The 138,278-nt window shown below is 42.7% G+C and overlaps 5 protein-coding genes and 2 long non-coding RNA genes across 10 annotated transcripts; 2 read left to right on the top strand and 5 right to left on the bottom strand.

Moving 5' to 3' along the window:
* Positions 1–17,603: 17,603 nt before the first annotated feature.
* Positions 17,604–50,550, bottom strand: CDK7 (cyclin dependent kinase 7). Of its 2 annotated transcripts, XM_039543742.1 has the most exons (13): positions 50,335–50,350; positions 45,682–45,741; positions 43,215–43,248; positions 42,702–42,734; positions 38,765–38,832; positions 36,892–36,960; positions 34,745–34,855; positions 32,878–32,996; positions 31,235–31,334; positions 29,589–29,675; positions 28,041–28,190; positions 19,940–20,087; positions 17,604–17,839 (listed from the first exon to the last, which is right to left on the bottom strand). In XM_039543742.1, the coding sequence occupies exons 6-13, from the start codon at positions 36,907–36,909 to the stop codon at positions 17,814–17,816; spliced, it is 759 nt and encodes a 252-aa protein (XP_039399676.1). In that variant the 5' UTR covers positions 36,910–36,960; positions 38,765–38,832; positions 42,702–42,734; positions 43,215–43,248; positions 45,682–45,741; positions 50,335–50,350; the 3' UTR covers positions 17,604–17,813. The 2 variants fall into 2 exon arrangements, with proteins under 2 accessions (XP_039399676.1, XP_039399675.1); XM_039543741.1 differs by lacking the exon at positions 42,702–42,734 and having other exon boundaries at positions 50,335–50,550.
* Positions 50,510–56,166, top strand: LOC120407750. The gene is made up of 2 exons (XR_005600231.1): positions 50,510–51,010; positions 55,864–56,166. It is a non-coding gene; the product is annotated as an uncharacterized LOC120407750 (long non-coding RNA).
* A 1,714-nt stretch (positions 56,167–57,880) lies between these two features.
* Positions 57,881–65,228, bottom strand: MRPS36 (mitochondrial ribosomal protein S36). Its single transcript, XM_039543743.1, has 4 exons — positions 65,083–65,228; positions 63,037–63,100; positions 59,581–59,783; positions 57,881–58,170 (listed from the first exon to the last, which is right to left on the bottom strand). Exons 1-4 carry the CDS (start codon positions 65,119–65,121, stop codon positions 58,153–58,155), a joined length of 324 nt encoding a protein of 107 aa, XP_039399677.1. The 5' UTR covers positions 65,122–65,228; the 3' UTR covers positions 57,881–58,152.
* Positions 65,229–74,540: 9,312 nt separating this feature from the next.
* On the bottom strand, positions 74,541–92,156 carry CENPH (centromere protein H). Of its 2 annotated transcripts, none has more exons than XM_039543552.1 (9): positions 91,912–92,149; positions 89,349–89,404; positions 88,733–88,781; positions 86,492–86,566; positions 82,729–82,785; positions 82,066–82,129; positions 80,983–81,034; positions 79,981–80,144; positions 74,541–74,709 (listed from the first exon to the last, which is right to left on the bottom strand). In XM_039543552.1, exons 1-9 carry the CDS (start codon positions 92,061–92,063, stop codon positions 74,617–74,619), a joined length of 762 nt encoding a protein of 253 aa, XP_039399486.1. In that variant the 5' UTR covers positions 92,064–92,149; the 3' UTR covers positions 74,541–74,616. The 2 variants fall into 2 exon arrangements, with proteins under 2 accessions (XP_039399486.1, XP_039399487.1); XM_039543553.1 differs by lacking the exon at positions 74,541–74,709 and adding an exon at positions 77,298–77,438 and having other exon boundaries at positions 91,912–92,156.
* LOC120407690 lies at positions 92,156–104,977 on the top strand. 2 transcript variants are annotated; one of them, XR_005600193.1, is made up of 4 exons: positions 92,156–92,326; positions 93,389–93,486; positions 101,820–101,864; positions 104,628–104,977. It is a non-coding gene; the product is annotated as an uncharacterized LOC120407690 (long non-coding RNA). The 2 variants fall into 2 exon arrangements; XR_005600192.1 differs by lacking the exon at positions 104,628–104,977 and having other exon boundaries at positions 101,820–102,666.
* On the bottom strand, positions 95,323–99,929 carry CCNB1 (cyclin B1). Its single transcript, XM_039543551.1, has 9 exons — positions 99,769–99,929; positions 99,239–99,394; positions 99,046–99,159; positions 98,421–98,603; positions 97,633–97,791; positions 96,893–97,129; positions 96,304–96,444; positions 95,846–95,956; positions 95,323–95,497 (listed from the first exon to the last, which is right to left on the bottom strand). The coding sequence occupies exons 1-9, from the start codon at positions 99,787–99,789 to the stop codon at positions 95,387–95,389; spliced, it is 1,233 nt and encodes a 410-aa protein (XP_039399485.1). The 5' UTR covers positions 99,790–99,929; the 3' UTR covers positions 95,323–95,386.
* A 68-nt stretch (positions 104,978–105,045) lies between the features above and the next one.
* SLC30A5 (solute carrier family 30 member 5) lies at positions 105,046–133,891 on the bottom strand. The gene is made up of 16 exons (XM_039543550.1): positions 133,607–133,891; positions 133,245–133,367; positions 131,554–131,620; positions 129,960–130,045; positions 128,645–128,732; positions 127,684–127,771; positions 126,266–126,342; positions 125,159–125,329; positions 124,140–124,428; positions 123,543–123,751; positions 118,686–118,843; positions 117,744–117,873; positions 113,622–113,859; positions 110,421–110,647; positions 108,366–108,494; positions 105,046–106,006 (listed from the first exon to the last, which is right to left on the bottom strand). The coding sequence occupies exons 1-16, from the start codon at positions 133,678–133,680 to the stop codon at positions 105,836–105,838; spliced, it is 2,325 nt and encodes a 774-aa protein (XP_039399484.1). The 5' UTR covers positions 133,681–133,891; the 3' UTR covers positions 105,046–105,835.
* Positions 133,892–138,278: the final 4,387 nt, after the last annotated feature.

Genomic DNA, 138,278 nt, shown 5'->3' with positions numbered 1-138,278 from the left:
TGGCTTTCCTCAGGTCATTTCATTCTCCCACTACTCACGTTGTCCTCAGGCACCTTCCTCACAGCACTTTTCCGGGAGGGTAATTGCAAGCTCTTTATTCAATTGTTACCTCTGCTCCTGATTCACCCAGGGCTTGTCTTCACTACTAAAAATGGCACTTTTTCTTTTTTAACCTCAGTCTACTAATAGGCATGAGTTACCCCAAGGTCAACACACACTGAAGATAAAGCACATTCGTTTTGCTAAGGTCAGTCTGTGGAGTGGCATGGGGCTGTTTAACTCAGCTTTAGCTCATTTTCTTGCAGAGAGAGAGCCTTGAAAGTGGAAGCAGACTGGTACAGTTGAAAGGCACAAGCAACTGGGCTCCATTTCTGCAGCAGGAGGTGGGGAGTGGGGAAAGAACCTGACAAACTCTCTTCACCCCACACAGTGCATTCCTTGTATTTCACCAGCATCCAGAGTCCCCAGAACTGGGCTCCATTTCTGCAGCAGGAGGTGGGGAGTGGGGAAAGAACCTGACAAACTCTCTTCACCCCACACAGTGCATTCATTGTATTTCACCAGCATCCAGAGTCCCCAGAACTGGGCTCCATTTCTGCAGCAGGAGGTGGGGAGTGGGGAAAGAACCTGACAAACTCTCTTCACCCCACACAGTGCATTCCTTGTATTTCACCAGCATCCAGAGTCCCCAGCTGAGCCAGTGGTGTAGTGATTAAAAAAAGGAGTAAACTAAAACTCATATTTCCCTAATTTACCCTCCTGAGCTGCCCCGCTGTTCAAACATAGTAAGGGATCGTCCCTGCCCAGAAAGCAACACAGAGAACATCTGGGAGGGAGAGCAGAGGCACAGAGACTTGCCCAGGGTCTCAGCAGATCAGTGGCAGAACCCAAGTCTCTCGAGTCCCAGGCCTGTGCCCTACCCAGTGGAGCACACTACCTCTCACAGAAACGGAGCAGTTTACATTTGGCGTGTAGCCCGAAGAATTGGTTCACTCCTCTCCCGCAGAATCCTCAGACCAGCCCAGTGCATAGTGATGGGGTGGTAGTGAGCAACCATGAGTTATTGGGGGGGGGGGGGCGCAAGAATTGTTTCGTAAGTACATGCAAAAATGCAAGCACCAGCTCTGGAATCAAAAATGTAAATGAATTAGTTTTGTATGTTAGCTCTCCAATCCCTTCCCATAAGCTCCCTGGGCACCCATTCCTGTGCACTGTCTTGCTATCTACCTATGCTCTGACCCCTGCCTGGAAGTGGCCTACCTTCATATTCCCTCTGCTCAGTGTCCTCAGGCCCAAAATGATTGCCTGCTTGCAAGCAGTTTCACTGATCTCCGGTGTTTGGTACAACAGACCAATGCCTAGTGTAAGCCTGTGTCCCAGCATGGAGCCACCTGGCTGGATCATCCTTTTTTCCCTCCACAGCATCACTGAAATAACCGGCCCAGGGGAGGTTCCCATATAATCTTAGCTGCTGCTTCAGTTGTGGGTGAATGAAGCACCATTGTTTGTCCGGCTACCCCTTTCCCCTATTCCCCCTCCATGCACTTGCTACCACACTGCTTCACATGGCAGACAAGTGCAGAACCTCCCGCCCGCAAACTGGCAGCTGACAAAGGTTGAATGTAGTAGCATTTTTTCCAAAAGAAAAATGCTTGCACAAAAGTAAATAGCTTTTTAGCTGTAGCTGGGACAAATGTAACTTACAAACTTGAAGGCTAGAAGTGACCATCACAATCATCTAGTCTGACCTCCCACATATCACAGGTTACAGAATCTCCTCCATCCACTCCTGTAATAGGGCCATAATCTCTGGATGAGTGAGGCCCTCAAATCTTGATTTAAAGACTTCAGGTTTGTAGTAACTCACAGCCCTCCCCATCTAGTGTCCCATCACCAGCTGTTGGAGATATTTGCCAATAGCAGTCACAGATGGGTTACATGCCGTTGTAGGCAATCTCATCCTACTATCCCCTCCATAAATGTATCAGTCTCATTCTTGAAACAGTTTAGGTTTTTTGCCTCTACTACCAGGACCGGCTCTGTTTTTGCCACCCCAAGCAGCACGTCGAATTGCCGCCGCTGACAGCGGAGACAGTCCGTGTGCCGTTAAGGCAGCATGTGCGTTTCCGCTGCGGCGGCAATTCGGCAGCAGCCTCTGTCTTCAGCTGGAAGACAGAAGTTGTGCTGCCATGGACAGGTGAACATAGGAGCTGCTGCCGAATTGCTGCCACCACGGAAACACGCGTACAGCCCTAACGGCACAGGGACTGCCCCAGCCATCTGCGGCGGCAATTCGGTGTGCTGCTTGGGGGCAAAAAACACACGAAATGTCGCCCCTTGCAGATTGCCGCCCCAAGCACCTGCTTGGAATGCTGGTGCCTGGAGCCGGCCCTGCCTGCTACTCCCCTTGGCAGGCTGTTCTAGAACCTCACTCCTCTGATGGTTAGAAACCTTTGTCTAATTTCAAGCCTAAATGTATTGCTGGCCAGTTTACTTGCTGTTAAATAATACTCAAAGGCACTACCAGGAAAACACCCCTGCATGTTAATGCACCTGCCCACTAAGCACAAGCCACTTTATTGCTGATCTGATTTTAGCCCCTTCTTGGTGAGTAGTAAAATAGAATGTTTTCGTTCAGTATTTTTACTGTCTCTGGGCATGTCTACACTACAGAATTAAGTCGACCTATGTTAGGCCAACTTAATTATTGCAGTGGCTGATGTTCACATTACCCTCCTTCTGTCATTGGTGCACATCCTCACCAGGAGCACTTCCACTGACTCAAGAGGGGCAGCATGGGGGGCTGAGAGCCAGGGCTCACAGCTGCACACAGCTCCCCACCAGGAGCCCAGTTGCCTTCCAGGCTCTTGGCTTCCCACTCCCAGACAGGAGCTGGGGGGAAGCCACGTGGGCTTTTTACTTCCCCACCAAGAACAAGGTGCAGCTGCCTTGGCTTCTCAGCTCCCTGAATGGGGAGCCAGGGGCAGCTGGGCTCTAGCTTTCTTGCCAATTTCAGGGCTCCAACATGAAGTCCTGAAACTGACAAGACAACCAAAAGCCACTGTAAGTAATGCAGTGTCTACACAAACACTGCGGCGTCACCCTAACGACACCGACATAAGCCCAATGCCTCTCCTGGCCCATGTGTTCATGGAGTATGAAAATACAAGGATTCTAGGGCACTTTTAAAGTTCCCCCACCCCTTTCTGTCAGGACCACGTTTGACAGTATCAGACTCATCAAGGGAGGGGAGGGCTCCTAGGAGACCACTGACTGTCCGTGAAAAGTTTCAGATTTGGGGGCCAAATAATGGATGAGCCAGTGTGAGTTGATCGTGGAGGTGCATGAAGAGTGCTACAGGTGATCGGAAAGCATGTGGAGCGGAAGGACACATGAAGGAAGGAGCAGGAGGACATAGAATTGGAGGAGAAGAAAGGATGAGGAGAAGCTGTGAGAAGGGTGAGCAAGACATGGCCTTTCAGAGGGACGTGTCTGAGAGACTAGTCATAGCATCAGAGGGCTTTAATTAGAGTCAGATGCTTAACAGTCTCATCTGACTCTTAACGGGTTAATTGGAGTCAGGTGTTCTCATTAGCCTGGAGCATCCCCTGCTCTGGTCACTCAGGGAACAGAAAACTGCTTATCCAGTGGGCAGTATATCTCCCTTCAACTACTTTGCTGTTCCCAACTGGCCTGGGTCTATCACCGCATATAAACACATTTTATAAATCAAATCAAAAGCTGAAGGCTGACCTAGCCCAATGCACAGCCAAGGTGTGATATCTTTGTTCTTTAGTCAACACACACTACACAATGTATTTCTTTCTGTTATACACCACACAGTTTACTCTCAGAGCAGCAGGCATGCAGCACCTCTGAGGACTGGGTCATACTGCTTCAGGTCAGCTTTTAGTTTCTTTCCCTATGTTAATACTTACAAAATACTGATGTGCATTTAGGCTTTCTTTCCCACTTCCACCAACTATATTTAGGCTTGGGAGGATTAGATTTTTATCAGTAAATGTTGGCAAGCATCCATTTAATCTCCCCTCTACCCCAAAAAAAAAACTGATGAAAAAATATTTCCATAAACAACAAATTACTATGCGACACCTCCACACACATAATTTCCTGCAAAATTTTGAATTCCTGTGGAAATTTAAATTGATAAAAATAGAGAAAATTCTTTAAAATAAATATCGATATTATCTGTCAAAATTATAAAAAGAAATTACATTCTGCCAAGCCTAACTATATTTCCACAGTGGATGGCATGTAGGTGATTTGCATAACATCTCAGTGTTGATTGCTTTTCACACCCTTCTGAAGAAAATATTGCATGCTTTGTGAAAAGAAAGGCATCCTTTAAACAATCCAAATAAAGAAAATAATAATTAACACATACATTGAGGTCAGAGAAGGCCAAAGCTCATGCTACTCACATGAGTAGCAATCACATGAGGCTGAAGTCAACTTCTTGTGTGAAGAAGCTTTGATCCTCTGAGCAAGTTTTGCAGTATCAAGCCAGTGTGGGTAATACCTGAGGCAACACGTTAAAGACTAAAGAGGAAAAGGTACCCAGATAACTGGTCTTGGGGCATAGCCAGGGAGTCATTGAACAGCAAGCTGAGGGGTAGCTGAAAGCACTTTGAACTCAGGTGAACTTTTCAGAAAGCTTGCCTGATGGCAATGCCTGCCTGGAGGAGGGAAGAGGCATCACTAATAGATACTTTTATTAGTCTCTAGTGGTGGTTTCTAAGACCTGGCTTCCATAGTTTTTGTACCAATTCGTTTTGGCTGGTACAAAACACTTACATTAGTCAATTTTCGGGAGCAATCTATACTAATCTGAGGCTTACACCCCTAACCTAAATAGTTAAATTCATACAAAAACTGTGCAGAAACCACCCTGAAAGTTACAACGGATTCTCTAATATGCTTACACTGCACATCAGTCAATCCTTCACAGCTATTATCCTTCATGAGGGGTAAAAATGGAAGGTCACAAGGCTACTTGCTTTTGCATGTTATGCATCATATTAGTTCCTCTTTTAAAAATAAGCTAACTTTTGTTAAGTTAGCAAGGGAACAGGGACAAGTCACCACTGGTGAGTCAACGCTGTTTCATTCATCATGGAACTCTCAAAAGTTCTCTCATCCAGGGCTTCCCTTGTTTAAGTTCAGTTTGTTCCTTCATCTGTTTCTTCTCCCCTTTTCCAGTTCAGCTGTAGTTTTCCCTCCCTTGCTGCAGAGATTGCTAAGATCCATGGGATGGGGAAGCCATCGTTCTTTCCCATTCTGCACTCCTCCAGGCCCTTCCCTCCTCAGGAGACAATTACAAGAAAACTCAGTGAGGTGGTTTGCCCTGTGCCCACTTTCCATGGGAGAAGAGGATCTAATTTAGCTGATTGTATTTTATGTTCAGCTATGACCATAAGAGATTCACCCTGCCTTACTCATAATTCCTAAACTCCCAGTAGAATCAATTTAGAATCATGTTCTCAATGTTTTATGGTGTAATGATGTTTCAGGGGAGGGTTTGGACAAACTGACTGTCATACTATCTGGAGTGGCTCATGAGCGAGATTACCAACCTCAGGCATACCATCAGGAGCTCATTCACCTGCACAGCTACCAATGTGATATATGCCATCATGTGCCAGCAATGCCCCCCTGCCATGTACATTGACCAAACTGGACAGTCTCTACAAAAATGAATAAATGGACACAAATCTGATATCAGGAATCATAACAACCAGTAGGAGAACACTTCAATCTCTCTGGTCACTCAATAACAGACCTCAAAGTGGCAATTCTTCAACAAAAAAATTTCAACAACACACTCCAGCGTGAAACTGCAGAACTGGAATTAATTTGCAAACTGGACACCATCAGATTAGGCTTGAATAAAGAGTGGGAGTGATTGGGTCATTACAAAACCTAAACCTAATTTCCCCAATACTAATTTCCCCCTACTGTTACTCACACCTTCTTGTCAACTGTTTGAAATGGGCCATTCTCATTACCACTACAAAAGTTATTTTTCCTCTCTTGGTATCCTGCCGTTAATTGAATTGTCTTGTTAGACTGACCTCACACATAAGGCAACTCTCATCCTTTCATGTATTTATACCTGCTCCTGTATTTTCCACTCCATGCATCTGATGAAGAGGGTTCTAGCCCACAAAAGTTTATGCCCAAATAAATTTGTTAGTCTCTAAGGTGCCACAAGGACTCCTCATTGTTTTTGCTGATACAGACTAACACAGCTACCACTCTGAAACCTCAGGGCAGACCGTTAAGAACCAGGGCACAAACCCCCAACTGGTTGTGAATTCTATACTTAGATTTCAACAAGCAAGTCACAAGTGTAAACTCCTCAGGCATTATACAGCCTTATCATGGAGTCTCAGACAGTCCCCTTGGGCACATTGGTCTATCTTGTCACCCAGATTTGCCTGATTCTGTGATAGATGGTCACTTTACACCAAAGATCACTAAATACTGAAGATCAGTCACTTATCCCAAGTCACCTTAGATCTCATACCAAAGATAACACTGGTAGCCAATCCTGTAACAAACTAACTAAAGGTTTATTAACTAGGAAAAAGAAATGAGTGTTATTTACAAGATTAAAACAGATAAATATACACACAAATGAGTTGCCGTCTTAGGTTTCAGATGGGGATAGAGCTGTTGAAATATGCTACTCCGTATTTCCATTAGGGCTAACCCAGGGGATCTCTTGCTTATGTTAGCAAAAAGAACAGGAGTACTTGTGGCACCTTAGAGACTAACATGAAAGCTTATGCTCAAATACATTTGTTAGTCTCTAAGGTGCCACAAGTACTCCTGTTCTTTTTGCTGATACAGACTAACTGGGCTGCTACTCTGAAACCTTGCTTATGTTAGGAATCTGTGTCCATTAGAGTCCAAACAACATAAAAAGACCCCAAATTCCTTCTGGTCAGGGTTTTTTTTTTTTTTAAATCACCATCATCCAAGAGTGCAAGCTGATGGGAGGTGGGGTTCTGCATGTAACCTCATCATGAGTGGGTGAGGGGAGCAATCGACAAAGTCTTTGATTTACAATGGCCCATTTGGATTCAACCATCCTTCCTGCTAGGCAGGAGATAACATTTTTTGTAGGAATCCAGCATTTTGTATTAGGTGAAGGGTTGTTCTCCCCCTCCACCGCCTTTTGGTGAGTTATGGAGTTTCAGGATAAACATTTTACAGTTATAGAGCAAACACCTTATAGCATGGGACACTGATATTATAAGTAGGATTAATACATGCAGCATCCTACAAGCATTCCATAAAGTCTAAACACATTCTTATAACACTAATATCTGTTTTAACTATAGTAACACACAGGTAAGCCACGCTGGTTTCCAGCTATTCTTTTGTCAGTGTTCAGCGAGGCCCAGGGCCTTGGCATGAGCTGGCACCTGGTCTGCCAGTGTCACATTGACCAGAGAAGAAAATGAAATCTGCAGAAGCAGAGAGGAAACATCTGCAGTTTTGATATTTGTCAGAGAGGAATAGAAAGGGAAAATTCTTCTAGTGTAGTTCATATTTTGAAGAAAAAAACCAACACAGATTACACTGCTTCTGCAGGTTAGCCAGTTTCATCTCAACAACTCACTTTTATGGTGTATTTTACAATTTACGTGCTCATTACATTCAATATAAAAAGGTTGGAAATGGTTTTAAAAATAACTATATATTTTACCTGAGTAATGACCTGACACCAGTCAAACGATGTGTGTGTATGGTGGGGGGTTGAGGGGGTGTTAATCCAACAACTCATGCCCAAATTGGACCCATCTGTCACAGCCTGTTATTTAACTGCCTTGACTGTTGCTAGAACTGAAAGTTTCCTCTGGAAGAGACATTCCAGTAATGGGGAACATCAGGGTATGCAAGGCTATGAAAAACATGGTCAAACACTCTCGCTGAATGTGTCTAATGTGGGGGTTTTATCTGTGCAAGAACTGCAGGACAATGGTGGTCTTACACATAGGTGGTCACCACGGGCAGCCAGTGGAGCCCCTTCTGCCCATGCCCCTCACCCCCGCAGCCAGAGTCCGGGGAGATTACTGATGAACCTGGGAAGCTGAATAGCACATACCGCCTCCTCAGCTGCCCCAGAACCTGCATGGGACATAATAAAGCAGAAACTTCCCCTGCCAAACCCCACAACCGGGTGTCTGGTGCAGCCTCCCCTGGGGGTCACATAGGCCTCGTCTACTCTAGAGAAAGTTGGTGTAACCAACTGGATATGCATCAGCAAGGTGTGACTCAAGGAATTTCCCTGGGAATTATGGACTACATCTTCCACCAACCTCTGATGCTATTAGTAGTTTCCAGAAAGCCTCTAGAAATCAAGAGCCACTGATTCAAGGAATCACACCAGGAATGGTGGCAAAGTAACAGCATGGTTCAGCACAGCCATGGACATGGGAAAAAAATATTAACGGAACCAGCACATTTTGAGCAGGCCCTGCCTTGTTGATAGTTCCATAGCAGGTTGGTGCTGTCCTAAAGATTTGGTTCCCTAGTGGAGTCCTATAGCTGGGGCCTGGGCCTGGCTCATTCAGAGGACAACCAAACCATCAGCTCCAATGCCGCTCCAGTACTCACCAACAGCACAAACAGTTTCAGGCTGTTCTCTTATCCAGGGCTTGTCAAGTTCTGTTTGTTCTCATCTGATTCTCCTCTCCCAGTTCAATGCTACTGGCAGGCCTAGGGGTTAAAATCATGAGTCAGGCTCCAAGAATTATGAGATTTAAAAAGAAGGTTGGGTTCTTTTTTATTTGCCTTCTGCGTTTTAAGCCTTTAGGAGTCACATTTTCAAACTTTTAGCTGCAACCAGGGATGGAGGTTGGTAGTAGTGTTGCCAAGAACTTTCTAATCACATAAAACCTAACACTGTGGCCTCGCCCTAAGGCCACACCCCTTCTCCAAGGCCCCACACCCAACTCACTCCACACACACCCCTCGCTCTCACTCACTTTCACTGGGCTGGGGCAGGGAGTTGGGGTGCAGAAGGGGTGAGAGCTCCAGCTGGGGGTGTGGGTTCTGGGGAGGGGTCAGAAATGAGGGGCTCAGGATGCAAAAAGGGGGCTCTGGGCTGGGGCAGGGGGTGAGGGCTCTGGGATGGGGCCAGGATGAGGGATTTGGGGTGTAGGAGGGGGTTCCAGGCTTGAGCCGAGGGGTTCAGAGTGCGGGAGCAGGCTCAGAGCTGGTGCAGGGGTGTGGGCTTTGGGGTGGGGCTGGGGATGCGGGTTCCAGGAAGGGGTTCTGACCTGGGGCAGGGGGTTGGGTTGCAGGTGGGGATTCGAGGTGCAGGCTCCAGCCGGGCAGTGCTTACCTTAGGCAGCTCCCGGTCTGTGGTGCAGAGAGGCTAAGGCAGGCTTCCTGCCTGCCCAGGCTCAGCACAGCTCCCAGAAGCAGCCAGCACGTCCGGCTCCTAGATGCAGGGGCAGCCAGGCGGCTGTGCACGGTGTGTGCTGCCTGTGCCCACAGATGCCACCCATGTGGCTCCCATTGGCCGTGGTTCCCAGCCAACAGGAACTGTGGAACCAGCGCTCGGAGCGGAGGCAGTGTGCGGATCTTTCCTGATTGCCCCTGCGCCTAGGGCAGGGTTTCTCAAACTTCATTGCACCGCCACCCCCTTCTGACAACAAAAATGACTACATGACCCCAGGAAGAGGGACGGAAGCCTGAGTCCCACTGCCCCATGCAGCGGGGTCAGAGCCGAAGCCTGAGCCCCGCCACCCTGGAGGGGCACGGGCAAAGCCAAAGCTTGAGGGCTTCAGCCCTGGGCAGGGGAGTTGTAGCTTGAGCTGAATCCTGACCCCTGCCACCCAAGGATGAAGCCCATAGGCTTCAGCTTCAGCCCTCTGTGGTGGGGCTTGGACTTTGGCTTCAGCCCTGAGCCCCAGCAAGTCTAACACCAGCCGTGGGGACCCCATTCACAGGGCTGCACCTCACTTTGGGGTCCCGACCCACAGTTTCAGATCCGCTGGCCTAGGGGCCGCAGGGACATGCTGGCTGCTTCCCGGAGCCACACAGAGCCTGCCTTAGCCCCGCTGCACCACCAACTGGACTTTTAAAGGCCCAGTCAGCGGTGCTGACTGGCACCACCAGGGTCCCTTTTTGACTGGAAAACCAGATACCTGGCAACCCTCGTTCGTAGGATTGGGGACTTACTTTTTAAAAAAATGAAAGCTGACATTCTTGCCAAATATCCTTCACAGATTCTTGAATGTATTTATCACCTTCTAGCCTATCTGAAGGGTGGAGCAGCTATCACAGACCAGAGAGCAAACAAACAGACAAAGTGGGCATCCCAAGCAAAACAAAGGCTCCCCCCACGCAATGGCCGCCAGTGATTATTGTATGTGACCTGCTCATATTGACTAGCAGAAACTGCTGCACAACCCAGAGTGGGCGGTTATTGACTCTGCCTACGGCTGGTTTACATTGGATCTTTTCCAGCCAGGAAAAGCAGAAATGTAACATTTGAAAAATAAAAGCTTAGCACCTGAAGAATTGAGGGCACACACTTGTGGGGTCCCTTTTTGGCCTAATCTACCTTAGCAGAGATCAAATCTGTTAAGAGCAGGATTACAAGACACTGTTAATGCTGGTAGCCCATCTAACGTAGGGTTCCCTGGGTTGCCAACAACAGGTTGAAAACCAATGTGAGGAACAGTGAACGTTTTTAGAAAGTGCCCCTGTTGTAGCTAGAGCCTACATGACTACTGGGCTGAGTGTACTGAGGTTTTGCTACATTTATAGGTGAAATTAAGATATCAAGCCATTTGCTAGAGAAAAAAATATATAAGGTCTTAATCAAGCAGAGAGGAAACAAGATACAGTTGAAAGCAAACCTAATTACAACATCTGAACTAGAACATTCAGGTGGTTTAGGAAGATTTAGTATAATCCAAACTGGTAATTTTGTAATCTGACTCTTTTCAGACTATGGAACAAATGGAGGAGAGTAGGCAAAAATATTAGCCAATGTGTTCTCATGCCATCTAGCCGGGTGCCAGAAATGATCCATTATGGTTAGGGAACAATGAAAGTTGCAACTCTGCACACCAGCAATGTGCCTTCCTACCCAGCATGGACTGACTCGCTTTTGAGGCAAGACAGATGACATTTCTGCCATCACACTGCCTCAGTGCCTTGGGGTTTCTGCCAGTGAGGGGAGGATTTAATTCCCAGGAGCTCTACTGGGGGAGGCAGTGAATCAGGGAACTCCCTGGTTGCCCTGCGCAGTGCCTAGTGCTCCATTTTGTACCAAAGCAGCCTGCAGCCCTTATAGACTTTCTACTGACTGTTAAACCCTGGAGTAAATCCATCATTTTAACCTCCAAAAGCTAGCTCGTCAGACCATTCCTTGTGCCTTTTTATCAGTTAATTCAGGAATAACAAGCTACTTCACTTAGGAGGATGATAAACAGTCAGAAATGAAATACAAAAGGTGAAGCAAGAGGATTCAAATAAATCACATTCATCACTTTTCTCTTTTGTGCCCAAAAGGTTTGTGGGTGTGGTGTTTTTGTTCTTGAGTTTTTCCCATTTCATTCTCTGCAATGGAAACCTGCAATTGACTAGGAGGGGAAAGGCTCATTATACAAGGGATAATACTACAGTGCATGTAAACTACTCAAATTCAAGTGGTGATAAGAGTCAGTTATCTCAGGACTGGAGCCATTAAGTTTGCAAGGAAAAGGGTGTTGGCCTCCCAGCAGGGAGGAGAAATTTCTTTCAAATGCAATTTTTCTACACAAGATGCACAAAACAAAGGGAGGAATCCATTCTGCTAACCTCATGTTGGATCTCACATAAGAGGGATGGATTAATCCCTTCTACATGATAATCGTTGTCCACCAAAATCTTGGTTTATGATAAATTCTCCACAGAGCCCCACTACAATTAATGTGGAACAAAGCTAACAAAATAACCTGGTCATGGATTCTAAGGCCAGGAAGGACCATTGTGATCACCTAGTCTGACCCCTTGTATGGCACAGTCCTTAGAACATCCCCAAAATCATTCCTAGAGCAGATCTGACATCTGGCATTTTATAGGTTTTAGATGGATGGCCACATTAAATGATCCCTTAAACTATAGGCCCTCAAAGGCATGGCCATTCTTTTCACAGTATAAAAAAAGGCAGTCATGAGTCAGACACCCAACCACTCCCAAGATCATGAGATTTCCCGCACCCAAGATTCAGTTGTGCTTTTTGGTCTGTCTTTTGATTTAACTTCCTCTGCCCTCCCCCGGTGCCTGGGTGAGAGACAATGTGGGAGCTGGATAGACTCAAACTCATCTCCTAGGAGGTTTACCAATTTTCCATTAGATAAGGACAACTTTGAATCCCTGCTGAGATGGGCAACAATTGAAGTAGTGAGCTACAAGTGAAAGGCTGAGTGGCTCATTAGCAGCAATGAGAACCATTCCCCCATAAGTGCTAAACTTACACTGAGAAAGAGGCTTGCTTTCTAGAAAGGTAAATTTATTAACTCACTTTTTGACCTTTAGGAATTTATGCCAGCAGGTCTTCTACTCTCTGGACAGCCAACACAGACAAGAGCAGTGTGGGAGATTTTGTCTCAGACACACTAATTCTGCCACACCTAATTTTTAAAAGGACAACTCCCATCAGCCTACTAAAAGCAACAATGCAACAGTAAAACAAATTAGCACATCATCCAAATGCCATGCTGTGCAATACAAAATCAATCCAACAATTACTTCAAGATCCTTGCATTAACTTTTATACACAGCTGTATATTCTTCAGTGTTGCCAACTCATGGTTTTGTCAAGTCTCATGGTAATTAGACAGTGGTAATGCCACTGCTTGCATCCGAAGAAGTGGGTATTCACCCATGAAAGCTCATGCTGCAAAACATCTGTTAGTCTATAAGGTGCCACAGGATTCCTTGCTGCTTCTACAGAACCAGACTAACACGGCTACCCCTCTGATACATGGTAATTATTGTTTTCCTTAATGCCCCAACTCCTGGAGTCAAGTGGATAGGTGATGGTTTCAGCCTTCATGCTTAAAAAAAAAACAAAACACATTTCTAGCTCTTGTGGCTATGCAGAAAACTTCAAAATGTGACCCCAGTGCACCCTAAAGGCTCCAAAAGCAGAAGGCAAATAAAAAGAACTCCAAATCTATTACTGTTACACAATCTCATGCTTTCAAAGGCTCTCATGATTTTTGCTGAGCCTGACTCATGATTTTTGAACATTTGGGATTGGCAAAACTAATTCTTGCACCTCATATGAAGCAGAAACAGGGTTTGAACCTATAGCACAGATAACTTCCACACTAGATACTGGAGTAACTGGTAATGGGAAAAGCATATTATGTGGACAAGGCCACATAGGGAAACACCGCACATGTCAGTGGATTAGACAAGTATCTGCTTGTGCCTTTTGCAGAATAGCTGGTGAGGCTGTTTTTCATAATTTCACACCAGTTTTCATTACACAATATAACTAGGGACTTTGTTCAGCCACAACAAGAAATTGAGACAAGTCACATACTAGTCTCCAAAATTGACTGTCTGAAAAGGCACTGGGAGTGCAGCACCACCACACACAAACTTTGACACCTAAAAAAGTGTCCTGATTTGCGGAGCTGCTTCTATTAACTGAATTTTATGGGATCTACAGTTACTCAACTTAAAATATTGTGCTCTGTGTGGGGAGAAATACAGAAAGGAAGAAAATGGAGTAACTATGTTAATTATGAAAATCTGATGCCTAGCACTACAACAGGAAAATCAGTTTATTCATCAATTATTTACTGAGCAGTGCAAGAGCTTCTGCCAGGAACGTATTTTGTATTGCAGTACAGGTTTGAATAGTCGTGCTCTCATTCATTCAAACCTTCCATTTCAATTATCTTATTTCGAAACACTATTTTATTGCCATGCATTTAACCCTTACCTCTACATCTTTGTCTTCCCATTTCCATCAAACTGGCCCAAGCTGACCCTGCCAGTGGTGAGGGCAAACTTCCACAGGGGGAATTGAACCTGCCTTCAAGAGTTCTGAGGAGGAGTATATACTCAAGGGACTCTTTCACAATGTGAGAGATCAGCCTGCTTCTCTGGAGTCCTCAACAGGATCACTGGTGGTACTGCTGTGATGGGTTCCTCCTGGATGGCACCTGGAACTGGGGTGCCACTGAGCCCTCTGACCCACCAGCCTGGGCTCCCTCTCACACTGTGTTGCTGTGAAAAGTTGCAAAGCCCTCCAAGCTTGCACTTTCACCAGCAGTCCTACATCCAGCTTCCCAGCCTAGGACCCCAGAGCAGCACTGTCCTGTGCTGGTTAAATTTGGGCAGTATATGGGTATGACACCCAGTCCACCTCTCCCTCAATGTGAAGAGGACCATTCACACTTGTGGTAACCAAGCTGAGATTTTCCCTAGACACTTCAGTCAAAATGCACACAGATTTGGATTAAAACAAACTTATTTTATTAACTACAAAAGGATGGATTTTAAGTGATAGCAAACAGATCAAAGCAGATTACCACTAAATAGCAAATAAACTGCATACTGAGGTTAACATACTAGATAGGCAGGATATCAATTAGCAAATTCTCACCCCGAGCGATAAACAGGCTGGCAGATTCTTAAGGCACAAGCTGCCCTGGCTTTTCAGCTTGGGTTTTCCAGGTTTTCATACACAGGCTAGAAATCCCTCAGCCTGGGACCATCACTTCCCACAGTTCAGTTCTACTTCCTCAGGTGTTTCCAGGTGTGTTGTAGGGAGAGTGAGGTACCATCATGATGTCATTGTCTCCCTTTTATATCTTCTTCCCACTTGCTGAAAAGCTCTTTTCCTGTGACCTGGGTCAAACAGTCCCCATTGTGTAGTGCTATCTCTGAGAGGGTTCTATTGTACACAGCTCCTGGGGTAATCCTTGTGTGCATTTCCTCAATAAGCCCCCTCCCCCTGCCTTATTCCACCCTCCTTCCTTCCCCACTGCCTCTTCACCCCAGCCCCTCATCTCACCCCACCACCTTATTCCACTCTCCTCCTTTCCCCACTGCTCTTCCCTGATCCCCACCTTAACCCAGCCCCACCATGGACACTCACTGTTGCACAGAAAACAGGAAGGCTCCCAGCACACAGAAGGGATGCCCAACTGGCACTAGGATCCAGGAGGCAGCAGAGACACAGCCTCCTTCAGCTGGGCAGCTCTGTGCTTGCAGAAATGAAGGGGGGCAATGGCATGTAACCCTGTGGTGCCCCCATGCCTCACCTCTGTTGGGGGTGCAATCCCCCCCAAAACTGCATCCACAGTTGTTCCTCCCCCCCCCCCCCCGCATGGCTTCCCTTTGCTTTTCTGCAGGGAAGCACAGGACTTCTGGGTGTGTGAGGGTGTTTTCTGCAGGTGTGCTCATACAGAATCCCCCCAGAAGTAGCAGATGTAGTTATTCAACACCCAGGTTCTCTCCCTACCTTGTCTGCTGCTCAAAAGCAGCAGCCCTTTTCAGCAATCTTCACACCATCTACAAGGCCCAGCCCACAGCTATTAAACACCCCCAAACAGGGCAGGGACTCATTCTTACCCCGTCCTTCTCACCATGAAGGACTGGGTTGCTCGATGGCTTTGTCCACACTAGAAAAAAAGCTTTTTAAATAAAAGCAAATGAGTTTTAAAATCTTATAGAAGACTATGCTGCTGGTCAGGTGAAACTCAGCAGGGAACCTAGTATTCACCTGGACTAGCTATAATGTTAAAATTACAAAAGGCTCCATCAGCACTAGGGTTAAACATGGCAGCCGAGGTACCTTCTACCCTATACATAGATATACCCAAAGGAGGAAGAGAAATGATGGAGATCCTATTCCACTGACCTACAAGCTGGGGGAACCCTCCCATGGAGGAACAGCAACTAGGCCCCTCCTTGAGAAGGATTCCTGCCAGAAGCAGGCATCCCCTACCCCAGGTGACCTAGCAGTGGGGATAGAATAATTCTACAAGTGCCTTTATCCCATGAATCCCACTCCTCTGGTTTATACACAAAGATTCCCTCAGAAGCTTGGCAAGAAAGGCAACTGCCTGCTAGAAGGAATGAAAAGTTGTCTACTCTCCCAAAGAAACTTGGAGAAGATGCTCTATATGCCAGCATTACTCTTCTCCCACTGCTACATGCAACCTGACTCTCAAATTCACTGGTGCTCATGTGAAACCTCAGTGTGCTTTAGCTAAGTAAGGTTGTTATCTCCATTCTGCACCTAAACTAACTGACACGGCCCCATTTAAATCAATCTTTTTCCAAACAATACAAGTGTCAAGAGGCATTACTTATTTCACCAGAGAATGTTTCTTCTTGGGAAACTGACTTCCTGGCAATGACAATGTCTTCTGGCGCATGGGCACCTGCAGCAATTCCTCCTCATCATGCAGTGCAAAATAATCTGGAAGTGGTTTGTATAATACTTAGCACTTCTAGTGCTCTACAAACAGCGTTTACTACACCCAAGAGCTAGGTATTATCTTCATTTTGCATCCTACTTTTGGCTAGAGATTTAAATTTCAGAACAGTATGTGGGCTCTGAAATCCAGCAAGGAGCAGTAACTACCTCAAGGAAGCTAAGTGAGTTTATAATAGAACCTCCCTTCCCACACAGTGTGATCTCAGATAAGTGCATTTGAGTATATGCCTGCTACAAATGAGAGTGCCCAGCCATTTGTTCCATCTGAATGCTGCATCTGTAATTGTTTTAGTTATTACACGTGTACAGTGAATTCTGTTTTTTGGCTAAAGTAACTTCTGAACAGAATGTGTCACTCAAACCAAATGTTATTAAATATGAATTTCTATCTACAGATGGAGTCCATTAAGTCTTGGAGGAGATCTACAGTGAATTTAAAATTACTAGTGGTCAGTACACAGCAATACAGGAAATACAATTATTTTTTTCCCCTAGTGTTTTCTTGGGATGACTAAGTACTGTACTCAGTTACATAACCACCATATTGTCCAAATATGAGTCATAAGCAGCATCATATAGACGTCTGCCACATTACTCTTCAGACATCCCTCCACTCCTTTTTAAACTTACTGCAGCTCTATAGGCTGCAAGGCCTTCTTGTTTATCTCCTTAGCATTCTATTCCAAATATTTGTATTTCTTCTTTCCAGTAAGTTGGTTCTTCTGGAGGATCAAATCGAGGAGTACCTCCTTGTAGTTCAAAACTCTGCACGGATACACCTTGAAGACTTTTCAAGTACATGTCTGCCACAAGAACAAGTGCACACTCATTTGTTATTGCACTGGCAGATTTAACTGGAACGAAGTTAAAACACTGTGGCATCTCCTTATGTCTAGTACAGATGGGTGGAAAAAACTGTATATGGGCTAACATTCATCTGCACACAGGCTCTTCACCTGGGGCTCTCTCCTAGAGTAAGGTCTGCACCAGCACAGAACTTCATTCAGCAAAGCCTGCATCTCAAGTTATCCTTTATCACCATAGAGTCTTCCCATAGTTACTACACAAGCACAGTTCAAAGTCATTATACAGCAAGCCAGTTCAAAAATTTTTGCTCTTTTTAAAAATATATATTTATTCAAAGAGGAATAGGTTTAATAAAACACTCCACATGGTTTCAGCATTGAAATATTAAGTTTCACATTTTACACATGTAAATATATTACAAATTCACTTTTCATCAAAGTTCAGCTAACGTTGCAGCATTTTCCCATTATCTTGGTCTTTCAGGCCATTTAATCATCACCATCCACGGTAATCAAAAAATCAACTTTTTTGGTAATCCTGAAAAATTAATTTTAGAGTGTAAGTATTTCATTTGTATCACTACTGAAATGAAATAACGGGCCCAACCCCCCAAAGTTATTTAGGGTATGCTTGAACACCAAACGCTGTGAACAGGCTAGCTTATCAGAGCTAGCTTGAATCCAGCTAGCACAGGTACCAGTAGCAGTGAAGACAGCACCGGCGTCAGTATAGGCTCATGAGCTGAGTATATACCCAGCCTCTGTACTCAGCTCTTGAGCCCACACTGCTCCCTACACTAGCTGGATTCAGGCTAGCTTGGATAAACATGCACCGCTTTTGCTTGTAGCTATACCCTAACTACTCTTTAGGCCCTGTCTAGTCTTGGAGCAGGCTCATAGAAGAGCAGCTATAATAGTGCATGAAAAAAAAGTTGTCCAGAATGTTTCTCTCATGTTTACATGAAACATGCAATCCAAAATTAAGCTATATATGTATAGAAAGCCGTTTGGTACTCCTAAAAAGTTTCCAAGCCATCTTTGTGCAAGGCTGTGTGACATGAAACATGTTAGACACCACCTTTTTTCCTTCCTTTTGCTATAGAAAGTTACAGGTTTAAAATAGAATTAAGCTTAGGAGAAAAAAAAGGAGGCAAGTGTCAGTGGGGTGGGTGGTGGTATTGTAATAAAGATAGTAAGTTTTTCTAGTTTCTCAGTAACTGCAACACGTTGGTACAGTGGAGTGAAATGAAAACCCTTTCAATGTCTGCTTAGGGGTTTTACTAGACTTTTATTTTAGGGTCTGCCCCCGAGACTGGCAGGATAGCAGCACTACTCCATTCCTCTTTCCTGAGGTCCACTTACACTATAAATGTGACCTACTAAAACATGGCTGTCTCCTAGCATCCTATAAAGAAGCTGAGGCTTTTTGTTTAAAAATGGTTTGGTCCCATCCACGCTACAAGTCACTGACAACCATGCTCACCAACTTATTTAATGCCAAACTGCACAAGGAGTTTTAGACAAACATTTTCCCTACCACTGCTCTGAAGAATTTACAATTCATTAGTTGCATCTGTAGTATAGAATAGGCCAAGATATTAGACTGCTTTCCTACCCTTTGTTAAAACTCAGAGAAAAGCCACAAAAGAACTTAGATCTTGCCTACACTATCACTTAAGGTAAGTCTACACTGCAGTAAAAACCCACGGCTGGCCTATGTCAGCGGACTAAGGCTTGTGGGACCAAGGCTGCAGGGCTATAAAATTGCAGTAAAGATATTATTTTCCCTATGCAGGACAAATGGGAATGTGCTTAAATCTACCATATCCAGAACATCAGAGGCTTGACTCAAAATGACTAAAAGGTGCACAATTTAAGAAAAATACAAAGTCTGGAGACACAGGGACAAGGTCCACAGATTCTCAGCCAGGAAAAGAAAACAACACACAAAACGAAGTGGTGGAGGCCATATCATCCTTTAGGGTCTTGGCTCAAAACATCAGGTACTATATAATGCTTTGCTTGTACAGCTCCAGAGGACACTGCTGCCCAGAAGATTCTCAAAGCTGAGGATCTCTGAGCAGGTACATTTTACACATGAAAATATGTAGAGGCCAGTAGTGGGATGAAGTTTGGCTATAAAATTAATAATGTGCAGACCAGAGAAGTAAACATTTAATGTACATCAGAGTCCTAAAATGCTCAGAATTTCCAATGAATTCAATCAAATGTCTCAATTAAAATTTAAGTAATTCCCTTTATATAAGGATCTAAGAGAACATCTCAAACAGGTGATAGTCATAGGATAAAATGTATTAAATACTGTAATAGTTTTGGATATTGACAGAACTTGTGATATAGAAGCTTTTCTACACTTTAGAATCTACATGGAATATAAGATATTTCTTTTAACAAGGTACACCTCTTGTAAAAAGAATACTACAAGTCACCAAGGGGCTTAGGTTGGTGTTATGGGCTCAGATTTGGCTAATTTAGAGAACAATATTTCATTTGGTAAGATAGAGGACTATATATAGGTCATATTTCCTTAAACACTGGAACGGTATCATATACTTACCATGCATCTTCAATTTAAAATTAAAAATATAAAAATGCAAAGATTTAGAAGAAAAATTACCTTGATCTATTCCTTCTGTTCTCTTCCTTTTTAAATTTAAAAGTGAATTTTGTTGTTCTTTTAAGGCTTCTGCAGGACAGTTTGGTCTTGGCAATTGACTTCCTGGTGTTGGCCCTGGTCGATTACTAAAATACTTCTGTTTCAATGCCTTAAAGATAAGAAGGGGAGAAAGCTGGTCAAGTTAATAGTGTGCACAAAATTGATCTGAAGCTATATTCTGTCCTTTTCTTAAACTCCTTGCTTATAACTTATGACATTTCTGGGGGTTCTAAGATTGCAGTTCTAAGACTGGAGTTGTACTCAAGAGCAGCTACAAAACCCAAGATTTCAGATTCTCTCAGTGACTTCCATATAGTTTGCTCAATTTACAAAATTGAGATAATTTGTCTAATCATCATCTGTATTACAGTAGGTGCCTAGAGTCCCCAACCAAGATCCTGGCCCCACTGTGGCAGATGCTGTACATTTACACTAAGACAGTTACAGCTCTGAAGAGCTTACACAGTGTAAATACTCATGCTGAAATAAATCAGTTAGTCTCTAAGGTGCCACAAGTACTCCTGTTCTTTTTGCGGATACAGACTAACACGGCTGCTACTCTGAAACCAGTCTAAATACTGTAGACAAAACAGAAAAGGAAAGGGGCAGAGATTGACTTTTCCAAGGTAATCAGTGACACCTCTGGCAGAACCAGGAATTGAAACCAGATTTCTGGAACACCATCCTTATGTTGATTTACAAAGTAAGTTGGGTTCTGTTCTACTCTGCCCTAATTGCTCTGGATTCTGCAATGCCAAAAGAAAGAAAGGCTTGTTACTGAGTACACAGAGGACCTGAACACATAGGAAGTAGATATGTAAAACTGACACTTATTTTATGTAAGTTAAATTATATCCTCCTCACCCCTTCACTTTAAAGCAGATTTCAGTTCCACAGCTTCTATAAACCACAGTTCAGGAAATAAATAAATAAAGCAAACAAGCAGCTGGAACTGCCAGGAAATGCTTTTGCTTATTCTAATTATAGTGTTCAGTCTCTGCTAAGTCAAGCCACATCGGGAAGAACCCAGTTTAAAGCAAAAAACTTGCAATTTTAAAAGTGTGTATAAATAGGGCCGTCTGTCACGGAAGTCATGGATTCCGTGACTTCCTGCGACCTTTGTGACTTCTGCAGTGGCCAGTGTGGCTGACCCCAAGGCCGCCACAAGCAGCTGGCCCTGGGACCAGCGGCTCAGGCAGCTCTAGGGACAACCCCACCAGCCGCTGCTCGAGCAGCTCTGCGGCCAGCCACACCAGCCACTGCTCAAGTTGCCACAGTCCTGGGGCCAGCCACACCGGTCACTGCTCTGGCAGCCCCAGGACCACCTGAGCAGCAGTCCTGGGGTTGCCAGAAGCAGCTGTAACTGTGTGGCTCCTGGCAAGAATCAATCAGGGAGTATTTATGGTACATTTCTACCCGGATATAACGTGACCCGATAGAATATGAATTAGAATACAACACAGTAAAGCACTGCTCTGGGGTGGTGGCAGGGCTGCGCACTCTGGCAGATCAAAGCAAGTTCAATATAATGCTGTTTCACCTATAACACAGTAAGATTTTTTGGCTCCCGAGGACAGCGTTATATCGGGGTAGTGGTGTATAAGTCATAGACAGGTCACTGGCTGTGATTTTGCTTTTTGCCTGTGACCTGTCCATGACTTACTAAAAATACCCATGTTTAAATCATAGCCTTAGTTATAAATGGTCCTCCTGCTACAGTATTTTAATTCATATTTTGCAGCTTGATCCTTGAATATCAGCCTATGAAAAAGGACTTTGTAAGTAGGCTCTAGTATAGCATTCTATTTTACTAGAAACCGAATGCATACTAAAGCGAATATCTGATAAAGAGACAGATAATGCTACGAAAGTGTTGTTGAAAAGTCTACCTAAGGCAGTTAAACTCATCTCCTGTCCTGCCCCAAAAATGTAATTTTCCTTGAGTGGTAAGGGAAATTGCAGTGATCAGGTGATGGGACACCTTTGTTCTTTGCAGCAGTGTTCCCTCTGGCATGCAACAGTGGGAGAGGGAGAAGAAATAGGTATAACACTACATTTTGGGTTTATCACGTGAATTGTTGTTATTCCACCCCGCTCCCAATATACTCAGAACAGGAGCTGACTGACAAATAGCAAGAGCTTTCTTGCAAAAGTATAAAAAAAGTATGAGGAAATTTGTCTCACTTACCCAGAATTCTAGGTAGGGGGATGGGTCCATAAATTCAGTAGTGATGGGTTCTTCAATCGGATATTTTAACTGGCTGGGCTGACCCTCCAGATAACTCCCCCCACTGAAAAGCCCCTCTGAAAAGTTGCTTCCAAAGCTACTACCATGAATAAAATACTCATTCACATATTAACAATAGCAGAAAATCTGCCCAACAACTCAGAACCGTCCAATCTGGAAACACACAAACTGGGACAACCCTGAGGGTCATCAATTAATTTTAAGAGCATGGTTATCCATCCACTCTTCCCTAAAGAGGGATCAAGCGCACAATTGACCAATCATCTTCCAGAAGAAGTAGATAAAATACAGGGTTGGGATGAATTTATGAACCCATATGCCCTACCCAGAAAGAAAATTTGTCTTACTTATCTGGAAATTTTCATTCTCATTTCAGGGGATGGATCATAAATTCAGCAGTGCTGGGATTTTTGTAGCAGTAGTCCTGCCCTTGCTATCAATTGTTGAGTGGGCTAAGAGAAGGCTACAGCTCACAGAACTCCTGTCAAAGTCTGCTTCATCTGACCAAAGTCTATCAGTCTTCTAGAATTTAGTAAACATATGCAGGGAACCATCAGACCATGAAGCTGCATTATCTTATTGGCTTTAATCTTGAATGGGGGAGATTACATCTTAGTTTTACATGCCTTGCAAAATCTTCCCCCATTCCCTTCAAAATATATATACTTTGCTGTGGAGGATCTCAAAAGCTTTCTGCTCCCTAACCCTGTATTAGAATGAACAAAGCTGGGAGACCTTGTTCTCTAAGTATAGATGCTGATCCTGCTGTGTATCTCAACAGGCACCAGGAATAAATTTTTCTATTACTGTATATCGGGGTCGGCAACCTTTCAGAAGTGATGTGCCAAGTCTTCATTTATTCACTCTAAGGTTTTGCGTGCCAGTAATACATTTTAACGTTTTTAGAAGGTCTCTTTCTATAAGTCTTTAATATATAACTAAACTATTATTGTATGTAAAGTAAACAAGGTTTTTAAAAGTGTTTAAGAAGCTTCATTTAAAATTAAGTTAAAATGCAGAGCCCCCCCAGACTGGTGGCCAGGACCTGGGCCGTGTGAATGCCACTGAAAATCAGCTCGCGTGCTGCCTTCGGCACACGTGACATATACAGCAGGGGTGTAGGCTCCCTATCAAGAATTGGCTGAAAACTCTCTGGACTTGAGTAGGATTGAGAACACATCACTGGAATTTACTAGTTTGTGGGTAGGGGGTTATGTCTGTTGATTTTTAAAGTGACCTCTCAATAATCAGGCTGCCAGCTTCATGGGTGGATTGTAATGTTGATGGAGGGGTCACAAACATCTCCATGATGTCTGAAAACCAGGGAAGTTTGGGTCAGTGTGGTGCAATCAGAATTACAGTCTGTTGTCTCTGTTAGATGCTGCATGTTACAGGAAAAAGAGGGAATGCATACAGCAGAGCTGTAGGCCATACCTAGGAGGTCATTGATTTCCCCTGGCCCAACAATCTCATTTCCTGGCATAGGAGTTTTTGGCATTGGAGCTTCCATGTTAATTTCCCAAAGATCTGGGCTATGGGTTTGAACACCTGTGATGGAGGCATGATTAAGACACAACTTCCCCTGCTCCAAGCTTTTGCAGCTGAGCCAATCACTGGCATTCAGCTGCCCTTTCATATGCCTGGTTCAAAGTGAATGTTTTCCTCAGTCTGGCCGAAGAAAGATGTGGCTTCTGCTTGTAGCAGGCTCAACCAGGTGCCCCATCTGTTTACATATGCTATGGCAGTCATGCTGACTATGAATACAAGTATGTGTCTTGAGTTTAAGGTGGGGAGGAATGCCTGAAGGACTAGGTGAATCACTTGCAATTCCAAAACAGTTTATGGTGTAGTGAGATTCCGTCAGGGACCCTGACTTTGTACCATGTGTTGAGATGTGTCAGCTCCATACCCTTCCAAGCTGGCATCCATCATTATTGCATCTCTGTGGTTCTGCCAAGCAGAATGCAGTCTATGAATCTTGTTGTAATTGCCATCTGAGGGTCCTTTTACTGTGGAGAGAAGTCTTCCAGTGAGCTGAAATTGTGAATTTAAGCAGGGAAACTGAGTAGGCAGTACTGCAGGCACCAGAGATGAAATTTTGCCATAACAGTAGGTATATGCATGAAATGAACATGCCTAGAAATCTTCATAGTGTAGTGTTGACTGTGAAGGATCTTGTATGTTTTCTCCAAAATCTGTACTTGCCCCTTTTCGGGGAGGAAGGTCCTGTGAAGTGTAGTGTTCAGCCAAAATCCCAGGTGTTCCATTGTCTGGGTAGGGACAAGCTGGCTTTTCTCCATATTGATTATAAATTCATGTTTCTGCAGGGTGTGCTCTGGTCATTTGGGTGTACTTGAGAGAATTCTGTAGGAAGGAGGCTCTTTATCAGAATGCCATTGAGAAAATGATACAGATACTGTTCAGAGATGCCCCCAGTATCTGTGACTACTCTGGGGGCAGTGGCAGTGCCAAAAATGGGTGTTGTACAGCATGTGCAAACCTCAGGTACCATCTGTGTAAGGATGGAAACATGAAGATATGGTTCCATGAGGTTGACAAAGATTAGGAAATCCCTGCTGTGGTAGCTACCATGACAGACAGGAGCAGTGTCCATTTTGAACTTGTGGAAGTGGATCACCTTGTTGAGTCTTTAAATCCAGGATAGCTCTGTCCTCCATGATTGCCTCACAAATCGGGAACAGTATGGACTATTAGCCCCAATACTGATCCTGGTCTAGGACAGGCTCAATCATCCTGATATGGAGAAGGCTGTCAATTTGCCTGAGCATAGCCTTCCTCTTGGATGGGCTGGGTAGCCGGGGAGGAGAGGGTCTTTTAGAAATCCATGGCATAACGTTTGGAAAAAGATGTGTGTCAACCATTTGTCCATGGGGGTGGCAGCAAACCAGGTGGGAACAAAAAAACCTCAAACAACCAGGCTCCCACCCCCACCCTCATGGAGGGAGAATGTCACTGATTGCTCTTAGAGACATTCCTGGAGAATAAGTCACCTCTGCATTTAATAGGACTGGTATTCTCCCATCTATTCTTAGAGAATCTGTCATATCTCCTCCCATTATCTATATGAAGCTCCATAACCCCAAAAGGGATGCCTAAAATGGTTTAAAATTTGTACTGTGCTTTAGATCTCCCTTTTTATATTGCCTTGCCCCCAAGTACAGCTTTGCTACCAAAAACCTGTCTTGAGGAAATATCCACCTTCCACACCCACAGTCATAGAAGACTTCTTGACACTATGCTAGAGTCCTCTATCTGGTGGAGGACCTGAAAGCATCAAGTGAGGTGTCAAAATAGAGCAGATGTTACGGAAATTCTTTAAGGATGATCCCAACTCCTTGGCCCTTTTCACCTTTTTTGGAATGTCAGAGAGCATGGACTCAGAAGAACGAAGTACTGCTCTGGCAAAAGAACCCTGACCATTGTCAATTGTATTCTGTGTGCTGTTGAGAATTCCTCAGTCTCTCTTCAGAGAGCTGATGCCACCCTTCTGTCAGTGAAAACTTTGCGGGGTGGGGAGGAGAAGAGGGCATGGACTTTTAAGTCACATACTCTATCTTCACTAGGTTTATCATCCCATCTTAAACAGGGTGGCCAGGAAGGGATTGCAAGGATCAGTTTTAGAGCCAATTGGAAAGCATTTTTAGCAACTCCACACAAAAAGAGTAGACACACTCAGGAAAAAAGAAGCGGGAAGGAGGGGGAGAAAAAAAAAATCAGGTTTTGGACAGCCTACAAAAGCCTTCACCTCTTAGCCTGCTGCATCTTTGGAGGCAGAGAAAATTCTGGAGGGGCTCTTTTTACACTTTAGGGCCAGAAGGGACCATTGTGATCATCTAGTCTGGCTTCCTGTACAGCACAGGCCATAGAACTTGCCCCAAATAATTCCTAGAGCAGGTCTTTTAGAAAAGCATCCAATCTTGATTTGATAATTGTCAGTAATGGACAATCCACCACAACCCTTGGTAAAAACTGTTGTGTTCCAATGGTTAATTACTCTCACTCTTAAAAATTTCCAGCCTGAATTTGTCTAGCTTCAACTTCCAGCCATTGGATGGTGTTCCACCTTTCTCTTCTAGATTGAATAGCCCATTATTAAATATTTCTTCCCCATATAGCTACTTATACCTAATCAAGTCACCAATTACCTAATCAAGTCACCTCTTACCTTCTCTTTGTTAAGAAAAATAGATTGAGCTCCTTGAGTCTATTACTGTAAGGCAGTGGTTCTCAACCAGGGGTCCAAGGCCCCCAGGGGGGCTGCAAGCAGGTTTCAGGGGGACCACCAAGCAGGGCCAACATTAAACTCACTAGGGCCCAGGGCAGAAAGCTGAAGCCCCTGCCACATGGGGTTGAAGCCCAGGCCCTGCCACCTGAGGCTGAAGCTGAAGCCTGAGCAATGTAGCTTTGTGGCAAATCCTGTGGCATGAGATCGCAGGCAATTGCCCTGTTGCTAACCCTGGCTTTTATGGGTTTTCTGCATATAAACCCATTATTGTGACAGAGGTGGGCTGTGGAGTTTTTAATAGAACGTTGGGGGGGAGCAGGGGCTTCAGAAAGAAAAAGGTTGAGAACCTCTGCTACAATTCATGTTTTCTAATCTCGTCTCTAAACCCTCTCCAATTCATCAACATTTTTCTCAAATTGTGGGCACCGTAACTGTACATAGTATTCCAGCAAAGGTCACACCAGTGCCAAATACAGAAGTAAAATAACCTCTCTACTTCTACTCCTCATTCCCATTTATGTATCCCAGAATCACATTAGCTCTTTTGGCCATGGTGTCACATTGGGAGCTTATATTCATCTGTTTATCCACCACAAACCCCAAATCTTTGAGTCACTACTTCCCAGTGAAAGCAGTTACCTGGAGAATCAGCCCAGCCAATCAAAACATCCGACTCTGCCTCATATAGCACAGAGGCTGAAGAACCCATCAGTACTGAATATATGGATCCATCCCCCGCAAAATGACAAAGAAAAGCTGTCAGAGTCTTTCAGCAACAGATTTGATATGAAAATTCTGGGATAAGGCTCCCACTATAAAACCAAGGAGGGTCAAGAGTTTCAACAGAAATGAGAAAATGAGAAAAATGGAATTTTAATCTGAATTTATGATTTCAACATTTATAAAATAAGGGATGGAAGGTCCTGTATGAAGACATGTAAAGGTCAAAGTTCACCAGGCAGCTGAACAGTGTACTGATACCACAGAGTACCAAGTAGACCCATACTGTGTCACTGTTTCTTTGTACTCCCTCATCTCTCTGTATCTATCATCTCGTCTTATACTTAGACTGTGCATTTGGGGCAGGAGCCATGTTTATGTTCTGCGTACAGTGCCCACCACAATAGGGTCCTGGCCAATGACTAGGGTTCCTAGGAGATATGGTAGTGGTAATGCAAATAGTGTTGCAAAGGTAGGATGTAATTAAAGTGTCAAAAAAGCTTAGGAGCCACAAATCTTTCATCTTCATAACTTCAACCTAGATCTGTAGGGGGAGATTTTCAAAGACACAAGTGGCAGACAGACATCTAACTTCTAACTGCCATTTATGCCTTTGAAAGTCTCTTCCATAGCATGAGAAGATTTTGTAGTAGTTCTATCCTCAGAGCAAGATGGGGTTCTGGTCCATTCCAGGGGCTCCTATGTGCTATAATAAAAATGTCATCTTATTTATTTGATCTCAAACCTCAATTCTCACTCCTTGTATCCAAGAGATATTGAACTGATGTTAACAAGAGGTGTTAAAATATACACAACCTATAACATACAATACAAACATTCTACCATACCTGTGTAGCTGTGACCCTAGTACAAGGATTAAATATGAATAGACCTTGGAGAAGATCTAGCAAGTCATCACCAGCTGCACTGAAGATATGTTGAAGCGGCATTCCAGGGAAACTTTTGAATGTTACATAATCTGGAAGACTAGACATGCCCTATGAAAACAAAATGAGAATCAGATTTTAAAACAAATAAAGAAAAGCTTAGACCCCAGCTGAAGGAATTGCCATGGCGAAGCTTATGGATCAGAAGTAACAGTCAACTTTTAAAGCATGCTGTCAATCTGAAATTGAGTCAGTTTAATAAAAACTATTACAGTAGTTTTAGGTAACCAACTTATCAATGTTGTGGTTTTACAATCACACTCCCCTTTCTAAAGCATGTTTTCCTACTATGCAGTGTAAAGACCTCCACAAAGTGGGAAAGTAAATGACTATAGAATGGAAACAAAAATGATTATCCCTAAGAGGGTCAAATGCACTAACAAAATTGGAAAAAAAAATTCCCCTCTAGTCTCATTTTTGTAATCCTAGGAGTGATTTGCAGTAAAAGCACACACAAGATTTTCAGACAAAAGCATTTTAAATTGGCCTCTCTAACATGCAAGTCATTTGCATCAACAATGTGGGAGACTATGCTCTGCATAAGTAATACTCTGCAACTGCTTCTGCAGCAGGAAACTGAACAACTTTTGAAAAAAAGAATTGAGCCCAATAGATTAATACCTGTTCAAGTTGCAATAGTGCATATCTTACTGTTGCTTTCATCCAGTTTGTAAGTCACCTCTCTTCTTCCCCCAATATCATACAAAGTTATATTGATAGACTTAAAATAGCCAAATGATGCTAAATATTTCTAGCAACACTATACTGCAATAAGTTTTAACCAAGCACACCACAGCATGTTAAAGTGGCAGTAAACATGATGAATGAATGAATTATATCTTTCTTGTATAGTCTATAAGAAGGGAATTAAGGTTCTTAATTTTGAAGAGTTACAAGATTTGTGAATTAATTTCAGAATATATCCTCTCTTTTGGCCAAGTATCCTACAAACAAGAATTTCTTCAAGGTTAAAGTTTTCATTAAGCACCAAGAATATGATAAAATATTGCAAGATTCTTTAAACACTTCCTTTTGAATTATGGTATGACAGCATACAACTGTTCTGAATCAAAATGAATTTGCAAATGCCTACAAACTATGTGGCTATATCAAACAAGATGAAACAAAAAAGCATTAAATTATCACTCCTCTGTGTAACATGGCTATCACCACATGATGAAAGTCTATCATGGGAAGTTCTATTTTCACTCTTAAGTTACCATATGCTATTATATTAGCAGGTATCTGATCCAAGTAACAGCTTTGGAAACCCTGATTATCTGTCCTCTGCACTTTGTTTTGTAAATTCTGCTAACAGTCTTTTTGAAGTAATTTCGAAATATTTTGGTACAACAACTTTAAATTTAATTCAAACAGTTGACAGTAAAATTATTATATATATAAATAAAAAGAGAATGTTGAGATAGGTTTGTTAACTAAAGGACTTACAGGCCACTGTTCTTCTGTTGGAGTCCCCAGCGTTTCAAATATTTTTGTCAGCTGATCAAGATCAGAGTCTCCTGGCAAAAAAGGAACCTGTAAGAAGGCAAATGCAACAGCCATTCTGATTTAAAGGTTCAATCAACATCTGAACCTGGACTCCCAGGGAACAACTTTGATTTTTCCCTTTGGGAAAAGTATTCTACTGTTATAGTGACATGGCTTTGCATACCAACTATCTGTAGATGGGCATTGCTGGAATGCTTGGGGCTTCACCATAATGTCTAAATAGGTTTCAAATGCCATTTACATTTAGGCATGACATCATTAACCTCATCACTAGATTTTCCATTATGAAGCTAAACAACCATTAGCTAAGTGAGATAATACAAAGGTATGCCTCTTTCTAACCTACTAGAAATCTTAAACATACCATGTAAAGTAACCTACATCTGTATAGTTGCATGTTTTAAATTTGTCCTCAATAACTTTGATCGTTCCAATGCCCACAACTAGTGAAGAAAGAGGAAGATTGATATTGGAGACCATCTAGGTTTTGTATTCATAACTTCAGAATGAATTCAGTGTTGACAATACTAGGAATTAAATGATCTCCACTTAAGCAAAAATAATGGGGTACTGATTCACTGGGTTAGAAATTGCCTAACCAGTGCTTGTCAAGTTTAAACTACATTGGAAGTAGGAGGAGGAAATTGGCCTAATTCAGTCTGCCATGTACTTACAATACACAAAGGCAGAAGATAGAGTTCTGGGACAGAAGTTGAAGAATAAGGTGACTATTAATGTGTTAAGCGTGAAGAATTAGATAATATTAAACAGTGAGGGTAACTAAAATCAAAACTGAAAAGCCAGTGTAACATTCATAAAAAAAAAAAATCAAGGCAAAGGAGACACCCAATGTTTTTGTGAAATTTAGTTTATATTTTCTTCTCAATGTTATCTGTTTAACAGATATTTTGGATAAAAGTCTCTTAAAATTGTCTAAAACTAGACAGAGTAATAGCAAGTATGCTGTAGTGCACTATCCTGCATTGCAGGATTGGATTAGATTGTCCAATAGGACCCTACCCTTTCCATCATTAACCCTCTTAATATCAGTTCTCTCTAGCTTATCCTACTTTAAAGAGAGTTTAGCTTTTTGAACAGAAGTGGAAAGAATTTTACTCTCTTCCTCTACCTTTTTCCTTAAGGAACTCTATTGTAAGGGGCCCACTTAAAGGGGTTAGTAACTAGTGAAAAAAAGGATGCAAGGAAGAACTATGAGCCATACTCAAAATCTGAGAACCGCCACATTAAAGGTTAGACAGATGTTGACATTAAACTTTGTTCTACCGATCCATGGTTAGTAGGGGAAGGACAACACATGGAAAGTTAGTACATACTTTTAACATTGTTAGACATTGTACTTCAGTGCATATGGAATGAGAGTCACTAGTGATATACAGGCAATTCATGACTTTGCTAATAAAGTGATGCGAGATGAGATGTCAGATTTCTGTTGGTTAATTAAAATAGATACTTATAACCTCATACTGTCAGAGCTTAAAATACAAAAGATGGAAGTACATAAGAACTGACGTACAAGAGCTATATTATATTATAGATAAACACAAATATTTGTGTTTGAGGCTTACCCTAAGAAGCAGTTCTGCTAAGATACAGCCAACAGCCCACATATCTACACCTACACCATACATTCTAGCACCAAACAGTAGCTCAGGCGCTCGATACCATCTGAAAAGCAAGCAGGAACACTTTCAAGCAAGGATAATTTGTATAACACAGCATGCAAATAAAGTATTTAACTGAGCAGAAGTGTTACAGAATGTTTATTGCTCACTCCCTGGATATTTATCATCAGTTTAATGTCTGAAAATATCTACATCTTGGAGAGCGCATTTCTCCCTTTAAGGATGTGGTTCAACATCCTGATGTTGCACACACCTCCCCAAAACAAAGCGAAATTGCAGAGCATATTTGCACTTAGCAAACGACTGGACTGCAAACTTGAAAGACAGAAGATATAACTGGGCAGTCTGAATAAATGAAAAACAATCAAGGTTATTTGTCAGGAAACAAAACAAGTAGGCATCAAAATTCCTGCCAACATCATCCAGACACCTCAAAAGTGACAGAGACAGCCACTGATGATTAAGTGCTGAGATTCTTGTGTAGAATGAATCCTAGCAGTTACTATTAATGCAAAGTAGCTAGTATCACTGCTTAAAACAATTCCGTTTACCTTACACATGAAGATAACACCTTAATTAGATTCTACTTGCAGTGATGAATACACTAGTATTCGAGAACAGCTTAGTAGATGGAAGAAGGGAGATGGTTCCAAATGTTGGCAATTATGCCATTAATCAAACTAACACAAATCTAGCTTCATTTCTTCCATTAGAAAAAGACATTTAAGATAAATCCCAACTATTCATATTAGTGTAGACAAATGAAAAAATATTCTTGCAGTTCAGTTATGCCTTGCACCCCCACCTTGTTTTTAGGAGTGTATATTAAATATTACAAAAAACCCAACAGATCTATCTGATGTCAATTAAGACCCTAAGAGACACACGAGTGAGTGGTTAGGAATACTACATTCAGGGCAAATAATTTGGTTAATATACAAGAGATAAAGAGCCTAAGCCTTGTTGTTTCAGAAGTTAATTACAACCAGACTTACAAGACTAGTGTACGTACTTCCTTTTGTTTCTGGAAAAAAGGCAACACCTAGAGTTACAGAAGATCTTGTACAGGCATGTATTCCATAATCCTTTTTACACAGACTGTGGGTGAGGTAATAGCTTTTATTGGACCAAATTCTGCTGGAAAGACAAGCTTTCAAGCTTAGTGACCTGAAAAAACAACAAGGAGTCCGGTAGCACCTTAAAGACTAACAGATTTATTTGGGCATAAGTTTTTGTGGGTAAAAAACCCACTTCTTCGGGTCACATGCAGATGCATCTGAAGAAGAGCTCAGTGTAAACTCGAAAGCTTGTTTCTCTCAAGAGAATTTGGTCCAATAAAACATATTACCTCTCCCATCTTGTCTCTCTAATATCCTGTGACCAACACAGGTTCAACAATCCTTTTTACTGGCAGTTTCTGAAGAGCAATTAGATGACCTTGCAAAGCACTGAGGTCAGCTTTTATAGCAGTTATTCAGGTTCCCATTGCCACATTCATATAAAGTTAGCTCTTGGGCTTGTGCACAGAGCTGATTTTACAAGATACCTATCTATCCAACAGCCAAGCAGAGTGCTTTATTACTTACCTTGTTACTACTTGGTGTGTATATACTCTATTTGGGCTTCCAAAAGATTTTGCCAAGCCAAAGTCAGCCAATTTTAGAACCCCATTTTCATCTAGTAACAGATTGTTTGGTTTGAGATCCTGTCAAGAAAGGGACAAAGACAATAAAATTGACAGTATCAATAAAAGCATGACTAATAACGAGCTCCCCTGGCACTTTTGTATTAAAGTTATTCTAGGAGTTATTCTATCTTTATAGAAAGCCCCTTTTGCAAAAATAAACTCTGCATTACACCTGTGTGCGTCTTTGGCTGTCGCACTTCTGCTCAGGGCCGGCTCCAGGCCCCAGCACGCCAAGCGCATGCTTGGGGTGGCATGCTGCGGGGGGCGCTCCGCCGGAAGGGCGGCAGGTGGCTCCAGTGGACCTCACGCAGGCGTGCCTGCGGATGCTCCACTGGAGCCGCGGGACCAGCGGACCCTCCGGAGGCACACCTGCGGGAGGTCCACCGGACCACCCTCCGCGGAGTGCCACCATGCTTGGGGCGGCAAAATTGCTAGAGCCGCCCCTGCTTCTGCTACCTGACCTCCAGATTTTCCAAACATCTTTAAAAAGATGATTTAAGGGTAGCCATATCTTTGCTGCCAAAGAGCCGTAGTTTAGTTTTGTGGCATTACTCTGACAGTTGCAATGAAAGTTTTAGAGATGCATTTTCTCCCTGTAGTGCAGTACACTAGTTTTATTTAAATTGATTTTTTAAAATATATTAACTAGAAAGTGATAAGCAATTTAGTAGGCTTCCACTGCACATTTGAAACCAGCCCTTTTCATTAAACTCCATTTAGCCATTTATTTCATCAATAAGTTGGTACTTCCCAGTTCAGAACAGCCAAGATAAGAGTTGCAATCAATAATAATAATAAATAATAATAGGAGATATACCCATCTCCTAGAACTGGAAGGGACCCTGAGGTCATCAAGTCCAGCCCCCTGCCTTCACTTGCAGGACCAAGTACTGATTTTTGCCCCAGATCCCTAAGTTGCCCCCCTCAAGGATTGAACTCACAACCCTGGGTTTAGCAGGCCAATGCTCAAACCACTGAGCTATCCCTCACCACAAAAGATTTAAAGTACCATTATATATATTAATGTTATTCCACAGTACTCTATCACAATTTTGAAATGAAAGGCTTTCGTAAGTAAATAGGAATACTTTCCTAACTGTACAGTGGATTGGTATTGTCGGGTTGCTCAGCTATTGGGCTGCAGGCATTGGAATTGTGTCTCCATAATAAAAACCACTAAAGTTTTCCTTTTCCTCTCAGCACCCCCCACTCTTTTATAAAACTATGCTATATAGACTTTACAGAGTGAGATTACCACTAAAGTTTTCCTTTTCCTCTCAGCACCCCCCACTCTTTTATAAAACTATGCTATATAGACTTTACAGAGTGAGATTATTTTTGGACCTACTAAGCTCTACCAAAGGGTCACCATTTTGTTACAGGGTGTAAAGTTTCCTTTAGCAATTCTTTTACTGAAAGAGACTTTGTTCCTTTTAGAGCAGGGGTAGGCAACCTATGGCACACATGCCCAAGGCGGCACACGAGCTGATTTTCAGTGGCACACAGTGCTCGGGTCCTAGCCACCAGTCCAGAGGGCTCCGCATTTTAATTTAATTTTAAATGAAGCTTCTTAAACATTTTAAAAACCTTATTTACTTTACATACAACAATAATTTAGTTATATATTAAAGACTTGTAGAAAGAGACCTAAAAACATTAAAATGTATTACTGGCACGCGAAACCTTAAATTAGAGTGAATAAATGAAGACTCGGCACACCACTTCTGAAAGGTTGCCGACCCCTGGTTTAGAGTATTCTTACTTACCCTGTGCAGAATCCAGTGCCGATGTAAATATTCTAATCCTTGAAGTGTCATCAACATATATGCTTTGATGTGAGATTGTGTCAGCACAAGACTACTATCCTTGATTATAACCTAGAAAAAAGCAAATTATGAAACTTTTTACCCAAAATCTAACTATGTTTAATCATCTTATTATAATTCTCTTTGCTTAATGTTACTATTTTCCTTTAAGCAAAGTTGAATGTTACATGGTGCAATTGCTAATAAGATTCTATGTCACTGGCTTGTGTAAAAGTGGTGGAAATTCTTAAGTTTCTTTAGAAAAAATTATAGCTATTTACACTGGAGACTAGAAATTGAAATGGAGACCACAGATATTCCAGATACCATATTTGTGTTAAGTTTATATTGACTACATGTTTTCTCTACCTGCATGACCACATAAGCTTGATCTGAAATCTCAACTTCTTCCAGCTAATTATTTCAAGAGCTAAAGTGCCTCTCTTAGGTAAGAGGAATATGCTTAACCATAACTCTACTACCTCAACAAAATATACTGCATATGCTATTGTGGCAAGTCTTTCTTCACAGAAATCCTCATTTATACTTTTGTGTTCTCTACCTGAACTATTTTACCTTCCTTCAGTATAGCTCCAGGACTCTAGCCTTGGCAGAGCACAACAGCCCTCTTAACACACATGGAGGTATGACCTGGTCACTACCATTTTAGCAAATCCACTTGTTTCAGAATCCAAGTAAAAATGGCCTCCTCTTTTTTTGTATAGATCTTTCATGAACTTGCTCCATACTATTTTTTTAAAACAGTCTCTCTGCCTCTACACACTGCTCCCTCCACTGGTTTTCTACTAATAATGCTTTGCATTCCTACAATAGCTTCCATTTCCCAACACACTTAAAATATTCAAGTTGAAATTTGTAAAATATCTAAAATAGTTATTAGACTGCATTAAGTTTTCTATATGTTGTACAATGCTAATCACTACAGATCCTGATACCAGCTGGGTCTTCTGGATGCTACCAAAATACAAATAAATGCTTTGTTTTGCCTTGTCCTAGTTCATAAAAATAGATTTTACTTAGTTTTGAATTATATAGATAAGTAAAGTTAACATATTGGGAAAATACATAGATCAACACTAACAGTTGATATTTTACAAGTCTCAGCTTGAATTCTTATGAGTATTTGCAGCTCATCATCAAGGAGAGGGTAAATATTGCTATCAGCAAAAAATACCCTTTCATTTTGTTTAGTAATCTATTAACTTCGTTTTGATCTTGTATTCCTCTAGTTTATGACAGGCATTACAGATATTAGCAAAACAGACAACTATTCTTTTAACGTTTGTATACGCTCTTCTGGTTGCTCACTGCATTATATACTGACAGATTACTGCCATTAAATTAAGCTTTCCCCCCCCCGCTATAAAGCATGGATAGTCATTGCATACGCACAACCATCATTGACTTAACATGCACTCTTGCTTACTATAATCTTTATTTTGAAGAATGCATAAAAACATGTGATACCAAATCCCCTGCAAAGATATACTTATTTAGACTCCAATACGGATCAAGCACCAGCAAAACAGAAAACTATCTATATTTCTTGGAATGCACCCAATTCACAAGTTAACAGAACTGATTCAAACAGGATTGCATGCCTATTACTACTAATTACAAAATATAGTAAATGTTTGTACATTGTCTAGTACAATGAGGTCCTGGTCTATGACTGGGGTCTCAAAATGTTAATTCTACACAAATACGAGTTTAATAAACTATTTCTTGACAAAAGTCTACTGACACTCTAGAGCAGTATTAAAAAGTAAAGCATTGTATCCTAATTAAGAATGCATGAATGTTAATATACTACAAAACAGATTTAAAAAAAGATACAACTTTGCCAGTTCAGGTAGTATTTGTCTAATCCGTGTTATAGTCTCATCTCTTACAAATACAAATCACTAATCTTTCTTGATATAAGTATTTTCAAAATGCATTTACTCAGAGATACCATCTGGATAGCCATATGAAAAAGTAATACATTATCACAGTTCCAGTATTTCAATGTTTTTTGTGCACAATATTGAAAGTTAAAACATTCCAAGTATTGAATCAAAAGAAGGCAACAGCTAAAGCAGTCTTACCTCTAGATCTGTTTCCATAAAATCAAAGACCAGACTAATATTGGATTTGTGTCCAAATGCATCAAGAAGCTGGAAAACCAAAATATACCACAACATGGAAAATATATTTGACTGCAGAGTACTTTTAATATTATCATTTTAATGCTGTGTCACTTCAGTATGTGTTGTCATGGTTTTCAGGAAGGGGGAGCAGAGTTGTATATACTGGGAAGAGAACATACTGTGATTAGAGGGCAGTATGGGGAAATCTGACATTCAGCCTGGCTCTGCCTCAGACACATACTCATTTTAGCATCTTTACTAGGATGACCCAAACTGTTTCAAGAACATACAAGTGTCAGGCCCCGCCCCGAACTCTAAGGTACAGATGTGGGGACCCACATGAAAGGCCCCCTAAGCTTATATTTTACCAGTTTAGGTTAAAAGTTTCCCCAAGGCACAAATTCCTTTCCTTGTCCTTGGACAGTACTGCTGCCACCACCAAGTCATTTACAGAAAAATTCAGGGCAGGGTCACTTGGAATCTCTATCCCCCCTAAGCCCTTTCCCTCCCTTTCCTGGGGAGGCTTGAGAATAATACACCAACCAATTGTCTTCAATGTAAGTACAGACTAGACCCTTTATTTTTAGGGCACTAAAATCAATCAGGTTCTTAAAAGAAGAAAATTTATAAAGAAAAGGTAAACGAATCACACCGGCAAAATCAGGATGGAAGGTAACTTTACAGGGTTAAATAAAAATTTTTTAAAACACAGAGGATTCCCCTGTGGCTCAGCTTCACAGTTACAAAACAGGAAACAAACTACCTCTTAGCATAGGGAAAATTCACAAACCAAACCAAAAGATAACCTAACATTTCCTTACTTACAATTTTTCAATTTTTGTAATTATAGATGGATCATTTCAGGTATGTTTTTGGGAGATGTTGTACCTGCCTGGTCTCTCTCTCCATCCGGAGAGGGAACAAACAAAGGGAGCCACAAACAAATCACCAGATTTAAAAGTATCTTCTTTCCTCATTGGTTCTTCTGGTCAGGTGCCAACTAGATTTGAGCTTCTTAACCCCTTACAGGTAAAGCGATTTAGTACAGCTGCCAAGAAGGGATTTTATGCTATCCTTTTTACATTTATGACACAAGCTGAAAACATTCAAAAAAGGCTTTAGTCAAGTTAACTGCTTTTTAATTCATGTGTTTCAACACCTCCTGGTTTCAGCTACAAGTATGGAAATGCTGTAAGAATGGGCTTGAGATCCAGCAAGAACAGTATAGTTCCAGGGAAAATATTTAAATAAAGCATCTGAACTTTTATACGTCTATGTGAACCAACCGTTCAGAGAATTAACCATCACTAGTATTTACCTTTACAAACATTTATTTGAAGCTGAAAGTCAAACAACTAAAAAAAAAAATGCATGCTCTGAACTACAAGTATTACTGCTGCCCTTGGATTTTAAATAGCATTAGTGAAACTGAACAGACCTTGTCGGTTTCACCTTGCAGTTGCTTAGGAAAGCTGAACAGCAACAGAGAGGCAAGAGAACATGATGCAAAAAATCAGGGAAATGCCACACTGCATTGATTCACAAGCAATTTTATTTTTAAATTTGAATTTTTCAGGATTTGACTCTCCCCACCTAAACAGCAAAAGTTTCCAACTAACACTTGGCAAAAATGCAAGTGATTTTGAGACCTGCCTTTTTATTAAAAAGTTAATGTTTTATCACGGTTTGCCAACTTGCAAGATGCCCTGTGTAAGAATTAAGATAAAAGTCTCCATGATCACAGCAGTAAGTCTTTGTGGCAGAATATATCTACAGTATTCAGGGACTGACTTACAGCATATGCCACAAGTAGTATTCATTTTATACTTACACCAATGATATTTGGATGGCTTAGCTCCTGTAACAATTTTATCTCCCTCAGGGCTGTTCTGTTGATTCCTAGATTGAAAGAAAGATCACATCAAAGGCAGGAGCAGCATATAAAAACTTCAATTTAGCTACCAATAAGAATTTCTAATTCAGCTTCTTTTGTATGTTGGTCATTTATGATTGTTTGAGAAATTATGAACTAGACTACAAAGAAAAAATGCATTCCGTTTGCAGAATGGCAACTAAGTACATCACTGTAATTCAAAGTTGGGTACACATCATTGTCATAGCAGCCAACAGTAAATACTTCACAACTAACAAGTAGGCGGAAATTCACACTTTAGGATGTGATTGTTTCTACAGCAGTGTATGCTCCCTTTTGGCAAAATAGAGAAGTTGTGGCATTGGTCTAGAAGAGTATATCAAATCTTGACCTGTCAAACAATTTTAAGGCTTTTTAAAAAATGGTTACTTACCCAGCAGTAAGTGTGGATCTCACTGTGGTTGTACATGTGCATCATCCACGAGAGAGGAGATTCTTTTGAATAGCTATGTCCATTGGGGCAGCATATGCACTCTGCCTCCTCATGCTTCCATGTGAGAGAGGGATAAAGAGTGGTATGTGCGATCCACACCAACAAGATATCAAAGAACTAGAGTTATTGTAGTGTATGTAATATTTCTTCCTTCAAGTACGTTAGTGTAGATCCCACTGTAGGTGATGGTCAAGTAGTATAGTCTTCAGGATGGTGGGAATAAGTTGCAGCTATATCAGTAAAACAGTGATTGAAATACTGCTCTCCCAAGCTTGGCAGCTGACCTGTTGGCTAATTCCAAGGCATAGTGTTTGACAAAGGTCAGTGGGTTAATCATCATTAGAAATCTGTAAGGCAGCAGTTTTGGAACATTCCTAAAGCAAGTGGAGGATGTTGCTTGTGCTCTGGTGGAGCAAGTCATGATGTTTAATGGGAGAGATACATCAGCCAGCAAGTAACACAGCAAGATATATTGTGTTATCCATTTCAATATTCTTTGTGAAGAGACAGATTGACCTGTAGAGTGCCCACCTATGGCTAGAAAGATGAAATGAATGGTTTGGTGATGTCAGTATAATAAAGCCAAGCCCTGGATGGGCACATACTCCCAGTGCTGAGGGTGGCTTTGAGAAAAAACAAAGGAAGTTTGATTAGATAAAATTCTGAGACTTTTAGGAATGAACTTCAAGCGAAGTTGCAACATCACTTTGTGCTTATGTAACGTGGTATGGGAGGTTCGGACATAAGTGCCTAAAGCTCACTCAGTCTCCTGACTGAAGCAATAGTCACTAGGAAGACCATCTTCAGAGATAGGTGGTGTAAGCTGCATTCTGTGAGAGGTTGGAAAGAGGCCTCCATGAGATTCAGACTAAACTGAGATCTCCGGCAGGATTCTGTTCTCTGAACAGTGGGTAAGTGGGCAGCAACCCTTTACAAAATTTAGATATTGTGGGGGTGAGAAAAGACCAAGCATCACTGAATAGGTGGACCCCAAGAGATTAAAAAAAGGCCAGTCTGTTTTAAATGCAACAAGTAGTAGAGAATGTTCAGTACCGAGACCTGGACCAATGCTCACATTGAGAACCTCTTCCAATTAGATGAATACATTGTGGTAGATGTTTTCCTGGTATGTATCAGGATTTCCTGGACCTGTAGGTATCTGTGGTACTTAGCTAGCCAATAGCCATAGAACAGATGTAGGGGCTTCAGGTCTGGATGGAGTATCTTGTAATGGTGTTGTAAGACGAGGTCTGGGCAGTCTGGGAGCTGGATCTGAGGCTGGATGGACATTTGTAGCAGGTCTGTTAGCCAAGATTGCCTCAGTCAGCATGGAGCTATGAGAATAATCATGGCTTTGTCCGTTTTGATTTTGGAAGTCATCCTGAGGGTCAGGGGAATTGGTGGAAAGTCATTAAATAGGCCTTGGGACCACTGCAGAAAGGCAGCATCTGGTAGCAACCCCAATCTCATGCCCGCTCTGGATAAAAGTTCTAGCATGTGGCATGGTGGTAATTGTCTGCCTGCTTAGGAAGCCTGCCAGGTTGATTCTGACACCTGGGAGATGAAGAGCCATTGATGTTCTCCAGTATTCGTGGTACCATGTCCAGCACTTGATGGCTTCCAGGCAGAGAGAAAATGAGCATATATCTATCTTTGTTTATGCAGCATGCTGCAGGGCTGTCCTACAGGAAATGCACTGTTGGATTACAGACTACCTGATGGCTTCATGTGGAACCCCATGTCTTCTGAGGACAAAATCTCTTGAATTTGTAGATTGTCCAGGTGGACTTCCCATCGGTACTTGACATATCCATGATTAAAGTCTTTGTCAGGGAGGAGGCAGAAGATGGTACCACTCCATGAATGTTTCTGGGTTCCTTTCACCAACTCAGTTCTACAACAGGAGGTGGCACCACAAATTTCTGATAATCTAGTGTGGGAGGACAGGCCCCAGTAAGACCAATATGGCCAAGGTGGGACATTACATGGGTACTGGCCTTGTTAGCTGACCCGGTGTCACTCCCATGCTCTTTGGCGCAGCACTCAGTGCTCTGAATGGGTGCTTCCTTATGCCCTCTTTAGGATCATTCTCCATTGGCAGGGGCAAAGGATCTCTGCTCAATGCTGACAAGAATATATAGGCAATTGCAAGGTGTGTATATTCCCTTCAAAGGGCACTGGCAAGGCACCAGTCCTGGTCCAGTCCACCTCATCAGTACCAGGAACATTTGCAGATGGTGTATGGGTGCCTCTACAGAAAGTGTTAGGTCCTTGCTCAGCCCCATCACAGGTAACAGTAACAGGATTAGCGTCAGGTCTCTTGCTCTGCCCAGCTGCTAAGGGACTGTGTTCTTGGAGGACTGACATTTCATATGCTCTAACTAGGACTTCTCTTTGGTCTCAGGGCTACGCTTATGCTCGGTACAACTATACAAGTTGGAGTCCTGTTTATGAGCAGACATAGGTGTTATTTTATTGTCTGAAGTGTCAAGGTAGCTTGCACAGGAACCAAAGTCACTGGTTCTAGCATTGTCAGCGCTAAGGTCTCACGCACTGGGGACTTTACCAATGTTAAGGTGGTCAGTATCATCAGTACCAACACTGCTCTCTTCACATTCTGTGGTCAGGGGACGGAAAGAACGCGGAGTGCTCAAGGGAGTGCTGGCCAATGCTGCTTTATCTAGCCCCACTCTGGCTGTAACCATCACCTCTTGGTGTGAAGTAACCAGTATGGACTGCTCAGGGAGATGCACCTTGAGCCAAGCAACCCTGTACTGGATCATGGCACAGAAAGACTTGCACCTATGTGGGATGTGGCTCCCCCTTAAACAGAAGAGGCATCATGTGTGTCTGTCGCAGGATGGCCAGAGATGAAATCCTGAGGATTTAGATTCCATCATGAAAGTGTGGTTGGCACAAAGTGCCTCACCCCAGTGTAGAGTGGGGTCACTTGATTTCATCTCTCTTTTTTGGGAACATCATTTGCATGAAAGTGTGAAGATAATTTCTTCCCCAAAAAAGTTTTTAAAACCCGTTTAAGGTCTCCGAAGAGAGTAGTGGGTTGGACACTCGCTGGGTTCTATCTTGCTGCACAGACAATAAAAGTGATCTTAGGGTGGGCTGTGCCTGCCCTACTCTCTATGCACTAGCATGAGGGCACAAGGAGGCATAGTGTGTATGACAGGCCCTGCTAGACACCACTATTCAAAATATCTGATCTTGCATGCATGAGGCACATATGCACCTACAATGAGAGCCACACTGACACATACTTGAAGCCTAATTCTTCCTACAATCATCTTCCTTCTGCTAACTATGATTGAAATACATGAATTATACTAAAAACGGGGAGACATTGGGGACACTAGTGTGAAAAGAAATACAAAAGGACTAGCTTCTTACCAATCTAGTATGCCATGCACATCATCAACAGCACTATGATAAAACATACAACAGAAATGTGGGCAGGAAATCAAAGGAGAAAGACATTAAAGGCACAGTAAACTCAGTGTTGTAAACTAATAACTATGTGATTAGCCAAAGATTATTAAAAACTGAAAAGTTTTAAAATTCAATGTATTTGCCACTATTTATATTTCATTTACATCTATTTCTCATCTTAGATCATGGAAATCAATTGATTTGACACTCTAGGATTTTATATCATGTTCAACACTGCAAAGTATATGAAGTTTTCTATTTGTTTCTCTTTAGATCCCCCAGCATGTGTTGGGGTATTGTTATTGTGGAAAAGCTACATCAAAGAAGTAGGATTAAGTTAGTCAATATAGGTATCACTTTTCCAGCTAAGACAGATGAAATAACTAATTCACTGCTCTACAGCAACAGTAGGAAGTTCACAGTAACACACTAAAGGCAAAAAGACAAAACAAGTTATGGTGTACAAGTACTTACCATCTTTAGCTTCCGATCTATGTCCAAGTTTAATCTAAAGAAATAGAAAGCACTGTATTATCTGTAATTAGAATCACATTCCTCAACACCTGAAGACCTCAATAAGTTTCTCAAAGATAAACTGAGTTTTAGTGTTAACAAAAAAATCTTAAATAGCTAAGAAGTTTATTTTTAGAAGTGAATTTGTAGCTTTGGCATTTACAAAAGGAACAGGTGTTTATGTTTCCCAAAGCCAGACATAATGCAATCTTACCAAAGAGTTTTGTAACTGCAACCTCGGTCTGGGCCTACAAAGCCATATGACACCAGTAATGGGCTTTTCTCAAAAAGATGAATCATACCAAGTACAAATTTTATTAAGACTGGCATCCACATGGTTGTTGCAAACCACCTCAAATTTACAGGCTATTCTGATTTTACCAGATTGATCCTATGCCAAACATTTTTCGGTCCTGAAGTTATTTTTTAACCAACAAAACTTTGTGACCTTACAGCAATTCTACAGTGCAAACAAGTTTGTTCTCCATGGCAATTTTAAACAGCAACAGCCTTATGGGAGCAGTAGTAGAGATGTAGTAGTACAATATGAATACTGAACAACCTGACTGCATTATTGAAATGGCTCAACTTTGCTTATTAAGCAAAGCTGAGGGGTACTTGCTTTTTCATTATGGTAATTCCATCATAGTAAGATTCCCTCAAAGCACATCTAAAACATTTATATTCAATATTACAATTTACTGTAACCTAATCAGGTTGTGGTGTTTCAAATCAGAAAAGATCAATCATACCGTAAACATTTTACTCTAAAGGCTAAATTACAGAAATCTGACTGTCAAAAGCAAGATTTCCCCCAACACCAATAGCCAGACCATCTAAAAGGGTTATGTGGAAACAACTTTATCTGAGAGGGACAAACATTAGACACTCCTTTTGAAGAGGACACTCAAGGGTGTGGGAAGACCCAAAGCTTAACACTACTAATACTTAAAAAAAAGTTTGGAAATACTTAAAAAAAAAAATCTTAAAAAACCCCCAAACATGCAATAAAAAGTAACAGCCCACCAAAATGTTGTCTGCAATATTTAAAATTCCAGCTTCTGATCTGGGTGACCAGTCACAAATCTAGAAATGTAATGGTGTTGAAGCCAGCGTTTTACATTATGAAAACGTTTGAGGTGGCTGATTCGGACTGGTCAACCAGTTACTCAACGAACACACTGTTGGTGCTATAGGTGTGACGTTGTGCAGTCTATATGGTTTTATAAAAATTTAATAAGTGAATATAATGTAAATGAGATATGCTTCATGCAAAAGGTCTCTTGTAAGGTATCATTACAAAGCTTATAATCTACCGAGTGTAATCATCCTATTTGTATAAATGTACCCATCTTGTATCTGAAACTAGAAATATGAAATATAACTCCGAGGGCCTATTGTAATTATGTAAAGTGTGGGCCATTAATGGTGGTTTGGAATATTGATGACTCCCATTAACTAGGACCATTGTCTGCAAATGGCTGTGTTTTACCTGTAAGTCTTCCTGTATACATGTGTGCTGGCAAGTGGGTAATGAAGTCTTGCAGTGACATGTGATTGTGGCACCTGAACTGGAATCCATCTTTAACCTGGTGTCTTTCCATTGAGAAGGTGGAGGTGGGAACTCAGAGAGGGACAAAAGGATTTCTGCCTTATGCAAAAGATATATAAAGGGGTGGAAGAGAGCAAAGGGGGAGAGAGGAGCCATCATGAAGAATCCCCTAGCTACCACCTAAGCTGGAACAAGAGCTGTACCAGGGGAAAGAATTGTGCCCAGGCCTGGAAGGTGTCCAGTCTGAGAAAAACTTACAGAAGCAGCTCTGAGGGTGAGATTATCTGTATTCAGTTTGATTAGACATAGATTTGCACATTTTATTTTATTTTGCTTGGTGACTTAGAACCACTTAAATCCTCCTTTTTGTATTTAATAAAATCATTTTTTACTTATTAACTCAGAATATGTATTAATACATGGGGGAGCAAACAACTGTGCATCTCTCTCTATCAGTGTTATAGAGGGCAAACAATTTATGAGTTTACCCTGCATAAGTTTTATACAGGGTAAAATGGATTTATTTGGGTTTAGACCCCATTGGGAGTTGGGCATCTGAGTGCTAAAGACAAGCACACTTCTGTTAGCTGCTTTCAGGTAAACCTGCAGCTTTGGGGCAAGTAATTCAGACCCTGCATCTTTGCTGCAGCAGACAGGAGTGTCTGGCTCAGCAAGACAGGGTGCTGGAGTCCTGAGCGGGCAAGGAAAACAGGAGCAGAGGTAGTCTTGGCACATCAGTTGGCAGCTCCCAATAGGAATAATAGGAATATATAATCACAGCTTCCCTTTAAACTGATAAAGCCGTTGAACAGTTTCAAGAGCAACTAGATACCTGATTGCAGAGTACGTACATAAAACAGCACACAAAGCACTCACCTTTTTAATAGCAACAATTTGATTGGTGTTCTTATCCCTTGCTTTATAAACAGTGGCAAACTAAGACAAGAAAAAACAGTAGTCCTTATTTACAATATTATTAATAACCATATAACAGGTAAGTGCAATAATGTAGTGTTCTTCATAGACACAGAAATTGCCATATTGGATCAAACCTATAGTCCAGTACCCCATCTTCAGCAGAGGCCAACATAAAAATCCCTGCCTCTCATGACTATGCTCCAACTGCTGTTGGAGATTGGCTTAAGCACAGAAGCATGAAGTTTTATACCCCTTCAAAGTCTCTTTAGCAGTAGCTATAACAATTGTGCATATTCTTATCCAATCCAGGGGTGTCTGACATATGGCTAGCAGGTCAGATCTAGCCTTTGTGATGTGTTTGTGTGATCCAAACAACACTCATTGTGCAGAAACAAAGCTTTCACATTTAAAAACTTCCTAGCTCTCATAGGAAGCAAAGAAAGCCTTCCAAACTTGACGATAACCAGTGTTGTGGTGTCTGCCTGAGTTTGCAGACAGACTGAAACAGTGACTGAGAAAGATGAACTAGCCCCCCGCCCCCTCTGCCCCCATTGGTGTGTTAACTCTAAATACTAGTGAGACTTCAGTGTCAACATTAACTATTTCACTGCTGATCACTTTAGCAGAGGGAATGGGAGTGAAGACTGGCCCAAAGGCAGAGGAGGGAAAGAAGCAGAGGAAGGGGGATGGAGAAGAAAAAAATTACAGGGCAGGAATAGCAGCCTCCTACGGGGAGCAGATCCTCACTGAGCGATACTGAATGTGTCAATTAAAGCACTAAATAAATAGTAAATGTTTAATTACTACATAAAGGCTTTGGTTCCCCCAATGACCAACTGAGTGAATTCCACTGTTGGCAAAATAAGAGGTTATGATCAGCTTCTTTTTACATGAGTTGTGGTCTTTGACTGCTAGCTAGTTGCTTCAAGTGTCTTGGTTAGGCAACGTTTGATGAGCCCTGTGATAGTTTTACCTAGAGAGGGGTCTTGTGTGGCAATTTATTGCTAGTTCTAATCCAAGCAGAATATTAAGTATCAGAGGGGTAGCCGTGTTAGTCTGGATCTGTAAAAGCAGCAGAGTGTCTTGTGGCACCTTATAGACTAACAGACGTTTTGGAGCATGAGCTTTCGTGGGTGAATACCGACGAAGTGGGTATTCACCCACGAAAGCTCATGCTCCAAAACGTCTGTTAGTCTATAAGGTGCCACAAGCAGAATATTGAAGTTTTCTGAGAAATAATAAAGGGGAATACATTATTCTAAGTGACAGCAAACCACTGATTAATACAGAAAATATTACAATGGCATTTTATAACTTTCCATCTCATTCCTTATTCATCCTAACATTGTTTACGTTTTCGGCCAAAAGTGCACATTGAACAGATATGTTCACAGTCCCGTTTTCCTCCCCTCCAGACTTCTGGATCCAGTTCAAGGTGCTGATCCTTATCTCTAGAGTGCTCTGGGAGTTAGACCTTTTCCACCTCAAACTATGTTGCCCTCAGTGCCTTGCCATGACAGTTACCACCACCTAGGACATAGTGCCTAATAGTCTCTTATGTGAAGCTTGAAGGTTGGGGGGGGGGAGGGGAGGGTATTTTGAGTGAGTTATCACAATGGATCTTGCCATACTTGGGGCAAATATGGCATAGCTCTTTCCTCTGCAGAAGCCCTTCTCCCAATAATGGAGTAAAAGTGGGAACCAGCGTTCTGGTAGATACCACCTACAATAAATGGATAGTGACTGGAATTGCCCACTCACAGACAGAAGCCTATATGACTCTCCATTATGTGTCTCGTATAAAGATGCCACAGATGTCAGTGGATTGCGTCAAGGTTCTGTTTAATATATTTGTTAGTGATCGGCAAAAAAAGAGGTGAACAGTAAAGTGACAGTTTAACCTAAATAAGCTTGTCATGTACAATCAAGACTAGAGAAGAGTGGGGCGCTAATAAACCTAATTAACTGACCTAACAAAGCTAGCTGAATAGGATCATAACGATGAGCGGAATTAACTGCTGAGGAAGGTAAGGCTAGTCACTTTGGAAAGAGTAACTATGCATTCAGAAAGCTGAGTTCTAAATTAATTGTAACTGCTCAAGAAAAGTCACAGGTGTCAGCCAGATCAGTGCATAGCAGTGGCCAAAAAACAAAATAGTAGGGTCTAAAGTATGGGACAGAATATCCTGAAAATATTTTAATATGTCATTATACAAAGCAATGGAATGCCTTTACTTGGAACACTGTTCTGTTCAGGTCACTCTATATTAAGAGATCTGTGGGAAAGGGTTCAGAAATTGGCAATTAAAGTGATTAGATTCAAGGAGAGACTCTCAACTAAGAGACTGAAAAAAAATTTGAGAGAAGCCCAATAAGAGCAGATATGATGGAGGTTTAATACAATACTGGAGGAGATAGAGAAGGGAAGTCAGGGGCTCCAATTTATGCTCACGATACAAAAAGGGGACATTCAATATAACTGAAAGATAACATTTAAATGTGTTTTAAAAAGGGTTCCTTTTATCAGTTTGTAATTAATACGTAGAACTCGCCGTCACAAGAGATCTCAGGTCAAAATGAACAGGATTAAAAACAATTAATATATTTACATGAATAATGGAAAAATCAAAAGATATTTCTCCTGATATAAAAGGGATAAGAACTCCCAAAGTTCAGTGCAAAAGCCAACTATATAATGAAGACAGAAGTTTCCCCTATGGGCTGGTCATTCTGTATTTATCCTTTACAGAATTTATTGTACCTTCCTTTGTAGCATCTGATATTGGCCTCTGTCAGACTGGACACTGACTAGGTGGACAAGGTATGCAAGTGTTTATATTCCTAGATGAATGCACCAGAAATCAGAAAAAAGCCTTTAGACCAGAGGAAAAGGATAAAACTCCGAAGTATGATATTCGTACTCTGTCCCAAACTACCCAAAAGAGATGCCTCTCCATCCTTAGGGCACACACACTGACCCCATATTCCAACTACAGCTACCAATAGAAGTGATGATAGCCCCTCAAGTCAATGTGACTTCATTGGCATGACAAGTGTTGCCAGGGCATGAGAGATACCTGAGGGATGTTTTTCTCATATGATCCACCTAGGATAGGATTACACACTGTGGGGGATCTAATCCCCTGTGTCTATTTGTCATTACTGTCCCTTCCTGATCTTGTGGCAGGGTACTACATAGCACAAGGCCATCTCTTATGAGCATCCTTCTCAATTTCATTCTGGGACAGGAGCTAACCAGAGTACAGACCTTAAACTGCCACCATCCTCACTTTGTGCAGCACCTCTCTGTTGCATAGGCTAGCCCAGGGCTCCACCCCTCCGCCATAGCATAAATTGAAGATGCACTAGATACCAGTTTCTTGAGGCACAACTAGAAAGAATTTAAACCAAACCAACATAACTAAATCCCAGCCACCCAGCATAGAGCATTTCCAAGACCTATAAAGAAAGAGTCCATCAATATAACCAGACCAACTCTCTTCAATCCATACATCAATGACCTACCAACTTTAGTGGAAGAATTTCCAAATTCAGAACTCCCCCTAATGGACTCATAAGTTGACTGCTGTATGTTGGGAACCTAGTTGTATCATCTACTCAAGATGCTTTGCAAAGACTCTTACTCTTTCCTAGACACCTACTATAATACAAGTCAACCTTGGCAGGGGCTGGGAGAGAATCAGTTTCTTTAAAAAGAAAAGTCCCTAAACAGCTTGAACAGGGGACATTTTTCTTTGAGAGACTTGAAGATTGAACAGACTTAATTACAGATACCTAGGTCTTATAATAAATACATCAGAATGTTTCAGATGAGCTACCAGAATTAAAGAAATAACTTTCCAGGCCTTCCACTCTGATAGAAACACACAACCCCACTCTCTCCTCCCCACAATAAACTAGCGCCTAAAAACTATTTAACACCCCAACACAACCCATTCTACTTATGAGAGTGAAATTGGGGGCCCAACTTAAATTACATTAACTGGGATAAGCCCCCCAACAGAAACCCTACATCTGCAGTTCTTCAAACATACTCCATGTGCACAGGAGCAAAGCAGAATTGGAATGATTTCCTCTTATTAATCAATATACAGAAAAGAATATTCAAATTCTAATGGCACCACAACCAAAGCAGCAACCCTACCTCTACCAATTGAAACACTCATACAGCACATGAGCGACACAAATGCATAATTAATATGTAGAAGGTGGCCTTGTCTCAGTCAGCTTGTCTCTCATATATCCTGGGAGCAACAAGGCATCAACACCGGCCCGGCCCCAGTGCCCCCTAGCCGAGACCCTCACCCCCCCCCCCCCCGCCGCACAGGCCGGCCCAGCCGAGACCCTCAGACCCCCCCCCCAACCCCCCAGGCCGGCCCAGCCGAGACCCCCTCCCTCACCCCCCAGGCCGGCCCAGCCGAGACCCCCTCCCTCACCCCCCAGGCCGGCCCAGCCGAGACCCCCTCCCTCACCCCCCAGGCCGGCCCAACCGAGATCACCCCCCTCCACCGCACAAGCCGGCCCAGCCCCTCTGCTCCCAACTGCACCGGCCGGGCGGGCCCCGACCCCACTCCACCGCGCAGACCTCACCTGCCCCTCGCCCAGGAAGTCGAGCTTCTCGTAGCGCTTAGCTCGCGCCCGCGCGTCCATCCCTGGCCGGGGAAAGGAGCCGGCTGGGCCACGGGGATTTAAAACCGTCACTGCCTGAGCCGCCCGCAGCTTCCGGCCCCGCACACGGGGCCCCGCCCCTTCCTCGAGCTCCCTGCGCATGCGCTTTACTGGCGACGCCATCGTCCCGCTCTAGCAACAGTCACTAAGCGACGCACGCTCGTCGCCCTTGGGCGCCAGCCCCGTCAGACGCCTGCCGCAGGGCGGGCAGGACGGGAGGCGCCGCGTGGCGCCGACTCAGGGTTCCTGGAGGAGCGAGGGCCGAGTCGGGGCTGCTACAGGGGAGCGCAGCATCTCGCTGAGCCCGGCGGGGTGGGGCGGCTGCGGGCTCACCGCTACCGCCCCTAGAGCTGCCCCAGCAGGGGGGTTTGCCTGAAGCACAGCCTGGCAGGCTAGGCCGGATCCCGTCCGACCGCACCGGCCAGGCAGCAAGGAGCTGGGCCCGCTCCCCTGAGTGAGAGGCAGGGACACCAACCTTTGGGCAGATGGGAGCTCGAGCCTGACTGAGAGACAGGCACCTTAAACTCTTCCCCGACATCCACCAACACTCGCTGCAGCTCACCCAGAAGCGCTAACAGGTTGCGGCCATAGGCGGCAGGTTCGTATAATTTTTGGTGGGGCCCAAAATGGTGCCCCGCTCTCACCCTGTAAGCTGATATAAAATGAAGCTACAATTCGTCGGCACCACAAGAATCAATTAAAAGTGGAAAGTCAGAAGCAGCACTTGCCTGCTTCAATATACAGTATTAAATTTTGTTGCACCTGTTGTGACAAAGTGGGAATGTTCTTAATGTGTTCTCTGAATACTGTGTGGGTGCCTCAGTTTCCCCTGCAAGGTGCCAACTGATGGTGTTGGGGACAAAGAGATCAGGTGGCCTCCTTGTCCGGAAGAGACACAGAGGCCGGAGGAGGGAGTGTCAGTTTGGAGCTGGCTGGGGAAATCGGGAGAGGCCCAGAACTTGGGTCTGGGCTCCCCACCCCCCAAGATGGACCTGACTGACAGGTCCTGTTTTCTGTACCTACAAGCTCTGTTTTAGACTGTGATCCTGTCGTCTAATAAACCTTCTGTTTTACCAGCTGGCTGAGAGTCAGGTTTACTGCAGAGTTGGGGTGCAGGGACCTCTGGCTGCCCCAGGACCCCGCCTGGGCGGACTCACTGCGGAAAGTGCATGTGTGGAAGGGCATGCTGAATGCTCTGAGGTCAGACCCAGAAAGGTGTAAGCTTCTTGCCCTGGAGACAGTATGCTCAGAGAGAGGAGGCTCCCCCAGAGTCCTGACTGGCTTTGTATGGAGTAGTTCCAAAGCATCCCCTTCCACACCATGTGCTTCCCGGAAGTCTGCACAGGCATTGACACTCCCTCCTCTGGCCTTTGTCTCTTTTCCAGGAATTAGGAGGCCACCTGATCTCTTTGTTCTCCAACACCTTCAGTTGGCAGCTTGCAGGAGAGCGGCCCAGGCCATCAGTTGCCTGGAGACAGGGTTTCGGCCATTCTCTGTGCAGACGGCATCACACTGGCCCTCTAGGGCTCTACAACAATCACACCTCCTTATCCCACCATCTAGATCCTTGAGAAATGCATAGGGGAAACTGAAGCACCCACACAGTATTCAGAGAAGAACATTCCCACTTTGTAACACCTGTATACGACTAGTTATATACTTTAAAGGGGTGTAAAATAATCAAGTATTGTGCTAAACACAATGATACTCCACACTGACCACCAAATTTAAGTTGCATGTTTTTCCCCTCAGGTGAGGGCTGTGGGGTGGGGCTGGGGATGAGGGGTTCACAGTGCAGGAGGGTGCTCAGGGTTGGGGTGCTGGGGGCACAGGGCTGGGGATAAGGAACTTGGGATGCAGATAGGCTGCCCCAGGGCTAGGGCCAGAGAGGACTCCCCATCACCACCACTGGCAGCACAAGCTCCAGGGGAGGGACCCCTCCTCTCTCCCCCTGTCCCCCACGGCACACTCACTCTGCACCACAGTCACTGCACATGCTCCTAGGGCCCCTCTCAGGTCCAGAAAGCTCACTCACCTCCCCTATGATGGGTACTGGGGGGGGGTTGCCATCACAGGTGGCCTTCCATGTTGCTGCCCCTCACCATAACTTCACTGTGGATGGGGAATGGGGCTGCCCCTTGCCCAGCATGGGGCAGAAGTAGGGTAGGCAGGGTGGTGGTGGCTATGGGGCAGGGGAGCAGGGTGTCATAAAATTCACCCAAGCCCCAGCTGCTCAGGTCTAGGAAGCCTCCCTCTCCCATCCCTCCTGTGGTGGGTGGGTTGGTGGGTGCTGGGGGAGGGGGCATTGCCTTCACATGTGGCTTCCTGCCTCCCCTGTGCAGCCTGCTGCTCCTTACTGGGGGTAGGAGCTGGGGCTGGGGCAGAATCATAGGGTCAAACATAATAAAAAATCATAGGGTCAAACACTCACAGAAGCAGCTGCTAAGGTGAGTGATGTCCATCTCCTGGCCAGAAGTCCCCTTCGGTCTCCTCCAGGTAGGGGCAGGGGAGGGGAGCACAGCACAGCACGGCCCCCTCCACTCCTCTCCTCTCCCCCTCCCCCTCCCGAGGTGCTACAGCAGTAGCTAGCATTGCTCTTTCTAATGCTAATGCTGCAGCTTTAGCCCTTAGGCTGCGGCAGCAGAAGGGAGGGAGACGCGCTGCGCACTCTCTTTACATTCAGGCAGGGAAGCTCCGGGGAGGGGGAGAAAATATTGGTGGAGCAGAGCCCCTGATTATGAATATTCCTGGGGCTTTAGCTCCACGAGCCCATATAAGCTGGCGCCCATGGTTATGGCTGAGACAAAGTTACAGCAGGCTGCTGCAAAATGCACCACCTTTAATTCTTAGAGAGGTGTGAGCCCTTTGAAAAGTGCATTGCAGTGATATGGGCTGGAGGTGACAGGCCCGGATCACAGTATCTATTGGGTTTCTGGGAAACTGGGCGGGCAGAAGCCTGCCCAATGCTAAAGGATTCCCCCCACCTCCCCAGCCTAAGGGGAGGATCTACAGGACCTCAGAAACCCACTAATTTTGGGGGACAACTAATATAAGAACAGGAACAGGAGTGCAGTCAGAGGGTCATAAGAAGGGAGCCTGACTGGGACACCGAGCAGAGAACGCCAGACAGCACCCACTGATCACAGTAGCAAGGTCTGCGTCTTACTCAATCCCAATCTCTGGTTCAAGGCTAGATGGAGACAAAAGCATTCCTGAAGCACACAATCCCAGAAGATGAGGGTTGGAACAGACCTCACGAGGTCATCTAGTCTAACCTCCTGCTCAAAGCAGGACCAACCCCAACTAAATCATCCTAGCCAGGGCTTTGTCAAGCTAGGCCTTAAAAACCTCTAAGGAAGGAGACTCCACCACCTCCCTAATTAACCCATTCCAGTGCTTCACCGCCCTCCTAGTGAAATAGTTTTTCCTAATATGCAATTTAGACCTCCCCCACTGCAACTTGAGACCATTGCTCCTTGTTCTGTCATCTACCACCACTGAGAACAGCCTAGCTCCATCCTCTTTGGAACCCCCCTTCAGGTAGTTGAAGGCTGCTATATAATCGCCCCTCACTCTTCTCTTCTGCAGACTAAATAAGCCCAGTTCCCTCAGCTTCTCCTCATAAATCATGTGCCCCAGCCCCTTAATAATTTTCCTTGCGCGCTGCTGGACTCCCTCCAATTTGTCCAAATTCTTTCGGGGGAGGGGGGGGAGGAAGAACTGGACACAATACTCTAGATGTGGCCTCACCAGTGCTGAATAGAGGGGAATAATCACTTCCTTCGATCTGCTGGCAATGCTCCTACTAATGTAGCCCAATATGCCATTAGCCTTCTTGGCAACTGTTTATTCATATCCAGCTTCTCGTCCACTGTAATCCCAGGTCCTTTTCTGCTGAACCGCTGCTTAGCCAGTTGGTCTTCATCCTGTAGCAGTGCATGGGATTTTTCCGTCCTAAGTGCAGGACTCTCCACTTGTCCTTGTTGAACCACATCAGATTTCTTTTGGCCCAATCCTCCAGTTTGCCTAGGTTACTCTGGACCCTATCACTACTCTACAGCATATCTGCCTCTCCCCGCAGCTTAGTGTCATTTGCAAACTTGCTGAAAGTACAATCCATCCCATCATCCAGATCATTAATGAAGACATTGAACAAAACCGGCCCCAGGACTGACTCCTGCGGCACTCTGCTTGATACCAGCTGCCAAGTAGACATTGAGCCGTTGATCACTACCCGTTGAGCCTGACGATCTAGCCAGCTTTCTATCCACCTTATTGTCCATTCATTCAATCCAAACTTCTTTAACAAGATTACTGTGGGAGACCATATCAAATGGTTTGCTAAAGTCAAGGTATATCACGTCTACTACTTTCCCCATATCCAGAGGCAGTTATCTCATCATAGAAGGCATTCAGGTTGGTCAGGCATGACTTGACCTTGGTGAATCCATGTTGATTGTTCCTGATCACCTTCCTCTCCTCCAAGTGCTTCAAAATGGATTTCTGGAGGACCTGCTCCATGATTTTTCTGGGGACTGAAGTGAGGCTGACCAATCTGTAGTTCCCCAAATTCTCCTTCTTCCCTTTTTTAAAGATGATCACTATATTTACCTTTTTCCAGTTGCCTGGGACTTCCCCCGATCGCCATGAGTTTTCAAAGGTAATGGCCAATGGCTCTGCAATCACATCAGCCAACTCCCTCAGTACCCTCGGATGCATTGCATCCAGCCCCATGGACTTGTGCATGTCCAGCTTTTCCAAATAGTCCTTAACCTGTTCTTTCACCACTGAGGACTGCTCACGTCCTCCCCATACTGTGCTGCCCAGTCCAGCAATCTGGGAGCTGACCTTGCCTGTGAAGACAGAGGCAAAAAAAGCGTTGAGTACGTCAGCTTTTCCCATATCAGCTGTCATTAGATTGCCTCCTCTATTCAGTAAGGGTCCCACACTTTCCGTGACACCTTCTTGTTGCTAACATACCTGTAGAAACCCTTCTTGTTACCCTTCATATCCCTTGCTAGCTGCAACTTCAATTGTGCTTTGGCCTTCCTGATTACACCTCTGCATGCTCGAGTAATATTTTTATACTCTTCCCTAGTCATCTGTCCAAGTTTCCACTTCTTGTAAGCTACCTTTTTGTGTTTAAGCTCACTGAAGATTTCTGTTAAGCCAAGCCAAACCTGCCATATCTGCTATTTTTTCTGCATACCGGGATGGTTTGTTCCTGCACCCTCAATAAGGCTTCTTTAAAATAAAGCCAGTTCTCCTGGATTCCTTTCCTCATTAGCCTCCCAGGGGATCCTGCCCATCAATTCCCTGAGAGAATCAAAGTCTACTTTTCTGAAATCCAAGGTCCTGCTATAGGATTATCCAACAGCAGTGGAAGTACAGTAGAAGGATAAAATTGACTTTGAATATTCAATGTGATTTTTTTTTTGGCTTTATTTTCAGAACTTTGGAGGAAGATGGTGATTTGGAAGGTAGAAGAGTCTTTTTTTTTTTTAATCCAGTCACTTCATTGTGCACCTTTGGTCCCACAAACTGGTTTGTAGAACAGAACTTCATGGTTAATATTCCAGCTCTCAAGTGGAATCATTGTCAGGAAAATTTGGATAGATTATATAGTATATGCCTTAGACTCAGACCTATTACGTCCATGCTTCACATTCTGGATATGACTTCCCACCAGTGGAGTAGTGGAATGTGCAATTGATTTAACAAAACAGTTTATTAGACCCATAAAATTCAAAATGAGCTTTTGTAAGACAATGCTTTTTTTCATTGCCTCTGCATTTTAACATGGTGTTATCCTTTCTATGCAATATATTCCATTGATTTAAAATTATCCTTTTGCTGCCATCGCTCAATTATACTGGAAGTAGCAGCCAACCCCCAGTTAGAACTGTTCATATTGACCCATTAATCTGAAATAACTTTCAAGACTAGACAAGGCCTTAGTTATTTAAAGTGTGAATTTAAAGCACAAAAGATAATCCAGAATAGCTCACTGCGTGGACATACTTATTCTGGAGTATGCGTTGATGTGGCGAAGCTATTCAAATTAATTCTCCCAGATAGACAAACCTAAGAGTTGAATTAACTCTCTTTTCTTTGTCCATGTGTAAGTAATGCATAGTAATAATATGAACAAACTTCTCTCATCTTTGTCTACTATACTCTGCAGTATGTTCTGGCACCACCATTTTGGGAAAATAATGGTCTTTTCAGAGCTCATGACTCAGAATCAGGAGACATGGCGTCTATATTCCTTGTTCATTCAACCACTTTGTGCCTCAACTCCCCTCTTCAGTACATTTATTAGTATTTTCTGTCACAGCAATATTACCATATCACTGTGACAAAAAAGTATTGTTGTACAGTGTACACAATTCACCAATACATTTAAAACTCTATGAGATAGTTGGGAGAGATGGTTCTCTAGGAGGACTTGAAGATGCACTAAAACCTGGTTGTAACTGAATATTTTATTTCCTGAACAATGTTGTCAGTGACAGTTTAAGTACTAAGGCAGACTGGTAGTGAGTTGTTGGGGGGTTTTTTGCTACCCAAAGAGAACTGATATAGAATTGCCCATCTCTATCTGTAGATATGGCATATTATTTTAAAATGGGTCAGTACAGAACCAGTTAAATTGATAGAGCACTCACTGCTCTAGTTGACAAATGAACCTGAAAACTATACTTGGATACAATCTTGAAAAGATAGGAGGCAAGCCCTTTCCCCATCATGAGCCTGCAACTCTGCCCCTCATGCCGCTTCTGTATCTTCTAAGAAAGGCCTGAAGTCCATTTTTAACAGGTTAAAAGAGATAAAACAAAAGCCTGATTTCTGCCTTAGTAGGCATCAAGGGACTGAAGGGAAGTTCTCCACCTTACTGGGCTAGTGGTGTAGTTTAACCTATTAAAATTGCTCAAGGCACAAGGAGTACTTAACAGATGTGGCACTCAAGTTAATCTGGGTAAAAGGGAGACTAAAAAAATTAAGGTTAATTTGTCAAGTAAACATGAAGAGAAGTAAAGGCTACCTGTAGTTTTCTTCTTGAAACCAAATCCATCAGCCCCATGATATACCTGACTTCTAAAGCTCAGGAAAGCAAGAATCAGTTCTGAAAGGTAGTTTTCTCTAAAACTGTAGGGAAGTGAGTTTAAGAGCTGTTCCAAACACAATTTTAATTACTAAAATTAGTTCAAGAATAAGCTAATCATCTCTATCTTAATGCTGTTCTCACCCTAGGAAACATTTAAACTGTCAGGGCAAGCAGCCACCATGCAGCAGGATGCCAGAATCAAAGCTTATTTTTATATATCTGTCTGAAGTTGAAAAGTAAGAACCTTAAGATTGCTACTTTTTATTATAAGAACTTTACAATGCTCATCTTATGGGTCTGAGAGATTTTGCACTAGATCTGGACCTTTGTTTGTGGATCAACAACGGCTACAAAAGTAGATATTCTTGACAATTTTATTACTTAAGTTACATTTTAATAGTGTAGATTTCTAAAGCGGATTCAGACAATTATCTTAAATCAGCTTTTAATAGAAAAGCTGGCCCAGAAACATACATTAGAAGAGAAGTGGTCTAAGTGTCAACTTTCTCTCCCCTTTATACAGGATCTTTATTAAAGCTATTAACAAACTGTTTATAACATTCAGAGTGAGGAAGGCCTTTAATGTGAATACAGTAATTCATTCAGTAGTGGTGAACAAGTATCTTCTGTAATTATTCTGGACCTCCACGCTGTAAAAGAAAAATAGACAATTACATGTCTTCTACTAAAAGAAATGGAAGCTGACATGCTGGTTTGCACTTTGTTATTACTGAGTAGGGAAGTACTGTTTTCAATACTGGGTTATTTGCACATTTAAGAATTCTACCTTTTATTTATTACTTTTATGGACACAAGTTCTACTTGTCTTAGATGTTGTAAAAAAAACCTTACAAAAATCTGAGAAATGTTTATGTAACTTCTTATATAGGTCAGTGTAAAAATGAACACTGCAGCATTACACTGGTGAATAAAAGCCTGCAAAAGAAACTGACTAGTTATTTTCTTTGTCCAAGCTCAAAAGTGCAAAAAAGACAGTAAAAAGCAAGCTTCCTGTTTAAATATTCTCTGTTTTAATAATCTAAGGTGTCCAGAAGATGTTTCCACTGTTTTCCTGCTAGACGTTTACAGCTTAATACCTCTCATTGCTGGGAAACTTTTAGGCTGAATGTCAGGAAGTTTCACACCTTCTTTAATTCCATTACTGCTAGTTATAGCCCTCTTTCCACCCTATATAAAATTTTCTCTCTATCATCAATGTTTATATCCTTTGAATACTTGTGGACTTAATCATCACCAAATCAAGTTATACAGATTTAGTTCTTTTAGTCTCGCCTCAAACCCATCCCTCCAGCTCTTTAATATTTTTGATATTCTTCTCTAATCTCCCATTTTGTCACCATCTGGTGACCAAGTGCTCAAAACTCAACAAATTACAGGTACAATGCCATTTTGTAGTCAATTAAATTTTCTGCCTCTCGTGTACTTGCATAATGCTGCAATATTAGTTTGCAAACACTATAAGGGAGCATTTAAACTCAATTTGTTTTCTGTGAAATAATGAATATTTGTTTCTGTAATTTTTATTCCTAAACACACAACCTATATTTTGAGCATAAGCTACCTGTTTAGCCTCTTCAGTCTATGAATAAACTCAAATGAAAGGATCAGCACTTTGTGCAAAAAATAAATATACTAATTTTAATAGAAGTACATGTAGACAATTGTAAATACAATACGTAATGACACTGAAATAACATGGTTTAATGGATTAAATGTAGTCTAGAACTTCAAAACAAATTCTAATCCTGATTTTGTCACTGGCTTTCTGCGTGACCGTGGGCAAGTCACGGCCTCTCTGTGTGTATCAGTATCCTGAACTGCCAAACAGGGATACCTTATCTACCCAGCTTGTGTGTTGCAGAATATTTAGTTTGCATTTACTGCAAATTAAGCTGTAATGCTTGATGTAAGTGTAAAGTTAACAAGAGTTAACTTGGATAAGGATATTTATCATGTTGTCCAGAAGTTGTTTTGCAAAGTTTTCAACATAGTGAATAACTACAGAGGACATATGTAGTAACAAATATAACAAAACTTACTTGAATGTATTCCATCTCCTCATCTGACATCAACTTTCTCCTGTACTTTTGAGGTAATGTTTTTACTAATTCTGTCGTGTCTGGTGTGCCTTGTACTCTACTAATGGATGAAAAGTTTTGAAGGGCTGGTGGTCTGTCTCCTACAGACATCTGTGCAGCTGAAGCATGGAGTGGTGGTACCCTTGCTTGTAGAGATTCCTGCACTGAAACCCAGATTTCAAAACCATGTATAGAAGTACAGAGAATATTTTAATGCCTTAACGGGCTTGAGTATAGTTATTCATTAGTGCAGTCAGTAAAAGTTAGAAGGTACTGGTCGTGCAGTAGAATTTCACTATAAAGCTACTTGCATGAATTTAAACCCCTTCCTTCTCACCATATACTTTTATTTTCAATTTTAGGGACTAATATAGCAATGAGAACATTGATACAGTCAAATTTTGAGAGTAAGAGGAAGCACAGATTGAAAGGGATAGGTACTGATGTTGCAACAGTAGCTAAACCAGTACATAGTTTTACAAATACTTACATTGGGAAGCTGTAACTGCAGATTAAGAACATACAAATACACTGTGAGGCACTGTATTTATAGAATGTCATAAGCATGTGGGATTCTTTAAGGTTTGGTCATTATATTTCTACTCAAGTAGTTTACAATACAAGTTGTCCACAAAGGGACAGGTCTATGGGAGGATGAAGGTTGTAACTGAAATATTACAAAATGTGGTTTTTATTATACCCATTTTTAATGCTTTGTTTGTATTAATTCCTATAATATAGTTTGTAGGTAACATCCAAAATGAAGGTCACAGGGAGTGGAGGTCAGTTGCTGAATGCTGACCAAAATGGGTGAATTTTGAGGGATTTGAGATGCACAGGGTCAAGAAAGACATTCCAGGCATAGGAGACTGAGAGAAGGCATGGAATAACTTGTAGAAAAGTACAGAAACAGCCTCAAATATAAATAAACACTTGGGTTATGAGCTGGGGAGTAGGAAACTAGGTGTCAGAAGGGCCTTGAAGCTGCAAGGATGGAAGATTTTGAACATGATATAAGTCAGCATTGCATGGCAATGCAAGAACTTGATGATGAGGGCTAGATGGTCAAAACAGCCAATAATACATTTTTCTAGCGGCAATGTGTTTATATAGCATTCATCCCTCTGGACAAAAAAACCCTATAAACAAATGATTTAGACTTGACAACACAGTAGACTACACAATTACAATATCATGTGGAAGTAAAGATTCCTAATTCAAGTCCCATGGGAGCAACATTTCCCATCCTATTACACCCCCAGCCTCAATTTGTGGACTAGAGTGAATGTAATGCAAAAGTCAAGGAAGCCAAAGATGCGGAGGCTGCAGTAGCCCAGGTGAGAAATGATCAGACCTAAGACCAACATTTAAGCAGAAGTGATAAGATAGTTGCAGAATAAGCAGTAACAGGAGTTAGCAATCCTAAATGAGTCAAAATGTACAAGGAGTCAAATGTGAAACTATGCTTGCCAACCCAGGGGACCAGATGGATGATGAAGTTGCTGATAAGGTCAGAGAAAGAAGCAGAGGAAGATGAGTTTTTCAATTTTAGCCATGTGACGTTTCAACTGATTCAAGGATATTGAGGAAGAGATGTGGGACTTAGCACTCTGGGTGACCGCAACAGCAGAGAGACATATTTAGAGTTGACAGTGAAGAAATATACTTGATACCCTCAGTATAGGTAAGGCTTCCCAGATACTGAGGAGGGAACCAGGAACAGATCCCTCAAGGCCAACCAGTCAAGTATACAGCCAACCACAAAAGCATCACATCATGGTAAAATACAGGCTATTATATTCTAAATCACTACAGGATGAATGGATTGAAAATGTACAGAATAGTCTCGAGGTGACAAAGGCATCTATCTATCCATCCATCCACACACACCCCACCCATATAAAAGAAATAGTCACAACCAAAGCTAGTCCAAAATTTTCCAGGGAAACTGAAGAGTCATGCTGGACCACAGATGCTGGTAATCCCAGCAGGGGCTCCAGGAAACTGAGATTCAGTGAATAGCATTCTGATTAGTTTCCAATATTTCATTCCACAAACACCATGTTTCAGTGTCTCCAAACTGAAATTTTGGATTTGTTGAAATATTTCAACAAATTTGGTTTGGTTATGATGAGAACAAACCCAACTTCTGAAAAGCTGAAATTTCTCATGAATCAAAAATTTGGAGTTTCAGCCAGCTCTAATCAGAACTTGCACATCAGATTTAGAAGAATAAGAGATGAGAAATTAGTTGTTTATTCAATCATTGAAAAAGATTTTCAATAGAGTAGAGGGTGTTGGAACTAGATACAAATTAGATGGTGTGGCCAAACACTGCATAGAATTCTGCCAATACACTTAATTTTTTAACAAAAATATTCAATGGGAATTCAAACTCAGGTCAAAACCACCAATCAAGCCAAAAAGAAAAATATTTTTATGGAGTGCTTCCAACACCAGGGTTGAAGTCATTAGATTCCAAGAATTAAAGTTCTCATTTTTCAAAATTCTATAGTAATGTTCATTATATCTACCTCTACCACCACCAGTGAAAAACCTTAAAATAAGTGGTGAGCTCTGGGGACATAAACAGGAAGAAGGGATCCTTTAATTTTAGGTGCGCTGAACAGGTTTGACTCCAGTATTTAAGAAGGTCTCATAGGTACTGAATTAAAAGAGGAATGAACCAGGAATTATCACAGCCTCCAGACAAAAAGAAGTATTAGGCCAGAATTTCATAAAAACCCATCTCCTATTTTTGTTTCAAATACTTTATTGAGTCAAGAGGAATGTTAGTCATAACAATACACAATCCCATTTTAATGGAGCAATATGACAACTTTGATGTCTACATATGATGGTGATTGGTACGCTGTAAGCATCAATGTAGTAATATACAGATATACAGTAAAATCAGACTGAGTACTGTTTTTTTAAATATAACCACTTTTTCCCCTTATGCATAGTGGGAGTAAACTGCCCTCTCAGGTACCATCAGGATTTTAAATATTGCAGACAAAGCAAGGAAAAAATGACTGCCTTTTTGCTGCAAACTTCATTGAAAATTCATGCTGCTTAAAAGTGAGTTTAGCACAGCCTCTCTTAAATGGAGATTAGTGTTTGCAAAATGAGCTCATAGTGTAAGATTAAAGTAGGAAGATAAAAATGGAGATCCTCAAAACTCTGCCTGGGCAACAAAGGAACTAAGGTAATCTCAGTTTTATGCATTAAGTATGATCTGTTTTCTAAAGCATAAAATCAGGCAGCTGCCACCAAACTAGGTCAATGCTCAGAAACAATTGAGCCAAAATTGAGCCATAAGCCAAAAAAGAAACAATGTGTCATAGGTTCTTATGTAAATACTAAGGCAAATAAATATGATATGGTATAAGTTTTATTTACAAATGAAATACTTACTTTTAGGTTTGGGACTATTTTTTCTGTCCGGGAACTTGATTAAGGGTGTATGTGGCTTGACTACCTAAAACAAGACACAGCAGTGGAAGGAGGCAGGGAAAGGGGAGGGGGGGGGAAGGCGGGAGAGTTTGGGTAAATAAAATATAAAAGTTCATGAGATTTTCATGGCAAGAATGCTACACACTAAGCAATTATTTTTACCCTGTTGCTTTGCGCTTTCATTAACACCAGATTTGGGAGATTTACAATAACTTAAATTTTATTTTTAATCAAGGCTAAGACTGCCCAAGTGACATTTCAGAATCAAAGATGTATTAGACTGTAAAGCAAATGCAATGCTTTTTTAGTTTCCACACAACTAACTATGGCTTATAGAGGAGTAACTATAACTGCAGTATAAATTGGATTCTAAGGTTTTTGTAGTCTCAGAAGTAAACAGCTATATATTAGTAGGTGTGGAGTTCAACCCCCCTCTGCATTAAGATATTTTTTGCAGGGTTTTGGAGCAGAGCCTGGATTTGGAGTGCCAAGCAGTAGGTTTTTGCCCGGAGCTGGAGTGGAGCAATTCAAAAATTTGATTGCTCCAAATCCCTGATTATTTGCATCGATTTTTTTCAAAAAGTTTATTTCTTTAAAATAAAAAAGGCTTTCCCTCATTCCCAAGAACAGCAGTTTATGAGTTGCAAATAAGCAATTATGGGAAGGTGATATTTTGAGGGTGCAGTAGCCCTGATGAGAAGGAGATTATGCAAGATAGGCAATTTGCTGGCATCCCTAACAGCAGTTTATGAGTTGCAAATAAGCAATTATGGGAAGGTGATATTTTGAGGGTGCAGTAGCCCTGATGAGAAGGAGATTATGCAAGATAGGCAATTTGCTGGCATCCCTATAGCAGTAGGAATAATACCACAAGAGAAGCAGGCAATTGAGCACTGGGTCCAACAGACCAGGTGACTAGTCAATAGGGGTAGGGAAGAAAGGGATGTGAGGACATCAAGACATTGGAGAGCCCCTACTTGCTTGGTCCATGAAGCAGAAAAGCAAATTCCGCTACACACAAAGTGCTATCAAAGGCACAAAGGAAACAAAACTGGAAAAAACAGAAAAGAAGATTTTTTTTCCCTCAAATCCCTTTCATGTATCTTAATGGTTATTTGTACTAATAAGCAGAGGCTTATTTCTGACTGAGGTGGGATTTGCAAGCTGGTGTCCCTTTAAGGGGAAGCTGAAGACAGTTAGAGCAGGCTGTTGCCCACATAGCTAAACCAGAATGGAAAGAATTGGAATAGAGGCTCTTGAAGAAAGAGCAGCGAGGATTTGTTCCCTCCCTCGGTTCTGCGCCCTCTCTCCACCAGCTCCTCCGAGTCTCTCGAGGAAGCTCTCCCAGGGTGATCAGGCGCCGCCGGCATCTCCACGTACCGCACCCGTGCGAGGGCCCCCGGGCCGGGGCTGCTGTAGTGCGAACACCGCGCGCTTCCAGGCACCGAGGACGAAACGACGGGTCGTGCGAGCAGAGCCTCGGGCCGTGCACCTCAACGCAGAGTGGGGTTGTGGGGACGCGACAAGGCCCGCGCGTGTGGGCGGCAGCAGCAGCAGTTCTGAAGGGAGCCTGGCTGTAGCCACTGGCAAGTATCGCCCACGGAAGCAGGTGAGCCCGGGGGGCCTGTGGGCAGCGGCAGTCCGGGTCCGTCCCTCCCGCTGCTGGCGGAAGAGTCCCCGCCCCCGGCAGGTGAGGCCCCCACTGCTGTCACTGACCCCCAGCGCGCGCCCGGCCTCACTCGTGCCCCCGCAATCCCGCAGCTCAGACCCGCTCGCCCCTTCTCCGGACTCGGGCCCAGAAGCACCTCGGCCCGCCACTGCCCCAGCGCCCCGGCTCCCCAACGGCACCTCCAGGCCAAGGGCATCAGCTCCGGCCGCTCCCGCTCTCCGGCTGCTCCGGCGTCTCCAGCCGCCGGCGGAGGTGGGCAGACCCCACCAGGCTCCCCCCGGGCGGCCGAACGCAGAGCGCCGGGCCCGCCCCCTTCGCAGGGAAACAACCCTAGTTACCTGAACGACCCTGCTGGCGGCCGCCATCTTGCTGCCCATGGTGACCCGCAGCCAGTTACTGCATCCTCCAGTCCGCGAGCACGGCGCCGGCGCGAGGGGCGGGGCCACGCAGGGGGGCGGCGCAGAGCTAGAACTGCCTGGAGGGCGGGGCTGGAGTCAGGATCTCTGCGGGGGCCGGGCCAGAGCCGCCTGGGGGGCGGGGCTCCTCAAGGCCAGCCTTGCTTCTACGCTTGCGGCTGCCACATACGCAATATTTATGGCTGGGTTCGTTCAGTTAGCAAAATACTAGCTGAGTACAATCTTATGCTGTACACAGAGGTGCTGGAACAATTTCTACAGTGGGGCTGCTGTGAGCCATTGACCCAAACTGTAAACCCTGCATATGACAGAAACCACTTCAAACCAGGGGGTGCTACAGCACCCCTGCTTCCAGCACCTATGGCTGTACATTCCCCATTAGACCCGACCTAGGTGTTTAAATACTCTGCTCCAACCAGTTGTGAACTTTCTACCCCAGCAAGCTTGGCTTCCTCAGCAGTATTATTAGAAGGCTTAGAGGTGATGTTATGTGCTTACACAGGGAGAGGTTATCTGGCAGAATGCTTATTAGTCTAGCAGAGTTAAAGTGACCATATTTTGCTGGGTACATAATTGGCATGTTAATATTTCCATAGCCACAATCTCCCATATTTTTGAACCATTCCTCTATAGTTGGACTATTTTTTCCCCCAATGAGATGCTATCAATAGCTGAGCAGCTACTAGCAAACAAAAGATCAAGTCTTCATTTCCTTTTGTGTGATCATTTCCAGTAGGAAGCCCTAGAAAGTTTACCAAAGGATCATTTGGTAATATATCCACCAAATAGTGATAGTTGGTTACAGATTGCATCCTATTGCTCTCCAGTGACTGGACAAGTCCACCATATATGCATAAAATCTCCTCTTTTACCACAATTTCTCCAACAGTTATTCAATCTCTCTCTACATTTTAACGTAACTGGTGAGAGGTACCATTGAAACAGTATCTTAAATAAAGTGCATTTTATTGTGCTACAAACTAAGGGTTTGGCTACACTTGCAGGTGTGCAGCGCTGGGAGTTAAAGCTGTCTTCGTACAGCTGTGTAGGGAAAGCGCTGGAGTGTGGCCACATTTGCAGCGGTGTTGGGAGTGGTGCATTATGGGCAGCTATCCCAGCGTTCAAGTGGCTGCAACGTGCTTTTCAAAAGAGGGGGGTGCGGTGGAGTGTGACAGGGAGCATGGGGGAGAGAGAGAGAGAGAGAGTGGATTTTTGGAGCTGACACTGTATCAGCTCCCTGCCTTGCAAATTCCGACCACTTCCCCCACACTCTTAAATGCAAATAGCCTTCAGACCAGATAAGCAGCTGCTCCAACGGACTCCCTTCACCCCCCCTCCCCCGCCATGCTGTTTCTCTCCTCAAGCAAACACTAGCTGTGGACATTCATCCCCCTGCCTGCCTCATTCACAGTAAACAGTAGCTGTGTTTGTTTTTTAGATAAGCAGCTCCGGGAGCCCCGAGTTCACAACAAAACAAAGAGAAGCATCATAACAAAACAAAGAGAGTTCTTTAGTTAAAAGCATTATGGGAAAATTCCGGAGGTCAGTTACAGTGTAGTAAGATTAATCACTGTTTACACTGGCACTCCAGCGCTGCAGTCCTTATTCCCCAGGCAGACGTGGAGTACAGCGCTATATGTGCCCTGCAAGTATGGACGGTGAGTGAGTTGTAGCGCTGTAAAGCCACCACCAGCGCTGCTACTCTCCAGTGTAGCCAAGCCCTAAGGTTGCTAGCCCTCTTTTCCATGCCTCTGGAGTAATTTGTCTATATAGGTCCTTTCCCCAGTGTCATATGTGGACTTTTGTTAGAAAAGTTGTAAAGATTATCAGTTCAATATATAAATAAGAATACTGTAGCTTGGCTTGACTAGACTGTATATGCCAAGTAAGTTATAATGCCATCACTTCTGTTAAAGTTATCTTTCTGTATACAATATTTTTTTGCTAGAAAGTTGAGTCAGGCATTATATCTCTCAAAAGTACTGGTGCTACAAAAGAGTGGGCTGGTTAATTTTGATCTCTAACTAGGTTAGAAAAGTTTCTTTACTGAAGAGCTGGTCAACCATATGTAGTCTATGGCTCTTTGAATCTTTAAAATGCTCTAGTTTGTCACTTGGTTAAGATCTGGATTATTTAAAAAAAGTGTCATTGGGAAGGAAACAAAAACAAGAAACAAGATGTAATATATCAAAAACATAAGAGTTTTTGCTAAAAGATGTGTGTAAATTTCTGGAGGGTTTTACTGTTTGTTTTTTTTAATTAATCCATAATTAAATCCATCAATAGCCTAATGAGGTTTACAGTGGCACAACTTCTTTGTTCAATAAAGACCCAGTCTTTGGCGGTGTTAGAGTGCCACCAATCCACTACTGCTTTGCGCTGTCTGGTTTTCATAGTACCATAGAATATTTGGAATAGCGAGTCCATCCTGTTTAATAGGATAGTACAAAATGTGTGCACTTACTCGTGGTCTTATCTTATTCCATATATATTATAACAACATGCTCTGTATTCCTGCTAGGGTTTTACCTGAGATTATTACAGGCAGATTTTGAAACAAGAAAGATACTTAGCAAAATGTTCATTTTGACTGCAGCAATTCTTCCCAACCAAGAAATTGCAGACTTTCCCCAGCACTACAGATCTTTTTTAATTTGCTGAAGTCATGGTTTGATATTTAAATGGTAGAGCTCTTATAGGTTGTTTGAGATTTGAATTCCCAAATATCTTATAGAATCCGATACCTATTTGTACCCAGATATGTTCAGGAAGAGTGACTTTTCAGAGTCTGGACAACTTATAGCTAGCATTTCAGATTTGGTATAATGTATTTTGAACCCAGATACTTCCCCAATTTCCTGGATTTCCTTAGAAACTAATTTTAGGGAAATATTTGCTTTAGATAAAAATATTACATCTTCTGTATATAAAGCTATTTTCTGATGTGTTCCTGTCCAAGTTTTATTCTTATGACACATTAACTGTTCCTTAGCACCAGTCCAAAAAGTAAAGGAGCCAGCAGGCTTAGTCCTTCTGTGTAATTCAAACAGGGGAGACTTAACCTGATTAACTCTCAGCTGTTTTTGTGGTGGTGTAAAGAGCAGTTATCCATTTAAGGAACTGAGACCAATGTCCATATAGGACAGGACTTGAAACAAAGTTCCACTCTATTTGATCAAAGGCTTTCTCTGCATCAAGTCGTAACGAAACATTTTTGTGTGTTCTGGCATTATGGATGATTGCAAGTACTTTCTGAATGTTGTCTGACATTTGTCTATCCTTAATAAATCCAGTCTGATCTGGATTTATATAAAGGTGAGAACACTGACTGCAATTGGCTAACTAGTAATTTTCCTAAAATCTTTGTCATGATGCAGCAGTGATATGGGTTAACAGGAGCTGCATCATGATAGGGAGAACTGCCTCTGCAGATGTTTCTTATAGTCCCATGACATTTAGAGTGGGCGGCTTGGGTGGGAGCTTGCTGTGGCTTAAACTTAGGTTTAGCCGGAGCCGGAACATAGAGGCCCAGAGTCTGAAGCAGCGGGCGGGAGTCTTTCAGGCCATGCAGTTTTATATCCGTTTGTTCCACAAACAGAGCTTTGCCGTCAAATGGGAGGTCCTGCAAGGAGGTGTGCGCCTCACTGGACAACCCAGAAAGCAGGAGCCATGACGCCCTTCTCATGGACACCGCGGAGGCCATGGACCGTGTGGCCGTGTCTGCCACATCCGATTCTGCCTGCAGCTTGCCCTGGCAGCGGCTGTACCCTCCTCCACCAGCGCTTTGAACTCCTTCCTGTCACACTCCTGGAGGGAGTCCTCAAACTTGGGCAAAGAGCCCTACAGATTGAACTCATACCAGCCCAGGAGAGCCTGATGGTTTGCCACCCGTAACCTCGAGGACGAATACATTTTCCTTCCAAATGAGTCCAGCCTCTTTGAATCTTTATTTTTTGGTGTAGGGGTTGGTTGGCCCTGCTGCTCCCTGTGGTTGACCTACTCGACAACCAGAGGGTTAGGGGAAAGATGGGTGTATAGGTATTCATGCCACTTGGTGGGCACAAAATACTTGCCTTCCGCTCTCTTAGAGATTGGGGCCAATGAGGCCAGGGTTTGCCATAGGGCATTTGAAATTTTCACCATCGCTTTGTGGAGAGGCAAGGCCACCCTGCCCAGTACTGAGGTGGACAGTACGTTAAACAGGGAGTCCAAAGGCTCCTCCACCTCCTCTGCCTGGAGGTTGAGGCTTGATGCCACCCTTTTTAATAGTTCTTGGTGTGCCTTAGAGTCCTCCTGTGGGATGGACGGAGGAGGGGCCATAATTGCCTCATCAGGGGAGGGTGAGGTCGGTGCTGTACTTTGTGTATCCACCGGCACCGGAGGATCCACATCCTAGTCAGTCTCTGGGCACAGTGCCGAGGATGTACGTCCCATTGACTCCTTCCTCGGAGGCCGGGAGAGGGAGGCCGATGGCCCTTCTGAGGCTCCGGCCACCGAGCAAACCCCCAACCGGGGGCTGCATTGGGGGACACGGTGCCCACTGGTACCATTGCACCGGTCACAGGGCCCGGTGTTACTGCACCTACTGTGGCACTGGGGGAGCAGGTTGTTTGGTCTGGCTGGCCTGACCCATCGATGGACAGCTACGAAGGGAGGCTGGGCTGCCATACGACCTGCCACTGTCCCTGGACCAGGAGGAGCAGTGCCGACCCCGAGACTGTGACCTCAACGTGGAGGACCGGTACCGTTGGTAACAGCTACTCGGCGATCGGTCCGATGGGCAGATCCGCAATGGTGACTCACCGGCAATCGACATCCAGGGCTGCGGGAGCGGTGCCGTGGCAGGGTCCTGGAGCGAGACGATGAACAGGAATGGCATCGACATTTGTGTTGCGACCAGCTTTGATAGCCCCTCCAAGACGAGGGCCTTTGGTGGCGTCTGCCTTGGCCCTGGTGTTTGCTGCTTGAGGTGGAGCGGTGCCTGAATCTCAGTCAGACGGAACACAGCCAGACAACCTGCTGGCAGTTGACGGTGACCCATGTGGACTATGCACAGAATGGTTGCTGACCAGCAAATGGTGTCAGGAACGGGCCCTCGACCGAGAGAGAGTCGGGGGTGACTGCAGAGATCCTTGCGGTGGCTTGCCTCTGGAACGTGGGGCCAACATTGGCAGTGCTCCTGGTACCGGCATGGACATGATGTTTCGGGCCGCCTGCAGGGCCTCCGGAGTGGAGGGCATCTGGAGAAGCCTGTGCCGGGCTACTCCACTCGACTAGAGTCGGAGGCCTAGAGGCTGATGGGGATTGAGTACTGCCCAACACGGGTCTAGTCTCTGCCCCAGATTTACTCCAGTGCTGTGGTGGAGAAGGCCTCTTCTTAGCCTTCTTGGCATGCCCCATGGACGGGGAGTGGTGCCGACTAGTAGCTGGCACTGGGGGCGTCACCGCGCACCGACATTGCGGTGCCCGGTGCCAACTCAGAGCGGCGCGCCACAGTTGGGGTCAATGCCAACTCCATGAGGATAGCCTAATGTCTCTCTCTCTTGGTCCGAGGCTTAAATGACTTGTAAATCTTATAGTGATCGCTGAGATGAGTTTCACCCAAACAGCGTAAACAGTCTGTGTGCAGATCACTCACTGGCATCGTCCGCCTACAAGTGTCACACAACTTAAAACCCGAGGTACAGGGCATGCCCCGGCCTGGGCGCACTAGCTAAACTAAACCTAATCGAGTACTAACTACAAGTCACATACACTGAAAGAACAAGAGTTCTGGGACAAGCTGCAGCAAAGCAGTTCCGAAGTACCTTCACTGGTGGCAAGAAGGAACTGAGGGTGGGTAGAGCGCACAGCCATGGAGGTGATTACTAGGGGCGCTCCCTACAAGTACTGCTAGGGGAAAAACTTCTGACACTGGTGCACATGGTGAGCACGCACACCTATTGTGGACTACACATGAGCAAATCACTCGAAGAATTTATCTTATGCTTGACAGATTTAACTTAGCTAACACTTCCCTCTTATGACACGGCTTGTGCATTTCTTCCAGAGGAGCCCATGGCCAGAGAGTTGATGGCTTCTTCTTCTGTGAAGCAGTCGCTTCCAGAGGTCTGAGAGAAGTGAAGTCTTATTGCCATGAGCATTGAGCCAGCTTCCTTTCACAGGTCCTAACCAGCAGTACGGGGTACTATACTTTCTTTCAAAGAAGGGTGCCCTGTTGCCACAAATGGTGACAGCTGCATTTTCTCTCTGATTTAAGGAGGCTATTACCACTGACAACAGCGTTTTCACTGAGGTGGCCTTGCTCTTGGAGGGTGAGAATGTTGCTGCTGTCCCTGCTCTGCAATAGTGCTCTTCGAAGGGGCTGAATCAGAGGAGGCAGATACCAATTTAGAGTGCACAGGCATGCTAGTACTTCAAAAAGAAGTGAACACCTGTCTATACCAGAGGCATGAACAAGGATACAGGTGTGGGATAGAGGGGAGAAAAACTGGAGGTGATGGGAGAATAAAGGACCATAAGCCAGACTGGTAAACAGCCTTTTTTTCAAACAGAAACAAGGTTGGTGACTGAGGTAATTTTTTTTTTTTTTTTTTTAAACCGGACCAGCTTCTGTTGCTGGAAGGTATAGGCTTTCGAGCTACACTGAGCTCTTTTTCAGGTCCGGGATCTTTCACCAGAAGACACTGGTCCAAGAAAAGACATTTCCTCACTTACTGTTTCTCTCTCATCTTAAGACCAACACAACTGTAACAATGGAAGATACTGAATTTTCTGTCAGCAGTCACTTAAATATAAACTAACATGCCTGTCTGAGTCAACAGAAGCAAGGACAGAAGGAAGTCAGTAAGCTCTGAAATTAGAAGGAGAAGGTGGGGCTGGATAGGACATACACTACGCAAGCAGCCAACCAACATCACCAGACAGGCACTGCAGTGGAACCCCCAAGGCAAGCGGAAAAGAGGCCGCCCAAGAAATACCTGGCGACGCGACCTTCAGGTTGATAGCAAAAAAATGGGCTATACCTGGAACCAGCTAGAGCGAATGGCCCAGGATAGAAGACTATGGAGATCTGTTGTTGGCGGCCCATACCCCGGTTGGGGTGACGGGCATGAATGAATGAATGATGAAGCTCTAAAATACCACCAAGTCTTCTATACATATTACTTCACATGGGATCATTAAAAAATACAGACTCAGCAAAGAATCCTGTGGCACCTTATAGATTAACAGACGTTTTGCAGCATGAGCTTTCGTGGGTGAATACCCACTTCTTCGGATGCAAGCAGTGGAAATTTCCAGGGGCAGGTGTGTATATATAAGCAAGCAAGAAGCAAGCTAGAGATAACGAGGTTAGATCAATCAGGGAGGATGAGGCCCTGTTCCAGCAGCTGAGGTGTGAAAACCAAGGGAGGAGAAACTGGTTCTGTAATTGGCAAGCCATTCACAGTCTTTGTTTAGTCCTAAACTGATGGTGTTAAATTTGCAGATGAACTGGAGCTCAGCAGTTTCTCTTTGAAGTCTGGTCCTAAAGTTTTTTTGCTGTAGGATGGCCACCTTAAAATCTGCTATAGTGTGGCCAGGGAGGTTGAAGTGTTCTCCTACAGGTTTTTGTATATTGCCATTCCTAATGTCTGATTTGTGTCCATTTATCCTTTTCCTTAGAGACTGTCCAGTTTGGCCGATGTACATAGCAGAGGGGCATAGCTGGCATATGATGGCATGTATTACATTGGTGGACGTGCAGGTGAATGAACCGGTGATGGTGTGGCTGATCTGGTTAGGTCCTGTGATGGTGTTGCTGGTGTAGATATGTGGGCAGAGTTGGCATCGAGGTTTGTTGCATGGGTTGGTTCCTGAGCTAGAGTTACTATGGTGCGGTGTGCAGTTGTTGGTGAGAATATGCTTCAGGTTGGCAGGTTGTCTGTGGGCGAGGACTGGCCTGCCACCCAAGGCCTGTGAAAGTATGGGATCATTGTCCAGGATGGGTTGTAGATCCCTGATGATGCGTTGGAGGGGTTTGAGCTGGGGACTGTATGTGATGGCCAGTGGAGTCCTGTTGGTTTCTTTCTTGGGTTTGTCTTGCAGTAGGAGGCTTCTGGGTACACATCTGGCTCTGTTGATCTGTTTCCTTATTTCCTCGTGTGGGTACTGTAGTCTTGAGAATGCTTGGTGGAGATTTTCTAGGTGTTGGTCTCTGTCTGCGGGGTTAGAGCAGATATGGTTGATATAAAATACAGACTATTTACTATATTAATCACCAATTCTGAAGAGCTGCAAGATACATGAGAAGACAAAGGGAAGCAGTCAGCACAAGTCTTTTTATTGAGGTTATTACTAAGAAAGACTTAAAACTACAGTATATAGTTTAATCTATTTTTGCATTTTGAAGCTTAACAAAAACAGAAGTCACATTCTCATCTTAAGAGTTTTCTCCCCAACTTCAGATCACCTCTGAATTTGTTACCTACATTTTTATTTAACTAAATGCATTTCCTCTATCCAAAATGTTACTTTTTACTTAATTTTCTTTAAGTGTGGAATGAAGTCCAGATACAAATCTGTCAAATTGTAAAGAATGAAGTTAAAACTAAGTTCAATTGTATAGAAACTCAGGCACTGGCCTATATCAAAATTCCACATGCCTTCTGCACAACCCCCATTTTCTCTATATTGGCTGTTGTGATTCAGGACAGACAGTTTTTATTGAAGCTGGTGTTAGAGAGCTGCAGGAACAGCTACAGCACAGACTAAATGATGATCAAAACTGATTAGTCATTTTGAAGTCATACAAAATAAAATGAGCTCAACTTTTAAAGAAGTTTTAAATCATACATAGCACTTTGGCCAAAGTGCTACACTGGTTATCAATAGTAGCCTTTGTAAATGACTACACATCCTTTGTTCGATTACTGGTTTCACAATGTGCAGTACTGGGACATGTCCTTAGGAAAGGATGCAGGGGAATTAGGGGAGTGAGATGCTGCCTTAGTTACAGTGAGAGTCACACTTCAGGGAGGAACAGCACCAGGGGGACTGCTACTCCCACTCCAAAGCAGGAAGATGGGGGAAGAAAGCAGAGCCTTGTTTCCAGCCTTCAATATGCCAGCCAGTAGCAGATCACTGTGCTCCTGGGTGTGGAGGGACAAACAGGACTTAGACAGCTGCAGTCCTTTCCCTGGACTTGAGCAACTATGCACTTACCTCAGCTCAGACTGTACTGTTACAATCTAAGTCCTTAAAATAATGATTCAGTTTTGCACCAACAACTGTATAATTGCACATCTGAATCACCATAGCAGAGGAAATGCACTTGTAGAAAGGTCCTTTTTTCAAAGTCTCTTAAATTGTCTTGCTATTGTTACCATTACTTGCGTCAGTCTAGTTGAACTCCGGTTTATTGGTGCATATTATATAAAAACTATAGCTTTAAAAAAAAAAAGTCTTGTGGCTTATTCAGATACAGTCCACATTTTTCTCAAGCTGTAGAACGATTGCCTTCAAAACTGGATCCTCTGCCCAGTTTACTTTACTTCCAATAATGATGCCCTGTAATAAGATAGTTATCATTAGGTTAAATGCCATAGGAAAACCAGTTTAAAAAAACCCTAATATGTTAAAGCACTATTTTAACTGTCACTTATTAAAAAGTTGCCCAAGTTCTTGCCTTTTTTAAAGTCTGAATCAGTTTATAAAGTACATGAACTGAAAAAAACTCTCTAGTTTTAGTAACTCAAAACACAGAAAATGTGTTGTTTTAACACCATGCATATGATCTTGGTGCTGAGAACAGGAAGTATTAATTTCAACCCAAAGGATATCTCCCCTCAAGAAATATTGAAGTGCTTACAAAAATGAAGGTTACTTACGTGTAACTTGTACTTAGCTCAGTATATTCACACTTAGGGGTACTGCACCACCTCGTGGTAGCAGGTTTCAGAGTGGTAGCCGTGTTAGTCTGTATCAGCAGAAAGAACGGAGTGCTTGTGGCACCTTACAAGACTAATCAATTAAGGTCGGCTATTATTTCCTGCTGATAATAGCCCATCTTAATTGATTAGTCTCGTTAGAGTTGGTATGGCAACACCCATTTTTTCATGTTCTCTGTGTGTATATATCTATCTATCTTCCTACTGGATTTTCCACTGCATGCATCCAATTAAGTGGGTTTTAGCCCACAAAAGCTTATGAACATATAAATCTGTTAGTCTCCAAGGTGCCACTCCTCGTACCTTGTGGTAGAACCTTCTAGCAGTGTCAGCTAGAGAATTCTCATGCCATTTCCGCCCCTAACCCCCAAGTGTCATTGATGTATTGAGGGCAAGGCTATATAGGGGGCAGAGCTCCCTGTCCACCTCAGTTCCTTCCACCACAAAGCCAGAGGGACAGAATGAAACAAGGACTCCAACAAAGAGATAAGCTGGGTGGGAAGTGTGAACATGCAGAGCCATCTTGAACTCTGGTTACAAGTAATAAATGGTTACTAACTTTTCCGTAACTGTTTTTCTTTGAGAGGTGTTCCACTGTAGGTGTTTGTGTGCTCCGGTGCACAGCTAGAGAGTTTTTACCCTTAGCGGTACCTGCTGGGGAGGCCTGAGCACCCTCTGCTGTCTCTCACACACTGCCCAGGCATAAAGGGCTGAGCTACCTCGACTCCCCTCAGTTCCTTCCTACCAGACCAGCTCCATTAGAGAGGGTGGGTTGTGGAATGGACATGTGCAACACAATTCAAAGAACACATTACAGAAAGATTAGTAACAGTTTTTTCTTCTTCGAGTGATCGCCCATGATCATTCTGCTGTAGGTGACTCAAAAAGGAGTCCTATCTGGAGTTGGGTTTAGAGTCTATTTGAACAGGGACGGGAGGACCACTCATCCAAATTTAGCATAGGCTCTAGGTTGCTGAGAGATTGCATAGTAAGACGCAAACGTGTGATGTGTACTGACACAGAGGTGCTCGGTACCTGAACTGAGGTAGATGACTCAGATAGAGGACGTGGCACCAACGCCATCAGCGGATGGAACGGGACTTAAAGCCCTTACAAATATGTCACACCTATCACTCACAAGCCTCCCTCAAGCACTTACAACAGCTGAGGTGAGGGTCACTATTAGGCATTGCCTAATTACAAGAGTGGCAAGGCTCGAAACCCAGAGAGTACAGCATATCTTCAGTACCCAAACTGGGTGCTGGAACCACAGAAAACAAACAACTTTAAAAACAAAAAACCCCCCAAAACTAACTAACCCTCCCCAAATCTACACTAATTATACACAGGTACTATTTACAGATTTTGACTAAAGATTTGTAGAGGCAAGGATAGGGAGCTCTAACAACTGTCATGAGCAGTAGGAAGGAATTGAGGACAGTCAGTGACAGCTTGGCCCTTTATGCCTGCTCAGCGTGCATGAGACAAACTGAAGTATGAAAATATGCATCTTTTAGATAGAGAATTGTGAACCAATCCATGACCGACAGTGACGGGACTATGGTGCCAGAGTCAACATACGGAACCAATACTTCCGTATGTACATGTTCAAGGCCCGTCAGTCAGTTAAAACCCCCCTATCCTTCTTCTGCAAACCCTGGCCTCTCAGGTATTTGAGAACATCCTTGACTGCTTCTATCAGAAGAAATGTTTCCACTTCTGCAATAAGAATCACCTTGAGAGTGGGATTTCTGAAGAGGGAAGGATAGGGAAAATTGTGGGGAGGCAACCTTTGAATTATTTGGCATAGTCTGTTTCAATAATCTCTAGGACCCACTGGTCCAAGGCAATTTGCCTCCAGACATTGATGAAGTAGGCTAGTCTGTTCCCAAATAAAAGGAGAGATTGGTCTTAGTTAACTGTTTTTTGACTCTTTGCATATCTTGTCAAAACTGGGGCTTGAGGCTTCGTGGTAAGGATGCTGATGATGCAGTGGATTGTTTAGGTTTAGACCTTGGTTTGAAAGGCCTTTTTTCATATGGACTCTGAGAAACTGCCTGCTGCTGGTATTGCCGATGTCTGATCTGTTAAAAAATAGGACAATGAAGACTGTGGACAGGATTGCCTCTGGTACCTGAAAGAGGGAGAGGGCTTCCTTCTAGGAGGGAATCAGATCTGGATAACGAGCCATCGATCTTATATCCTTCTGTTTTTGCAGTAACTCATGTCTTTTCACTAAACTGACCTTCACCTTCCCCTTCAGTCTAGTGTCTATAGTTAAGGATGAGGAATGGTGCCATACATGCCTCCTAATGGTCACAGCAGATACCAATGTGCTTGCAACAGAGTCTGAAACATCAAAGGCAGATCAAATGGAAAGTTTAGCTACATTTTGACCCTCTAAGAGGGCATTAGCCAACCTTTTTCTGTCATCCGGCAGGTCAAATAAAAATAAAGTCATTTCCCACCCCCCACCCAATAAATGGAATTGGTAATGGGCCATGGTTGCTTGATAATTCATCACCCTAATACTGAAGGACAAGGAAGAACACTTTTCTCCCTAACGACTTGATCTTTTTGTCCTGTATCAGCTGGTATGGAGTGCTTCTGCTCAGTTCTTGCTCTATGGCTGACAGCAGCCATCACCAGGGAACTGAATACAGGATTGGCATGAAAATAAGAAAAACCTTCAGAAGATACCTGGTATAGTTTATCTGGCTTTTTGGAGATGGGCTGATGATGCAGCAGTGGACCAAATGGATCCGTCTGACTGTAGCAGTCCATCTATGATGGGTAAGGATATCCTACTCTTAGCTGTAGCACCATAGATATTGCATACCAGGCAGGTAGTCTCTTCCAAAGATACCACAGGTAGATTCAAGATGGAAACCATGTTCTCCACCAGATTGTGGAACTGCATAGCGTCCTCAACTGGAGAGGAAGCTGAAGCCACCCACACATGTTTGTCAGGTGATGGATTTGGTTCATAATCCGTGTCCATCTGCTTCTGTTAAAAGAGTGGAGGCTACTCCTACTCTTCTCCCTTGGACAAAACTTCAGGAATCACTGCCTATATCATCAGCGTATCCAGAAGAGTCGGATCAAAGTATCTCTGGGCTTCTGGATCCTTCGCAGATGAGACATTCTCCATATGGATGGAGAGGTAATAACTGAAAAAAATCCTAAGGTGGCCCACAGTACAATCATAGGCCCCAGAGCTGCCAGTCTCCCTAGCAACTAGGATGTGGGAATATGCCAGCCAGGGGAGGACCAAAGGCAGGTCCCAATCACACTGTCAGTCTCTGCATTCTTCCTCTATCTCCCTCAGTAAAAATCTGGGTCTGGGTCTGGATCTGAGATAGAGTGAACCAGGGACAACAACAGATCCAGCAGGAGATATGGGGAATTGGCTTTTTTGTGGAGAACCTCAGTGGTCTATGGAAGAGGGAGAATAAGAGGATCTGTGAAATGGTCCCCGCCATGCCTTCTAGTATCTTCTTCCTGATGGGGAATGTGGAAGAGGATCTCAGAGTTGGGGAAATAGGCCTTCTCTTAGAACACAAGTGCCTTGCGTTCTGTTTCTTTAGTTCCACCATAACATGGAACCAAAAAAGAATCACTAACTGACTAAACTAACAGCTCACACTAACTACTGAGAAAAGATGCTCTGGCGAGAATGAAGAGGTTCACAGCAGTCTGTGGCATGCAATTGGAAGGAACTGAGGTGGGGAGAACGCTCTGCACCTATAAAGCCTTGCCCTCAGTACATCAGTGATGCTGACGGGAGGGTCAGGGAGGAAAAAAAGAGTGCTCTAGCTCAGTGGTGCTCAACCTTTTTTCATTTGCAGACCCCTAAAACATTTCAAGTGGCAGTGCAGACCCCTTTGGAAATCTATTGTCTGTATATATAATTGAATTCTGTTCAGTTTTCAGTCTAAGTGGACCCCTTAAGACACAGTCTGCAGACCCCAGGTTAAGAACCATGGCTCTAGTGAACACTACTAGTAGGTGCTACTGCAAGGCACCACAAGGTGGCACAGTTCCTCAAGTGGGCATATGCAGAGCCACCCTGCTGCCTGTGGAGTTTGGGCTGCTGCGGGGTCCCCCGCTGCCAGCAGCAGCTGGTCAGCTGTGGGGCCCCCCATGATCACAGAGGTCACTGGAAGTCACATATTCCATGACTTCCACAACCTCCGTAACATAATCTTAGCCTTACTTATGGCCTGATCCAAAGCCTACTGAAGACAATGGCAATCTCTATCTTGACTTCAGACCCTTAGAATGGAAGTACCTTCTTATACTTAACTATGGAGTTACAAATGCAATGCTAACATCCACACCAACTCTGGTAAACATATGATCACTCAACATAGAAATGTATGGCCCTTCCTTTGAAATTTTTCCCAATGCCACTCATCTTTACAGAAGGTGATGATACAGCCATCAACCCCTCTTCTCTTAATATCCAAAACCTTCAAAACATGCTCCTACCCTTTCTTCCACCCTAGGGTTTTAATCCCATGTTAATTCCCAATTGGGATTTAATGGACATTCAACTAGAAGACCGATCATATCATTTAAGTACCTTAAATGGTGTAACAAATGGATAAAAATCTGGTAAACATCATTTCAAAAATAGTTTAAGATTCTCAGTATTTGAAGTACCAAAATCATGATAAAGGCTAGTTTGCAGTTATAAAAATTACAATTTTAAAAGAGTAAATTAATCAGACATTTTTAGAGATTCTATAAAGTATTTCTCTCGAGTAAATATCCATCACCAAAAAATAGCTGAATGCCTACCAAAAGTTCATAAGTTGTGTTTGGTTGAGATACAATAGAAATGAGACTTACAAATTTATCCTATTTTCAAAGCAACAGATTAAGTTACCTGGAAGATACTTTGAATTAACGTAGTCATCTGTGTTTCTTTTTGCAAGTTTCTACATAGTCTCTTTAACATTTCACCCACTTCCATACTCTCTAGTTCCTCTTTTTGTTTTTTCTTCAGAGTGTGTATCTGTAGCAGTTTGTGTTCTCCAGCTTGCTTTAGTGCTATTCAATTCACAGAAAATGAAAGATTAGAACTAGACTGGATAAAATCCTAGCAAACATACTGTAGGGAACAATTCCTGGACTGACAGAACGATGTCCCATCTGACCTAATATATTTTGCTCTCTTTCTAATTTTTATGATTCTGTGAAGAGATTGTTCAAAGAAAAGTTTGGGCGCCCTGGATTTCTAAACACACACATGCACTTTCCCTATGTCAAATTCCCTATGACAGTAAAAGAACAAAGCGATTGTTTTGTCAGTAGTTTTAACTAACTATGCCATTCAAAAGGCTGGTATGATATTTGTAAAGATCTGCATATAATTTAGTTTTGAAGAATGGTTTTAAAGAAATCAAAATCCAGCCCCTGGCCAAGTCATGTAGGCATGTTACAACCATTCCCTCTCCCCAAAATATTATTCTTTATGAATCAGACTTTTCCACCCAAACGTTACAGAAAGGTACAGTATGATAAAATGGTATGTAAAGAGATATTGTAAGATAGGGGTTTGTTGTACTAAAGCACTCTAAATGATGTTTAATAGGAAACAGTGGAATGAGACTGCATTCTTTTGAAGTTCTCCAGTCTCCTTGTTCTAAACCATAGTACCTGTCCTGTTTGACTGCAGACATTCAACATACCAGCTCACTTTCATGTACACATCATACTTAATATTTAGAAAGTTTTACATCTAGACCAGAGCTTTACAGTTATACAAGATAACGTAGTTGTCAGAAGACACTTTTTAAAGCTTGTCACAAAAGTTTGAGCTTACAATCTGAAAGATACAGAAGGTAGCAAGACAATATACGCTTGCTAGCAAGTTATATATACTTACCGAATCTCCTTTTTTTAATCTCATTCAGTTTTTCTTCCAACTCACGTGCTTGCTGTGTTAAAAAAGGGTTTGACATATTGATATTAATATATTGTCAATCTGTAGTACTGTTTAATAGGTACTAATCCCATACACAAAATAAATTAAATAGAACAATGAGGCAAAGTGCAGTTCTATGTAAAAAGGAACTTTACTGAGCAGACTCTCTCTTTGTATATTCAGTCACCTGTTTATTTTAGTGAAAAAATCATTTTTAAAATAAATTGTATTACTGTCAACAATAACTATGGTTTTTTGGTTTGTGCATCATTAAGTTCCAAATGCAGGACCACTTTTGCATTCCCATTGTTTTCAAATTCTGCCCTTCATTACACCTGTACAAGATCACGGACGACAACAGACCTGTGCAGTTGTAACTGAGGGGACAATTTGACTTGCAGAATATTTGTTAAAGGTGATGATACATGAACCAGGAAAAATCCAGCTTGACTTTCAGATCTCAAGATCAGTTTTGCATTTGACTTACTACTACACAATACTATGATTAAAATAAACAAACACTATACAAAGTCAGTAAGGCACATATTAGACTAAAAACTGGTGGACAGATCTCAAAAATGTAATTATCCATTCTGGCCTTAAAGTCTGTGAATCCACAACTAGCAGTCTTTTTAATTATAGACTACATCAAAACTGTAAATGTGGAACACACAATGCCTTTCAAAATAAAAACAACTTCCCTTTCTAGAATAGATTTAAATGCATCATGTTTCAGGCTCCTCACAGCAGTTATATCCCTCTGGCTAATGTCCCTTCAGCTCTATAGCTGTCGATTAAATTGCTATAGATTAATTTCCAGCAGATAGACAGTCCCAAACATAGATCTACAGCATCTATTATCCCCATCATAATAGGTTCAATATCAACATAAATCTCAAACCTAAGATGTTAAGAGTATAGACAAATTAGAGTTTTCTCCTAAAAGAATCAGACCACCTCTCAGAACTATGTTTAAAAAGGTATTTTGGCAACCCACTGAAGTCTGAAAATGATTTAATAATTAGTAATGCCAAGGATACTTGCCTGCTGAGATTCAAGTATTGCAGTACTAAGCATTATTATGTGTTTTATAGTTTCCAAGATCAACCTAATGAGGGAACAAATAATTAATTAATTACCAAACCATAAATTAACACTATGAACATTTTAATCATAATGATTTGGATTAGGGAAAGACTGTTCCTTTAGCATCATTAAAAGCATAATGTGCTTCTAGCACTTGAAAAAGTATACATTTATTCCCTGGGTATATTATGCTAAATACAGTTCAAGAAATCAATTAAATATTCTCTTTGCACCCTCATCAGATCATCAGGATATAATTTTCAACTGTTCTAGCACTGTGCAAAAGGTACACAACTTGCTAGGCATCAAGGTGATCGTGGCAGCATCATGCAAAAGAAAATCTAGGTTAAGAAGTAACCTAGAACTTTTGCCTTCAGGCTAGCGGTGAAGGCATCATGGAGGTGGAGCATTTTTATTTCCTAGAATGGGAAGGAAGGGTGTCCAAGCCAACTGTTCAGACAGTGTCCCTTAGTACCACCTTCTAGCTACCCAGCGGAACTGTGCAACAAACAGAAAGGGAAACGCATATTAAAAGTGACTGAGGTAGTTTGACAGTCTCTCTACTCTGGAGTGTCAGGTCCACCTCCCCACTCACCCATCGCACACAAAAAAGCACCTTACTTTGAGTCGGCATCATTGTGTCTCAGTTTGGTTCTGAGGGCATCTATAAGCTGGATCCTACACATGGTGCAGAAAGAGGAAAAATTCTGGTTGATGAGAAAGCCAAAGAAAAAACAAAACCTTAGATAAAGTTGAAAGAAAAACTGAGTTTGAGCATCTGTTTCTTCTCATGTATTTGGTGCATATGTAAAATACATCTCTACCCCGATATAACACAAATTCAGATATAACACGGTAAAGCAGTGCTCCGAGGGGGAGGGGCAGGGCTGAGCACTCCAGTGGATCAAAGCAAGTTCAATATAACACGGTTTCACCTATAATGCGGTAAGATTTTTTGGCTCCCAAGGACAGTGTTATATCGAGATAGAGGTGTACATGATGATACCCAAAATGCATTATCTGAGGATTTTCTTATAAATGGTCATTTAAAACAAAAACAAACCTCAAATATGCTCCCTCCAGGTTGTGTGTGTGTTAAAGTGAGAATGTCCCCCAACCACTCTTTAATTCTTTCAGTTACTTCAGTAATCCTACTTAATCCAAGACTATGAATGGGAGGAGGAGGAGAGGAGGTATGCAGGGACATGGATCTCTATGGGGAAATCAAACGCCAATGCAGGAGAGCCACCACTTTCCATACATGCTGCATTTTTATATAAAAATAATAATCTGTTCCTATGTTTCAATGAAGTTGTTGTTAATTATTAACAGTTGTTAATTATTTGTATTACGATAGCACCTAAGGAGCTTAACAGATCAAGGTCCCATTGTGAAAGGCCCTGTATGTAGAATAATGGTCTCTAACCCAGAAGAGTTTACAGTCTAAATAGACCAGACAGACAAAGACTTTGGGGGAAGGATTTAACGTACAAGCAGAGTGAACAATTTGATGGTCTGTGTGATGGCATGGAGGTCACCCCCTTTCAGTCAGGCATGGTACCACAGGTCAACCCTTCCTCACTTCCCTTCCCTGGGCTATAAACAAGAGTGCCCTTCCATCCCCTTTTAAGAGTCTCATTTATCGATAGCCATAAGCACAGGTAGACGCTCACTCAGATATACCCAGGGACATTCATCGCTTTAGCTTAAGCCCAACTAACAGTTTCTGTCTCCTTCCTTCTGGAGACTCTTCTTTCCTGTGCCTGAAAACCATGTGTGGGCCAGGAATGCTTCCTGGTTCCTTTGAGGGTTACCCCTTTTCAGTACTTCTGTAAGCAGGAATCCCCAGCTCTCTTCTTTGGAACTGGGCTGTATTAGTTAGTTCCATACTTTCTCCTTAGCCAGGAGTCTCCCCAGCTTTCCTCCCTGGAGCTAGGTTCTGTTAGGAAGAACTAGACAATCTGACTAAGCAGAAGCCCTCAGCTCTCCTCTCTGGAGCTGAATTGTGGATTAGCCAGCTGTGGGACATTGGGAAGCACTGCAGTATTTAAGATCTGAAGAAAGCTGTCATTTTGTGCTCAAGGAGTTTCTGAAGCCACTGAAATCTCACTGGAGATTTGGTAGAATAGTAGACAGGGGAGGGGAAGACACCTCTAGTGGAAATTAGGCCTGTTTGCACTAGAAAATTAGGTTGATTGAACTATGCTAGTCAGGAGTTTGAAAAATTTACACCCCTGAGTGGCGTAGTTTAGCTGACATAAATCCTCCTATAGACAGTGCTAGGTCAATGGAAGAATTGCTGAATTGCTACAGCAACACAGCTGTGCTGCTGTAGCATTCTGTGTGTAGACAAGCCCTTAGACTAATACAACATTTTTACAAGTGTTGCCACTTTCCTCAGCCCTCCCAAAAAAGATTCTTCTCTCTCATAAATTTGAGTCAAATCTAGTTTCTCTCTCACAAATTACTAAAGACTGTCATTTAAATCCATAGTAGGAAACCAGAGATATTTTTAAACTGATCATTCAAAAACAAATGCCTTTTTATTCAGTTCTGACCTTTCAATTATATACCTAAAAAGCTGATAATGGGAGGGAGGGGAATTTTGATTTATTATTTTATTTTGTGAACCGGTACCATATTTTATTCCTGTTAATTTCATTGATCTGTTGTATTATGAGCTTCCTAATAAATAGCTTAAAGAAGATCAATTCCTAGGTACCCAAGCTGGAAAAAGCAAACTTTATTTTCTTAATTTCTGCTTCCTGTTTCTCTCATTGAATTTCCTGCACAGTAAATACAGATTACTTCTGAAGTGTTAGAAATGTACAGTTTATGGGCCTATGCCTGCAAAGACTTATGCATGTAAGTAAGTTCTCATGTTAACAATCCTATTAACTTTAGTAAGGCTATTTGAATATAGATGAGAAAATTCATCTTTTCAGGATCGGGGCCCTTCCATGACTTAGGTTTGGAATATTCTTTGTTTTATCCTTTTCATTTCTTTTATAAGGTATATTTGTCTACATTCTTTTTGGCCACCTGTGACAGAGGCACATTGGTGGTTCATTATGCTATGTCAGCAGCTCTTATCAAGCCTGACATACTCACTACACTTAACACACTGTTGTCAAGATATATACTCACAAGATGGCATCTAAGATATCATTGGAAAACTAATAACTCACTGATCATTAATGTTCTTGCATGATGTATGTATGGAGGTGTGTACAAAGATATGGATATGTGCTAGAATTATGTTCTTAAAAAGTGTTTGGCAAGCAATGCATAAGCCCAGTCTGCCTTAGACAAAGGAATATGTATTTGTTTGTTTGACCAGCCTGGTCATCAGGCAGAGACAATGAAATTATATTTTCATAAAAGGTAAACACAGCCATCAGCTAGTAAGTGGAGACAGCCTCTTGCAGGAGTATGAACCTCAAATGATAAGCAATTGAATCAACTGACTGTATACAATATTACTGTATTATAAAAGTATATCAAGTAAAGTCTTTTATGAAAGCTAACACTTGTGATTAATACATACATTTCACAAAGATATTAACACTATATGAGGAATTATGGATACTTAATGATATAATAATTCAAAGTCTGTGACCAAACACATGGAGAAACAGGTTTTCTCCCAGACAGGAAGGAAAGGAACTAACTACCTGTCTCCAGTGAAATTAAGCAAGGTATGGCCAAAAACATTGGAAGCCCTATTTACATACAAATCAGCAAGGGAATGGGAAGTCCACAAGAAAGGAAGAATAGCATGCGGTCATCTGAGTCTGGGGAAAAATCTGAGTTTGGGTAGATATAAGGAGAGAGAAGACAGCATCCATCGCTGGACAGACAAGGGGTCAGAGTTCTTGCAGCCAAGGTAACTGAAGTCTCTGGGAACTGAATACAAGTGAAAAATCTGCTGAGGCAAAGATCTTTCATCTAGGAAGACAAGGGAAACCAGCACCTTGTACTTCTGTGGAATGTCCTGACTGAAAGTCTGCCATGGCTAGAAAGAAAAAGACTGGTAAGAAATTTACCTTGAACCAAGGCTTGTGGAGACCAGGGTGGGGCTGTTGTGTTCTAGGTCGGCTGGCGGGGTCAGAATGCTGAATCGACATTGTATACTTGTTTGTTGACTGTTGGTGTCTGGGCTGTGAGCCACAGCAGCAGAGTGTTTAAGGCATCCCAGAGTTACAGGACAGGTACCGACACAACCTCACTAGTGTGGATTGTACCTCAAAATGTGACACCACCATTGTAACATTTCTGATGTTAATTGCAACGCTAACTTCTTGGTTCAACATTAATAAAGTCTTATGTAGTTCCATTACTATTTAAACAAAATTTCAGAATAAAACTTAAAGAGGCGCTTTACCTTTGTAACACCAGTGTTTTGTTTTGATAGGAGACTTTCACTTGTTCCATTTCTCTTTCCAGATCTTCTCCGGCACTAAAAACAAATTGCAATAGCAGAAGACTTTAGAATTCTACAGACAAACAAAAACTACACACTTTAAATAAAACATGGTTACACTGCCTTCTTTTGAAGACAGACACTTTTCCAATATATTATTGATGAACTTCCCCTTTAAAAAGCAGAGGATGACTGATTATGGTACCATTGTGCCACTGGTATCACAACACATGTGTTCTGCTGTGCTTTGATACCAACTTGGTTTCCAGTACTAAAGGCAGAAATAATATTTACATAGTGATTTGGAAGAACAAAAGTTAAAGAGAACCACTAAGACCCACCAACTCACAGATTCAGGTCCCCTATCCCACAACTAACCATAGGGGGAGCTGGTAGCAACCCTTTCTTGTTTAAACTCTCTATTATGAAGTATTCTTGTGACCTTTTCTTTAAGAACCATCATCACCTGCACTGTCTGCAGCAGACCTTTAATACTCAGCAGGGAGAAATCCTCTAGTCTATAGAAGTGCCATTTCTTTGTCCCATGAAATTCCATTCAGATTTAACTGCTTTGTAAAGTGTAATTGGGCTCCTCAGGAAGATGTTGGTAGCCTGCAAACCCAATGAACATTCTAAAGAGCCCAGTCCTGCCGCCACCAACGTGGCAACAGCTAGGAATACTTCGGAGAAGCTATAGCAGAGCAGGGAGAGAGAGAGAAGAAAGAGGCTCGCCCCACTACTCTCCTGACCCCAGCATCTGGTCAAAGCTAACCCCTACTCTGAAGGCACCAGATGCAACAGAAGCTCCCTCAGCTCCCAAGGTGGCAAAGGGAGTGAGTCAGACCAAGCTCCCCTCAGCCACCCCCTGGATTCAGCACATGGTGCCAGCCCTCCACTATCAGAGTTAGTCTTGTTGCCCAAGTTGTAGAAGTTGGTGCTGCAGTAGTGAAAGCTGAGGATTCAAATCCTCATGATGGGACATGTACCAAATCCCCATTGTGTAACTAATAGTTTTGTTGAGAAAATTACACATGAAACAAACCCAAATCCCTAAGTTAAAAGAATGTTATTTAGCCTACAAAAATCAAGCACTTGAAATTTAAGAAGTGCCAGATTTATAATTGTCCATGCAACCTTAATTCAACCACACTGAGTATATGCAGATTTTTCCAATAGGACCTCTCTCATATTCCATGCACAAACTGGATGCACAAAAGGACTGAATTAAGATTGCATGAGCAATCATGAATCTGGCCAATTTTGCAACCTAGATAATATTATTGACTTTTTCCTATGTAAGGATATTTACATTGCAGAACTAACTAGCGCCACCACATGAACGTGTTAACTTTTTTCCTCTAGGCCATAATACTAGATGCTCCAGCTGTCCCTCAGTAATGCAAAACAGCACTCAGAACTAGTGCCAAAAACTGCAGTTATGTTTCTCCTCTGATTATGGTTGCTTAAAAAAAATATCTAACAGAACAAAAATCGTACTATGAACAGATTTAGGGATGGAGAAAAATCAGGAAGGGGAATGCCTTCACTTTTCTATTCATAATCAGCATTTTAAAGACCAGAAAGAAAACTAAGAACACATTTAGAGAATTCTGTATCTCCCACTGTTTGAATCATTTGGAATATTTGTTTGAAAACAGAATCTGTATTTGAGTTTCTGCTTTTGATGCTTATTTATCTGAACTCTTTAAGATATATTAGAAATATTCTGATCACTACATCTAGTTACAAGAGTACATTCCCTTTTTTAAAGCATCTTTATTATAAAAGTATAATTAATAAAAGAGGAACCAGTAACCTGAAAGTCCAATGTAGTTTTGGACCCTAAAAGCAACTTGCTACCTGAATGCCTAAAATAGGCAAAATACTTTAAGAGATGTACATAAGATTCTATTCTCATTTAAAGGTGGAATTTAGTTTAGCACTTGGATATTTGTAGCTAAATCCCAGCCAACGCTCTGAAGACTATGGGTATGAGAGAGCAGAGTCCACATCATATGAAAAAATATTTGAGAGGTGGAATAAAATTTCTCTGCTTATCCCTGCACACTCCACAAGTGAAATTAAAGCTCTGATAATTAATCCAACATTCTTATTAAAAGGAGAACAGTAAGAATAGAACCTGTCAACAGCTTTCCCCTTACCCCTATTTTAAAAGTTAAAAATAGTTATCAGAAGACATACGCCTCAATTAGCTTTTCTTCTATGGCTTGGTCTGGAATGCTTTCTTCACCTGCAAATCAATAGTATTTTTAAGTTAACAAGATTGAAAAAAAAAAATCTGTTTACACAGAATATGTGAGATGTCAGTTGAACAGATTTCTGAAAGCCTTTATTATAGTTTTAAACTTTGTGATGATATTGAAAAGGATCTAATTTGAAATTCCAAAACCACGCCATTGTCACAGGATTATAACTTTGCAAACAAAGAGGTTGGATGTTCAGTGCAAGAACAAGGTATTTAATAAAAATCTGAACAAGCATCTTGTTTGTAGAATAAAAAATTTAAAATGTTTATATTTATTATTGGTTTCTCATATTTTATTACTTTACTGCAATATCAGTCAAATTAAGATAAAGCATGCAGGTACATTATTTTCTGTTATGACAACATGGACATTTACTTGCATTGGATAGACATGGTGCAGAATGACAGAAGAAAAAAAGGTTTAAAGATGAATGAAGCCGGGAAAGTGATACAAAATAGAAAGTGGTGGAAGACTTCATTTGGCTCCATTGTTGCTGTGGAGCTAATGGACAGGAATCAAAGAAAGAAAGAAAGAAAGACAAAGAGACTTACCTGCATGAACTGTTGTATTATATTCCATAAGTTGCTGTTTTATTTGTTCTCTTAGTCTATAAGAGGAAAGAAAAGTAAATAAAAAAAGCATCTTATTTTATTTATTTAGATTTAAAACAATAAAAAGACACCTAATCTAAAGCTCTAGACACCCCCAAACATCATAAATACAAAAAATAAAATCCCAGATACTTCAAAAGGAAGTCAGACACCTAAAGAAACTCCTTTCCATTCATTTATTGTGGGAAGTATACCCTCAGCCCTCTCCAAAAATACTATCAAGAGAGTATTTTGCAGCATACCCAGCAAAATATTTACAAGTTCTGGGGTTTTTTTTTTGTTTGTTTTTTTAACAGCATCTGTTATTCTAAAGTTATCCCCAAACCAGTAGTGAATTACAATAGCACAGTCACTGTGATAACAATGACCTCGATGGACTCAGGTGACATCTTCACACAAGATGGGGGGAAAGTGTATTTTCATCAGGATAGATATCTTGATGTAAAATCCTAGTGGAGAATTAACCCAGGTAGTTCTTATTTTGATGTATGTAGGCGTGTCAATTCTATATCCCTCAGGTTTATTTCAACTACTTATGTTAAGGTAAGAACTACAGTGCCTTGCCTCCCCTAGGATCTCTCAGTGTAAAAACACATTATTTTGTGCAATGCAGATGTAAGCAGGGGGAATAGGTCCACTATTTGGAGAACTTAGCTGGCTTATATACTACCCCAGTGAAATGGGCTAGCGAAAGGATTGAAGTCCTCACTCCCACTTCCTTTACCCAGAGGCCTGCCTGACCTCGAGGGCTCCCCTTCCACTCTCCTGTGTGGCAGAGTTTTTGTAACCCCAACAAGGCTGGGCCCAGGATTTCTGGGGGACTCAACCCCCAATATTGTGGTAGTTACTTAGGGCAGGGGCTAGGGTGTCCTCACTCCAGGGTGCTCTCTCTCTACACTGGACATTTCCGTGACCCACTGATCATTACATACAGTTCAAAGCAAATACAATTTATTAAACAGCAATCAATTAAAAAAATAAGGAAAAAATGGGAAAGGTTCAATGAAAACACATAACCCCGCTCTGTGGCACGGGGACATCACAAACAGCATCACTGGAATGTAAGGGAAGTTCAGTCTGTTCCTCGCATGTCTCAGGCCCTGGCTGTGCTGCAGGGATGCTGGGGGTTGGATACTTGCTCTGGCGGTGACCACACACTCTCAGGGCATGCCTACACTTACCTCCAAAGCGATCGATCCAGCGTGGGTCGATTTATCGTGTCTAGTGAAGTCGTGTTAATTGACCACCGAGCGCTCTCTTGTTGACTCCACCACAGCGAGAAGCGAAGCGTAGGCAGAGTCGACAGGGGAGCGTCAGCAGTGTCTTCACTGCGGTAAGTAGCTCTAAGTAAATCAACTTCAGCTACGAAAATAGCATAGCTGAAGTTGTGTAACTTAGACCGACATAGCATGTCAACCCTCCTACCCCCCGCCTAGCGTAGACCAGGCCTCGGGCTCTAGGTGGCAGGACCCTTCTTTCCAGCATCAGCCTCTTCACTCCCCCACCCCTCGTCAGGGTGACGACCCCCCTCCAAGTCTGGCCTGCAAGGGCCTCCTGGCTGGGAGCATCTCCCTGTGCTAGGCCCACTGCCCAGGGTCCCCCCTAGCTCTCTCCAACTGCTCACTGCACCCAGCTCCACTCTGCCTCAGCACTGATGCTGCTGTGGCTCCAGCTCCCTGGGCTGGTTTTTTTGGCTCCTCTGGCTATGGTTGCTGCAGCTCTGCCCCCAGCACAGGACTGCTCTCTGGGCTGTTTCTGTAGCTCTGCTCCCAGCACTGACTTGATCCCTAGGCTGCTTCTCTGAGTGGCACAGCTCTGCTCCCCAGCTCAGCTCCCTGCTCTCTCCTTAGCTTGGCCCCACTCTGTCTGACCCAGACAATTGCAGCTCACATGGAGCCGGGACCCCCCCAGCCTCCTGACTCCCTCATTAGCCTGCTGGCCCTGATCTGGAGCATTGGCCTCTCCCCATTGCCCCTGGGGACTGTCAGTCTCAGGGTTTTGATTTCCCAGCGACCCTTCCCCTTCCTTTTGGTATTGGGAACTAGCCAACCAAGAAAAACCCCACTGACACAGACATAACCTCAGTTACACAGACCTTCACATGACAGTGTCATGCTGAAGTTTTACTGAGCATAGACACGAAGGGCTCCAGGCTTATCCCTTTACTCTTTCGAAGGGGACCCCAAGCTGATATTGCACCAGCAAAGCCACCAGACGGAGTTACTCTCTTCTCCTGGAAGGATCAGCAACCCGGAGGGGTTCAGATCTGGGCGGCCTGCATCCCTAGCTCACGTGGGCCCATGAGTCGGGGCTGGGCACGCGTCAGGGCCCGGGCCCGGGCGTGCCAGGGCGCTCCAGGAGCCGGTGGCACAGAGACCTGGCCCGAGGGTCATTTCAATCCAGGGCCCTGGGTGCGGCTCTGAGCTACAGGCCCGGCGGGGAGACCCGCGGGTTCGGCCGATGCTCTGGGGGCGGTGGAGACTCCCCCGGCCGCAGCACTGACCGGAGCAGGGTCACCAGGTCCAGCTTCTCGCCTGCCGCAGCCCCCAGCCCCGAGGCCGCCCCGGCCTCCACGGATCCACCGGCGGCAGCGCTATGAGCCACCAGCTTCCCCAGGGCTTTGGACGCGTCCCTCACTCGCTGTAGCGGCTCCATCCCGGCAGCAGCTCAACCGCCGCCGCGTCGCGCCTTCAAACCGCCCGCCGCCGCACGTCACTAGCGCCATCGATGAGCGCGGCCGGCGGCTACTCCTGGCTGGATACCAGAAAGCCTCCCGGTCGGTTCCCGGGATCGTAATTCGGCGTTCTCCTCTCAGGCCTGATGAGAGGGTGGTCGGGGCTGCGGGGGAGGGTCACGGCTCCAGCAGAAGGAAGGTTGCTCCTTAGCATGGAGTTGGTGGACAAGGCAGCTCTCTAGTGGTAGGTGTCTCCCTTTCCCCCCTCCACCCCGGCTTCCGGGGCAGGGTGGGGCACTGTTGTGCACTAGCCCCGCACCACAGCTAATCTGAACAGTGCATTGCATACTTTACCCGCCAGTATTTTTGCCCTCACACTAGACTCCAGCCAGGCTGTGAGACCTGGCTCAGCCATGTCCTTTTCTTTATCAACTTTTATACCCAGCTCATTTCACAATTCAGCCCTGTCCTGACATTTGACTGCACTGCTATCTTAAACACTCCTTTGCCTTCACTTTCCAAGCACGAAGGTGTAGCAATGTTTCACACTTGTTCCTGATTTTTAAGTGCACTTGCAGCATTACAGCTAAGTGTAGTTATTTTGAACAGGCTCACTGACAAATTCCGGGCCCCAGGGCACAACAGTCAATGGACCCCCACAAGCTGTGTGGATGTGATCCACTTGACAGTTGAGTGGTGCTGCACTTGTGCTGGCTGGTGCCCAGTAAGCTGCCAGCTATGCTTTTCCAGCACAGCAAGGGCTTCCACATGCCTGCCTGGTAGGGTTGCCAACTGTCTAATCGTGCACATCCAAAGACCCTTGTCCCACCACCTGCCCAACCCCTTTCCTAAGGCCATGCCCCTGCTCTAAGGCCTTGGCTGCTGCTCACTCCATCCCCCCTTCCTGTCCCTCTTCCCCACCCTCACTCACTTTCACCAGGCTGGGGCCAGGGTGTGGGGTGCAAGCTCTAGGAGGGAGTTCAGGTTCAGGAGGGTGTTCAGGTAGGGGCTCCAGGAGGGAGTGCAGGGTGTGGGAGGGGTGCATTCTCTAGGAGGGAGTTTGGATGGAGTGCAGGCTCTAGGCTGAGGTTAGTGCTTACCTCTTGAAACTGACCAGCACACACCTCTAGTAGCAGCTCCTAGGTATGGGGCCTAGGGGAGTCTCTGCACACCACAGTGCTGTCAGAGACCCACTCCCCAGAGATATGCCAGTTGCTTCCACGAGCAGCGTGGAGCAAGGGTGAGTAGGAAGCCCGCCTTAGCTGTGCTGCTGGCAGCCCCTGGGTAATTGCCCCCTTTTTATCAGGCCTGCTTTTGAAGACCATGTATGCAATCCCTTTTCTTGGAAGCTTGTGCAAAACCAGCCTGAGGTCTAAGAGTGATGCATTTATGTATACAGATCATGTAAGTAATTTTCCCTATGCCTGCTTTATAAGATCTCATTGAACAGATTTTTAAGTGTTCCATGTTTAATTTACATATACAAATAATTTGAACATTACCACCTCATATAAAGTCCATTTTTGTAACACTGACAGACCAGCCAACCTGTGTATGACCTGTAAGAAGAGCTATTGCACTTGTTTCAAGACAATTCACTTCTACATGAAGTTCAGAGATGTAGAAGACTAGCAATTATCAAGTCATTTGTAGTAATAGAAATTGAGTGTAGATACTAAATATATTTGTTTGTGTTTACACTGATTAAACTTTAACAGACTATAGGTAACCAAATAGCTTGTAGATGCTAATTCCCTTTCATGTCTTAATTATGTATGGGACTGTCTAGTTAACCTTAAGATCAAAAGGTGTGAAATACAGTAGGAAACTAATATCTACATAGTTAAGCTGAAGACAAATGTTATAATAGAGAATGGGTTAATTGCCATATGTTAGTCAGGGTAACTAGATTTATATATGCATGGTAAATAGAATGTTAGCATCAGTGATGGGACAGCATGTGCTAAAAAAAAAAAATCCTGTCATATGCTGTTCCTCACACTTAACAGTTGCTTCAGGTATAAAAGTGAAACTGTGGGCCTGATCCTTTCATCTCTAGCCTGCTTAAACTTTGAAGAGCTAAAAGATGTAGGATGGAGTGCTTCCAAATAACTATTTTTAATATGCTGGAAAATTCCTGGAAGGACTAACTCTACATCTAAGCTGCCTTTGCATTCTGATCTGTTGACATGATTAGAGAGAGACAGAGACACTGACTTTTACAAGTCAGCAGTTGATTCTAGCACCGCTGTGATCTTGAATGATCAACACAGAATCACTTGTATTTATATTGCTCTTTCAATCATATGCAACTTTTCTTGATACTAAATCTTAGATGTTATCAAGGTTTGGCTGACAACAGGATATTTAGATCCAACCTCCTTGGGAAGTAGTGAGCCTCATAAGTTACTGAGCACTTGATTCACCATGAGAGTGCAAGTATTACAGCAGTGAACTATACAACTAATGGACATAACAAGTAAACTAGTTGTCAGCTATGTCCATTACAACTCCGAATGGATTTATGGTGACCATGAGGCCACTTTTAATATTCCAAGATAGGAGTAGCAGGCACAATGTCATCTCTTTGTAAGAGACACTAGTTAGATTGAGACAGGCACCTGCCAATACTGTATCTCCTGTGGAGAGATTAAACTTTTACATTGCCAACTGAGGGATACAGTGTATTGTTCACCTACCCAGGCCATCATTGCTCAAGGCTGAGACACCCACTGCACTTTAGGTTAGAGGGGAAAAATGACTAGAGAAGCTGGACACCTGTAGCAAATTATACTCTCCCAGTGTTCTTAAAGATGAACCTATAGCTTGATGTTAGTAAAGCTGCACTATACGTTTACAGTGCAATATAACATTTCTGCAGCTATGATGGGAGAACTGCCCTTGCTCTGGCAAATACAGTTGGTACATGTGGGATCTGTTTTGCTATTGACACTTTCTCTGGCACTATAGGGCCCCATTGATCTTCTGCTCTTAGTGCAAGAGTTTGTTTAAAACAAAAAACCCCACAAGTTGAGAGAGAACACCTGCCCCCCTGAGCACCCTAGGTAAATGTACTAGAGCTACAAGGTGGGTGAGAATAAGCAATCAGCCTCCTGTTTTAAGATTTGTCACTGGAAAGTGATTATACCTTAGACATCATGATAGGAAACAGAGTAAGAAGCATAAAGTGCTTTATTAAAAGCTTTAGGTGAAGGACAAGATATTATATACACACACAAAACACATACAATGGCACATGGTGCCAACTTTAATCCAATTCTGCTAGTTTTATATATAAAAAAAGTTATACCACTTTTGACACAGGCTTAGCCAGATCCTGTATGACTGTAGAGTTTAGCTGTGGAAGAGTGCTAATCTTAGCATTTTTGCTGCTGGCATATTTGTTCTTGACTGTCTGAAAGGAGAAGAAAAAGTGAGGTTAAATCTTGCATATTATAAATTCCATGTGTTTGGAGGGGGGCTCAGTTTCCAGACATAGGACAAGAGCTGAAAATTGGTCAGCTTGTGCCATGACAGACCTATGAACAGCTAATATTCAAAACCCACCTCTAAGCAAGCTTTTCCATGAGCTCATACCAGAGACTGTCTACACTAGGCAGGTAGATCTGAGTGTCTGTATTTACCTGTTAAGCTTCATTAGCAGCCAAGTTTAACAGTGAGCAGTTTGTTGGGCTAAGTGTTCTGTATTACTTTGTTCCCACCTTCACCATACCCATCCTGTAAAGGAAAACAGGTTCCTTACCATGTGCTTTGTAAGGCCCCGGTTCACTAGGATCACATTCTTTGCCATATGTTGCATGACAGGGTGAAGAGCACTCTCAGTGTAAGACATGTAGTGTTGTAAAGTTGGTGTCTAAGACAAGGAAACTAGAGTTATTCAGTAGTTTACACTAATCCTATATTAGCTATCATCTAGAGGCAGAGATCTGCTCCTTAAAGTAAGGAGCATGATCTACACCTGTGTTCCCTTTCCGGAGTGGGAAGATGTCATGCTTTCCACAAGCCTATCTTATTTAGGTGGAACTTGCTTAGTACTATGACCAGAGTTCCCATTTTGGGAAATGGAACCATGCACCCTAGCCACTAAGGTAGGCTGGAGTGTAGTGTAGCTTACTGCAGAATTCAGTGGGGGGTACTCCTTGTACATTAATTGTACCCACTTGATCAGTTTAGTCTCAAACTAGCAGGCACCAAGCTTACCCACACTCCACCATCAAGAACCTTTAGAGCCAAGCAAAAAGCAGCTGCAGCAATCTGGGATGGAGGGTAGTGTACCATTTCATAATCCACCAGGGATAATTCCATCAGATATTTGGCTAGAGTGTGCTGTTCTAGGTCCACCTAGAATGAGAATCAAGCATTAGTTGTCTCTCAATAAGCCCTGATGGGGGAAAACAAATGCATTCTACTTCTTTTCTACATCCCCTGGAATAGGATTGTCCCCAGCCCCACATCTCTCTGTTGCATAGCTTATGAGAGAGAGAGAGAGAGAGTGTGTCTTGTCCCATTATTAGTGCACCTATTTTTGCCATCTGTGGGTTCTCCTTTAGGACTGTACTAGCAGCAGCTTAGTCAGGTCTGCAAGCAACTCCATTCCCCTGAATACCAGTTGTGTTTGTGCATAGCTCTAAAGTGGCAGCTAGCTACCAGCCAAGACAAGAGACTTGCATTTTGGAGAAGCTAATACAGATGGAATTGTCCATTTATGAATACCTTCAGATCTACTTGCAGGTGTGCTAAACTGATATGTTCCCTTTAATACAGGCTTCAAGAGCCTCATGAATTTTACCTCTCCAATCTTTGATGCCCTCCTTAGAAAGTGCAGTGGCAGAGGGCGACCCAAAGCAAAGTCTAGAGCTTGTAGAATCTTCCTTTCCATTTGTTTGATCTGGGACTTGGTGTAAGTGTGGTCTGTTACAAAGGCAAAGTCCCCAATTTCAGGAGGATACATTTCCTCATACTTGCTGGCGATAAACATGGCTGTGACACCAACCAGCTGCAACATCTTCTTGGGCACACTGTTGTCCTATAGTACGAAAGTGTTTAATACAAGAATTACACAAGCCAATAAGCATATTTGTCACAGGACAGCTGGCTACCATGCTGATGAAGTCAGGTTTAAAACTAGAGTCTTTATACTACATTTAGTTTACGGTCAGTGTCAGTCACACACAAGTTCCTGGCCAGTTAGGAGGTAGTGAGAGTTTTAATTCCATAAATTGCTAACTTTAGAAAGGGGTTACAGGAAAACAAGAAGCTTCTAGATTAGATGCAAGAAGGATTATTCATTTCAAATACAAAGTTTGTGCTCAAAACTTTAGTATCATTAAACATGACTGACTGGACTACTTAAATCTGAATTTTAATTTCAAGAGGATTATTAAAAGCAAATCAGCCTTTGCTATAGTGAGTGCATAACATTAAGTAACATTCAGCATGTGCTGGGTTCAGAAGTTGTCATTTATCTGCTATATGCTGGAAAGCAATGGAATCATGGCAAAGGAACAAGGTACCATGTCATGCCCTTACCTGCAGGAAGCGATCAATGATGGCAGCAGTCATGTACATAGTTTCTGAAAGTAGTCTGAATTTCACCTGAACCTGCACAAGCCAGTCAATTAGGATAGCCCGCATGTTTCCAGTAACTTCCTGGCCTGCCAGGTATTTTGGTCTGACATTTTGTTGCTTCTGCATGGAAGGAATATTTGTTACTACAGCAATTCTTGCATGGGAGGAGTATTGGCACTACTATAGACCCTTTAGAAAACTGGAGGTTGCTAGACTTGACCAACAGAAGTACATAGTCTACCTTCTTTGGCCAAGAGATATTTGAAGGCAACAGCTAACAATTACCATGTACTACTTTGCAATAGTAGAGTAAATGCCAGTGCTGGTAGTTTTTAGTACACTAGTTCTGTGATCACTAAAGTTTTCAGAGTCTGTTAGAGCTCTTATATGTAGTGTATTTGTAGCATGTCAGTCACAGGATATTAGAGAGAAACATGGTAGGTGAAGGAATCTTTTATTGAACTGAATTCTGTTGGGGAGAGGGAGAGAGGGGCAGAGCAGAGCTGTGTCTCAGAAGCTTCTCTTACCAAGAGAAGTTGGTCCAAAAATAAATATATTACCTCACCTACTTTGTCTCTAGAAGGTGGTTAGATTAAGAGAAATGCTTGCCTCAAGGAGTTGCTGAGACTCCTGCACCTTAGGAGTACTACAAGACAAGTCTAGGACTAGAGGTCCAGTTTCCCAAATAGCCATTGCACCAAAGATAATGAGACACATACTAGAGTCAGGATAAAGTAGTTCATACCAACCTCAAGGTCTCTCAGATAGCCATAGATGTCCTTTACATATTCACTGCAGAGATTTGGGTCAGCACCATCATCTACATCTACATCTTTCACTTCAAGCAAGACATCAGAAAAAGCCTGGCACAGCATCTCCTCTCCTGGCACACATCCAGAGGTCTCCATGGGGCTTGGGGATGGAGACTCCAACTGGGGAGAAAGTTTAAGATTGAGCACCTATAGCTTCTACTGAAGACTCAGGGAGGTGGATTGCCTACATCAATGGGAAAACCCCTCACATGGATAGGGTCTACACTGAAGAAGGGCTACAAGTGCACCTGTAGCCTTTCAAGTGTAGGTAAGCTCTCAGATAAGGCCCCATTCGTGCAGTAATTTATCTACTACTGATGAGTTAGTCAAATAATCCACTCACAGACTGCTAATTGAATCCACCTCTGCTTTTATCCTTCCTCCAGGGAAGGGAGCTTATAGGTGATGGGAGAAGTAGGCTGCACAGGCAGAGGCTCCAAGCCATGCAGGAGTCAGTGAGGTCATGGTAGGTGTGGAGTGTGAAGCAGCGTGTTCCTGCTCCAGGCTCAGAGCTAGCTCAGAGCAGAGCTGCATGCCTGGGGGACTGGCACCGCACAGATACCTTAGCAGGCTCAGGGACTGGCTTCTGCTCCTTAGCCGGCTCGATCACCTTCTCCGCAGCTCTCGTGGCTTTCCTGGGGAGGGGCTTCACCGCAGCGCTGGGGGGCTTCGTTTCCTGAGGCGAGAGAAGGGGGCGTGAGCGGGCCAGGCTCGGGCTGCTCAGGGCTCCGGTGGGGGCAGGCGCCAGGCCTTACCTTTCTGGGAAGCGCTTTGGGCGGCTGCTCGCCCACTTTGTTGCCGATGTCGCCCAGGGCAGTTCTCGGCCTGAGGCCGGGCTTGGCAGCAGCCGCTCCCCGCTTGGCAGCGGCCACATTGCTCTTCACTTGGTTCTCGGCGTTGACTCTGGTGTTCTGCGGAGAAGAGCGCCGGTCAGCGCGGCAGGTCTGGGCGGGAGGGGACACTGCGGCACCTCCAGGCGGTAACTTGCTCGGGAGCAGCACAGGCCCCCCATCCTCCCAGGCCATGGCTTAGCCCAGGGCGAGCCTGTTGGCCGGGCTTACCCGAGCCTGCTCCAGGCGAGCCAACACTGGGGCGTGGGGGGGAATGACATCGCTCCCTGCAGCGGGCCGGGGGATGGAGCCGTAGCAGCATCCCGCGTGGAGGCGCATAGGTCCCCGCTTATACAGTATCTGCCCCCCACCCCGGAGAAGGAAGGGGCGCAGCCACCCATCCCCCTCCACGGGGGAAGCCCGGCGGGGCCCCAACCCCTTCTTCCCCCACTTACCCTGCTGATCCGCAGCGCCATGGCCCCACGCGCCTTCTGCACCACAGAGCCCTGAACCCCGGCTCCGCCGCTACCGCTTTTGCTGCCTGGCCTGGGGCGAGTGACTCTCCCGACAGCTGCTCACGAATGCACGATTCCCTAGCAGCTGCCGCCGCAGGTTTAAACCACGCACCGAGCTCCGCTCATTGGCTGCTCCCTTGTCTTCTCTCCATCCTCATTGGCCGCTCCTCGTTCCACCCCGAATGCGTTTCCGTGGAGACCAGGCGCTGATTCCTCAAGACGTTCGAAAAGGGGGTGGGGCCATCGGGGGGGGGGGCTGTTTGTACCACGTGACACCTTGTTGCGGTTATAATTTCATCTCTGAAGCGTGGGCCTGTGTAGGTTGGAGCCTGAGGGTGGGAAGTGGAGCCTGGCTAGATCTGTGGCTGACAGTCTTTCAATGGTCCTGTACTGTGTCCATTCTCGTTCATTAACCCAGAAATTCTTAAAAGCAAACTTCGCCTTGGGGAAGCATGATAAAGGGGATTGCACTCAGAGGCTTGCTGTGTGAAAGGGGTCACCAGAACGAAAATTTGAGAACCAGTGCGTTAGACATTAGTTGCATTTTACTTTTATTTTCTTGTGAATTTTATGCCTCATTACTTGAGTAACTTAAAACCTATCTTTCTGTAGTTGATAAACTTGTTTTACTATTTTATCTAAATCAGCGTGTTTGGATTGAAGTATTTGGGAAAATCCATTTGAGAATTTAGGATTTGTGCATATCATGGTCTATTAATAAAATTGCAGATTTTATATGAGCTTGTATTGTCCAGGAGAGGACTTGGCAATACAAGGCATACACTTCTGGGAGAAAGTCTGGGAGTGGTAACTCAGGGCATATCTGTACTACAAACTTAAGTTGACCTATGTTAGGTCGATTTACAAACACCGCAGTAATTACTGTATTTTTCATGCCCATGCTGCCATCCTTCTGTTGGTGGTGCACATCCTCATCAGGAGTGCTTCCACCAACTTAAGAGGGGCAGTTGGGGGGAGGGGCTAAGAGCTTGGCTACCATGGGGTCAGGCTCTAGCTGGAGCCCCCCCCCCCCCACCCTGGGGTGATGGGTGTAGTTGTGAGCCAGGCATGGGGTTCACAGCAAGAAGCCTACTAGCCTTTCTTGAGAAGAATGTCAGTCAGCAACAGATGTAAGCAACACACTGTCTACATGGACACTGTCACCCTAACTACACCAATATAAGCCCTAAGCAGTGTAAAAGGCATCCCAACCTGAAAAATTGAGGGGACACAGCATCAGTCCAGATTGTACCCTGAGTAATGTCACAGTGGCCTGCAGCGCCAGGGGGAGTCAGGTAGTGTGTGAGCTGTGTGGGTGTGGAGTGGGAACACGGAGGGTAGCCCAAAGGAAACTGCAATGGGAAATTGAGGGTGGGTTGGGTAGAGAAGGAAGAGTGGGAAAACTGGAACAACTCTGGAGGTTTGATGGGAATAGAGGGAGTCAGGTGGATCAGGAGCTTAGGAGTAAGAGTGAAGCAAAAGCGGTGCAGGAGAGGTGAGCTAGATGACAGAGATAAGATGCCACCCGGCTGCAGATAGCTGAGTCAGGATTGGTAAAGGTGCTGGAAGGCTGAGTGGCAGCCCCCACAAGTAGTTTAAAAAGGGGCAGAGCGCTGGATGGGCTATGGAGTCTGCTTGTTTTGCTTGCACAGTACCGTGGTCTTTAACCTATGGACAACTCTACGTGTGAGGGAGCCCGTCAATGAGCCATCGAACTGCCTACCATCAGCAGCATCCCTTACATTGTTCTCCCATTCCAATGCAGGGGAAAGAGAACAGATAGCTTGATGGTGTGCTATCCCAATACATGTAATGCTGTACATCACTATTTTCAGTTTATCTTGCTCTTACTGGTTGGACTGTTTTCCACTGTTATATTATGCACGTCTGTGGAAAAATTGGCAAATTATTTATATCATAATTTTCTATAGAAAAAATAATGTATTTTTCTGATCAGCTCTAATAATTAACTTGTGATTCCCCAATGACAGGATAGAGCACAATGAATACAAAGTCTTACAGAAGTTGCCTGAGAGGTAAGGAGTTGGGGAATCTCTGACTTTCACTTACTCCCAAAGCGAAGCTCTCCTGCAGAAGTCCTGCCCAACCACGGACAGGGCAAAGTTTGCCTCTAGAGCAAGCTGCAGGTTTTTGCAGAATAATATTAAAAGAGAGGAAAAATCCTGGAGGGTAACTGATCATCATTGTATCTCACAGAACTGAGGAGGAAACCACTGCCTGCACTGGCATAGGCTACCCCAAAACATGTAAAGATAATATACTTTTACAGAAGAGGGGCATCTTCCCACCACATTAATTTTGTGGTATAGGGATATGGACAAAAAGAAATATGCAGTATTGTCTTAATTTTCACATGCTGCAACCAGTTTTAGATCAAAAAGCAATGTGCATTGTGAGTTATAATGGATTTCCATAAAAAGCTGTTAAGTGTTTTCAGAAGAAAGTCTCTGTGTCTAGGTATCAGACACCTACTAAAACAGCCAATTTTTACACTTTACAACAGGTCAGTATGTTTCTTTGAAACTTGTAAGAGTTAAGTGTACATTACAAGCAGTAATAGAGCTCATGATTAACAAACCATAGTGCTGTAATATTGACTAATATGAGCAGTAGCAGTCTGTGTTCATCTTCTGCACCCTGAGAATGTTGCAAAAGGTAAAACTGAACCTTCTATAGCATTTCAAATCTGCCCATTTATACATCTGAGATGAAAAAAATCATTAAAAAAATTGCACAAGTCAAGATGCAGTACACAAACATTTAAAAAATTTTTTTTGGCTACACTATACATATACATTACTTGCTGCCACATATACAAATGAGATAGTTGCTGTTTCAAAGATGAAACTGATTTAGAACATACCATGAAACACTATCTTTACCTGTACACAAATTAAATTACTAGACCAGGAACTTGTATGAGCTGAAAAACTCTCTTATAGTCCAGTTCTGCTTGATGGTGCAGTGAAACCTGAATCCTTTGCTTAAAAATATGGTTATAGCCTGAAAAGGGTTTCTATGGAAGCAGCAGAATGTCTCTCTTTGACTCTATCGTGATGAGCAAAAAAGGTGGGGTTTCTAATTGTTAGCCTAAAACTGAAGAGCCCTCTTAATGCTTGTTAAGATGCAGGGTAATATGTTTGAAAGCCTGATAGCTGGTCCTATTGTAGGCTAGAGTGAGCCTAGGCTACACCACTGTCACGTAATGTTTTAAATGCGCTTGCCTAGGTCTTAGGCCTTAACATCACACCTTATTGTCTAGATAACATGTCTAGACAAGACTTTAATATGCATTAAGAGGTCTTTTCAATTATTGATAACTTGAATGAAAAAAATCATACCTTTTTGCCTAGCAGTACATGCCAGTGGCTTCCTGCTCAGGTTGGTCAGTTTACAGTCAAAACTGCCAGTACTGCAACTCAAACTTGGCCATGATGTGTAAAGGTAGTCCCAATCATTTTGTTTGAAAGACCTGTTCAACAGTTTGTCACCACATTACTCTCCTCCTCTGATAATCAGGTTTAAGTTGCATGATAGCTGTGAACACATAAGGCTACTAGTTCCATAGCTGGCCAGAGCCATCCAGAAAAAACTGAGCAATGAAAAAATGAAAATCAAAGCAGAAAAAAATCCCCTTTGCACATTGAATTTGTGTTAGGATCTGCAAGTTAGTGGTTTTCTTTCTAGCTCACACACCATCAATAAAATAAATGCAATCAGAACATTAGAAGTTCTGTTGATGTACTCAGAAGACCATCCTGATCACACTTGCAGGGCTGTATTGGTTCTGTAGCGCTTACAGAAGTAAAAACTTAAAAGTTGCGAACACAACTGAATATAGACACATAAGATTGGTTGAGTAAGGAAGATTTTTACAGACTTCTTTTTCTGGCCACAACTACACTTTAAAAAAAAACCAGTGGCCATAGAAATTATTCTAATTCAGCACTAGTGGAAGAAAAGGGAATGGTATGGAACTTCCTTGTTTAAACACGCATATACTGGAAATTAATACGGAAAGCAAGAAAAAGTCTGATCACAAAAGAAGTTGGTTTGCTAAATGATATTTTAAACTATATTGTTAAATTTGATATGATACAGTAGTTACTAGGTCATTGTATGCTAAATTCCACCAACACTAATTCAAGTCTTTCATAATTAAGATTAAAATGTAAGAATTCAGGTACCTTCCCCAAACTGTATGAAGAGGACAAGCTTTGTGCCACAATAAAAATCGTGAGCAAATATGTGGACTAAATGATGAAAGAACTGCTCAGTTACATTAAGTTAACCATTGCATTATGCGATTGCTGAATTTGAAGGACACATTTAAATGTTTTTAATATAGGAAGAGGAAAAGTAGGAGTGGGGCACAGGGAAATAAACTGATAGCTTTAAGGAAGTTTGTCTCCAACAACACAGTAAGAAACAGGTGCTCACTTAACTACTATAGATTATCTTATTACCAGGCTTCTGCTAACAGAATAGTGAGTAAGGCTTTTCTTCTGTTGTGTGTATATATTGGCTAAAGTAAATATTTTTCACTTAAATTTACACATTTTGTATTATCTTGTAAAGCCCCAGCCTGTTCATATTGATTACAGGGACATTTTACTAAGTACTATATTTACAATGGTATAGTTTACATAAGTAAATCTGTTATAATGAGACATAATATACTAAATCCAGTCTATGGGTAAGTTTTTGGAACTAGATGACAGATTTAGGGTAGGCTCCATTACCTAGCCACAATAGAAAGCGGTGGTTTTTTTGTCTAGACATGGTACGTGTTCAGTTGATGGAAAGATACCATTCAGCTTTTCCTGAATATTGTGAGCTTCTTCACACCTATTCCAAAGAGTCTTCCATGATAAACAAGGTACTGAAGAGTTCACTACCAGCTCATTCAGCTGCTCCTCCTCCCTCCTTATGAATTAACTTCAGTTGACTATGAAATAGCTCTTTGCACAATACTGAGATATTCTACAATTTTCTATTCAATGCCACTGAACTTACATATATAAATTGCATGAAATTCCACAATTAGTTACCCTGTCAAGGATTAAAATCTAGACATCTAAAAATAACTGGCTTATACCATTTTAACAAGAGCAGCATGGCTAGAGGAGAGAGAGAGAGATAGGATGTTCAGGGATGAAGTTCTTTACACTTCAAACAATAATATTTCACTTGCAATTATAAAAAAGTATAAAATGTTTATTTTACATAGTGGTTCAAATTGATTTTCAGCCTCCCCAGTAAACAAGAACACAAAATAGCGCAAGGGCAAAACTTGCAATTCTGTTCTTCCCTACGTCCACACTGCTAGCATGTGTACCGGTTGATTTTTTTTTACAAAAATTTTGATATAAATTTAAAATGATAGCATCTATTTGCCTTGATGTACTAAAATTATGGTTAGAAATCAGTTTTATACAGAGTAAATAAATATAAAACTGTATATTCCTTTTTGTATCTAACAAACTCTGCAAAAAACCTTGACTTCATATGCAGTTTAAGTTTTACTCTTCAAAATAAATGTGTAAACACACGCATTTCACACAGAGATTCTTCAAAATCATTTTGAAGGAAATAAAGTATTTTTGGAGGCAATTTTGTTTCTCTTGAAAAGCGTTTTCTTTTCCCTTTAATTTTGACATGAACATGATTCTTGATTTGACGTTCCATACTTTAGGGAAGGTATGGAATACATTTGTGCTCATCCACACACATGTAGCAAGATTTCTGTTTAATAAACACCAAGTACAGTATTTCAGATTTATTTCCACATATACAGCAAATGTTCTAGTCCATCTTATTTCCTTTATAAAAGCTCCCTGATCCAGTCTCAACATATTAAGCTTTTATAAAAAAATCAAATATATACTATATTTGTTTCTGTACATTTATGTGCAAGGTCTCCTGACAAAATAATACAAATATTGAATACTACAGTTTATATCCCAGTGGTGAATGTAACTTCACATCACATGATGTAAGTGCCATCTTTGTAGTATTTCATGGATTCCATTTGTTGTGTCATAGCAATGACTTCATGGAATCCTGTACTGAGGCCAGACATATGTTGAAAATAGGCTTCTTTCTCCACCTGGACAGTTAAATTGTTCACTCCAGCATCTTTCAGAACCGCTGTTACCTGAGCATAACAGAAATTCAATATTAAATCTCTTTAATTGTAACTTGTGATTATACTCAAACACTAGAACGGTAGTTAGACGAGGGCAAAAGGTCACATCAAATCTAGATACAACATTTATTATGGCCCAGAGAGGAGCCAGTCAGAAAATTAAAATGACTCAATTTGTAGCTAGAATTTTTTGGGAAAAAAAGTCAAGCAGTCAAAAGTTAGGAATCGCACAGGCAACCTTAATGCTTAATTGAGAGGGCTGAATTATGATATGGTCTAATACGACCACATATTTATTCCCTCAGGAATTCTGCCTCTTTCAGTGTAAGAATGGACATTATGTGTTATCCTCACTGTTCAATGTGTTCTCAAGCCTTATTTATTGCACACTATTCAAATCCTGCTCTGAATATAGAATTATTAATTTCCTCAGAGGTTTTACTATGGTACTCATCATTATGGTATCTGAGTGCTTGACAAACAAAATCTTTACAACACCCCTATTTTAGAGATGGGGATCTGTGGTACAGAGATTAAGGTAAAAAGTATCCAATAATTTCAGATGCCCAGTTTAAGATGCCTAGGATCTGATTTTTTTTTCAGAGTATTTAGCATTGTATAGGACTTAATATGTTCAAAGCACAGCTCCCATTGACTTCAACTGCACCATTAGTGCTCAGCATTTCCACAAATCAGACCCCAGGGTCTCAAGCCAAGTGGCACCCAGAAAATGAGGAACACACAATTAATAGTGACTATGAAAGTTTGGTTTAAATCAGTGGTTTTCAACCTTTTTTCATTTGTGGATCTCTAATAAATTTCAAATGGAGGTTTGGGCCCCTTTGGAAATCTTAGGCATAGCATGTGGACCCCAAGCCTCAGCCTCACACCCCAGCTCCTGTTCAGTTTCAGTCTTGCTCCATGTCCTTCCCACACACCATTTTATTCCTGGCTCCCAGTTTCCTTGCACAGCCTTACCCAGTCAAAAGCCCCACACCCAGTCTTCCTCCCTGCCCCCTAACTCTACTCCCAGTCCTAATCTACTCCTTCCATTACCTACACTGCCCTTCTAGGCCCAGCTCTTGTCCCTCCTGAATTAAGCTGCTCTCTCCTCCATTCTGCCTGGGTGCCAGAAAAGGGAGCATCAAGAACACTCCTGCTCTCAATTCCTAAGCCTAGTGCAACAGCAACTCCTTGCAGCTACGGGCACCAGTTGCAGGGAAAGTACAGGGAAGGGGCAAGGGCAAACCACGGTGAATCATTTTTGCTGAAACTTAATTTTTTTTTTTTTTTAAAGTCAGAGGAAAACATCCAGCATGGAAAGTTTCAGCCCTAATCGTTCAAGTTTGGTAAAGTTATAAGTGGCTAAAAACAGGGTCTTTATAATGAGAAGTGTCTGACGTCAACTACAGGCAGAGCTGATAGCAATGTCTGTAACATCAAAAAAGATGGCTTGAGAAGGTTTCCCCATTTTTTAAAAAAAATATTAATTCAGGTCTCATCTAACTTGGAACAGTGAAAAGAGAGCCAGTGAAATTGTATTTACAAGAGTAAAAAACTGAGCTGTTGAACAAGTAAGGGATTTTTATTCAGACTGTTTAAAACCTTTGTTTCTTTTTGTTAGTACACGTCTACCTCGATATAACGCTGTCCTCGGGAGCCAAAAAATCTTACCGCGTTATAGGTCAAACTGCGTTATATCAAACTTGCTTTGATCTGCCAGAGTGTGCAGCCTCTTCCCCGCCCCCGCAGCACTGCTTTACCGTGTTATATCCGAATTCGTGTTTTATCAGGCCGCATTATACGGAGGTAGAGGTGTACCTATTTAACAGCACTGATTAATGAACATTTTGGAGAGTATCATAAAAAACATATCACTCTTGCCCCTTCATTTAAGGTGAGAGTTCCTAAAATACATCTCAGATCCCCAGGAAGTCCTCCAGAAAAGCAAAGGAAAAATAGGCTTAACACTTCTGATATTTCTAAAATTAAAAACAAGCAGAAAAATGCCCCACACCACCATCCTGAAGAACTCGTTCAGGTTTTTTTTATACCATGAAAAAAAAACTATACAAAACTAGTTTCCCCCCAAAAATCCTTTTGGCAGGTCACCCCTAAAGCAAGACAAAAGAAACTGGCTGATCTGTTTTCAAATGTCAAAAGCCTACCACCAAACTTTTTATAGGACAACAGCAGAAGGAGGAGCAGAGCAATACTGAAAAGGCTTGTCCTGGAACATCAGCTACCAGCTACGGAAATCATTACAACAGCAGATTCAAACTTAAGCCTATGATTGAAATATTCAGGGTTAATCAACAGGGCGTAAAATATGAAGAGCCAACAGATTCTGAAAGTGTTATATGGTTACCTGCTGTATAATTCTCTGTTCCATCACATCTGACATCACCTGTACATGTATAGTACCAGCCACAACACTAGCAGAGTGACACCAGAAATGAGAATCTCTGTAGGATATTAAACCATCTATTTTCTGGATCTGTAAAAAATTGCATTAACAGTAAGAATTACTTTTGCAATATTCTACTTTATGCCTTCCTGCACACTTAGATAGTTACTCGTGGCAATTATTTCATGCAGCAGATACTATTATACAGTAAAATAAACTGCCATCATTTTATGTTATATACAGAAATTGTTATATAGAGACATTTTTGGAATTGAGACAGTGTTCCATCATTGCCAAATATAGAAGGCAAAATGAAAAATTTGTGGGTAGGGGCTAAAAAGGAGAGACAAAGACACTGGAGTCCCCAACTGGTGGCCAGACTATAGTGGCATCAAAGGAGAGACTAGCAGAGAGGCTGGATTTGGGCACCCAAGCATTTCTAAAGCCTGGTCTACACTGGGGGGGAGGGGGGGGGGGTCGTCGAACTAAGGTACGCGACTTCAGCTACGTGAATAGCGTAGCTAAAGTTGAACTACCTTAGTTCGACTGACTTACCCATCCTGACGCTGCGGGATCGAAGTCCACGGCTCCCCTGTCGACTCCGCCACCGCCATTTGTTGACGGGAACACATCCGGAGTTCGAACTATCGCGTCTAGATTAGACGCGATAGTTCGAACTCTGAGAAGTCGAACTCTCCGCGTCGACCCGGCGGGTAACTATGGACCTACCCTAAGGGCCTATCCCCATAATAACCAAGGTAAGCAGATACTTCAATATCCAAGTTGGACTTAATATGTTCACGTTTCCTCTCCTTGTCCACATGAGGTGTTTTGTTGGTTTTTTTAAGTGAACCTTATTAGGTTATTTATTGTAATATTTCTTTACTATGTTTCATACTGGTTAATTTTTTTCTCCCCACTCCTAGCATTTTGATTATTTTCTGGTTTTGTTTCTTGTTTTTATTTATCCCACCTCAAGGTCACTCACACTTCAATTCCCTCTTCTGCGTTGCCCAGTCACCTTTTCCATCTCCTTTCACTAAATCACATAAGTCCACAATCCTCACCTTCCTCCCCATGGATCTCCCTCACACAATTTAATTCCATTCTGTATTCCCTTGTGGCAAGAATCTATTATCCCCATTCCCTGGTGACAGGCAGTGTTGAATACCCTTGTTGCTGGAGTCCCCCTTCTACTCTTGTTGATGGAATCCTGGAAGTTCCCATACCAGTTTCCCGATTTAGGAGTGCTTGCTAAATACTTCATGTACTTCAGGACTATGCCCATGGCGGTTCTGGGCAGGACACTCACAAGAGCTAACACTGGGAGCAACAATTAGTGGATAAGAGTTAACAATGGGAGTGGAGTGCTGCCATAGACTTCAGGCCTTGACTGATTTAGTAGGAGCAGAAAGCAGTCTAGACTGAAGGGGAAGGAAAAAATCAGCAATAGAGACTTCAAATGGGAAGAAGAGAACAAGCCAACCTGTCCCACAGTAGACTGGAAGACTGGCCAAAATGCAACTGCATGCCCAGGAAAGAATACTGCAGCCAAATGAAATCTGGTCATGCCAGGGTTTAAAAAAAAAAAAAAAAAGCCTGCCCAGCTTTTATGAGTTTTACTGGGTTTAGTAATTACAATTAAGTATTAAATAGTCCTCCCACATTCTGCTGGATAGGTTTACAGAGTTACCAAGTTAGTCTACGGTTATGAGCTGTCCATAAAAGCAAAAGCAACATATGATTGCCATTGTTATTTAAACCGTCTATTCCACAAAAGTCATGGATTTTTAAAATTGTAAATGTTAAACTAATAAAACCAAAAAACTCATGTATCTATAAAAACTGATGAACTTAGACAAGCAATTTGGGATGCCCAAGAGTCTTAGACAAAGATAACTGACTGGCACAATGAGGAATGATTGCATGTAAAAGTTAATAAATGCAGTCAGAAACTCAAATCTAGATTGTATATAAACAAAGAAAGTAAAACAAAATACAAGTTTAAGTTCCGACCTTCTCTAGCGCAATGTGCAGATCTTTCTCACATTCTGGTGGTAGCCTCAGCAAAAGTACTTGACAGGCATCTTTTATCAGTGGGATAACACTGAGAAAAATTAACGTAGCAATAAAGAGAGAGCACAGGGGATCAGCTATCAGCCATCCAAACTGTTGAATAAATATCGTAGATATGATCACACCAACACTACCCAGGGTGTCTGCCAACACATGTAAAAACACACCTGAAACAAAATAAGACTTTGAATGATTGAGTGCCTGGATTTAGTTGCCATCAGCACATGGACTATATAGCATGAGTATTAAAATACAAAATTTCTCAGTACAGGGATCAAAATTCTCCCTTGGATCACTGGTCTTGGACCTATGGTAGAAAAGTTTACTGATGTGCTAAAGTGTTTCTAATGCTGGCAAGTATTATGATAGACCATTATCATTTTGTGTTTTTACTCCAACTCTGGTGTGATTTACATCTCATAACCTGCTGCTGCTAGGATTAATGTTTTAGATCATTTGAACTCTAATGTTTTGTACCTTCTAAATGCAAACTGGGAGTACTAATCTCGTAACACTAATAGTTTGTGAGATTAATCCTGGTACTTCAGCTCCCACTAAAGAATACGCAAGTAGTGAGAAGCAGAGCCGATTTTACCAAAAAATAAAAAAAATTAAAAGGAAAAAAAAATTCAGATCGGTAGACTAGTCATTTAAGCTACTTGATTGCATTCAACTTCTCTATTAAAATAATATAGCATTGTGATAGTTAAATGCTTGAAACAATACATTTTACATGCTAAAACTTATTGTAATAAACTTAATGTTACAAATATTTGGTAGATTTGATATATATATTGTATTTTTTCCATAGTATCAGGAAGATTCCAGAAAGTAACCACACTAATATATATATTTATTAAATAATGCTGCCAGCTTTGTGTTTTAGGTTAGTCTGGTCTTTAGCAGAACTGACGAGTATTTTATATTATGAATCAGTGACAAACATGGTTTACAAAGTTTTGTAGAAACTGTGTTGCACGCTGGTTTGTAAAAGGAAACTATGAAAAACTATGTCAGCCCCAATGTCCCATTGGTCTACTTAGCTCACAACCATCTCTATGGCTTTGTTCAGACTACTACCAATGTTACCAACACACAGAATGACTTCCCAGTCCTGGCCCACCCAGTCACTCCTCTTTTCCCTCAAATCCTCTCAAAATTCACTTCTTCCTTACTGACCACAAGTAGCAAGTTAATTATTTTTAAAAACCCAAGACTAAATGAACCAGAAGTTTAAGCCTATAGATGCTATCCCAGTGTGACAGTCTATACTATTATGGTCACCACTTTTCATAAAATTATGATAACTCTTGTACAAAGTATGCCTTGTGAGGTGCAATTTGAAAACTTATAATCACTGAACATTATTGTCCTGTTGATGCGTGTAGCAACAATTTATGAAATTATAAGATTCTATTGTATGACTGTTATTGTAACATGCTGTACACTTCCGGGTAACATCCACAGATGAGTTTTTTAGAGTAAAAGACACTCTAGCTCCAGCAAGGTGTGAAACAGCAATCATCAGTTTAAGCAGCCATTCTTCAGCAACAGGAATTGTAAACAAGAAATTTACAATTCATCTGAAGGACAGCTGGCAGAGCATATATACAATAGAACTGTTGACCCCAGGACCCAGCAAGGACTTTTCCAGTAAAAAGAGTCAGGATATATGAAGGAGGAGAAACAGGCCCCTGACCACCTCTCCTCCCTCGTCTCTACTCACTGCAGCAAGATTGTTTGAAAGACAAAGGATCATCATTGAACTGGGGAGAGTGGTCCTAATGAAGGCTTTCCAGTTAGGACTGCTGAAAGTTTTAGGTGAGAAACCCTTTTGCTTTTAAATCTTATTTAGCTTGGTAAAGTTTAGGATTTAGCTTGGTAAAGTTTCCGTGTTTATCATCTTTTATTTCTCTTATAACCAATACTGACTTTTATCCCTTTACCACTTATAATCACTTGAAATCTTTCTTAAAAGTATAAAACGTTTATTAACTAACCTAAACCAGCGTGTTTTGACTGAAGTGCTTGGGGAATCTCATCGTTCCCTTTAATAGAATGACAGACTTTTAATGAGCTTACACAGTTCGTGGAGAAGTGGGGGGAGTCCGAAGCAGTGCAAGAGACACATTTCTGGGATGCAATGCTGGGACTGGGGGATTTGCGGATATCACCCTATATATAGTTCATGTGTGGCTGGGAGAGCATTCATATTTTCAGCTGGGTTTTATTTTGCATGCTGAAGGCTGCGTGAGCAGGCCAGGAGTGGCTGTTCTGATAGCAAATCAGAGTAAAAGGCTGGAGAGTTAAGGGGACACAGTGGCTCCACAGTCTAGACTATACCCTGGGGGATGTCATACTAGTGGCAAGTTAATTATTTTTTAAAAAGCTAACACTTTAACTCAGTGGTTCTCAAACTTTTGTACTCGAGACCCCTTTCAAACAGCAAGCCTATGAGTGCAACTCCCCCTTATAAATTAAAAACACTTTCTTATACATTTAACACCATCATAAAATGCTGGAGGCAAAGCAGGGTTTGGGGTGGAGGCTGACAGCTCACAACCCCCCATGTAATAATCCTGACCCCCAGTTTGAGAACCCCTGCTTTAACTGAACCAGAACTTCAGGCCTATAGATGCTACCCCAGTACAAATAATTAAATAGGTGAATGTGTCTAAATAGTGCAACTGTTTAAATGTATTGCTGTTAACCTTGGTTCTTCCACTCCCCATCCCTTTCCTAGTTATTTTAATAGGCCAGCTGTCATATGCCATCTAAAATTAGATGCATGGATGTTGGAGTTATACTTGGTCTTTAAGACATGTAGTACATTTTAGGTACTGTAAAAATATTACGGATCAAATAATAAGAAATCAACATTAAGTGCCTCTAGGACCCGTACCATCACAAATCTGAGAACATTAAGTGGGAGGGAAGAAGCTAATGAATATCCCAAATTATGTTTATTCTTTAAAACATTTTAGCTAGAAAAAGTGTTTCCAAAAAGCTCTCTCTGTGCTATATAAAAAGACTGCCAGAAAACAAGTTTTAGATTGATTAAGAAAAGTGGACAAGGGATACTTTGATTCAAAGGGTTTTTGACAGCTAGTTTACTTTTAAAATTAAACTATTTGTACTTACCTCTCATGTTGGCATTCATGCCTCCTCCTGAAAACCCATGAGAGTGATTGTGTCCATGACTGTGATTGTGTCCGTGGTCACTGTGGGAATGGCCATGACTGTGTCCATGTCCATGACCATGGTGTGAATGGCTGTGATCATGTGAGTGACAGCCTCCACGAGAAGCCCCATGGGAGTGGGCATGGCTAAAGGCACAGATACCAACAAGGTTTACTATCAGCCCTCCAACCGAGACTGGCTATGAGAGGGAGAAAAGAAAGAAAAAAAGCAACCTTTAAATCCAATATTTCTTCCTTAACACTCAGATTAACTTGTTTGATAGAAAACTACATTTTTTCTGTTAACAGCATCTAACATACTTCCGTGGCATGTCCAATTAGCTGAAGTTAACAATGACAATAGCAGGAGGATTCCCTTGCTGCTGAATGCTCACAAGTGAATCTTCTCTTCATGTGAAGGACTTCTCTTTGCCTCTTAAAAAAATCTAGTATCAGCAGGTACAGACATAGACAACTTTGCTTTCAACAAAGTGAGGCTGAGTTCATCTACTTCTCCCACAAGAAACAAAGCTCTGAGGATACAGCGAAAGTTTTCTCTTAACTCCCCAGAATCACTTATCAAGTAGAATATACAGGAAGAGTTAAAAAGGACCTGCACACTTCATTGTAAATTATAAATATTTTGGGGTAGGGACCATGTTGCCTTATGGGTTTGAGCAATACATTGTGGGTGCTACCAGAATACAAATAACTCTCCACCACTCTTGCATGAAGAGACTGGAAAACAGGAAAATGCCAGTTAGGAAGGAGACAGAAAGAACCCCCACTACCTAGCAGAGGGTACAGGAATAGGAAGTTCTCCTTTGGAGAATGTGGCCACAGAGCTCATCCTGAAAGCAGTATGAGATATAGGAGAGCAATGTTTTTAAAACAGGCCTTAACTCTAGATGAGTGTCTCTTTTAAAATACACTATTAAAATTTAGTATTTAAGTGTCTATATAAGTGCTAGAGTTCAATGCCTTCAATGGGAGGAAAGAGGTAACTTCACACTTGTTTGAAAAACAAAAAAAAACAGAAGTAAAATTTATTTTTGTTTAAGAAGTGAAGGCTTAGATAGGGAAAAAAAGCAAAAATTGTGAAAAGACAGGATCTACAGTTTTGATTCCATGGATTTAGCTGTACCCATACGTATATCAAGGACCATTTTAAGACTACCTGTGTTTTCAACACCAGTGTTCCCTAAAATTTTTTTACATCCATGTGCACCAATATGGGGCAGAGTGTTGGTGGGGGGGAAGGAGAGGGAGGACTCTGGCTGGGGGTGCAGGCTCTGGGGTGGGGCCAGGGATGAGTGGTTCAGGAGGGGGCTCAGGGCTGGGGCAGAGGGTTGGGTTGCAGAGTTGCGAGGGCTCTAGCTGGGAGTTCAGTGCCTTCAATGGCAAGCTCTGGGGTGGGTAGTGAAGGGTTTGGGACTCTGGGGTGCCCCATGGCTGCGGTGGGGAGAGGACTCCCCCCAGCCCTCTCTTGCCCCAGCAGCTTGGGGGAGGGGTGCATCTCCCTGCTGCTGCAGGTCCACATTGGAGCGCCTCTCCCCACTGTAGCCCTGAGCACCTACGCAGGGCTTAATAGGCAGCTGCGTGGCTGCGCAGCTTAGAGAGAACTTAGATCAGCTCCTGTTTGAACAGTAAGCTAATATGAAATCTAATCTATGTTCTTTCACATCTCTGATGAAGCCTTGAGATTTGTTCAATCCAATTTGAGGCTGCTTTTCTTACAGGAAAGGCACAAGGTTGAAAAAGATTCCCACTGAAGTAATCAGTGCTACTCTTTCTGCCCAAAGGATTGTTACTGAACATACAGCACTTTTCTCTCCAGGAACTGACCTAATACTTCTATAATCATGCCAGATCCTACTGGACTGGGGTTCAAGAGACTGGAATCTGAAATTGAGAGTTAATTCAATTTCAGTGAAGGGTTGTTAAAGTGACTGGGCTGATTCTAACACAAAGAAATCACAGAAATAGCCAATTACACTAACACAATTATATGGTTTGACATTTTTGCAACTGAATATGAAGGGTACTAATTACCATTTCTCCAGCAATCAAAACCCTTATCTTGTTGTAAATTATTTTGAAATCCAGCAGTATAATATACTGTATACAGTAATAAAATAGAGCAAGAGTAAGATACATTATTATAGCTATACAATAAACACATTATAGTTACCAAGTATGATATACTTAGATGCTTCTATTGACCAACTTCAATGACCTGCTTTGACTGACTTAAAATGCATGTTAACTATTTATGGCTCCATCATGGTTTTAACTAGAGGCATACCTACCATACCTCTAAAGTCAGCTATGATACAGTAACTCCTCACTTAAAGTTGTCCCGGTTAACTTTGTTTCATTGTTACGTTGCTGATCAATTAGAGAACATGCTCGTTTAAAGTTGAACAATTCTCCCTTATAACGTTGTTTGGCAGTTGCCTACTTTGTCCACTGCTTGCAGAAAGAGCATCCTGTTGGAGCTAGCTGGTGGGGGCTTGGAACCAGGGTGGACCAGCAGCCCTTCCCCCCCCCCATCAGCTCCCCATTCTCCTAAGTTCCCTGTGCAACAGCCGCTCAGCAGGCTCTCAATTGCAGGGCAGTTCAGCTGTCCCTCCCTCCACTGCCGTGTGCTACTCCTGCCTCTGCCTTGGAGCTGCTCCCGGAAGCCTCCTGCTTGCTGTACAGAGGTGGGGGGAAGAGAGGTGCTAATGTCAGGGTGTCCCCCTCCCCCTGCACCTTATCTCCACGGGGGTGTGGAGGGGAGAAAAAGACAGGGCTCAGGACAAAGGGAGCTTGCTGGCAGCAGCTGCTGCCTCAACTTGCTGATCTACCTAAAAAGGCAGTGTACTTAGAGTGGGGTCAGGGTGCTTAAATGGGCAATGCACGACTCTCTCACTGTGTGTGTCTCTGTCTCTCTCTGCCATGCTGTCTCCTCCCTCCTTCCACTTGTGCTGCCTTGTAGAGTGTGAGACTACATTAACAATGTGTTAACCCTTGAGGGCTCAGCCGAGTGCTAGGTCATCATTTAGCAGTAAGGCATTCCACCCTCTTCCACATTCTGACTTCACCATCTCAACCAAGCTTCACAATCATCATTGCTGTGTACATATTAAATTGTTTGTTTAAATCTAGAGAGAGAGAGGTCTTTTTTATGGCAAATTTTTTTTCCCTAGACCCTAACCCTCACCCCATTTACATTAATTCTTATGGGGAAATTGGATTCGCTTAAAGCAGCAGTAATGTTCCTGAAAAATGCAACGTTAAGTTACTGTATTCAATAGTTTATTTTGTAGATAAATGGAACTTCCTTCCATGTATGTAATAGGAGGATCAAATAATTAAAGCCTCATTCACAAAGCTAACCACACTCTATCCCCCTTTCCAACAGACAAATGCCATTCATTATAAAACTAAGATTGTAATATAAGGAATTACTTCTGTAATTTACCTACTTTTGAATAGGTTTGGAGAGAATTTTTTTCTCTTTAAAATAGGAGAAGGTAACATATTTAGAAGCAGGCAATATAATGAAGTTTTTATCTTTAGACATATGGACTTTTAAATTCTGTTAGTCACTATATCAGGGGTAGGCAACGTATGGCACAGGTGCCGAAGGCGGCACGCGAGCTGATTTTCAGTGGCACTCACACTGCTCAGGTCCTGGCCACCAGTCCAGGGGGCTCTGCATTTTAATTTAATTTTAAATGAAGCTTCTTAAACATTCTGAATCCTTATTTACTTTACATACAACAATCGTTTAGTTATATATTATAGACTTATAGAAAGAGACCTTCTAAAAAGGTTTAAAATGTATTATTGGCACGCGAAACCTTAAATTAAAGTGAATAAATGAAGACTCGGCACACCACTTCTGAAAGGTTGCTGACCCCTGCACTATATAATAGAAAGCAAAGAAACATTTTGAAGTCATGCTGAAAACAAATGCTTGACATTATATAATTTGAGTCCCCACTATTCAGATGAGTGGATCTTAATTTCAATTAAGGAATAAATATTCTACAGGAGTAACTAAAACTGTTTAACAGAAGAAAATGACAAAACTTACAGTTAACATATTTGTATCTATGTCTGGAGGATCTACCAGTCTGGCCACAGACTCCATGAACACGAAGAAAGCTATTACCATTAGAAAAAGGCCATTAATAAATCCAGAGAGAATTTCTACACGGCCAAACCTGAAAGTGAACAAGTGTAATGTACATTTAAGAAAGACTGAGGAATAGCTAGATTTAGCATATTTGAAAATATTTGGCTTATTCATGCATTTAATACAGTATTTCCTTTTCAAGTCAGTTTGATTTTTCACAATGTTAGAACAAAGTACCATAACAAATGTGTTACACAATTATTTTCTGCTCTGTCCTGTGGTAGCACTCACAATGTGGTAGGTGCTTTCTCAACACAGCACAATCTCTACCCCAAAAAGCTTACAATCAAAGACAAAGTAAAGAGATGGTAGGTAGACAAAAGGGATGAAAGATGGCCATGTGGTAACTGGCCTTGTCCTCATAATACAAAGTTATAGTGATTCAATTAAAAAAGTTAACTATACTACACACATTACGGCTGATAGTTGACAAGCTGGCTAGGGAATTTAGCCACACAATTCTGCTAATTTCACTGGGAGTTATATGGCTAAATACCCCATTAAATTCTGAATATCTCAATGTGTACACACACAATTCCAAATCCCTTCCTGCAATCATGCTGACATAAGTGCTTGTATTTTTCACATGTAATACCTCATTTTCTTTTTGAAAAACTGACTGATCTAGACTAGCACAGTGGGTTCATAACACTGGCAGACACTTTTGAGGGGCAGGGAGAAAGGGGAGGTGTAATAAAGTGTTGAAATATTAAGTGCCATGAAAACATTTCATAGTAGGAACATACCCCTAGTCGCTTGTGTTTAAGAGGAAAAAATGAGGACCTACAACTAACTAGCAGCATCTCTTCAAAATAATTATGTAAAAGTCAGTGTACATACCCATATGAAAATATGCGGGTTGCTTTCCATCTAGTCATTAGAGCTGCGAAAAGTCCCATAACTAAAGCAGAACAATCAAAAAGCATATGAAATCCATCTGAGATTAGACCAAGGCTATTGGTCCACACTCCATAGAAGAGTTCCACAAAAGTGAAAGCCTAAAATGAAAGAAAAATTGATTTTTTTCTTGTAACATATTCTGAGATGAAATTGTGCTTTTATTTTGCATATGCAGTTGGCATGAAGCTCTGCCATATGGGTGCTACTAATTTTAGAGAGTTTAAATATTTCTGCACCAATTTTACTCTATTCCTCTACAAAACAAAAACAGTGGATTGTAATATTAAGTTTTGTATTAAAAGTCAATGTAAATGCAGACATTTTAAAACTCCCCCTCTCTTCTGCACAAACGTAATTTCTATAAAAGGGACAGCATCTATATGGGAAACTAGAATTCTTTATTTACAAACAAATCAATATAAACAGTACTGAGCAGGGAGTTCTGATCTCTTGGGCTGAAAGGACAATATAATCTGCAAGCCCATCTAGTCTACAGTGCAAAGCAATCAACATGGGAGACAGTTCTCATCAATTATGATGGTAATTATCTGGAACTAGGCAGTTTACCAATTCATTTTGCCAAGGCAATGATGAACAGTGAGATAAAAAATTTAGATGAAAAATTCCCCTAGAGATGAAAGCTTCTGTAGCCATTTGTTTTGGTGGGTGCTTTTTAAAGATAATGACTGGTCCATCCTGGAGGATTATGAATATCTGAAAATTGGACAGCTGCTGTTCATAAATGATTTGTATCAAAGCTAGAACACTCCTTAAGTGGTTAGCGAGTACCTCAGATATCTGGTATGACCAACCAGCATATATTGGTTACATTAAACTCCTTCAGAAGAAAGTACTCCTGTTAACAAGTCTTTACACAAGCCCCCTTACTCAGTAACATAATTGTCCCCAACAGTGATTATGAATTCCTCCCAAACAAACAATCATTATTTGTAACAAATCAAAAGGCTGTTTACCCAAAGACTGTCACCTAATGGATGGTTTCTTATTCACCGAGGTTTCAAAAAGCCATTACATTAAGATGTAGTTTAACAAAAGTGTTTTTCAGCCACTACAAATTTTATTTATGGAGGTTGCTTTACAGAAATTACTTCCGTTTTCTTTGCTAACTAAAGGTTTTAAGTAGTTTAGGAATTAGTCTTGAAAGGAAGATGGTACCTACCTCATATCTGCTCCTGCATAACCCATTGGTATCTATAAATCTGTTACTCTATAAAACCAAGCTTTTTTCCTAATCCTTCTCCAGTTCCTTCTTTCTCCATTAACTTCCCCATCTTCTACATTCATACCTTTGAAGTCATCTTTGGTTATATCTACATTGCAATTAACAACCTGCCATGACAGCTGACACAGGCTCACGGGGCTTTAGCTCTTGGCTGTTTTATTGCAGTGTCCAGTTCCAGATTCCTGCCTGAGCTCTGGGATCCTCCTACCTCGCAGGATCCAAGAGCAAACCCAGAAGTCTACATTACAATTAAACAGCCCCTCAGCCAGAGCCCCGTGAGTTGAGTCAGACACAGCTGTCTAATTGCCATGTCAACATACCCTTTGACACTTTACTCCCCTCACATCCAAACTTTCACACTCCTGGAAAATTACTAGAATCTTATCTGCTAACATTTTTGTGCATTCTTTGATCCCTCCCCCCCCCAATTACTATAACTTAAGTCCATGCAGCTTCCCCATTTCTCACCTCTAATCCTGTCTATTCCAAAATGACACTAAACTGATCTCCCTCTACTGCTGTTGTCATCCTCCTTTGAATGCCTTCAACTAAGGCCTGGTCTACACTAGGCGTTTAAACCGGTTTTAGGAGCGTAAAACCGATTTAACGCCACACCCGTCCACACTGAGAGGCCCTTTATATCGGTATAAAGGGCTCTTTAAACCGGTTTCTGTACTCCTCCCTAACGAGAGGAGTAGCGCTAGTATTGGAATTACCATATCGGATTAGCGTTAGTGTGGCCGCAGATCGACGGTATCCCACAGTGCACCACTGACCACTCTGGACAGCAATCTGAACTCGGATGCAGTGGCCAGGTAGACAGGAAAAGCCCCGTGAACTTTTGAATATTTCCTGTTTGCCTAGCGTGGAGCTCAGATCAGCAAGTGTGGCAATGCAGTTAAAAATCAAAATAAAGAAAGAGCTCCCGCATGGACCATGCGGATGTGATCGCTGATAGAACAGATTTGCCTGTTCTATCAGCGCTCCGTTACAGAAGATGAAATTCAAAATCATTTTTAAAAAATCTCCAGACAGACGCCATAGCAGGGGCTCAGCGCACTGCTGCGTGACAAACGTAACGGAAAGCCAAAGAATCAAATGGACGCTCATGGACTGGAGGACTCAAGCTATCCCACAGTTCCTGCAGTCTCCGAAAAGTATTTGCATTCTTGGCTGAGCTCCAAATGCTTCTAGGGTCAAACACAGTGTCCGCGGTGGGTCAGGGCATAACTCGGCAATTTACGCACCCCCCCACCCACCCCCAGAAGTGAAAGGGAAAACAATCCTCTCTTGACTCTTTAACATGTCACCCTATCTTTACTGAATGCTGCAGACAGACCCGATGCTGCAGCACTCAACACCAACATCCTTGCTCCCCCCCGCCATGGGTGGCTGATGGTACAATATGACTGGTACCCGTCCTCGTCATCAGCCTATTGGCACATGGGGCAGTGCAAAAGGACTGGTAACCATGCAGACTAGCATCGGTGAGGTCTATCAAGGGTGCCTGGCCCTAATTTTTCCTGGTAGATGGTGCAGTATGGCTGATAACCATCGTCGTCATAGCAACAGGGGGCTGAGCTCTGTCAGCCCCCACCCTTCATGTGTAAAAAAAAGATTCAATTGCCCCTGGACTAGCAGAGGGATGCTGGGCTCCTCTGCTCCACACTCCTTACTGTCCTGTCTGGACTATCATAGCAGCTGGAGGCTGCCTTCCACTCATTTCTCACTAACAAGTCAGTGTGTCTTATTCCTGCATTCTTTATTACTTCATCACACAAGTGGGGGGACAATGCTACAGTAGCCCAGGAAGGCTGGGGGAAGAACGGAATCAACAGGTGGGGTTGTTACAGGAGCACCCCCTGTGAATAGCATACAGCTCATAATTTCTGCAGGATCTGACACAGAGCAGCTGTGCTCTCTGATACAGTGGTTCTCTAGTACACTTGCCCATATTCTAGGCAGGACTGATTCTATTTTTAGATACCAAAAAGGAGGGATTGACTCTGGGAGTCATTCCCAATTTTGGCTTTTGCGCCCCTGGCTAAGAGCAGCCAGGGGCACTTATGACAGCAGCAAATGGTGCAAATCGACTGGTAGCCATGCTCATCTTTTTACCAATTTATGGATTGGTAGATGGTGCAGTATGGCTGGTAACCATCTCTGCTGTCATGCAAAAGCAAAAGCATGCTGCTGTGTAGCGCTGCTGAATCGCCTCTGTCAGCGGCATCTAGTACACATACTAGTACACAGTCACAAAAGGCAAAACAGGCTCCATGATTGCCATGCTATGGCATCTGACAGGGCAATCCAGGGAAAAAAGGCGTGAAATGCTTGTCTGCCGTTGCTTTCCCAGAGGAAGAAGTGACTGACGACATTTACCCAGAACCACCCGCGACAATGATTTTTGCCCCATCAGGCACTGGGATCTCAACCCGGAAATTCCAAGGGGCGGGGGAGGCTGCGGGAACTATGGGATAGCTACGGAATAGCTACCCACAGTGCAACGCTCCAGAAGTCGATGCTAGCCTCGGACCGTGGACGCACACCACCGATTTAATGTGTTTAGTGTGGCCGTGCGCACTCGATTTTATACAATCTGTTTTACAAAACCGGTTTATGCAAATTCGGAATAGTCCCGTAGTGTAGACGTACCCTAACTTCCCACTTTCTCTCTTATCTGCAGGCACTCAAGCTCATTGCTCATATTTCTATGTCTTATGTGATCTCCCCTGTTCCCCCACTACATCTCTGATTTTGTTCCTACTGCCAATTACTCATTTTGTTTCTCAGTCATCTTTCACCTCCATCATCACACCATCATACTGTGCCACACATTTGGAATTGTTTCCCAATTCTTGTCCACCAACCACCCTCTCCGTTTCTTCAAATCAATTTATTCCAGAAATCCTTCATACCTTGATCCCTGTCTTTCAACACTCTTTCCTGAATTACTGTTGAGTGTCTTGTGTGTATTGGATTGTATGATCTTCAGGGCAGGAAACAGGTGCAGTCTTTGTAAATGCATTCAGTGCTTTGTCAGGGAATATTTACATTGCAGTAGGGCCCAGAAGAGTCAATAATGAGTGAGGCCCCTTGTGCTAGTCGCCATACAAATACATACAAGGTGCCATGATTATTCATATTAACCTGACAAGTAAGTCAAACTATCCTGTCTTTCACAGAAGACCCAGCAAAAATGTATTCGATCTTAAGATTCCATTAAATAACTATGCCAAAACTAACTAAGTTCTGGAAAAAAAACTTCCTAACTGTCATAGTGGTTAAGCACTGGAATAAATTGCCTAGGGAGGTGGTGGAATCTCCATCACTGGAGATTTTTAAGAGCAGGTTGGACATACACCTGTCAGGGATGGTCTAGATAATACTTAGTCCTGCCATGAGTGCAGGGGACTGGACTAGATGACCTCTCGAGGTGCCTTCCAGTTCTATGATTCTAAGTTAAAGGTCATGTTAAAAGTTGCCAATAAATTTTAGAGATTGACCCTTTTTCTCTACTATGATTTGTTATTAGGTTAAAAAAGTGCACTTACCAGATTTAGGCACAAGAAGTAGAAAATCTGTCTAGAGTCATACTCCTCAAGGATTTGTTTCAGTGACTCTTTAATAAACCGGGGTAATGACTGAGAACTATGCTGCAAAGTATCGCCCATAAAATTATATAGAGGAATGCCTTCAGGAGAATAGCCAATAAGAGTGCCTTTCTGCCCTTTCCTGGAGGGGGAGGACAGAATATTGGCAGCTGCAAAGAGAGGTAGATGTTTTTGTTGTTGTTTTTAATCTTTATGGATGATTGATAATGCAAGTGTTTTATCAATGATTAAAACTTCCACAAGCATATCAAGGTGGTGAAAGTCACCAGCTTCATTTTCAAGGCTAACATTTTATTGTTATACTAGATTGGATCATCATTTCCACAAGCAGAAAGATTTACTGTATCCTTTTTTGTAGGCAATGAATTATGAATGTAGCCGTGGGTCTACAATACTGTGCTTTTCCCCCTCACCCATGCTTCTGTGGATTCCAACTGTGGTGGAATTCTACAGAGAAATATTTTTTGTGACCTTCCAGTAATATATAATTATTTTTAACTGGTTGATCATTTAACGGGGAAAAAAAGGAATACGTACATAAAATGAAGAAAATGGCACTCACTACCACTCCTCCAGAGAGAACATGCTCTGTGATTTCATGGTGTGCTGGCTTGTTCATAGCGCGAAGCTGATCTGTTATTGGATGTGTCCAGAAGCTGCCAAAAAGCAGCGCACTAATTAAAATGAGCAGCGATCCATAACGGGCACACTTTGAGGCTTCCATCTTGACAGAACATATGGACTCCACATAAAAATCCAAGATCACGACGAAAAAGATAACCGTTATGAAAGGCATGATGAGAGCGGACCAGGATTCTACTTTACTCTGTGATAAAAAGAACAAATTCTTAGTGGTATTGATCACAGGTTGGCAGAAGTGTCACCTACATATAGTACCAGTTATGTATCTAGTATTTAGTCTATTGCACGTTTGCTATACTTTAGATACTTTAAATAAACAGGTATTCACAGATTCATAGATTATAATACCACAAGGGACTATCGTGATCATCTAGTCTGACCTCCTGTATAACACAGATCACAGAACTTCCATGAATTAATTACTGCTTCAAGTCCAATAGCTGTGGTTGAATTAGAACAAGTCTTCTAGAAAAACATCCAGTTAGGAAATTAATGAAGTTGATTTGCTATAAAAATGTTTTTTATTGATTTAATTATCTCTACATAGAAAGATAGTGGTGTAAAAGCTGCAAATTTAGAACAAACATGTATTCCCCAAGAGAAACAATATCTTCATCATCACTGCCTCTGTAAGGTTAGCAGAAAAACCAAACTACTGCACACAGTCCAATATATCCTCTTCTTATGAGTCTTGAGAGAGCAAACCCAACCAAAAAAAACCAAAATCAAATCACACATATGTACGTCTCAGAAACACTGTGCATATAAAACCAATCTATTTTTCAAGGAAAATCTCAAGAAAAGTAAAGTTTCAATAATGTAGAATAAATTATTGTAAAGGAAAGGTATATGTTGCAGTTTAAAAATGCAGAATATCAGTCATTTTTGCTGATGAACCCTTGCTATGCTGTTACCTCAGTTGTCAGAGATAGGACGATGACCCATGGGCACAACAGAAGGACGGAAACAAGATGAGACAAAGCTTGAAGACGCTTGGCTCCACCTACATCTACAGAGAGCTTTCGGGAAGCCATATGAAAACCAACCTTGCAACACAATGCCAGTACCAGCAACAGCACTCCACCCTGCAACACAGATAAATCCTATTAGCAGTAATTAAGAGTCAACTACCTCACTCAAATATAAGTAGTATTTACATGACAGAATATTAATATTCTTTTCCTTATTTCCTCCTTTTACTTATTAACATAAGACACAGACAAGGTATTCCCCTGTCCCCTCCAAAGATAAGCTTTATTTGCTAACAGTAACATTCTATGACAATTTGCAACTCCCAGTATTTTTAACTGGAACTCCATCTTCAATTTCTCTTGCCATTCTCCCTTCTTTTACCCACAAAGTAGCACATTGGAAATGTTTGAAAATAAAATGGAATCATCTTATATCATCCACACTCTTTGTATTTATTTATCCTCATTCAAGCCCTGTGTCATTTCTCCCCAACCTTTTCTTTAGAAATTGTTCCCTAATCTTTACAAAATATATGTACATATACAAAATTAGCTTCTCATATTTCTTAGGTCTAATCTACCCTGTGCTAGGCTAACCAATTTAACTTAACTCATCTGTCTGATTTATTTTTAAATAAGGCCAATGTTTTCTAACTATCATAAATTCAGTATTTTCTTTTCGGCTTCTCATTTGCCAGTGCAGCAAAATTGGGGTATCACCCAACTCAAGTGAGGGTATCAGAATCTGGCTCTTAGGCTCCAAGAAGCGTGGGAAAGAGACAGACACACAAGACAATGATTGATAACACTAGGGAACAGAGGGCTTGTCTATTAAGGGTCATGAATATCTAAGTCACAGTTGAAATAAAACTACTTCAAGTAAAAAAGGAACAAATTTAATAGATACTTTCAGCTTATGTATTAAAGCAAAATGCTGCTAAGTAAATAGTTGATAGGATATTTTGAATTAATGCAGCTCTCTTCATAAAAATTCTGTGAACACATCATTCAATAATTCAGCATATAGATTACTGAAGAAAAACAACTTACCTTGTGATCTGCAACTCCTAGGAAAGCAATGATTGTATGAAGAACATGGGTAAGAGCACTGTCATGATGTCCCTCAGCTAAACAAATTAAGTTAAGGAAGATTCTCCAAATGAACCCTCTTCCAACTGCCCAACCACATTTCAACCTCATTCTCATAAGGATCAAAGTGATTTACTGATGTTATTTAAAAAATAATGAAAACACAGCTACAGGTATACAAGAGGACCAGAAACTGTAAATACCATAGGAGATCAATAGAGGAAACCATGTACATTTAAAGAAAGTAAAATTGGAATCCAATTAAGCTTTGAAGTTTGGATAATTCTAAAATTTTAAATTACAGAATTCCATAAGTCTATTGCTTCCTTAGGGAAAATATTTGAAATAATGTTACTCAATGAAAGAATTTGAAACATTTCACATAAGCTAGTCTTAACACTGATGTTAAATCTGGTAATTATTTGGACTTAAGAGGATGAACTGGATACCACAAATAAAATTTTAGATGATAAATAAAGTAATGCTTCCAGTGAAAATTCAATGACATATCTGAAGTATGAAACATTCTGTTAATAGACAGCTTTTGAAGAGTTTCCAAACAAAAATTTAAACTTGAGAAAAATTAATGAAATTGACAAATAAAAAAAAAAAAAAAAAGAGAGAGAGGTGCAATCAAGATAAAAAAATTAAAAAAATTATTCCTTCTGAATAGACAAAAATTATATTTTAAACTTAGAAGCAAGTGAAATTGGTCTAACAGAAAATGAAGGAAGACAACTGGTAAGATTGGGTGTGGATGAGCATGCTAAATCACTCGAGTACGGACAGTCCTCTAATGTCCTTCCCACAATTCCTTCCAAAGGACAGACAAGCTCTCCTGCAGCTAACACAAATGACTGACAAAGAATGAGTACCTCAGCACAAGAAACCATGGGATGTACCCCAGACATACATGGGATTGCATAAACAGTGAGGACACAAAAATGTGGGTATAGCTTTGCAGAGGGGAGATTCAGACCAGGCTAGGCTAACCCATATGCCGATCCACACAGGTTAACTGCACAGTATAGACATACTATGAGGTGCTGAGCATCCACAACTCCTGGGACATACGCCTCAAGTTTTCGTTGAGAGGGAAACTGAACAGAGAGGCTTCTAGCTAGCTGAAGGGGCCTGGTAACTAAATTGGGATTTTTCTGTCATTATGGTCATTTAGATCGTAATTATTTATAGCAAATGTATAGCCAATGCTGTTATCATTAAAGTAACTAATGACATGCATTTGACTGGATTAGTTGCTCAGAATGACTGTTCCCTCTTTTCTTTCCAGTCATGAGTACAATGCTCTGGAAAGGAAAATGCAGTTGAAACAAGGCTAAATTACACTTTTTCTCCAAACACATGGTAAGAAAGGATACGATGTTCTGCAATTTTAGCCATGAGATCATCATTATCAAAAAGCAATAAACAGATCACAGCAATGATGAAAAACGCAGCACCTCTTGTCTGGAAAGACAACAAAAGGGCATCAATATAAAATGGCTTATTTGGATGGCAAACATAAAAAGTTGCAAAAAAACCATGCAAAGGGCTTTTCCCCTCCCGCCAGGTGCGTGCATGTAAGTGTAAACACAAGAAAAACAAAGTCCAAACAAAATCCTTAAAGCAAAAATTACATTTGGAGAAGCTGATCTGAATATAGGGGTTTTTTTTTGTTTTTGTTTTTTTAATAACCAAGCTTTTGTCAGACTTAAGTGACTTTGGACAAGTCACAGCAGTTCTGTGCCTCATTTCCCCCTTCTGTAAAATGGGGATAATCATATTTGCTTCCTTTGTAAAGCACATTGAGATCTATAGATGAAAGGTATTATCAGAATTATTTGCTTTGAGAATATGGCTATGGTTGCTGTATGTGACCCTGGGAATGTCACCTAATCTCTCTGTACTTCAGTTGAAACATCCATAAGATGGGGATATTTTCTTGTTTCTCTGCTCACAGAGATATGAAGCTTAATTTACTAATGTTTGTAAATCACTTTGGGTGGAAAGTGCTATACAAATGCAAAATACTATATTTTAAGTTTCTTCTGCATACAAATGATAAACTCCTTGCATCTCTTCATCATCATGAATCTCAAACACCTTTTCATGTTGTTACTCCTTGTATGTGCACCTGTTTGCATATTTATTTCATTAAAAAAGGAAGTACAGATTGTAGTTTCACCTACATTTAAACTTAAAATATACATAATTTATCTACCCCTTTTATGAATTTGAGTCGGAAACAATTAGGTTTACCTCTTCTGTATTCCTGAATACCTGTTACATTTTAAAGTTATACATTATAATGGTCTTTTTCAACAAAAAGTATTTAAATACCTTTGCTGGTCCTCCTCCTGAACTTGTGAACAAAACACTAAGCAGTGACACAACAACAACATCACTGTGCTCAAACAGCAACAATGTCCTACAAAACAAGAGACACCAATTATTATCACGTCCATTTCAATATGATGCACTAGCTTGATATACCTGGTTTCAACTAAAATGAAATGGAAGGGAGGTCAAGGATTTAATATATAGCTTCAATAGGAATAGGGAACCTGAAGTGCAGTCCAGCAATCCAGCTGTTGATAGACTCTGCCATGATGACAAATCACATAAAAACACCTATTTTCTAGCTCAAATAATAGATCATGTACAGTAATTGAGCAGTAGTAACTACCGAAACACTTTTTAAACAGTAGCGTGCTTTATTAGAGCATCAAGAATCAAATTGCTCAAGATGGAATTAATGTTCATATTACAATAATGTCTGATAAATCTGAAGTTCCCTGTTCTCTGCTTGGGAAAAGGACCTTTTCTTTTCCTGTTAACTTCTGATTACTGAGGAGCTGATTTCCTTCTCATACAATTGCCTCAATGCAGACAACATATAGTTCTCACTTTTGGATCCTCATCCACCATTCATAACTCCAGAGACTTCCTCTACTGCTGGTAGCTTTCCCAAGCAGCAGAAGTTTGAAAGTGACAGTTTGTCAGTTTTACAAATGTGCATAGTTTTCTTAATAGCAGCAGTAAAAGTGACTACATTTTCATTGCTTCTGCTTGGGAAAACATCTAGCATTCACAAAGGCACTGGAACTTTCAGCTGACCTGAGAAAACAGCAGTAAACTGATTCACATTTGGACATCTTTGCTATCATAAGAGCTAAACCTCCCCTCCACCCACCCCCCCTTTTTTAAACAAAAGCTTAACCTTTGCAGAATTAGATAGCTTTAAGCCCTATCTCCACACATTAACTATTCAGAGAGAGGCTTTCCCGAAGCTGTTCACCTCTGGAAGTCCAATGTTGTCATCTTTTTTCTGATCCTTTCTGAATCAGTCAAGATTGCCACTTAATGAACTAAAGGGACTATCACTGCGTGATGCAAGGGACTTCTTCTCTACACAGACCTAAGAGTATTACCATTACCACAGTACGCTCAGCCCCTCCATGCTAAAAGGAGTAAACTAGGATGTCCTGTAGCAAACCAGGAACTGAATAATGGCTTCTCATCTGAGGATTTATTTTTATCAAACACACTTCATTTAAAAAGAAATTAAGTGTACAGAATTGCTATTTCAAATAACTATAAAACAAATTAAGTTAGTGTATACAAAATAAAGTATGCTTTCAGGCATGTACATTACCTGAGAGGTCCACAAAGAGTGAGGCCAAAAAACCACAAAAGTGAAATGATACAGCCAACAACAGCATGTTTAACTATTTTGATCCACTATAAAAGAAAAACATTTTATTAACATTTTTTGCCTGCTTTCCAACAAACATCTTGCATTCAGTTCACATACCAATCATTACATTAAAGGAACATTAAAATGTATGCATAGAGCATCTTCAAAAATTAAAACAATCTGACTTGTCTTGACTACTTCACAATGATCCATTATGTTTACTTTTGGAAATACATTTTATGGCTGAAATTCTTTACTTTTATCATTTTCTATCACAGTGGCAAATTCTTTGGATGTAGTTTTAGTGCCTTTTAAAAAAAAATCCATGGATTACAATAGTTAGGCTGAAGTCAAATTTACTTAGTGGACTAAAGATGCTAACACTCAGTGTATTACACAATAAAATACATCTGACAAACATTCACAGTGCTAGATAAAGTTATTCAACATTATAAAACTAAGGCCTTGACTCTACAAATATTTACAAATGTACTTAATTTTAATCCCAGTCAACTGAGACTACTTACGTGCTTACAATTAAGCATGCACCTAAAATTTGAAGGATTATGATTTAAGAAGTCTTTATCAGGAGATGCAGCTCATTTTTATTAAAATAAAACTACTTAGGATGTATTTTAGTGAGACAAGTGGGTGAGAAGTTCTGTTGGTCCAATAAAAGATATTACCTCACCCACCAGGTCTCTCTAATATCCTGGGACCAACATGGCTACAACAGCACTGTGAACAATAGATATATTTTCTTGTTTTAAACCAGACAAACTAGATAAAGTTAGATGCAATTTTTATTTTTTAAAATAATCCACTCAAGTTAATCTTACGCCAGAAATCTTAAAAATCCAAAATTTCAGTAAAGACCAAATGAATACCTTTAGCAGACAGAAAGATAGATTTTTTCCTGATATATGACAAAACCAAGGAATTTGGTCCTCCTCTCACTTTCTTTTAAATTCTGCCATGAGCTTTCTCAAGCCAAATTTACCTTTAGGACATTTCCTGGTTCAGATCCTCTATACTAAATACACTCCAAATGACTATGTAGTGGCACAAGCAATTATTTTATATAAAGATGAATGCGGGGAAGGGGTGACAACAAAAGTTCTTCCTCTCCTTATTTCAGGCTCCATTCTGACAACTGCTCGGACTCCTCTGCACTGTGGGATCAGCACAAAGGGGCTGAAAAGCTGGTGGCTCAGACCCTCCTGAACAATACAATCCTCTGGGCCACCCCTCTCCTCCTGGTCCCGGAGGCATTCCCCAGGGTTCAGCTTAGGACTGATCTCTTCATATTTACAGCTATTTGCATGTTAGTTGATAAAGAACAGAGTGCTCAGGGAGGATGTAATTTTCCATGGGACTTGAGCTCCTAAGTCACTTAGGTCATTTTGAAAATCCCAGCCATGTTTTCCATATGAAACCAGAAACATCCCTTTCACTTCCAGCGAGCAAGTGAACATTTTACTAGAGCCCTTATTCATATTGTCCCAGAGTATCTAAAAGTGAGTGTTCAAGCATTAGGTATAAGTCAACTCACCTGGCGCTTGGTCACAGTTTTTCCAGAAGAAAATGGCTTTTGAAACAAAACCATAAAAAATGCAGACCTGTTAGGGGAAATATTCTCCATTAATGTACTAGTTCAAGTGCACTTTCAGTCAAAGTTCAAATATAGCTATTTTATTATTCACACTAGTTTTAGGCAATTGCTTCTCACACCGTAGCAAGTAACTATTCTACAGCTCCACTTGTATTTTAAATGAATGCTACCTGGCTTTTGTAGGAGGGAAAAAACAATAGTGGTTCAATATGTTTCTGTCCCCCATAGCCCATTTCAGCTATTCAAGTAGCCATAAGCTTCAGTAAGCTTTTTGTAGCAAATGAATTTTAGTCCTGCCTACTTTGCCAGCCATACAAGTCTGGCAGAGGATAGCCAAATGGTTGTTAAATCACAATTAGCAGGAATCAAAATAAGTGAATGTGTAGAAAAGAATAGAGTTTTGAAGGGGAGCATGATTATATAATACTACTGTTACATTTTCATTTCTAAGGTGCCCCTACCTGAAGGTTTCTGAGTGCATAAAAACTAAATAAAGCCACTCACCCACACACACCTGTACTAGAACTGGCCTGAAACAGTATACCCAATAAACCATAAAAAATAAACTAAAAGAAAAAAAAATAAGAAGATTATGTTGTTTGGAAATAGCCAGGTGAAAAATCCAAAAGTGGAAATAAAATGGGGACATAAGCTAATTGATATTAGTCAATGTTATCAAGTTAGTTATAGCACAGCTTTCACAACTCGTTATGAGCCAAGCTTAAATTAGTATTGGTCCAGCTACTAACAAAGCTATTAATGATGACAATAGATGTAGGAAGTAAGATTCTAGAGTGGAGGGCAGCTTAGCTTCCTTCCAAAGAAAAGGGTAGCAGAAGAGACCACACTGATCTTACTTGTAATTTTTACTTAAATGAAATATTCTAGATACACATTTATTCTCTTTACTAAATATTTGTCATTACATCATCTGTCTAAAAGTAGCAACTACAAGCACTTTAATGAATTAAAAAAATTCTCCTTCTTCCCTATAGTTTCTCAAACTACAGTAAGTATGCTTAAAAGATTAGGGTTTTAGATATTCCTCCTCTTAAGTACAGGGACTATTACTAGAATTTGGGATGATCATTTTAAATGCATCTACCATTGCATTTCTATTATCAATTAAACGGTTAGTTTTGTAGCATCATACAGCTATGCATTACAACACAAATTCTTTTACCATCCATGGCAAGAGTATGCTTAGACTACCCGTTATCTAATAAGAAAGTCAAAGCAGCTACACTCTAAACATCACTACATCAGTACCTAAAAATTCCACATTGAAAATAAAAATCTAAAAAGGGGTAAAGAAAAAGCAGGCCCAGTAGCTGGACAGGACAACAAAGCATCTCAACTTTTTTCTTGCACCTCTGTCAGGAGCTGTTATGCTTTGTCGAAATGTACATCCCATCAGAAACAAGGAAGGTTTTTCCCTTTAACAACCTGTCATGCAGCACACAAAAGGCACAAACGCCCTTGACTTATTATGAACGAAACTTTTTTTCTTTCAGAATGAATCTTTTACTAACCCAATGGAAAGAAACCCAGGCGTTCATTGCCACCAAACTAGTCTCAAATGAAAGAAGCTGCAGCAGTGTTATAAAAGGCTTAAACAACGGCACACTTACCCCAGCTGTACTATAAAGATAAACTGGACAAGGTGGACCACTTTCAGGAGATCATAGGATTCAAAAAGTCCCAGAGCCTTTAAAAACTTGGTGAAACACAGCAGCACAATGTATCTAGTCAGCCTGCAAAAGAACAAATGATCACAGGCATTTCCTAAGCAGGGGCCGCGGGGACCGAGATGCACCCGGGGACGCAGGCTGGCGCAGAGGCCCTCTGCCCGCCTGGGCACTGGGTGAAATACAGCCCGAGCGGGCAGCGCAGGGCCCCCCTCCACTTCCCCTCGCCCCCCGCTGGCAGCCTGAGCAGAGACCCCGGAGAGGGGCCCAGTCCCCGCGTTCCTCGCGCTGGGCGCTGCAGTTACCGGGCGCTGGGCACATCCACGGGCCCCAGCCCGCCGCCTCCGGCCAGGGCCTCGCCGCTGTAGGCCGCCTCCATGCCGGGTCTCAGGAGCCGCGGAGGCCGCCTCCCCCGCCGCGGGGCCTCCTCATCCTCCGCGTGCTGCGAGCTTGGGCCGGGCGCGCTGGCTCGCTCGGGAGGGAGGCAAGGCCCGTAGGCCGCGGCCCGCAGCGGAACTTGCGGAGCCTGAGCCGGGCCAGCCACGTCCTCAGCGGCCGGAACCCCTCACTACAGCGCGGCGCGCGGGGGAGCGCCAGCGCCCTCCCCCTCTCCGGCCCAATGGACCCGCCCGGCTAGGGACAGGGCCCGGCTCGCGGCAGCGCCACCTGCCGGCCTGGGGCGGCCGCGGAGCGCAGCAGCGACCCGCCCGCTAAGGAGCGCGGGGGCGGAGCAGGGCACTGCCTGATGCGGCGCAGGCAGTGAGCCGGGCCTCCCTGACCTGTGCCCGCACGGAAGACTGTCTCCCCCCCCCGCTTTGCCCCTTTCCGCACTGCCCCCCTGGTCCTGCTCCTTCCTCCTTCTCCCCTTCCCCCCGCACTGCTCCCCCTTGCCCTGCTCCCTCCTCCTCTCCCCTGCACTGCCCCCTTGCCCTGCTCCCTCCTCCTCCCCCCCGCACTGCCCCCTTGCCCTGCTCCCTCCTCCTCTCCCCTGCACTGCCTCCCCGTGCCTTGTTCCTTCCTCCTCCCCCCCGCACTGCCCCCTTGCCCTGCTCCCTCCTCCTCCCCCCCGCACTGCCCCCTTGCCCTGCTCCCTCCTCCCCGCACTGCCCCTTGCTCCCTCCTCCTCTCCCTGCACTGCCTCCCGTGCCTTGTTCCTTCCTCCTTCCCTGCACTGCCCCCTTGCCCTGTCCCCGAACTGCCCCCTTGCTATGCACCTTCCTCCTCCTCCTCCCCGCACTGTCCCCTTCCCCTGCTCCTTCCTCCTCCCCGCACTGCCCCCTTGCCCTGTCCCCGCCCCTGCACTGCCCCCCTTGCCATGCACCTTCCTCCTCCTCCCCGCACTGCCCCTTTGCCCTGCTCCTTCCTCCTCCCCTTGCCCTGTCCCCGCCCCTGCACTGCCCCCCTTTTCCCTGCTCCTTCCTCCTCCTCCCCACACTGCCCCCTTGCCCTGTCCCCATCCCCGCACTGCCCCCCTTGCCATGCACCTTCCTCCTCCTCCCCCTCACTGTCCCCTTCCCTACTCCTTCCTCCTCCCCGCACTGCCCCCTTGCCCTGTCCCTGCCCCTGCACTGCCCCCTTGCCATGCACCTTCCTCCTCCTCCCCACACTGCCCCCTTGCCCTGCTCCTTCCTCCTCCCCTTGCCCTGTCCCCGCCCCTGCACTGCCCCCTTACCCTGCTCCTTCCTCCTCCTCCCCACATTGCCCCCTTGCCCTGCTCCTTCCTCTTCCCCGCACTGCCCCCTTGCTTGTCCCCACACTGCCCCCTTTTCCCTGCTCCTTCCTCCTCCTCCCCCCACACTGCCCCCCCTTGCCCTGCTCCTTCCTCCCCCCCGCACTGCCCCCTTGTCCTGCTCCTTCCTCCTCCCCCCCACACTGCCCCCGTGCCCGGCCCCTCCCCAGTGCCACCTGGGACCCCTACCCCTGCCCTGAGCCTCTTCCTGCCCTACCTTGCCTCTTCCTTCCCCCCACATCCCATGCAGCCTGGGACCCCCTGCCCTGTGCCTTCCACTTTATGCCCTGGGTGGGAGCCTGTGCCTCCCCTACCCTGGGTGCCCCCTTCCACTGTGCAGCCTGGGCTGCCTCCTCCCCTATGTCCTTCCTCCCAGCCTGGGCCTTGTCATGCTATCTGATCCGTGAGTGCAAACCTCAGGGAAGACTCTCAAGACGCAGGGCAGACACTCCAAACTAGTGGTATGTTCTATAATTGGGTTTCACCAACCCAGTAACAGATTTCAGAGTAGCAGCCGTGTTAGTCTGTATCCGCAAAAAAAACAGGAGTACTTGTGGCACCTTAAAGACTAACAAATTTAGGTGCAGCTCACGAAAGCTCATGCTAAAATAAATTTGTTAGTCTTTAAGGTGCCCCAAGTACTCCTGTTTTTTTTTCCAGTAACAGATGTGAACTTCTAAAGTCCTATCACAGTCTGTGTTGCCAATTCTCATGATTTTGTCATGAGTCTCCTGGTAATTATTATTTTCCTTAATGCCCCAGCTCCTGGAGTCAAGTGGAGAGGTGATGGTTTCTGCCTTCATTTATTAAAGAAAAAGTAAGTTTTTAGCTCTCTTGTTTGTGAAAAAAGCTTCAAAATGTGACCCCAGTGCACCCTAAAGGCTCAAAAAGCAGAAGGCAAATAAAAAGAACTCCACATCTATCATTTTTACACAATCTCTTGATTTTAAAGCCAATCTTATGATTTTTGATGAGCCTGACTCATGGTTTTTGAACATTTGGGGTTGGCAAGACTGCCATGGAGTTACAGACAGTCCCTTTGGGCATTCCAGTTTTTCCCACCACCCAGGCAAGCTGGATTTTGTAATAGATGGTTGCTATATTCCAAAATTCACAAAATATTCAGGTTGCTCCCAGTCATTTACCCCAGGTCAATTTGTCCCTCAGATCTCACACCAAAGACAACGCTTGTAGCAAATCCTATAGTAACTAGCTAAAAGAAATGAGAGTTATTTACAGATTAAAGCAGGTACTATATATACATACATGGGTTACAATCGATATGGTTCCAAAAGATGACAGCTGAATGTCTTTTTAGGGCTAACCCAGGTTGACCCTGGGGATCTGTACTTTTGTTTCCTAGCTCCAACCCGTGAGAGTCCAAACAGCAAAGTGAGATGAAGAACTTTCATGCCAGCTATCTTTATTTCCTTCCTTCAGAATTCAAGCTGATGCAAGGAGCTTCCTTGCATGTAATATCTTCACGGATGTGAGGGCCATTAGCCCAGTCTTTGTATCATGGTGCTTCACAATGGCCCACTTAGTTTTGATAGTCCTTGATGGGTGGGGAAACCCTCCTGCAGCCTGGGTTCACAAGTTCAGAGCAGGCATTTTGACAGTTATAAAGTAAAACATACACGTTACCTTATAGCATGGGCTACAGACAGTGGCGGCTCAAGGCACCAGTGCTCCAAGCGTGTGCCTGGGGCGGCAAGCCACTGGGGTGACCTGCCGGTCCCGCGGCTTCGGTGGCAATTCGGTGGCGGGTACGCTGAAGCCGCGGGACTGGCAGACCTCCTGCAGGCAAGATGCTGAATCCGCGGGACCGGGGACCTCCCACAGGCAAGATGCTGAATCCGCAGGACCGGGGACCTCCCGCAGGCAAGACGCCGAAGGCTGCCTGACTGCTGTGCTTGGGGCGGCAAAAAAGCTAGAGCCACCCCTGGCTACAGACATTACAATAAAGAGTAATGCATGCAGCAAGTTCCAAACATTTTATAGTATCTAAACACATCTTTATAAGTCTAATACCTAACTGGAACAATACTAACATACAGGTGAGCTGGTCTAATTTCCAGCTATGAATTTGTCAGTGCTCAGCTGATGCCTACAGCCTTGGCAAAAGCTGGCTCCTGGTCTATCAGTGTCACAGGCCTCCTCATCCCTCTCACCCGTGCAGCCTGCGTCTTCTCCTGCCCCTGTACCCTCCCCCTCCCATGCAGCCTCGGCCTCCACCCGCCCCTGTGACCCCTCTCCCCTGTGCAGCCTGGGCATCCTGCTGCCCTTGTACCCTCTCTCCTCTGTGAGACTGGGCCTCTCCCTGCCCTGTGTCCCCTCCTCTCCATGCAGCCTGGACCTCCCCATGCACTTTAAAGCCTGGGCTTCCCACTTTCCCAACAGCAGCCTACCCTATGCTCCCCAATAACAGCCTGGCCTCTGCCTCCCCTTATCTGCCCCTCACGGCAGTCTGGCCTCCCCTTCCCATCTGCCCCCCAGTGGCAACCCAGGCTGTCCATCTCCCCTGGGGATCGCCCTATCAGTCAATCCTCTTTCAGCTTTTCCTAGCAACCTCTACCTCCCCTCCATTTCCCTGTGGGTCTGGCCTTTCTGGCATGCCTGTCACAGAGGAAGCATGTGTAATTCGCAGCAGTGTGGTGCTCAGACCAAGGCACTACCAGGCTCAAGGAGCACCAAGGGCTCTCTCCTACGCATGCACGTGGGCCAGGTGTGCTCACAGGGCTCATTTACATTGTGCAACATAGCCACCCTCAGACACAGTTGTGGAGGTTTGAGTGAGCTGACACAATGCTGACCATGTCAGCGTAGGCCAGGGCAAAGAGTGTGCAGCATGGTATCAGCTAGTCCTGGTTAAATCCTGATCCCAGGGAGGGAACTCAGACATGTTGGGAGAGGGGTGTGTATGTGGGACAAAGCTGCGCTGAGCAGCTGGTGAGCCGGCCAATGTATGATTATGTCTTGGCCTTACTCATGCTATAGAGCACTTGCTTGAGCAAGGATTGACTACTCTTCTGATTGTGTTTTGATTTAGGACCTGATTCAGTGAGGTGATTAATTCTAATGCCCGTTCAAATGTCTTTGTAATTTGACATTACATTACATCACAAATCAAAGAAATCAGCATATAGTTTTCTCACGCAGGAATGATACTTTAACGTCTGAATATTAAACATACACATATAGAAAAGAAAAGGCCGTGCAGACCAAAGGTCCATCTATCTAGCCCATCT

The sequence above is a fragment of the Mauremys reevesii genome, linkage group 6, assembly GCF_016161935.1.
Source record: "Mauremys reevesii isolate NIE-2019 linkage group 6, ASM1616193v1, whole genome shotgun sequence".
In the NCBI taxonomy this organism is placed as follows: Eukaryota; Metazoa; Chordata; order Testudines; family Geoemydidae; genus Mauremys; species Mauremys reevesii.
Note: the sequence above shows the minus strand (reverse complement) of the source record. Positions and strands in the feature narration are given on the sequence as shown.

Coding starts and splice junctions, on each gene's coding strand:
- CENPH (XM_039543552.1), bottom strand. CDS start 92,063: ATGGAGCCGCTACAGCGAGTGAGGGACGCGTCCAAAGCCCTGGGGAAG. Junction 88,782..89,348: donor TAATACAACAGTTCATGCAG/GTAAGTCTCTTT, acceptor ATTGATTTGCAG/GTGAAGAAAGCATTCCAGAC. Junction 82,130..82,728: donor CACAATGATGCCGACTCAAA/GTAAGGTGCTTT, acceptor TTCCCTCATTAG/GTTGATCTTGGAAACTATAA.
- CCNB1 (XM_039543551.1), bottom strand. CDS start 99,789: ATGGCGCTGCGGATCAGCAGG. Junction 99,395..99,768: donor TGGCGCTGCGGATCAGCAGG/GTAAGTGGGGGA, acceptor TCTTCTCCGCAG/AACACCAGAGTCAACGCCGA. Junction 96,445..96,892: donor GGGCATCAAAGATTGGAGAG/GTAAAATTCATG, acceptor TTCTCATTCTAG/GTGGACCTAGAACAGCACAC.
- MRPS36 (XM_039543743.1), bottom strand. CDS start 65,121: ATGGGCAGCAAGATGGCGGCCGCCAGCAGGGTCGTTCAG. Junction 63,101..65,082: donor CCGCCAGCAGGGTCGTTCAG/GTAACTAGGGTT, acceptor GTCTTGTTTTAG/GTAGTCAAGCCACATACACC. Junction 59,784..63,036: donor AAATAGTCCCAAACCTAAAA/GTAAGTATTTCA, acceptor TCTGGGTTTCAG/TGCAGGAATCTCTACAAGCA.
- CDK7 (XM_039543741.1), bottom strand. CDS start 50,535: ATGGCGTCGCCAGTAAAGCGCATGCGCAGGGAGCTCGAGGAAGGGGCG. Junction 36,961..38,764: donor GCCATCCAAATATCATTGGT/GTAAGTATAAAA, acceptor TTGGTTTTCCAG/CTTCTTGATGCATTTGGACA. Junction 29,676..31,234: donor TAGCAGAACTGCTTCTTAGG/GTAAGCCTCAAA, acceptor GCCTTCTTACAG/GTTCCTTTTTTGCCAGGAGA.
- SLC30A5 (XM_039543550.1), bottom strand. CDS start 133,680: ATGGAGGCGGCCTACAGCGGCGAGGCCCTGGCCGGAGGCGGCGGGCTG. Junction 125,330..126,265: donor TAGGAGTTGCAGATCACAAG/GTAAGTTGTTTT, acceptor TCTGTGTTGCAG/GGTGGAGTGCTGTTGCTGGT. Junction 123,752..124,139: donor TGCCATTTTCTTCATTTTAT/GTACGTATTCCT, acceptor CTCTCTTTGCAG/CTGCCAATATTCTGTCCTCC.